This window comes from Monodelphis domestica, chromosome 4 (genome assembly GCF_027887165.1).
Source record: "Monodelphis domestica isolate mMonDom1 chromosome 4, mMonDom1.pri, whole genome shotgun sequence".
Taxonomy (NCBI): domain Eukaryota; kingdom Metazoa; phylum Chordata; class Mammalia; order Didelphimorphia; family Didelphidae; genus Monodelphis; species Monodelphis domestica.
Window position 1 is genome coordinate 416,215,301 of NC_077230.1, and position 135,000 is coordinate 416,350,300.

Sequence of the window (135,000 nt, forward strand, 5' to 3'; positions counted from 1 at the left end):
ACAAAGACACTTGTGCGAGAAGGAGATTTAAGTGGAAAAGCCGATGCACAGAGACAGTCCCACTCTCTCGGCGTTGGAAGCCTGGGTCCAGTGGCAAGAAAAGTCGTTACACCTGGAGACTTCCTCAGCTGCATGGGATGGCCGTGTTGTCTTTTGTGCTCCAACACGCCCGCCCTGAGCACTCCACAGTGCTTTGCTGCGTCGCCCTCTCAGCCGTTGAACCTTCTTGTTGGTTTCTTCCTCCTGTTCCGCCAAAGCAGTCTTCACATGCTGGGTGAGCAAAGCCCTGGTTCACCAGGGGTCGACGACGACCCGATGGCTACCCTCACAAGGTTTGGCCGGCCTGTCCAAGCCGTTGCCCGGGGTATGGCCGCTGCTGCATGCTAGCAGCTACTGGGAGCCACAAGTGAGAGCTGGGTGTCAGGTGAGGGTGAGAGGCTGGAGAGCTGCCCTAGGAGGGCACGACAAGCCCTCCATACCAGAGATACTACCCCTCCCTGAGAACCCCATACACCCCCTGGCTAATATTAAGAGCTTAATAAATGCTCCTTCATTGTTTTGTTCCCCAGGCCTGGAATCTCCTCTCTGCCTCCAATCCTCCTCATTGAAATCCACTCTTTTCCCTTTCAACTTCACTGCTCCCTCCTCCAGGAAGCCAGATCCCCTCCCCTGTCCTTCTCCCTGGGCCCAGGCTTGGAACCTCCTGAAGACTCATTCTTTTCTGTTTTGTATTCTACTTATTTCTGGGGTTTCCTACGTCCCTCACCCACCAGCCCAGGGCTCTGCACACAGTAGGTGCTTAATCCAATGTGGCTTGCCCTGTAGCCTCAGACAGAGGGCATTTGAGGGGGAGGGGAGGCCAGGAGGAAAAGGTATACTCCCAGCTCTACACTCCAGGGCGGGAAAGGAAAAGTGTGACAAAGGGACAGGTATCTAGAAGGGAGTTCTAGCCCCAGGCTCCCTCTGGAGAGAGAGCACCCTCCCTTCTCCAGTGTCCCCAGTGCCCTTCTTGCTGGAGAAGAGCCCAGAGGCTGCTCAGCCTGCCTGGGAGGAGAGGCTGACCTCTTGCCCACTTGCTGAGGGGAAACAGGGAGAGTACTCTCTTGCCTTTTGGGGAAGGAGGGAGGAGCACTGTTTAATCTGCTGGGGAGGAGGGAGGAGCAGGCTCTTTGTTGAGATTGGGGGAAGGGAGGAGCACTGCTTTACCTTCTGGGAAGGAAAGAGGAGCACTATCTTTGCTGGGAATAGGAGAAAGCACTTTCTTGCCTGCTGGGGAAGAGGGAGGAGCACTGCTTTACTTAATGGGGAGGAGCACTGACTTACCTGTTGAGAAAGGGGGGGAGGGCATAGTCTTTTCTGCTGGGAAGAAGTTGTCTTACCTAATGGGCAGGAGAGAGGGCCACTACCTTTCCTGTTGGGGATGGGGAGGAGAGCTGGGCACACCCTATTGACAGGAACAAAAAGATCTTTCTTTAGAACAGAAATTCCTCCCATCCTCTGTAGCCTCCCTCACTTCTCTGAAGCCCCTGAGGGATGGTTGCCAAGATGCATGCTCCAGTTCCTCTCTACCTTCCTCCCATGTCCCTGGAACAGTGATGGAGGGAACTTTTGAGAGATGGAGTGCTGGACCCCGCCCCCACCTCAGACTGAGTACCACACCCTGAACTCCCCAGAGACCAAGTGCCACACTCCTCCCATGCCTCCCCTTTACTCCAGAGGGAGGAAGAAGGAAGGGCTCCCATTGGGCTGCTGGGCAGAGGGGTGAGTGATGTGAAAAATTCCATCAGGCATAGCAGAGAGGGAGAAGAGAGCAGCTCTGCCTGAGGCCCTCTGCCTTTCTAGTAACTTCTGTAGGGAGGGGTTTGGGAGGGGAGGGAAGCCCTCCTGCCCACAGAGAGGACTCTGTATCCATCTTTGACACGAGTGCCATAGGTTCACCATTGCTGCCCTAGAAGAAATATCCACCCTCCTTCCAATTCTGCAATAATAATCAAAACCGTGTTGTTATCGCTCCTAGAAAAACTGGGTCAACCTACCCCAATGGTTCCACTCCTCATCCCTATAACTCTCCAGTCTCTCCCCCATCCAGTACCCCAGTGTCCTCTTCCCTCAATTCCAAGTCTAGTTTCCCAGTTAGAATGTTAGTTCCTAACTGGAAAGACCTCCAGGAATGGACGCAGAGTGAGAGGAGCAAAACCAGGACACAGAGAAGGATACACTGTGGCACAATCAAGTGTAATGGACTTCTCTACTAGCAGCAATGCAATGATCCAGGACAATTCTGAGGGACTCATGAGAAAGAAGCTCTCCACATCCAGAGGAAGAACTGGGGGAGCAGAAACACAGAAGAAAAACAACTGCTTGATCACATGTTCTATGGGGATATGACTGGGAAAGAAGACTCTAAATGATCAGCCTGGTGCAAATATCAATAAAATGGAAATAGGTCTTCATCAGTGACACAGGTAAAACCCAAGGGAACTTTGCGTTGACTACTGGAGGCAGGTCAGAGGAGGGGAGAGAAAGAACATGAATCTTGTAACCATGGGAAAATTCTCTTAATTAGTCAATTAAATAAAATTTAAAGGCAGGAAAGAAAAAACAAAGAATATTAGTTCCTACAGGGCTAGAACTATCTTTCTGCTTGAATTTGTATTCCCAGCACCTAACACAGTACTTGACACATAGTAAGTCCTTAGTTGCTTGTGGACTTGCCTTGCCTTCTGGGCAAGAACACAGCTAATCCCAATTTCATACATTGTGCTGTTGCTATTCAGTCATTCAAGAGTCATGATATTTCCTTAAATACTGGAAGATAGCTGTCATGAAGGCTTCAGACCTGGAAGGTACCATAAAGGCCATCTCGTTCAAACTCTTCCTTTTACAGATGAGGGAAAGTGAGGCTGGAAAGTCAAGGCACTTGCCCTTTGACATCAAACTATTCTAAATATCAGTGGGGTGTATTGAGGTATTCAGGGAGGACTAGCATCTCTGGTGTGAGGTCTTGCCAAGCCCTTTTCAGGACCTCTCATCCACCTTTGGAGTCTACCTGGTACCCAACTCTCAATGCAATGGCCATACCATGGCAGCTAGGCTACACTAGGTTGAGGATAACCAATAGGCTTCATAGCCTTCTGAGAGTTAAGGGGAGCAGAATGGGTAGATGAGAACAATTTGTTCTATCTGCCATGAAGGAGGCTGAAGCAGGTACTGAGGAGTGCTTAAAGCTTAGTCAGACATCAAAGATGCCAAGGGCATCCGTTGCATCCCAGGCCATTGCCAGTCATCTTGACTTTTGTCGTACACTGGACTTGGATGACTCTGGAAGAAAGAGTGGTGGCTGATGACTTTGTGCAACTCTGCCTCACTTTAAGCCAATTTATGCTTCAGTCAAAATACGTCACTAGTGATATCATTTGTCATTTTGGTCCTCTTTGAATATGAAGGACGAACAACAACCAGTTATAAATCTCCGTGATGCTTGTGTCTTTCTCTAAGATTATCTCCAGTTTCTCCTGTTGGGCTCTAGTTTGTACATAGTTGCTTGCATGTTATCTCCCTCACTAGACTCTGAGGGTCTTGAAAGAAGGGACTGTTTTTTGCTCTTTTTTTGTATCTCTACAGTGCCAGAGACACAGTAGGTACCTTATAAAGGTTAATTGGCTCGTTTTGAGATTGGAATCCAGTATTCCATCCTTACCCCACATACCTCCCTAAATCCTGCCTGTCCACACACCGGAGCATATCAGAGATAGGTGCTCTTCCCTTCATCCCTTTTTCCTCCCCTTCCTTCTTTCTTTCCTTTCTGAGACAAAACAGCAAGTTTAATGGGAACTGAAACCCCAAACAAATGAGTATATAGAATACCTGGACACCTTTTTTTTAAACCCTTACCTTCTGTCCTAGAATTTGTCCTTAGTATTGGTTTAAAGGCAGAAGAGCAATAAAGGCTGGGCAATTGAGGTTCAGTGACCTGCCCAGGGTTATACAGTTGGGAAATGTCTGAGGCTACATTTGAATCGAAGATCTATCTCCAGGCATGGCACCCTATCCACTGAATCACCTAGGGGCTCCCTGGACCCCTTCAAATTGAAGTCCATGAAAGGCCTGGAATGAACTCTATCACAATAAAATGGCTAATGGTTGTCACTGCTAAGTCATTGTCAGTGATGTTTGAAGGGAAACCTCTTATTGGTGAAGGGCTTTGGGTTTATACCCTATAAAAGTCTGCCAAACAGGAATGGGCAGCTAGGTGGTTAAGTGGATAGTATGAGGCCCAAAGTCAGGAGGATTTGAGTTCAAATCCAGCCTCAGACAATTCCAAGCTGTGTGACCCTGGGCAAGTCACTTAACCCTGATAACTTCATCTACAAAATAAGCTGGAGAAGGAAATGATAAACCAGTATCTTTGCCAAGAAAACCCCAACTGGGGTCATGAAGGGTCAGACCCAGAAAATGACTTAACAGCAAAAAGCCAGGAGAGGAGAAAACTCCATGAGGAGAGAATGAGAGACAGTGTAGGACAGAGGAGAGAATGTGTGATCATTGTCTTTCCTCTTGTGCTCTGGCTGACCATGGACCAGTTAGGGTGTCCCTGCTCCAGGGCTCTGGTCTCAGGGCCAGGACTGGGGCAAGGTATGCTGGTGAGGCACCAATTCTTCCTGGCTGGGAGTCCTTTCCCAGGAACTAGCACCACCCAAGATTGATTTGGGATTTTTAACTTTATAATTCTAGGCTTCAGTGTTGAAGCTCCTTCTCCCTTTGCTGCTCATCTGTGCTTGGATTCTGGTTACCAGGGGTTCTAATCACTTCAGCTCACTACGATTCTATTAAGTATTCCCTATATTCAACATTCTGTTTAAGTCTGGAAGGATATACAAAGAAAAAATCAAAACTAATTCCAGTAATAGATAAACATAAAAATCAAGTTAGGGGGCAGCTGGGTAGCTCAGTGGATGGAGAACCAAGTCTAGAGATGGGAGGTCCTGGGTTCAAATCTGACCTCAGACACTTCCCAGCTGGGTGACCCTGGATAAGTCACTTGACCCCCATTGCCTAGCCCTTCCCACTCTTCTGCCTTGGAGCCAATACACAGTATTGACTCCAAGACGGAAGGTGAGGGTTTAGAAAAAAAAAATCAAGTTAGCTTTCCAGGCTTGGAAGAACCCCAAATACCAGGATATGAAGAGTTCTCTCATGCCTGAAGGGCTCTTTCCTTCAATTCATTTCTGTTCCACTGACCTACTTAGGGCAGGGAACATTCCTCAGCCCTAGCCTGGGTGCTGGAGACCCAAAGACAAAATCTGATCCCATCTCTGTCCTCAAGGAGCTTCCATTGTGCTGAGGTAGCCCTAGTTTTTTCTCCTTCTTTTGGAAGAGGACCAGGAACATCCTGGGGTGATGCCTTGACTCGCTCCTGAACTGGTTTTCAGTGTGTCAGCCTCATTCTCTCTTCCAGAGTCAGCCTGACAGTCCAGTGGCGAGACATAAGTCAGGATGACGGGATGGTCTGGGCTGCCGTGGCTGCCGTGGCTGCCCTTCCCATTTTCAGTGTCTGACTAAGCCTCTGCTTCAGAGGCTTTCCTGGCTGTTGGAACCAAGTGCTCTCATCTGCCCATTCCCCGGGGGTCTCCATGGTGAGACAGATACCTCCTAACTCACCAATGGCTTTGTGGTCCATTGGTTACCCTCACGTGGTTTAGCTTGGTTTTACCGGGGGGGGGGGGGGGGGTTCATGCCACAGGTGAGAGTCGGGATGCTGGTGGACACCAGAAGTGGATGAGCAGCCCTGAAAAGGGTTTGGCAACAGTCACCTCTGGGAATGCCCCCATACACTCCAGATAGTGTGCCGAGGGGAGCAAATGCAGCAGAATTGGAGGTGTGCACCCCCAGTCCTGGCCCTGAGACCCAGGAGAACTTAATTTCTTCAGAACATCTTCCCAGTGGTTTCCCATGACCCAAGACATCCAGGCAAGCTTCAGCCATACTTCTTACTCCCAAGACACCTTTGACAACCGTTGCTTTATTTTATCTCTTTACTTTTGTCTTAGAATAAATTCTAAGTATTGGTCCAAAGCAGAAAAGCACTAAGAACTATGTCATTGCAGTTAAGTGACTTGCCCAAGGTCACACAGCTAGGATTAATCTGAGGCCAAATTTGAACTCAGATCCTTCCTATTTCAGGCCTACCCTTTTATCCACTAAGCTACCTAGCTGCCCCCAACATTTGCTTTATTGCAGAACATAGCTCTCACCTTCCTTCCCTTTCTAATTCTGGACTTAAAATCTACAAATCAGTAGTGTTCCTGGATGGCCCCGTACCTCCTCTCCCCAAGTCTTGCCTTTGCCCTAACTGTCTCCCACACCTAGAAGGCTTCCTTCTCACATGCCCACTTCTTAATTTCCCAAGTTCCCTTCAAGACTCTGCTCCAACCCCACCTTTAACATCTCCTCCCCAGAGGCTAATGATTTCCCTTCTCGATTACCTTCAGATAGTCTGTGTAAGTCTCCTACATGTATAGAGATATGCAAACACCATCTTCTCATTAGAGTGCTAGAATATTTGCTTCTTGAGAGCAAGGTCTGGGAGGCATTTGGATTCCTTTCTTTGCCCTTTTTTTGAACTTAGCACAGCCTGGCACAGAGTGAATGTTTGATAAATATTTGTGGATTGATTGGCTGGGGAAGAAAGGTTTGGTCCTGGCTAGAGGAGGGGCAGTGAGTTGGCTCAGTGGATAGAGGTCAAGCCTAGAAAAAGAAGGAGCGGGGTTCGAATCTGGTCTCAGACACTTCCTAGCCCTGTGACCCTGGGCAAGTCACTTAACCCCAATTGCCTAACCCTTACCATTCTTCTGCATTAAAACTGATACTTAAATCAGAAGGTAAGGGTTTAAAAAAAAAAGAAAAGAATAATTACAGGAACCAAAGTCACATAGCTAGGAAGTATCTGAGGCCAGATCTGAACTCAGATCTTCCTAACTCCAGGTCTTGGGTTCTAGCTATCCCCTGAGTCACCCAGCTGCCCCCGAAGAAACATAAAAACAAAAGGGCAATTTAAAAAAATCTTGTATTTTAAAAAATAAAGGGAAAATATAAACTCATTCAGACTGCAGTAAAAATAAGTTAATAAAATAATAAATAAAATGGATAGATCCCTAAACTTAGAATAAGGTATGGGGGCAGGGAGAGGGGCAAAGGGGGAATTTCTGAGACAGCCTGTTCCCTCCTTGGAATAGCTCTCATTGCTAGGAAAATTTTTCCTGAAATCAAACCTAAATCTGCCACAAGTCTGTTTATTAGGTCTGTAGCTGGGGCTAACACCTGTTTGAGCTTCAGGCAATAGTGATAATTATAACTCACATTTATATACGTTTTTCAAAGTGCTTTGCAAACATTTTTATCCTCACAGCAACCCAAGGAGGTTATTATTATCATCATTTTACAGGTGAGGAAATTGAGGCAGACAGAGATTAAGGGACCAGCCTGATTTCATCTCAGGGCCTCTTGACTCCAGACCCAGACCTCTGTGCCAAGTAGTCTTGGAGCTAGTACAAAAGTAAACATATAAATTATAAATACAAACACAGATACACCAACTCTGTACACACAGGAATTCATATCTACACATACAGAAATAGACATAGACACCAACATAGAAACAGACACACCATCCCAATTGATAAATGGTCAAAGGATATAAACAGGTAGTTCTCAGATGAAGAAATTAAAATGATCTTTAATCAAATGAAAAAATGCTCCAAATCCCTATCAATTTGGGAAATGAACGTTAAAACAACCCTGAGGTCTGTCCTCACGCCTATTAGACTGACAAAAAAGGGAAATGATAAATGTTGGAGGGGATGTGGAAAAATGGGAACACTGATAGTGTTAGTTGAGCTGTGAACCGACCCATTTTGAGAGCAATCTGGAGCCATACCTAAAGGGCCATAAAACTACGCATACCCTTTGATCCAGCAATACCACTATTAGGGCTGTATTCCAAAGAGATCAAATATAGGGAGAAAGAATTGATTTGTACAAAAATATTTCTATCAGCTCTTTTTGGGATGGCCAAAGACTTGGAAACTAAAGAGATGTCCATCATTTGGGGAAGTTGTGGTATGTGATGAAGTCTGAATGCTGATCAAAGCATACCATTTCTCACTTTATTGCCTTCATGAGTTTTTTTCTTCTGTAAGTGATTTGTGTCTTTTTTCACAAAGTGACAAATTTGGAAACATGCATTGTATGATAACACATATATCGCTCATATTACCTGCTGTTTCAGGGACAGTGGAGGAGAGAGGGAGGGAGATCATTTAGACTGTAAAACAGAAAATGATTATTAAAAATTGGGGAAAATATAATAAAAAGAAACAAGAAACACAGGGACTCAGACTTACATCTATAAGTATATGGACAATATAGACATACACTGGACATACTGGCTTTTTTCCCCAATGTGTGATCATTGCATTCTTTTCTTTTTTTCTTTTATTTAATTGATTAATTTAGAATATTTTCCCATGGTTACAAGATTCAAGTTCTTTCCCCCTCCCCCACCCCTGCCCCCATGGCCAACATGCAATTCTACTGGGTTTTACATGTGTCATTGATCAAGACCTATATCCATGTTATTGATGTTTGTACCAGGGTGATTGCTTAGAGTCTACATCTCCAATCATGTGATCAAGCAGTTGTTTTTCTTCTGTGTATTCTTTTCTTAAGGATAATGAGTCCTGATCTTTCTTTACCAGATATAGTGACAATAAGTATTCCCTGTTATTAATATTTTATTTTTTCTGATCATAGTTTTAAAAAAATATTTTTTCCTCGATTACATGAAAAAAATTTTTTTAATTTCCCTTCCTTCCATCTTAGAATCAGTCCTCTGTATCAGTTCCAAGGTAGAAGAGTGGTAAGGGCTAGGCAATGGGAGTTAAGTGACTTGTCCAGGGTCACACAGCTAGGAAGTATCTGAGGTCAAATCTGAACCCAGGACCTCCCATCTCTGGACCTAACTATCAATCCATTTAGCCATCCAGCTGCCCCTCCCCCCCAATTTTTTTTAGTCTTTTTTTAAAGGTTTGAGCCAAATTCTTCTCCTCCCTCCCTGCCCTTCTCCTTCCAGGGAAAGTAAGCAATCTGATATAGATTTTACATGTGCAATAATGTAAAATGGTTTTCCATATTAATCATTTTGACTCACTGACTTTTTTTTTTAACCTTTACCTTCCATTTTGGAATCAATACTCTGTTTTGTTTCCAAGGCATAAGAGTGGTAAAGGCTAGGCAATGGGGGTGGGGGGGGGGTAAGTGACTTGCCCAGGATCACACAGCTGGGAAGTGTCTGAGGCCAGATTTGAACCCAGGACCTCCTGTCTCTAGGCCTGGCTCTCCATCCACTGAGTCACCCAATTTCCCCCTGACTCACTGACTTTGAGGACCCAGATGACATCACTACATCAGGGTCAATGTATAGTGTGTTGACTAGGGCTGATTAGACCGATATAAGCTCAGAAGGTTCTATCACAGATCAGGCACAAATAGCCCCTATAAATATTTGGGTTGGAAATGGCTCTAAATTTGGTATTTCTTTTGAGCTATTGCACCTCTTCTTTGCTCATAGAACATAGCCGCCATCTTTGATGTGGACATGCCATGCTAGCTCATCCTACATCTCCCATGTCCCACAACGAATACCAAAGTTCTTCAGAGAGACCTTGAGTTTGTCCTTGTATCACTTCTTCTGACCTCTGGGTGAGTGCTTGCCTTGTGTGAGTTTTCTGTAAATAGCCTTCTGGCACCACCAGGCTTGGCATTCTTATGGCCTCAGAGTTATGTTCTCTGAACCTAAGGGTAACCAACCTACCACAAGCATTGAGAGAAGACCTCGTCGCCAAGATGGCGGAGTAAGAAACACTCAGAGTCCACCAACTACTCTCCAAAAGACCCCAGAAGGGATGTAACCCTATTTACGATCACCCCAGTGTAAATATCAATAATATGAAAATAGGTCTTGATCAATGACACATGTAAAACCCAGGGGAATTGTGCAATGGCTACGGGGTGAGGTAGGGGAGGGGGGAAGAACATAAATTTGTAACCATGGAAAAATATTCTAAATGAATGAATCAACTCAACTTAAAGAGAAAAGAAAGAACTGTGGGAGTAGAAACACAGCAGAAAAACAACTGCTTGATCACATGGTTTGATGGGGATATGATGCGGATGGAGACTCTAAAGGATCACCCTAGTGCAAATATCAATAATATGGAAATAGGCCTTGGTCAATGACACAAGTAAAACCCAAGGGGAATTGCTCATTGGCTATGGGAGAGGGGTGGGAGGCAGGGAGGGAAAGAACATGAATCCTGTAACCATGGAAAAATAGTCTAAATTAATTAATTAATTAAACTTAAAGAAAAAAGAAAGAACTGTGGGAGTAGAAATGCAAAAGAAAACATCTGCTTGATCACATGGGTTGCTGGGGATGTAGACTCTAAATAATCGCCCTGGTGCAAATATTCATAATATGGAAATGGATCTTGATCAACAACACATGTAAAACCCAGTGGAATTGCTCATTGGCTATGAGGGTGGGGGGCGGGGGAGGGAGAAAGAACATGAATCAGGTAACCAAGGAAAAATACTCTAAATTAATTTATTAAAGAAAAATGTCCAAAAAAGAAAAAAAAGACCCCAGAAGAACAAAAAGGCCTCAAAACGAATCCTGGAGTGACAGAACCATCAGAGGGGGTGAAGCAGTAGCCCAGAACAATGTGGACAGATCTCAAGAAAGGCCCTTCTCCCTGGGGTGGGAGGAGAGTCCTGTACAAGCCTCTGAAGTGATATAACCCAAGAGGGAGGGAAAAGAATACAGCCGGCTTGCTGGGTCCCACCTCAGAGCACAAGCTAATGCTTTGGGAAGCTGTCCTCCATTTGCCATCCGTGTGTCATTCAGGGATGCTATTTGCATGGGATACTTGCTGAGTTCCTCTTTAGGTCTCCTGGATTTTGTCCATAAACATGTCCATAGTCCATGGGTCCGGGGAGTGGAATCCTCTTCACAAAAGCTTTTGTTCCTTTTTTTTGGGTTTTGACCGAAAGGTAGACTCCCAGCCTGCTGTGCCTAGAAAGCAGGCTAGGGCTAGGTGAAGAGGCTCCTTTTGAAGGCACCTCTTCTAGGGCCGTCCCCGTGCCAGGAGCTGAGCAGTGCTGCCCTTAAAAAAGGCCACCAGACCCCCAGCGGGAGTCTGGGGAGATGCCCCATGCCTGGGCCGCCCGCGTCCAGGCTTGTGATGAAAGCCCCGGGTCTATCCCTTGGCCATCACCACAAAACTCTGAGGTAGGAGCACAGTAATAAATTAAGGAGGTGGGACAACACAAACAGGATGGGGGAGGTCTTTTGACTCTGCAGAAAGTGGCTTTAAGTGAGGCCGGTCCACAAAGTCATCGGCCTCGCTCCCTCGAGTCTAGTGGCCAGACAAAAGCCAGGACCCTGGACGCAGCCGATGGCCTTGGCTTCTTCAGTCAAGCTCTCAGCACTCCGCAGTGGCCCATTGTGAAGGAACAATTTGTTCCAGCAGCCATGAGGGTGGCTGACGCAGGCACTGTGGAGCACTTAAAGCCTGGTCAGACACTGAAGAAGCCAACATCATCCACTGCGTCCCAGGCCATCACCAGTGCTCCTGACTTTTGTCTTGTCCCTGGACTTGAATGAAGACGAGAGAGCAAGTCCGAAGGCTCTGTGCAACTCTGCCTCACTTAATCCAGTTCATGCATAAATCAGGACATACCCCATGATGTCATTGATCTTTGAACAGCACTAGGGAGCAGGGTTAAGCAGCATTACTTAGGAAACCTCTCCAAGTAGTTTGGATCCTGGCAAGCCAGCCTACTGGAACAAATTCCTCTCTAAAAGGTTCAAAACGAGCCTTCCTGACTCCAATCCCAGCACGCTACCCATGGTGCTGCCTAGCTTTTAGCTCCTTGTAAAATTGTGCGTCACATCTCAGTCTATGACTTGACAGAATACAGGTCTTGATAAAGTCTCATTCTTTTTTTAACCTTCTGTCTTGGAATCAGTACTGTGTATTGGTTCCAAGGCAGAAGAGCAGTAAGGGCTAAGCAATGGGTGTCAAATGACTTGCCCAGGGTCACCAGTGTCTGAGGTAAAATTTGAACCCAGGACCTCCCATCTCTAGGCCTGGCTCTCCATCCACTGAGCTACCCAGCTGCCCCCTAAAGTCTCATTCTTGAGGTCTGGGTTCTCCATCTCTGAGCGTGGATAATTATAAGCAGAACCAATAGAACATTGTAACCAATAATGGCAATATTATACCCTGATCAACTGTGACAGACTTTGTTACTCTTAGCAACAGAATAACCCAGGGTAAAAAATACTGCCCACCTCCAGAGAAAGAACTGTTGGGGTCTGAATGCAGCTCAGAGCATGAGATTTTCCCCTTTAGTTTATTTGGGTTTCTGGTCTGATATGATTATTCTCTTACAAAAATGAATAACATGGAAATAGGTTTCGTGTGATAAAGCATGTATAACCCAGATCAAATTGCTTGCCAGCCCCACGAGTGGGGAGGGAAGGGAGACAGTTTGGATTCTAGAATTTCAGAAAACTTATGTGGAAATTTGTTATTCCATGTAATTGGCAAGATCAAATCGCTTTATTAAAAATCAATCAATCAGTCACTCTAGAAGCTGTGTAAGTGGGACCGAGTTCTAGAAAGGATCGTGACCTAATCTCCTTTAGAGGTTTTGTTCAGACGATGCCATTTTTTATTGCTTGTCAAATCTATCACGGTCTATACAAATAACTGTCTTGCGGTACTGTGAAACTTTAGCTGGCCAATTGAAGGAAACATCACATAGGGGCAGCTAGATGGCTCAGAGAATAGAGTCAAGCCTGAGTTCAAATGTAGTCTCAGACATTTTTTAGCTGTGTGACCCTGGGCAAGTCATTTAACTTAAGCTTTACCAGTCTTCTACCTTGGAACCAATACATAGTATTGTTTCTAAGAAAGAAGCTAAAGATTATATATATGCGTATTTTCTAAGGCCAAATGAAGAATTGTTGAGAGTAAATTTTTAGGAGAATATAATTGACTCCATTATGCTATATTTAATATTCTTTCTTCCTTTTTCTTTTGGTCTATACAAGATATTTTGATAGACAACAGAAATGAACAACTTGGAGGTAGCTGGGTAGCTCAGTGGATGGAGAGCCAGCCCTAGAGATGGGAGGTCCTAGGTTAAAATCTGGCCTCAGACACTTCCTAGCTGTGTGACCCTGGGCAAGTCACTTAACCCCCATTGCTTAGCCCTTAAGCTCCAGTCTTAGAATTGTGACTAGGACAGAAGTTTTAAACATCAGCAAGGCCAACTTTCCTGTCTCTTCCTTGGTCCCAACAGACATTCACTCAAAGCTATGTACAAGCCCAGTGCCTGCTCTCAGGGAGCAGCCATTCCACTCATTCAGCTGGATTAAAGGATCCCTTACTGCAATCAGTTTTTTTTAGAGCTGGAAGAGCCCATTTCCTTTAATCTGACCATTTTACAGATGATGCCACTGAGGCAGGGAGACTACTGGGGCTCTCGGGCTCTTGTTGTCACCTTGGGTAAGTCACCACCTGTGGGCTCCAGGCTCCTCTTCAGCATACGGTGGGCTCATTTTAAGTTCATTATCTCAGGGTCCCCAGGGGAGCTGCCAAAGTTAGGAAACTAAACAGCCTGGCCTCTCCCCCCTCTCCCTCCCCCCACCCCAAGCCCAGTGCCCGGTGCTGCTGGGTTCAAATCCTGCCCCAGGGACTTATGGGCCAGAATTTCCTCTTCTGTAAAATGGGCAGAGCAGCAGCACCTTCTTCCCAAGGTCCGAGGAGGTCCCCCTTGAAACGGCTTTGCAAACGTTATAGGGATGGCAGAGCCCAAGTAATGGGGAGAAGGGAAGGAAGGAGTCGTGAGAAGTGGGGAGGAGGAGAAGCAGAGAGGGGGGGGGCCCTAACGAAGGACTCCCACAATGCCTCTGGAGTTCCTCAGCATCACCCGTTTGCCTTGTCAGTGCCGTCTCAGATACCAGCACCACAGTGATGAAAGGAAAAGGAAACAGTTCCTGCCCATCCAAAGGGCCATTTCCACATTCTTCCACAGATCGCTAACCACTCTCCTGCCGGGCGGCGCCTCTCTCAGGTGGCTGCACCTGAGTCGGTGTTTCCAGGAAGGAGTACGTGGCAGGTTTAGAGCAAAGGAAGAGCCTTTGCCCAAGGCCAGGGGGCGGGGCGGCTGGATGGCCCCGGGACAGGAGGGCCTGGGTTCAGATTTGACCTCAGACAGTTCCGGCTCTGTGACCCTGGGCAAGTCACTTGCCCTGACTGCGTGGGCCTCATCACTTTTCGGCCTCGGGCCAATCCGCAGTCTATGGGGCCCTTGTTAAGGCTTTCAAGGCGGCGGGGAGGGAGTGCCAAAGTGCCCATCCCAGCGCGTAAAGAGAGGAGGTTGGCGCGGGGAGCCTCGAGGACCCCCCTCGGTGCCAGCGTTCTAGGGGGCCTTCGGCGGGGGCTCGGGGTGGGGTCTGCGCAGGCGGGGGCTCTCGGGCTTCGCTCCTACGAAGGGGATGGTGGGAGATGCCGGTCTGGCAAGCTCTGGGGGAGCCAGGGGAGGCTGCGGGGCTCGGAGCCAAGGGAGGGAGGATGTGGGGACTCTGAGATCCTCCAGAGTCTGGAGGCCCCATCCAGGGAGTCCTTCTCTCCCTGCCCCACCCCACCCCGCAAGCCGGGGAGCCGCTCCGCCCTCCCGCTTCGGGATTCCTCTCCTTCCCCCAGTCTGCCCCAGCAGCTCCGGTCAGGCCTCGGAGCCAACCCGGCCTGACCCTGGGGCGGGCCCTGGGCGGGGCATCGGCTCCTGCCAAGGTGTGTTTGTCCCGGGCTGAGCAAACATTTGCGGAGGGAGGGGGCGGGGCAGGAATGCGCCCCGGGCCGTGGCGGCTGCGGGCGTGGGAAAGCTCTGCTCCTTCCCACCTCGCCCCTCCCCCCTGCCCCGGGAGAGTCAATAGAGGCCCGAGCGCCAAGTCTCCCCATCCCAGGGGGCTGCCGGCTCCCGGGGGGTCCGGGAAAGCCCTTGACCTTCAAACCCAGGCTCTGCCCCAGCAGGCCGGGCTGCAAGGGGTCCATTTCCCCAGGCTTCCCTGGGGTCCGGGGGCTGAGCATCCAGGAGCCCCCTCCTCCGATTCCCGGAGGGCGCCTCCATTTCCTACTGCCATCCCACTCCCTTCTACATTTAGGGAAGGTGGGCTGGAGCCCCAGGCCTAGAGACCGGTCCTGGGTTCCAATTTGACCTCAGACACTTCCCAGCTGAGTGACCCTGGGCAAGTCACTTCACTCCCATTGCCCAGCCCTCACTGCTCTTCTGTCTAAGAACCAAGACACAGTATTGACTAAGCTGGAAGCTAGGGGGTCTGGTTTTTGTTTTTAACTAGGGAGGGTGGCCCTGGCTCCCAGGCTTTCTGGGGATGGGGAAGGAGGGGGAGTGGCTGCCTTTGGAGTCTTGGATTCCAGAGTACCCTCCAGTGTGCCCTTCAGGGCTGTGTTGGGGGAGGCCTCTGGCCAGCTGAAGGACCCCAGAGTCCCTGGAGGCCTCATTAGTCCTGTTGGGCTTCTGGCCTTGAGTTCTGGGCTCCTCCTGGCTTGCTCTGGGCCTCCACTGGAAGGGGGTCACCTCACCCACCACTCCTGTGCACACTACAGATAAAGAAACTGAGGCCCGGCTCTCCCACACCCTTGGTTCGAAGTGAGTGTTCAGGTGAGGGGGGTGAGGGGGGCAGGTCACAGCCTTCCACTCCTGGGAGTCTCCCAATGTCGAACCCCAGGGCTGGGCCTCCTGGGATTAGGTGGTGAGGAGTCCGGCGGTTTCCAGGATCCCCCTGGGCCCAGAGATGGGGAATGGGCAGGAATGGCCAGGGTCAGAGGTCACCCATCACTTCTGCAGGGGGGAGCTGGGTGCTGGGGGATGAGGGTGGGCTGGGAAGGGCTGCAGGGGGCAGGGGCGCCCTGCCAGGCTCTGGCTTTGCCTTAAACTGTCCCAGATGCTCGGGGAGAGCAGGGGGGCGGGGAGGAAGCCTGGCCCAGAGCCAGGGCTCAGAGGAGACCGAAACTGTCTTCCCCCTCCTCGGAGCACCTCTGGCCCCCAGCCCACGTCCCCTCCCAGGATGCCCGGTCCTTTCTCCCCCAGGCTGCTGTTTCTGCTCCAGGAAACCTTTTGTAGGCAGGAGCAGGAGGGTGGGAAGGAAACCCGGCAAAGTGCCCAGGGTGGGGCTTGTTTCCCTTCTGAGGAATGGGGCTCGGGCAACCCCCTGGAACTGGAGTGGGGACATCTGGATCAGCTGGAAGCAGCCAGCCCGCCCAGGAGGGGGGCATCCAGGCCAGAAATGCTCCTCCTCCTGCAGGAGCCCCACTGGGCGGGGGTGGGCCCAAGATGAAAGCTTGGGGTGTCTGTGGCCTGGGGGCCCTTGGCCTTTATGGCCAGCCTGCCCCACCCCTGCCCCAAGCCTAGAGGCCCAGACATTTTATGGCCCAGGCCCTGAGCCAGGAGGCCCTCCCCACTTCTGTCTTTCAGTGTAGAAATTCCTGTTCCTGAGTCTGCCTCCACCCAGGCTAAGACCCCTCTAAGGCCTCCTTTCTGCCCCTTCTGGGCCTCAGATCTGGGTGCTGTCCTCTGCCCTTCTTCCCCAGCCACCCCACCGCAAGGGCCCCTCATGCCACTTCTTCAGAGGAAATGCTTCATTCTGGAGGCCTACCAAAAAGCCAGAGGACACAGGGGACAGGGGGGCCTCTGGGAGCTGGGCTAGGAGGTCCTGGATCCCCAGCACAGAAAGCATCAAAGGGCCCACCCACTAGGTGCTCTTGAAGCTTCCAGACCAGCTCCACCACTCACTGCCAGTGACTTGGCCAAGGTATTGCCTCCCCTGGGGCCTGAGTTTCCTCAGTTGTGGAATGAGGGGAGGGGATGTCCAGAAGGCCTCCTGGGTCCCTTCAGGTCTGAATCTAGGAGCCAAACTCCCCATTTCCCAGCAATTGAAGCCTCTTGGCTTGGCGCTTCTAGTCTAATTTCATAACTCTCCCCTCCTTGAGGTCACCCAGTCCATGGTCACGCCAGCCCAGCCTGAGTGCCAGGGTTCTTCCCCACCTCCAAGCTCCTTTCTAATCAATACTGCCCTTCCTCCCGGAAGAGCCTGTCAGGCCATTCCTCCCTGGCTCCTCCATTCATTAACCTGAGATTCCCCCCCTCTGGAAGGAAGGAAGGAAGGAAGGAAGGAAGGAAGGAAGGAAGGAAGGAAGGAAGGAAGGAAGGAAGGAAGGAAGGAAGAAACGAAGGAAGAAAAAGAAAGGAAGGACAGGAAAGAGAGGAAGAAAAGGAAGCAAAAGGAAGAAAAAGAAAGGAAGGACAGGAAAGAGAGGAAGAAAAGGAAGAAAAAGGAAGAAAAAGAAAGGAAGGACAGGAAAGAGAGGAAGAAAAAGAAAGGAAGGACAGGAAAGAGAGGAAGAAAAGGAAGCAAAAGGAAGAAAAGAAAGGGAGAAAGAAAAGAGGAAGAAATAAAGAAATGAAAGAAAAGAGGAAGTAAGGAAGAAAAAGAAAGGAAGGAAGAAAAGAGAGGAAGTAAGGAAGAGAAAGAAAGGAAGGAAGAAACAAAGGAAGAAAAAGAAAGAAAGGAAGGACAGGAAAGAAAGGAAGAAAAGAAAGGGAGAAAGAAAAGAGGAAGAAATAAAGGAAGGAAGAAAAGAAGGAAGACAAGAGGAAGGAAGGAAGGAAAGAAGGAGGGAGGGAGAGATGGAAGAATCTGGAGGACCTGGATTCAAATTTGACTTTAGAAACTTCCTGGCTGTATGACTGAGCAAGTCTCTCGACTCCAGCTGCCTGATCCTGACTGCTCTGCTGTCTGAGAACCCATACTGAGAGGCTCCAGGACTCAAAACACAAGCCATGGGCTCCACGTCCCAGCCCGGCCATACGCTGTTCTCTGGCCCGCTGCCCAGAGAGGCATCTGTAAACTATAAGGATATGGGCTCTGGGGTCCCTTCCAGCTAAAAGCCTATGCAAACCTGACCGACTTTTGGTCCCAGCACTGCAGGCCATTAGAGCTGGAGTTCTCCAAAGCTCTCCTCCCTTATTGCTTCCTGGTTTCTCCTCACATTTTTCCAGATGCCTGGAAGGCTGCCGGGCTCTCCCTCAGACTTTCTAACCATCTCCAGCCCCGCTGGAAGGAGGTGCATCCTTTGGAGACACCTGGGCCAGGAGGGGAGGAACTGGAGGAGAGACGCCTCTCCTCTGGGCGCTGGGGTGCAGGCCCTGAAGAGAGGGAAGACTCTAGGAGGAGGAGATCTTTCTTCTCTTCTGGGGAGGAGGTTTGCGTGTGCGGTGCCCCTCGGTTTCTGGGCCCACCTCAGGGCCCTCAGAGCAGGGGTGGCGGCCAGGAGCCCCTTTTCAGAATCTCGATATTTAATTGAATCAATGAAGACATTCTACGTTTCCATTAAAAGAGAAAATAAGGCTGGAATTTCGCTTTGCCATTCAAGGTCTCCTGAAATCTCTCTAGTAACAACCAATCTCTGAATTCTGAAGTCTCTGCGTACTGGGCAGGCTCACATCTCTCCTTCTTGACCTCTTCTCTGCCGATAGGATCAATAACAGCTTGATGGGATCTTGAAGGCCTCTTAAGACAGACCCAGAGAAATAAAGTAGTTAATACAAGTAGTAAAAGGTAGGACAGGATTTGAACTCAGGGTCTATGACATTTCTTTTAAAAATCATTAACTTCTTAGTATCACTTCTAAGACACAAGAATAGCAAGGGCTAGGCAATGGGGGTTAAGTGACTTGCCCAGGGTCACACAGCTGGGAAGTGACTGTGGGTGACATTTGAACCCAGGACCTCCTGTCTTTAGGCCTCTCTAGGTCCCTCCCATGGCCTGTCTCCCCAGATCTCCCAGGCTCCCCGTTTCTGACCCTTTCCCCATTCAGGCCCCTGACCCTGGTCCTGGCCTCTCCAACTGCCCCCGGCTCTGGGGCAGCCAACATTGTTTCCTCCGTCCTGCTCGGGCTTCTCAGAGCCTCCCCAGGCCTGCTCTGGGTGGGGCTGCCCACGAGAGATGGCCTGATTCATGGGCCTTGGCACACCCGGAGCGTGTGTGGGCAGCCTGATGATGCCACAGCCCCATGAGCGTGGAGGAGGCAGGAGGGGAGGGGGCTGCAGTTGTCTTGCGGTCAGTGGGAGGCTGGGGGGGCAGGATGTGTGTGCTGGGCAGCAGGGACTCGGCGGAATGGGCGAGGGGCCAAGGACTCAAAGGTGAAGCTCACTCTGGGCTCCGTGCCAGGCCTGCAGCAAGGGGAAGGCTGTTCTGCCTGCTGGAGCTGGCTGCTGGTTCCGGCTCGGGGAAGTGGGAACAGAGCAGTCTGGAGAGGTCCTAGTGCAGTCGGCTTGAGACCATTTCCCAGAAGCCTTCTCTTCCGGGCAGGCCCACCCCCCCAAGCGTGGTGGTGGCATTGGGGGGAGCAATGGGGTTCTAGGCACCAAGGAGGCTCCCGATTGAGCCTGAGACCTGAGCTGAGTGATCCTGGCCCCTGTCCTCATGCCATGGCCCTGGGTGGCTGATGGACCCTTCCTGCCCAGACCCAGAGCCTGGTCAGCTGGGGAGTGGAGGCAGTTCCCCCCAAGATGCCAGGCTCCTCGGCTCTCCCTGCCCCGGTCCAGTTGGATTAGGAGGTCCGGTCTATGGGGAAAGGGCAGAGAGGGGGCAGGAAATCTCTGGAAATGCCATCACGATTCTCCTTGACCTGAATCCCTGAAGGGGCATAGCTGGAAAAGGGAGAAAAAAGAAGTCGGGGCCCCCTCAGTGCTAGAGGAAGCACTGTCCTCTCCCCCAGCCCCCCAAACCCTGGGAAGGCTTTGCTCTGGAGTCCAGGGTCTGCAAAGCTCCCCCTCCTCCTGGGGAAGATTCCTGGCTGGCCCTCAAAGCCCCTAAGACTAGCCCCAGCTGAGCCCCTTCTCCCCCTCTTATCTGGATCCTTCAAACTTTCTTTGGGGACAGACAGCTGGGTGGCTCAGTGGATTGAGAACTAGGCCTAGCGATGGGAGGTCCTGGGTTCAAATCTGGTCTCAGTCATCTGTGTGATCCTGGGCCAGTCACTTCACCCCCAGTGCCTAGCCCTGGCTGCTCCTGTGCCTCGGAACCCATACACAGTATGGATTCTAAGGTGGAAGGTCAGGCTTAAAAAACATCAAAAACTTCTTCAAGATCCCAAGAACAACCAGGAAAGGAGGGAGGGAGCCTAGGCACCAGGACCAGTGCTTTTTTTGGATCATGGACCCCTTTGACAGCCTGTGGAAGTCTGTGGACCCTCTTGGGGATGTTTTACCGAAATAAAGAGGTGATTTTTTTCACCAGCTAAGATCAGGACCCCTGACCTAGTCCAATCCTCCCATTTGACAGAAAAGGAAATTGAGGCCTGGACTATGGAAGTGACTTGTTCAAGGTCACATCATCCCAAGAAGCACAGCCTAGATTCCAAACCCAGTTTGCTTCCCCAACTGGCATACGGAATACAGAAACAGGGCAGGTGCTGGGGAGGGAAGCTGAGGAGGCTGACTTCTAGGTGGTGATCTGTAGCTGGAGGCCATCTGGTGCACTCCTGCTGACCGCCCCCCCCCCCCCATCTTGTATGTAGTGGAAACTGAGTCTGACCTAGAGGAAGTGACTCGGCCAAGGTCACACAAACCAGGGGCTGGCAAAGGTAGCTCTGAATCATTGGACTCCAAATTCAGCTCTTTCCTGTGCATTCTACACCACCACCACCACCCCCAGCTTTGGGCACCCAGGCGTGGCTGTGTCTCGGGAGGGTCTAGGGGAGAGAGGTAGGAGCAAAAAGGGTGTTCTTGCAGGGAGGGGGGGGTCTCAGCTCAAGCCAAGGAGGGGGGAGGCATTAGGGGTCCATAGCATTACAGACAGGCTCAGGAATTTGGGATGGGATGGGAGGGAGCCGAGGTTACCCCAGCCATTCCCTCTTTCAAAAAAGGGCTCCGCTTGGCTTCTAATACAGAAAAGCAGCAAGGCTAGCCAATCTGGGTTAGGGTTAAGTGACTGGCCCAGGGTCACCCAGCTAGGAAGTGTGTGAGGCCACATTTGAACCCAGGACCTCCACTGCTCTACCGAGATGCCCTTCTATTTTTAAAAAAATTGCTTTAGAATTGGAGTTGTAGCAGGTTAAGTGAGTTGACCAAGATCACATAAGGACTACAGGTGTCGGGCAGGATTTGAACACGGATCTCCCTGGTGAAGAGCAGGTAACTGGGTCAGGAGATCTTTTTCTAAGGCTTCGATCCCTGGCAGTAAAGTAAGGGGATGCGGCTCCTGTGGTCTCCAGGGCCCTGAGGCCCCCACGCTTATCCCGGGAGGGGAGAGGGGCAGCTCCTGGGGAAGGGAAGGAAAGCTCCTTGTCGGGGCCAGCAATAAATAACTCCCCTCCCCCAGCTGGCGGCCCACCCCGCCTTCCCCAGGGGCTGTCTTGGGAAGGAAATCAGGCCGACAGCCCCTCGTCCTACACACACATCTGGGAGTGCATCTGTCAGGCTTAGGGAGGTTCCATCCTGACCACCCAGCCAGGCCCGGAGAGGCCAGGAACAGCTCAGGGAAAGCCCCTCCCTCAGCCCTGGTGGCACCTGAGGGGGGGAGGGGAGGAGATGGGAGAATCGCCCCCCCCCATGGCTTTGGGCAGGGAGGCTTTCTCCCCAGGGGGGAGGGTGGGGTCCTGACCCTGAGCCCCCTCTTCCAATCAGTAACTTCCGGCCTTCCCTGCCTTAGACCGCAGCGGCAGGAGGGGACACTGAGGCGCGCCCCCCCCTTTCTGCCCAGGCCCCCATAGGGCTGGGCCTCCGGCTCTGTCCCCGGGGCCAAGGCAGGCGTGGCCCCCGCTCCCCAGCCGCGCCCGGCCCGGCCCGGGGTCAGTGCGTGCCGCCAGGGCGGGCGGCTCGAGGCTCGGGTTTCCTCTCCCCCGGGCCGCCCGCCGAGCGCAAGGTCGGTGAGTCAGCGCGGGAGGGGCCGCCGCCGCCTCCGGCCTCCGGCCTCTGCTGGGCCCCCCTCCCGGCCGGAAATCTCTCTCCCACGGAGGGGGGGGCCGGGGGAGAGGCGGGGGCGGCTGCTCCGGGCTGTCTCCTCCCCATCCCCCACTCCCCCCCCCCCCCCCCCCGCGGCCCGGGCCCACGTCCCCAGGGCGGAGAGACAGGCCCTGCAGCTGGAGGGATTGAGGTCAGCCGGCATTTGTTGATTTCATCGGCAGGGAAGCTTTCCAGACCGGAGGCCGGCTCCCAGGGAGGGGGAGGGCGGGGGGGGGGGGGCGAGGCCGGCGCACCTTTAGCCCTTCGACGACACTTCTTCCAGGCCGGGAAGTTCTGCCCAGTGTCTGACCTCAATCACCCCGGAGGGGCGGCTGGATAAAACGCGACTGGCCTGGCACGGGAGGGTGCTGGCCGGTGGCAGCTGGGGCCCCGGATTCAGCCTCTCCATTTCCCCCGGGACTTTCCTGGTCGGGGGCGGGGGAGAGAAAGAGGGGAAGAGGGATAGTGCCCGAGGGGAGGGGGCCCAGAAAGGAGACCGCACAGGGGAAGGGCCGGGAGGGGGGCCAAGAAATCAATTCCTCCGCATCCCGCCCTGGCGGACAGGTGGCCGACCGGGGGCTCTGCTTTTACGTGTGTGTTCCTCCGCAGAACAGAAAGTCCCCCAGCCCTGCCCCCGTGAGGGATGGGGGGGGGGAGCGGAAGGGTTGGGGGTGGTCAAATGCTGGACGGAATCCTGACCTTAAACTGTTTATTTTCAGGATTCCTCCCCGCAAACGCTAAGCCGCAAACCCCAGGGCCTATTTACTCAGGCCTCGGGAAGGGTCATATGACTCCGGTGACCACAGGCTCCCCTGGGAGGGGCCGCAGTGAATGGCCGCAGGGACACCCCACCCTGGCCATGCTGACCTCCTCTCCGCAACCTCCAGGCGCCTTTTTCTCCCAGATCTGCCCGACTCCCCCTTCCCCCAGGGGCTATGTTTTACGGGTCCCCCCTTCTCCCCAAAACACACTGTGCCCATTCAGTGCCTCCCTCTCCCGCCCAGCCCGGCTTTCTTCACTCTTCCCCCAAATCGTTCACATTCACTAATAAATCCTTTATCTCTGTCCGGCCCCTCCCTCCCTCCCTCCCTCCTCTCCTAACTGCTCCCCTCTCCCACTGGGGGGAAATTCTACGGAGAAGGCCTGGCCCCTGTAGGGACAGGTCACTACCGCCCCCTTGCGGAAAAACCCGGCCAGTGCACCCTGTCTTCCCTTTCCCGACACCCTCCCTTCTAAACGTCGGGGAGTGGGGGGACGTTCTTGGAAGGCTGTTGGGTGTAGACTCTCCTGTCGTCCGCACGTTCCCTGCCACCCGTCGGGACCCTTTCCCAAGTCCCGGAGAGGAGCTCCAGCCAAGCCCGCCTGTATGTCGTCTCCCCGGGTAGGCTGGGAGCTCCTGGAGAGTAGGGGCTCTCTAATGCCCGTCTTTGTGTCCCTAAAGCTCAGTACCGTGCCTGGAACACAGTAGGTGCTTCATAAATGCGTTTTGACTTGACTGACGAGACCCTCTGCTGGGCTGAGACCTCAAACACCGGCTCGCTCCTCCCTAGTGGGGGAATTATGCTGAGCGGCTGAAGTGAGGGGATGGAGCTATGCCCGCCAGCTCGTCGGGGTGCCTCAGTTTACCAGCAGGAAACCGAGAAGCTCTAAGGATGATGTCTCTCAAGGAGAGAGGCTGAAGGGACGGGTTGTCACCATGGAAATCTAGAAGTGCTCCGTTTATTTAGTTTGAGGGTAGAAACCCCAGGTTTTGACCTTGTCACAGGAGAGGTTCCCCCTGAGGGGGGACAGACAAAACCTGGGGTTTGTACCCTCAAACTAAATAAACGGAGCACTTCTAGATTTCCATGTTGACAGGGTCCTCTGCCCACGTCTCCCCCAGAGGAAGCTCAAGCTAGCCCTTCTTCCGAAAGCCTTTCTGGATTTCTCCCCTGCGCCCCCCACCCCCCACCCCTACGCTGCTAGGGTCCTCCGAGCCCCGAATAGGTCCCCTGGACGTGTATTCTATTGCGCCAGGCTCTGGGCTGGTCTTCCTAGTTCGAATGTAAAGCCCTTGAGGGCAGAGACTTTTGGGGGGTTAATCCCTCCGGGTGGCCTTTCTCCCACCTCTCCCCTCATCAGCATTCCAACCTGAAGCCCGGCGCGGTGTGACCTTGGCTCAGTCCCTTTCTTCTCTAGACCAGTGTCCCACGTGGCTCAGATTTCCGAGCCTGGACTCCGGAGTTCCGGGTCTGATGTGGCCACCCTGGGGCTCTGGTCACCCAAATAGAATCCGTGTCCCGGGAGGAGCTGGGGCCAGGGGACACAGGAAGACCCCTCCCTCCCCCAGGGGGCTGGGCCATCTCAAATGCCATCTATTTGTAGAGTGCCGGCCCAGGGTGGGTGGGGCAGGGGCTGGCAGGGAGCATGTGACCAGTGGGCGGGGAAAGTATTTTTAGGCTGTCCAGGAGAGAGGCTGGAGGGGCGGGGCTCAGCCCTTGCCCCAGACTGAGCGTGCTTCATGCCTCCCATCCACCTGTGGGGACCCAGGTAGGACATGGCCACCTCTGCCCTCTCCACCAGGGTGACGGTCTTGGAGGGATGGTGGCTGGGAGCGGGGGCTCCTCTGGCCTTCCCTCAGGGGCACCGGGGACCCTGGGGGGGGGGGGTGGCGGGCTCTGCCACTAGCACTTGGTGGCCGTACTGGGGACAGGTCCGCGGGGGCCGGAGGGCATTGTGGGAGCGTTGGAGGTGGGGAAGAAGTCCAGGAGCAGATGGCCCTGCGTCTTTGGGCTCCCCAGCGAGGTCGCCGCTTGGAGGGGCTGGAAAATCGGGCCTTGGATCTCCTCTGGGCCCGGCCACTGGTGCCTCAGTTTTCCCAGCCTGCCCTGGGGAGAAGGGAATGACTGAACGTGCCCCCAGAGCAGGGACTAAGACCCAGGCTCCCATTCTGGCCCTGCTGCTCGCTGTGGGCCTGACCTTGGGCAAATGCTCCTCCGAGCTCCCTGCTGACCGCAGGCCCCGGAGAGAAATGACCTTGGTGGACTGACCCACTGACCCCTTGGGCCTGCCACTTAGGGCAGAAGCCTGAAGTGCTCAAGCAGGGGAGGGGAATGCTCCCTGGGATTTGTGGTCCTTCTCTGAGGCTGGCAGCCCCTCCCCCCCAGGCATAGGGGCCAGGAGATCTGATCAGCTGTCCCCAGAGGTGACCACTCAGGAAAGGGGGGGGATTGCCCTGAAATGTTAGCCTCTGGTGGGTGGACAGTTCTTTGGAAGAAGAGAAGAAGGGTTCTAGGCACATTTAAAACAACTGTGTCAGAGGCAGCTGGCCAGCTCTGTGGATAGAGCACTAGGCGTAGAGACTGGAGGTTCTTGGTTCAAATCTGACCTGAGACACTTCCTAGCTGTGTGACCCTGGGCAAGTCACTTAGCTCCAGTTGCCTCACCCTTGCTACTCTTCTGCCTTGGAACCAAGACTTAGTATTGATTCTAAGATGGAGAGTAAGAATTAAAAACAAAACAAAGTGCTGGGGCATGGGTTCAAATTTGACTTCAGAAATGTCCTGGCTGTGTGACCCTGGCCAAGTCACTTAACTCTAATCACCTAACCCTTTCTGCTCTTGATAAAAGATAAGAATTTAAAACAACAACACAAGAAGCTAAAATTAAGAAGAGAATGAAGAAAGAATTCTAATATTCATTATTTTAGGAAACTATACATATATTATTGATATTTTTGTCTTCTGGAGAAATTGTCTGCTAAATTAGGGGACAAGAGGACCCCCACCTAAAATGAGCAAACAGGCAGGAAAACGGTTTTGTTTTTGTTTTCTAATTTTAGGGGAAACCACTGGAAACTTTATTTTATTTTGGAAATTTGACTTTAGAAAAAAATGGGGGCAGGAGATTCCTGGAGTGTTGTACCTCCCGTCTCGGGAATGTGGAGGGAGGCCATGGCCGCCCCCAACCCAGCCTGCTTTAGGCCATCTAGTGTAACTGGGCTCATTGCAGATCAAGTGGGAAAAGTGACTGGATTGGCTTGGAGCCCCACAGGTCAGGGGTGAGAATTGAGTTCAAGTCTTGCTCCAGACCCACTGGCCTGACCACTGCTCCAGGCATCTTTCTGAAAGGGGAGAAGGAGGAGGATGGGGAAGGAAGAAACTGCAGAATCTGAGAGCTAGACCATAAGGAGAAACTGAGGCATGAGGCTTGGGGTCAGGGGGCTTTAGGCAGAGAACTTGGGGGGTCTAGTCCCTCGGGGCACCCAGCTCCCTGGCCATGAGACCAAACGGCCACCCTGTGTCTGTTACCCCAGAAATGGAGAACTTCGAATATAGCATCCAGCTGAGTGACAAGGACTGGGCCGACTTCTCAGACGCCACAGAGGAGTGTGGCCTCCTTCAGGCTGCTCTGGCCTCAGGGGATGAACCACTTTCCAGTGACATTGACCAAGGGGACAGCAGCGGCAGCAGCCCCCCTGGGCCCCCTCCCCCTCGGCTCTTCCGGGTTCGAGCAGGCAGCCCCCTACCGGAGGGCCTGCTGAAGGCCCTGGGCAGGCACCCGCTGCCTGGGCACCTGGCCATAGCCCAGGGAGGCTGCTCAGGCAGCGAGGAGGAGGAGAGCCCAGACAGCCGCCTGGTCAGCAGGTTTCGGTGTGAGCGTGTCCTGGCCCCGGGGGCCGGTCAGCAGACTCAGCGCACGTCCACCCAGCTGGAGGAGCAGCTGCCCTCCAGTGTCCTCAGCCCTGAGCAGCTCAGTCCTGCCCTGGTTCCTCTGCCTAGCCCCCGGGGCAGCAGGATGCAGAAGTCCTTGCAGGAGGCGGCTGCCCAGGCCTCTGAGGCCGGCGTCCACTCAGGGAAGGACCCCCCAAGCCAGGAGCAGCCCAGCAGCCTTGGGTCGCCCGAAGGGAAGCGATCTCCCCGAGAGCCTAATCCTGGAACCTCTCCCCGAAGTCCGGGCAAGAAGAAGAGGAGGTCAGTAGGGGCCAAGGGAAGCGGATCCCCGAAAGCTCAGGGCCCCCCCAGCCCCTCACCGGCTCTGCCCCCCTCTTCAGGGATCCAGCCAGACAGGGGGCCCAGAAGCAGGGCACACGGCAACTTGGCCCCGGCTGCTTGGGCAGGGAACGATCCAGGATCCACGTTCCCAGTTAAAGGAGCTGGAGACGGGGTCAGCCGTGGGCCAGTCTCCCAGGATGCATCATCTGCCCCTGATGAGGACCCCAAACTGTCTCCTGCCCCGAGTCCTGAGGCAGGAGTCAATGGGTCAGCGCCGGTTCCCCCAGAACAGTCATTCGTGGATGTGTCTTCACCTGTCTCAAAGACCCAAGTGAACATGTCTACACCTGCCTGGGTTCCTGAAGCAAGCGAGAACCTGTCTACACCTGCCTCCCAAGACAAGCTACGTGAGGATGTGTTTCCCAATCTGGCTGCCCCCGCATCAGAACCGGAGAATCGTGTGTCTGCTCGTGTCCTCTTGGCTAAGGCAGATGCGGGTCCGGCTGCCCCTGTCCCCAGAGCTCGGCTAGACGCGACTCTCTCAGCACCTGCTCCCCAGGGCCGGCCAGATGTGCGTTCGTCCGGCGCCAACCTCGAGTCCAGTCCGGAGGCGAATCTCCCCACGTCTGCTCCTGGAGCCAGGCCGGATAGGGACCCGTCTCTGTGCACCCCACTTCCCCAGGGCCTCCCTGAGGGGGCTCTGTCGCCCCAAGGGGGGCCTCTGCTGGAAGCTGATGACACGGCGCACCCCGCTGAGGCTGTCCCCGCAGCCCAAGCCCCGAGGAGGAAGAAGGTCCGTTTCTCAGGCATCTCTACCTCCTCTCCGGAGAGCCCGGGCCCTGCGGCCCCTACCTCACCAGAGCCCCCGAGGACTCTGGGAGGAGGCCGAGGGGGCCCCAGACCCTGGGATGCCGTGGCCGTGGGGCTCCATCCCCAGCCGAGGATCCTGAAGCAGCCGTCCGCCCCCTCTGCCCCGGCCAAGGGCTCTGCGGGCCCCAGGGAGGACTTTGCCCTCACTCTGCCCGAGGCCTACGACTACTTCTTCTGTGACACCATAGTGGAGGAGGACGAGGAGGACGAGGACGAGGAGGAGGGCGACATCCCGGAGGGCCTGCAGTGGCCTGAGGTGTGTGAATACTTTTTCCGGGACAGTCACCTTCCAGGGCGCAGGGGCCCCCCTGCACCGCCTCCGCACGCGGCTACCCTGCTGGAAGCTGTGCCCATCACCACCCCAGAGCTCTACGAACACTTCTTTGGGGAGGACGGGCCGAGCAGCCCCCCGAGAGTCCCTGAAGAACAGAGCCCACAGAAAGCCGAGGAGCTCGGCCTCACAGTGAGTGTCCAAGGTAATGGCTGAAGGCGGGGGCCCAGCTGTGGGCATGGTCTGTGCCAAGCCCAGGGAACAGGCTGTCCGGGAGAGGGAGGCCAAGGAGGGCCATGGTGTGACTCGTGCTGTGCTGTGTAGGGGGGGGGGTCAGCCCCAGCCTTAACTCCTTCCTCCCTCAGCCCTGCCCCCACCCAAGAGTCCTGGCGGGAGGAGCTGGTTTCAGGAGTGACCCCCCCCCCCAGCCCCCTGGGACCCAGTCCTGGTGTGAAGGCCTTGCTTTGGCCCCCTGGCTAAAGGCCAGCCACAGTGCTCAGGCCGGCCGGTGCCTGTGTTCTCCCACAGGGGAGCAGAGGGCTCCGCTCATCCCCTTCACCTTCAACCAGAACGACATGTGCCTGGGCTTTGTGGCCTTCGCCACGTGGGCCGTGAGGACTTCAGACCTGCATGCCCCGGACGCCTGGAAAACAGGTCTGGGGGCTGGGAGGGTCGTGGGGGAGGGGGGCAGGGGAGTGCCCAGCCCGGGGCCCCCCCTGGGTCCGGTTTCATCACTGTCACTGAGGGGGCTGGGGGGAGCCACGAGGAGTTCAGGGCGAGACGCGGGTGCCAGCTGTCCTGTGGGGCAATGCCTGCCTCCCCACCCCCGGGGTCCGGCCCTCCTTCCAAGGAGAGCAATTCCTGGCTCTGGCCTGGCCCTCTCCGATGCTGCCCATCAGTTTCCGGGCTAAGCAAAGGGGGTGAAGCGTGGCCAGGGCCGCCCGCTGGGGAGGAGTCAGGACTCTATCAGGGGGTGCCGCCCCGCCAGCTGCCTCTTTCTGCTCTTCTCCTGCAGTGTTGCTGGCCAACATCGGGGCCATCTCGGCCATTCGCCACTTCCGGAGGCAGACGGGAGAGGGACGCCCGTGCCCGTAGCCCCCCGGCAGGGCCAGCGGCCTAGACGCGGGGTCCAGGGCGGCTGGCAGTCCCAGCAATCCCAGGTCACGTCCCCCGGGCACCCCCCTTCCTCCGGCACCTCCTCTGCTGGGGAGGGAGAGCCGAGACCGTCCCCAGGCGGTCTGCAGGACCTGTGGCCCAGGGCGCTCCAAAGGTGGGGGGGGGGGAATGGCCTGCGGTCAGTGTTGGTAAGGCAATTGCCAAATGATTTGGAGGCGGAAGGCGAGCGGGAGGGCAGTGTGGAGGGTGCCAGGAGGGGGCCCCTGGCCTGGCTGGCCTCTCCTGTGCCCCAGGGCACTAGAGGAGGGGCCAGGAAGGAGCCTGGATGGGGATGGGGCTGACAGGTTGTAGATGGACTTAAGAAAGGCCTGAGCTTGGGTGGAGAGGTGGGCGGGGTGGACTCCCCTAGGACAAGGGGCTGGCAGGGAGCTGGAGGCACCTGGCCATTTGGGGAAGGTGAGGAAAGAACAGAGGAGGAAGCCGAGAGGGCAGCAGGAAGGCTGGAGCCCAGAGCCCCGCGTCCTGCCCCAGATCTATTGGACACGGAGTGGGGGCTCTGAGCCCCCGCGGGGTGACCGCCACTAGGGAATGGACACAGACGTTGGGTGACAATAAAGGTTTTTTTTTTCTATTTCTGGACTGAAGGTTTGTTTCTCCCTCCCCCTCCCTCAGACTGAGCTGTCAGGCCTGTGGCTTTTTACCCAGAAGCCCTCCTGTGACCCTGCCCAAATTCTGATTCAAGGTCCCTGGAGGGTCCGTCCTGCCTCTCCAAGGGGAGGCCCCGGAGTCTTTGGCCCACCAGTCAGTCCCGTCAGCCCTTCCTGCCCTGGCTCATCTCAGTGGAATGTGGGGAAGTGGCTGACCTGTCCTTATTTAGCCCTCCCCGCCAGTAGGCCCCTTTACTGCTTGCTCTCCTGTGGCCCTCAGGCCAGCTTGCTGCCTCCCACTAACTTCACCGCTCGTTGACCTCACTCTTCACCATCCCTCACCCGTCCCACCAGCTTCCCGGCTCCCCCCTGCCCTTCCCAGCCCCTCACTCTCTTCCAACTTCCATTTCTCCCTGACCACTACTATCCAATGACCATCGCTGACTGCTCCCCCATAGCAGTCCCACAGGAGGGGGATTAATTCTCCCTCCCCTTCTCCGTTTCCACCTTTGATCCATGAGATCCCCTGTAATTTCTTTTCCTGGGGCAGGGTGTTGTGTGTGTAAAACAGACTTGGGTTCAAATCCTGCTACTGCTTGTGTGACCATGGGCAAGTCACCTGCCTTCCTCCTCTCTCTTGAGAGTGATCGATCCTATGGACTTTTCTTGTCATCTCATTTTCCTCTCTGGCCAGCTGGGGCAGCTTGAATCCCCAGGAGAGCCACTAGGGGGCAGCACAAGACCCAGATTTGGGGTACAGAGGAGGTGGGACGGGCACTTGTCACACCAGAAAGGACAGGAGAGTCCACACAGCCAGCCACAGTGGGCATCCCCTCCCCCATGGACCAGGCCAGATTTGGTTTGGAAGGATTGTCCGAGTGGTGTAGGCCGCCATCTTGCTAGGCCAGATTTGGAAAGGAGCCTGGGGTGGCGGTGTCGCCCGATGACTAGGATAACCATAGCAGCCATTAATGGGATGGATCTCCCACTCTCTCCACTTAAGAGGGGTCCAGACTTGGAATCACCATTCCCTGGTTGAGGCCCAATTGGCCTGGAGAGACAGAGCCACGGTGGGGTCCGCGTTCTTTGGTAGGAGACCAGTTTTCACGAACGCTTCCAAAGGCCCATCTCCAAGGCTCCTGTTGAGTTCCCCTGGGGCAGAGGCCAGGAAGTTGCCTCCTCCTTCCACTCCTTCCCCAGGACCACGGGCAGGGGCGGGGGCACTGAGCCTGTCAGAGATGTGTAAGCCCCTGACGCCATGTCCCCAGCTGTCCAGGGCTCTGGAGAGAAGCGCATTGAGATGTCCAGGCCCCAGAAACTCAGAGGCATCCTCGTAGCACCAAGGTAGGACTGGAGGCCAGGAGGCCCAGCTTCCTGTGATCAATCCCTGCCCCAAGTGGCCAAAGACCCTGGCCAGGTCAGATCCACTGAGTCAGCTTCCCTGCAGCTTCCGACGTGGGGGGGCGATACCACCTTTGTCGGGAAGAAGGAGGTGCCCCTGCCTTGTCCCAGATGTTTTCGTAACTGAAGTCTCTTTGGCTGCCGGAGGGTTCTGAGGGCCGTCCCTGCTCATGACTCTGCCCGCTGGGAGGGCTGCCACCTGCAAAGACCTTGAGATGTAGGAACAAGTGCAGGCAGGAAGAAGGGAGCTTCTAGGGAGGGTGTTGGGCTGCTCCAATCAAGGGGGCTTGAAAGGGTGGGGAACCAGGGTCAAGCTGGGCAGCCAGCCTTCAGGTCCCTCTGTGGGTGGGGAAAGGGAGGCTCCAGCTGGAGCCGATGGCCTTGTGACCTGGGACCAGCAGTGCTTGTGGGAACAAGACAGGCAGCCGCACTGGGCTGCAGAGGGAGAGAGCTCAGGTGTGCCCGAGGCATGGGAGGAAGGACCCACTCTCCAGGCTCATAGGAACCCCCACGGGGGGAGCTGCAGGAGCATCAAGAGGGGCAACTCACCTGGGAGTCGAAGCTGAGGGTCAGAGGAACCTTCCTTTGATGGGGAGACCTGGACCTGGGGAGACAACAAACCAGGAAACTGAAGCACCCCTTCACCTTAAGCCAGAGGATTTGGATTGGAATCTCACCTCTGCTACCGTGTGACCTAGCAGCCAGGCCACACAGTGGAGAGAGTGCTAGGCCTGGAGTCAGGAAGTCCTGAGTTCAAATCCAGACACTTACTGGTGATGTGACCTTAGGCAAGTCATTTAAACTCATTTCGCCTTTGTTTTCCTCATCTAATAATAGTACTACCTCCCAAGGTTGTTGTGAAGATAAAATGAAACAATGCCTGTAAAAGGGCTTAGCACAGTGCTTGGCACATAGTAGGCTCTTAATAAATTCTAGGCATTATTATTACTTGCATAGCCTTGGGAAAAGTCACTTTCCATCTTGTAGTCTTTTGGGGGCAGGTGAGAGACAGAGAAAGAAAAGGAGGGAGGGAGGGAGGGACAGGGAGAGAAAGAGACATCAAGTGACAGGAATAGAGAGAGAGAGAGACAGAGAGAGAAAGAGGGAGGGAGAGACAAATGTATGGAGGAGAGAGACAGAGGGATGGATGGATGGAGAGAGAGAGGAAGGGAGGGATAGGGAAAGAGACATCGAGAGATAGGAACAGAGAGAGAGGGAAAAATGGAGGGAAAGAAGAAGAGAGGGAGGGAAAGAGAGAGATAGGAACAGAGATAGACAGAGGAAAGAGAAGGATGGAGAGGGGGAGGGAAGGATAGGGAGAGAAAGAGACATTAAGAGACGGGAATGGGAGAGAGGAATATATGGAGAGAGGAGAGACAGGGAGGGATGGATGGAGAGAGAGCGGGAGGGAGCAGAGTTTCCCTACAGTTCTGATATTCTGCTTTCTATGTTCTCCTCCCAACATTCTCCAGTCTATGTGTTCTCATATTCCCTGTTCTAAGGGCTCTCAGTTCTGGCAGTCTCTGAATGAAGGGCCCTCGAGTCCTGATAGTCTGTTCTGAGGTCCCTTCTAGCTCTGGCATTCCTTGTCCTAAGGTTCGTCATCACTCTGAATTTACCACTCTCTGAAAGGAGGCCTAGATCTGCCTGGCTCCTTCGCCCAGCTTCAGACGTCGCTTCAGCTGTGGTTCAGAGGAGGCCCAGGGCCCTCTCCAGTGCACTCACCTGACGGGGTCGGGAAGTCTCCAGAGGCCCCGATCCCCGGACCTTGAAGGAGCCTCTTGGATGCCTTTGAGACTCCCGGAGCTGATGGGCTGGCTTTTTCTGGTGGGGGTGAGCGCTGGGAGATGGGCCAGGGACAGGGACGGAGACTGGGACGGAGGGGAAGGTGCTTAGCGCTTCCTGTCCCACACAACTCTTGGCCGCCACCAGGAACTGTGAGGAAAGTCAACAGAGCCTCCATCAGCCCCTACTCCTGGAATACCCACCATGTGCTTGGAGATCGCCCTTGAGGCTCCCCAGAGTGGGCCTGAGACAAGACCTTGGGATGCAGGCATTGGCGGGAGCTGGCCCGAGTCAGACTTTAGGCTTTGAACGTGAATCAGATCAGGTTTAACCGGAAGCCTCCCCGGTTCGCCCGGAGGACTGACCTCATCCAGGTCACTGACGTCTTTGATCTTGCTGTGGGTGGTGGAGGTTGGGGTGTAGGGGTCAGCGTACAGCGGGGAGTGGGGCTTCTCCAGGCTACCAGCTTCCTCACTGCCTTCCAGGCTCCTCCGGTTGAGCTGCAGAGGAAGCAGGAGGGGGAAGTGACTCACTTGGGCCCCGTCCATTAGAAGTGATATCCAGAGGGCAATTGGATGGCTCAGTGGAGAGAGAGAGCCAGACTTGGAGATGGGAAGTTCTGAGTTCAAATCTGGCCTCAGACACTTCCCAGCTGGGTGACCCTGGGCAAGTCACTTGACCCCCATTGCCCAGCCCTGACCACTCTTCTGCCTTGGAGCCAATACACAGTATGGACTCCAAGAGAGAAGGTGAGGGCTTAAAAGAAAGAGAGAGAAAGAGAGCCAGACAGTCAGGGTGAGCCAGGCAAGCAAAGGCAGGGAAACAAGGATGATATGTTTTGCATGATAACACTTGTAGGACCCAGATCGATGGCTTGTCAGCTCCAGGATGGGGAGGGAAGAAGGGGGGAAGACAACATGGATCACACGGATCATAAGACTTTGGGAGACTCAGGTAGAAATTTGTTATTTAAATAAAATATTTTTTTAAAGGAAATAAGGAAGAACCAGGAATGAGGGAAAATGCAGACAGGGCCAAGGCTGGGGGCCGGGGGAGGCTCCTACATTGCTGAGGCCCAGGTCCAGGTGCAGGGGAGCCCTCATTATCGGCCCCTCTCCTTTTGGCTGCCCGGCGCCTTTCCCCTTGGATGAACGGCCACTGCCCTTGCGCCTCAGCTCTGCCCGACGCCTTCCCAAGCTGGAGCTGCTGGGGTTGGCCTGGCCCTGGAAGGACAAAGAGGGCCCACGCTGGGTATCCTCCAAACCCTGCTTGGGGATGGCCGGCCCCAGAGAACCCTGTTGCTGAGGCCTGGTTGACCCCCCAGTCCCTGCCCAGGCCAGGAGAAAGGGGAATGTGGGCAGCCTCAGCTCTGACAGCCTGAACCCCCTCAGATCTAACCAGAGCTTTCTACTTGAACTCAGGCACCCGGGAACCCTCCACCTCCCAGAATCCAAACGGCCACGGAAGGGGGTCTGGCCTAGCAGATCCTGCCCTCGCCAGAGTCACTCACAGGGTCCTTCTGGGAGGTGCTGTCTGCTCCCACGGCGTAGCTCTGGGGCAGCATGGGCTGGTCAGGGAGAGAGCTGCTGGTGTGGGAGGAAGTGGTCTGGAGGCCCGTGGAGGCCCACGAGTTGGTCCGGCCATCAGAGGTGAGGGATCCTCGCCCGCTGACTGAGAACTGTGCCATGGCATTAGACTGGCCTTCCCTAGTGCCCACCCCCATCGTGCCCCTCCTGGCCAAAGCGAGAAGACAGTGCTAGGCAGGGAGAAGAGAACCTTATCCTGGCCCCATCCCACGACGCCCCGCTGCTCTTTCCCTCTCACCTGCATGGGAAGGGGCGGCCGGGGCCCCGGGAAGCCCTCAGAGCCCGAGCGGGTAGACGAACCCCCTCTTTTGAGTCGGACAGTCCGAAAACAAAGCATCCAGTCTTGGTAATCCTCATAGCTGGCACAGAACACTCGGATGGTATTGATGAGATGGCCTGGTGTTGGCACACACAAATAGGCTATTTCTGGGGTCCCTATGCTGTTCCCTCCCTTGGGGTGGGGGAGTCCCTTTATCCTGAGACCAGCCTGGGCCCTCTGCAAGCTTGTGACCCAGGGAGCCCATTTCCTTAGGTTAAGAAGCCCCCCAACACTGGGGGGGGGGAAGCTGCCCCCAGAGTGATCTCTGAGCCCCCAATCTAGCCCTCCCTGAGAAGGGTGAGCCCAGGAATGACCTCTGATCTGACCCCCCCCATCCAAGGAGGGGATCGGAGGAGTGCCCAAGCTGCCCCCCCAATCTGGGGCAAACCCATGAGACACGACCTCTGATCTCCTGACCCCCCCATCCTAGGAGGGGAGCTGGGGAGGACCCAGGCTGCCCCCTCAATCTGGGGCAAACCCACGAGACGTAGGTAGGGGCAGGTAGCAGCCAGAGAGACATGGTCCACCCCAAGCAAGAATGTCACCCACCCGGCTGATCCCACTGAGATTCCTCCCTGCCCGGCCCCAGCTTGCCTGTCGCCCCCCACCCGCTCCCTTGCTCAATGGGAGAGGAAGGATGACTCAGTCTCCACTCATTACAGACACGGGCCCAGAAGGACAGGGGCAGTGTGGGGTCAGAGACCGCATCTGGGGACACACAGGGAAGGTGCCCGGGAGAAAGAGGGCAGGTGAGGGTCTCTGGGCCCTCCGCCCCACCCCGCACGCCCCCAGGGTCCAGGGGGGCTTCAGTTCACCAACCCTCTATCAGGAAGGAGCGGATCTGTTTCTCGTTCTCCTCGAAGTTGAGCTGGACAGCACTGAGCGGTAGCTCCCCCTGAGGAAGACAAGGGGCATCGCTCAGTCCATCGGGAGGGTGGCAAGGGCGAGAGTCACTCTCCCCACAACCTTGATGGGGGAGAGGCAGGTGTGAAGGCCAACTATCTCAACTCTGCCTCTGGTGACCCTGGACAAGTCACTGACCCCCACTGCTCTTCTGCCTTAGAATGGAGATAAGGGGGGCAGCTGGGGGGCTCAGTGGATGGAGAGCCAGGCCTAGAGATGGGAGCCTCAGATGCTTCCTGGGCAAATCTCAAAGGTGGTGGAGTGGTTGGCCATTTCCTTCTGCGGCTCATTTTGCAGATGAGGAAACAGAGGCCCACAAGGGGAAATGACTTGAACCCAGATATTCAGGATTCCAGGTCCTATCCACTCTCCATGGTGCTACCTGGCTGCCCTATATAAACACTAGCTGTTAGTGTGAGAAAGGATGCACGATGCCCCAGAGGGTTCTGGGTTAGCATTTTTTGCAGGTCTCCATACAATGGAGCAGGGCCACTTGGAGTCATTTTGAGGGAGGCCATTGGGGATGAGACTAAAGTATCCGTGTGGGTGTTGTCCCGTCCTCTGTCTCTGGGCACCTTGTTGGTTGTTTTTTAACCCTTCCTTTCTAGCTCAGTGACAGCTCTCAGATAGAAGGGCAAGGGCGGGTTAAGTGACTTGTCCAGGGTCACACAGCTGGGAAGTGTCTGAGGCCAGCTGGGGACCCAGGTCTTCGCAGTGGGGCCACCGAGCTGCCCCCCTTTCTCTGGACAAGTCTTACCTGTCCAGGAATGCCAAGGAAGCTCTCACTGTGTGCCACCCAAAAGAGAAGAATCCTCTGCCCAGGGTTTTACTCATCTGGACAGGAAGTCCTTCTAGACAGCTAAACTAATCCTTCCTGCATGGCCTGGGCTAATCCTTTCTTTGTTGTCTTCCTTGAGGAGGGAGGGAGGGAGGGGATGAATCATCAGACCCCATCAGGGAGAGGGAGGTGGCACAAGCCCACCGCTCGGCGGTCCAGGGGCAGCTCGCATCTGGCAGGGACTCCACACAAGCCTGGGCCCAGGGAAGGCAGACAAACAAGAGGCCCAGCGGGAGCCTCCCTTCCCCAGGCCAGTCTTGAAATTCTGGTTCTCAATTTGCATGACTCCCCCCAGCCTCACCGGCCAACCTGGTTCTGGAGGGGAGGGGGACAGGCAGGAAACCCAGACGGGGGTGTGATCTGAGAAGATACTGGCTGTAGGGAAACCTTCCCGAATCTCCGTTTTCTCATCTGAAAAATGGGGCCAGTCGCTGCAGTGCGCCCTCCCGGGGTGGTAGGAAGGCTCCCACTAGAGTGTTTAGAAAATGTTCTATAACCCTCTCAGGTCCAGAGAAACGTCGCCTCGTGTGACTTTAAGGGGCACAGCCTGGGAGAGGGAGTGCCCACGGGCATCTGAGTGCCTTTGGGGGCGGGGGAGGGGGTCAGGCCTACCTTGAAGGTGAAGCCATCCGAGTCCTCTGACAGGATGATCAGTGCGGATGGGTAGAGGACGAGGATGCGGTCATGCTGCTCCTGAGAGGTCAGAGGGAGTTAGAAGGCGATTTGGGGGTCACAAGGGACCTCAGCTAGCTCAGAGCTGTCTCCTCAGGGCATGTGGTGGGGCAGGTCCGTGCCCTTCCTCCCTCACCCCTCCCTCCGCCCTCCTTCCCACCTGGGAGGGCAGATGCTGCATCTTCACTCGGGAGGCACAGACCACGTCTCCCAGAGCCTCTCGCCGGGTTCCTTCCCAATGATGCACCGGGTAGTGCTTGAGGGCCCAGGGCAGAGGGCAGAGGCGGCTCTCCTCTCGGGGATCCTTGGGGACAGACGGGGGGAGCCAGTTAGCCTGGGGTGGGGGGGGAGCCTGCTGGGGCCCTCTTGCCTCTGTAGCCTCAAAGACCTCCAAGAAGGGGGATTTCCCTGACGCTGAGCCTAAGTGAGCCTTTTTACACTTCTACCTGCTGCTCCGAGGCCAGGATCAAGGCAAAGACGGACCGACTTCCGGCCCTGAAAGGGAGTTCTGTGACTCACTGCCGGACTTTCTCTTCTCCAGGCTAAGGAGGCCCAGATCTTTCGGCCGAGTCTGCTATGACTCAGGCTAAAGACCCTTCTTCAGCGCTGCTGCTCCATCCCTGGACATGCCCGCTTAATCTATGACACCTGGGAATGTACACAAGCCCTGAGATAAGGTCAGGGGAGGGCAGAGTACAGCGCGACAGCACTTCCCTATTCCTGGAAGCGACACTTCTTCTCAGCCGGGCCACAGAGGGGGGGCAAGGACAGGAGGGATGCCGACGAGGCACTGACCAGGGCCGGGAACGGGCACTGGGCCGCCCTGGCAAGGTCCATCTGCTTCTCCAGATGATAGAGCCATCGACGGAGCTCCGCCTCGCTGGGACAGAAGACCAGAAGAGGAGAGGGCAGGGGGCCTGGGAGACGGAGGAGCAGGGAGACAAGGGGGGGTCGCTGGTCAGTCTGGGGTCAGCCGACCTCCCCGGCAGCCCCTTACCCCCTTCTCTGGCCCCCTCCTCCTCCCAGGAGCTGCCCAACCCTCATTCTGCTCTCAGGCCTGCCCCACCCAGCTGCTCATTTCCTGCCTGCCTGGAAGAGAGAACATCAATCAGCAGCCTCAGGGCCCAGAAGGAGGTTCAGAGTACTGGGCCCAGCTAGCTCCACAGGCAGCCTCAACTCCTCTGCGGTTCCTGGGGGAACCAAGGTGGCTTCCAAGCAGCCTCCCGCTGCTCAGCACCCTGGCCAGTACCTCCAGCCATGAGGGTTCACTGAGTGACCATCTAAACAACCCCCTGAGTGTGCTGCCCTGCCCAGGACTCAGCTCGGTGCCTTTGGTCCCCAGAGGCCAGCCAGGGGGATCTCTATGTGGTCAGTGCCTAAGCCAGGGTCTTAGTCTACATCCCCAATCAGTAGCAGTAACTCTTGGTCAGGACCTTGGTCAGCACCCAAGTCCTCCATCCCTTTGGCCACTCAATCCCAGAGAAGTCTCTAGTAAATCTGGGGGTCAGCACTGGCCAGTCAGGACATCCGAGGATGGATGCCTTTCCACCTAGCCTGGAGTCATCAGGGCCCAGGCCAGCACCAAGGCCAACGCCCTGTCCCTCTCCTCAATCCACCCAGGGAAGTGCCCCGGCCATTGGCCTTAGCAGTAACCGCCTGCCCAGTTTCCTTCTGAGGACCCATGTCCTGCCTGGTCACTAGGTTCCTGCCCTCTCAGCATCCCCCCCCCCAAGGTCCACCCGGTGTGTCCATTCAATATCCCATGTTATCAGTAACCCTTAATACCCCACCCAGGGGTGTCCCAGTTCTGCCCCTGGATCAGTGACCATAAGCTCTCTTCCTGGCCCAGGACAACAGGCCTGGACCAAGGGGAAGGTGGACGATTATTGGACTCAGATGGCTTGGAGATCACTACCAGGGGCTTCAGATCAATTGTTCCCCAAATTACGCTCGCCTCCTGTAATCTCAAAGGCATGGACGCTCTCCCTTACCTGTGATCTGGAAGGCATTTTCCCCTTCTATCTCTAGCCTAGAAATGACCAGCTCCGTCAATGGCAGCAGCCCCTGTAGGGATCCAGATTGGATTAGGAGGGAGGGGTTTAGTGTCCTGGCATCCCTGGGGAGGCACTGAAGAATAGAGACCAAACCTCTATCTCCCTTCCCAAAGGGCTGTCTTTTGAGGGGCACAGGGAGGAAAGGGAGAGGGGAAGGCTTGGCAGCCTGGGGGAGGGGATGAGGTCAGGGCCAGGGAAAATCCTCTTTTCCCCAATTTATATCTAATTATAATTAGCAATCAGTGTGGCAGGTCAATTCCATTCCTCACTGGTAACTTGGAGGCTGTGGCAAAGATGGATTAAGACCCTGCTTTCTTGGCATCATGACCATCCTGGAAAATTGGAGATTTCAACGAATGTCAGGGGCAGCAGGAAGAGGCATGGGCATTGGCAGGGGCAGTCCCAAGAGGTGATAAGGGCAAAGGAAGGAGGCATTCTGTCTGGGGAGGAGCTAAAAGGCCATAGAGTGTAAGCTCTTTGAGGGGAGGGACTAGTTATCTTCGTCCCTGTCTACCCAGGACACCCAGTATAGTCTCCTAAACAGTTCATGCTTAAATAGCTCCTTGTTTTGAGAGGCCATATAGCAGGATGGAATGAGCCCCAATTCTAACTAGAATCAAAGATCTAGCTTTAAGTTTTACCACTGGAAATTCAAATCCTGTGTGAATTTGGGCAGAGTTCCTTCAACCACCCTGTACAGGAAGAGACCCTGTCCAGCCCTAGGTCAGTTTTGACTTGAGGCTAGAAGGCCAACAAGGCTTTGGTTCTCCCATGTAGTCTCACACTCTTATTGTACCTCATGGAGGACCCACCCTTGTGGAAAAGGCTTGGTTCCCAGAGTTCTGCAGTGCTGGCTTGGCCTGGCACAGTCAGGGCCCAAGGAAGCCTGCTCCATGAGCCATTTTCACCCCTGCCCAGATGCTGAGCTTGTTCTTAGGGCTGGAGGTCCCAGGTTGGGTGCTCCCAATCATTACTTACTTGGTAGGTAAAGCCACTAGAGCCATGGGCCTGAAAGTACAAACAGGAGGGAAACAGTTCCAGGTAGCAATCACTGATGTCCTGTGGAGAAGGAGGAAGGCTGTTTGTCCAGAGAACTGAGAGGGGTCAGAGTCTGTAATAGGGTGGCAATGGAGGTGGAGGGCAGTCTGTTGGCTAGAAGTTTCTGTCCTAACCCAAAGTCACTGAGTTTGAGATCTTAACCTAGGGTCTGGTCAGAATTCTAATGGAGCCTCTTCTCTGTCTGGCCATGAACTTGAGGTGTTGGCCTTGGAGGGTCAGGAGTTCATCTGGGAACCCTCTCTTTCTTAGTGGCCCTCTTGGAAATGGGGGATGGGTTTCCCATGCCTACCCATGGAGACCCCCCCCAATGCCATCCCTAGTCTGGGACCCATTCGTGATCTCCAGCTGGGACTCACCGAGCAGTGCTGGAACTTAAATTTGACCTTGGAATAATGGACAATCTTCCCAAGGTTCCTCACTGGCATTTTCCGCCGGCCCTTCTTAAACACACTGAAGAGCGGTTGGTCTGTATTTTCCTTGTGACTTTCTGGGCCTGGAATGTCCTGGAGGAGGGTATGATCCAGGAGCTTAGGCCAGGAGTAGTGGCCAGAAGAGGAGACAGACCCCTTCTCCCCAAACAGGTATAGAGAGACTAGCCTGTGGAAGTGGTCTGGGGGACACAGTCCAAAGCAGGACAAAGAAATGTACCCAGCATGACCAAGGGCACACGGTGGGAAGGGATTCCCTGAAGGTACAGAGTCCAGCCCCAGCCCCAACTCAGAGGACGGATATCCAGAGATCTGACCTAGGAAATAATAGCTCCTCCCTCACACTCCAGCAAAGCCCAAACAGGAACCCCACACAATCAAACACATATCTATGTGTGGGGAGGGCAAGGGGGGAAGGAATCAGCATTGACTAGGTGCCTACTGTGTGCCAACCACTGTGCTAAGTGCTTTAAAAATATTGTGTCATCTGATAAGCTAGACATGGGCAAATACAAAGAGAGTTCTAGATTTTTCTAACCATTCAGATGTAGTCACAGACCACAGGATCAAGGTTAGAAGAGATCCTGGAAACTGTGACACCTAATCATCCCATCTTTTTTTTTTTTCAGATGAGCACACTGAGGCTCAGTGAGTGGATATAACTTGTATAAGGTCCTAGAGGGAGGGAGAAATAGAATCTGAACACCTCCCAACCCCTCAAACCCAGAGCTCTTTCCACATTGTATCACCCGATCTCCACACACAGTTAGGCTACATATCCACAGATCCCTACGTAGATACAGCCATGCATAAACAAACATAATCACACAGAATTCTGATGCTGCCATTTACTTCCTTGGGTAAATCACTTCCCCTCTGGAAGTGGGACTCAGTTTCCTCATCTGTAAAAATCAGGGGGTTGGACTAGAAGGTGGTCCCTGTGGTCCCTTTCCACTCTAGACAGATAAGCCTTTGAAAGTTCAAATTATAAATGATAGCCATATAGACATAAAAGTATTCACTTATACACACCACACATACACACACACACACACACAGAGTCACAAAGAAATACATATGTATACAGTCACACATTGGAATCAGGCCTGGGAAATGGGGATCCTTGGAAAAGTGGACTGGGGCTGGAATATGGGGGCCCAGGGGTCCTCTCCTCATCAACCCTATGCATTGGGTGAGGTAGCTATATGGGGCATGTTGCAACCCAGGGCACTGGCTTTGGGCCTGATGCCTTGCTTGTTGCCAGAGCCTGCCCTTTGCTTGGGCAATCCCAGGGAATGTGGAAGGGCAGACAGACACCAGGGCTGGCTTCCCTGGCCCTCCCACCCTTGGGTGGGGCCTCCCACTCCCCGTGGGAACTGGCTTAGAGCCCTGGGGACCTGCCTGAAAGTAGGCCATAGACTCTACCATGTAAGCTGCCCATGGACCCCAGATTCTTAAATGGAACATGGCAATGAACCCAGATACAAACTACAGCAGCAGTTGTAGTTACGGACTTGGCGGAATGTAGTCAACAGAGCTTTCCTTGCTCTCTTTTCAGAGAGAAGAACCTGTTTAGGGAAGGTTGTTGGAGAATCTGACACAGCTTAGTCACTTCTCAGGCCACATTCCCCTATAGCAGCAAACTGCTGGGACGCCCAAAGAGCAGGGTTATGTGGGGGCCGCCCATCTGGGCCTGCCCCCAAAGAGGTCATCTCTCCCATCCCCAGAATCTAGGGGGCTGGACCCAGGAGTCCTGGCTTCCAATCCGAGAGGCTCCTGAACCAATCAGAGGGTGACCTGGATGCCTGGTAATGCCCCCCCCCCCCTGCTTCTGCAGAATCAGCACCCCTGCTTTGGGGACTATCTGATGACATGGGGCTATTAATAGAAGGGATGAGGGTGGCCTGAGGCTTCATTGGCCATTCTGCCAGGCCTGTGACCCACCTCAGAGGGTTGTCCTCCCCCTTCCTCAAATGTTTCTAGATAGAAGGTGCCCAGGCTCTGAGGTGCCTTTTGGGGGAGGGGGGATTCCTTCCTGCTTCCCCCCTGGTACAGCTGGGTAGGCCTGTATGGAGGGCACACATGGGGCTGGGAGAGAGAAGAGGCAGGAATTTCTGGCCCAAGCCCCCAATAGTCTGAGACAAAGAATTGGGTCCTTCCTCCATCATAGCACAGAAAGAGGAGGAGAGCCCAGAGCCTGGCCCACTTCCTGACAGACAGAGCTGGTCTTGGGTCCCTGGAGACCCCACTGGCCACCTACAGGGCAGGCAGACCCAGGCCCACAACTGAATGGCACAGACCCACAGGGCAGGAAAATGCCAGCCAGTGGGCTTAAACTGCAGCAGGAGGACAGACAGGGAGGCTGATGGGTTCCTTGACCCACCTCCTCAGGTCCCTTTGAGCCAGGAGGGGTCAGGGCCAAGAGAAGAAGGGAGATGTGGGTTCTAGTCCTGACTCTGCTAACAGAGACCTTGAGCCCAGCCCAGCCCAGCCCAGCCCAGGGCCCAAGTTTTCTCCTCAGTCAAATGGGAAGGGGCTGAGATTGGCTCAGGTGATGTCTTGGCTTTTTGAGTCATTCAAGGGAGACTTGAGCTTCCCCAGCTTCTTTCGGGCCTCTCCCAAACTCCTTTAGGGTCTTCTGGATCCTAGATGTTTACTGCTGGGAGGGGAACCTCAGAGGTCAGCCCAGCCCCTCCCTACCCCCATTTTGCAGAGGAACCCGGAGGCTCAGCCAAAGATGAGATTAGTCCAAAGAAGAATGAATTCCTAGGCGGGGTCCTGGATTCAAATCCCTTGCCCCTTAGGTCCTGTGAGACCTGGGAAAAGTCTCTCACTGGCGGGGCTATGCTCCAATGCAGTTCTTGGTAGGAAGCTGCCTCTCGGGCAGCTTCTGGTTGGCCTGGGGGGGGGGGGGGAGGTGAAGGGAGGGAGAGAGGTCTACACCTGAACCTGGGGCTGAAAGCCTTCTCTGAAATCCTCCCTCACTCCCCGCCCAAGTCCCTGACACTCAGGTGGATGGAAGCGGAGGCAGAGAGACAGGTCGGTGTAAGGGGTTTCCCCTGCAGTTTCGGGTGGGGGAGGAAGCCAGAGAGCCTTCTCGGAGGAGTTCGCCTGGAGTCAGGGCTGGGATGGAGGCCCCTCCCCCTCCCCTTGTCCCCCACTCCCTTCCTCCTCCCCCCTCCTCCCCGCACACTGACTCAGTTCCTGACTCTCGCCAGTTTCGCTGTCTGCGGAGACTTTCGGGCCGGCCGGTGAGGTGCCCGAGGGTGTGGCCCGGCTTCTGGCCGGCCGGGGGGGGGGGGGGGGGCGGTGATGGGCAGCCCGAGCCCCAGGAAATCGCAAGGTGCGGACCGCACGCACACCCGCTCGAGCGCCCGCACACACACTCGGTGACACACATACGAACACTCACAAGTGGCTCGGGATGCCGAACTCCCCTCCCTCCCTCTCCCTCCGCGAGGGCGCTCACCGTCCCCGGGATGTAGTACAGGATCTTGTTGGCCTCCTTGGTGTCCCCATCTTGGCTGCTCTCGCTTCCAAAGAGGCCCCCGCGCCGCCTAATGCTGTCCTCTCTGGGGGGACACGAAGGGGGGACGCTCAGAGGGGGATGGGGGGCCCGCTCAGATTGGAGCCCCTCCCCCTGGCTCCATGCCTAAGCCTTCCCCAGGCAGCCTGCTCGGACCCGGGCCGGCCGCGGTCCTGGCCCATCCCTCTTGCACGCCCGCCTTACTTTTTGCCTTTCAGCGAGGATTTCCTGGAGAAGGAGGCTCGGAAGCGGGCGGGAGCCTGAGGGACACAGTTGGCATTGCCCATGGTGAAGGGCTTGAGAGCCCGAGTCAGGAATCGGTGGGAACGCTGAGGTTCTCAGCCAGAGCTTCTGCCCGGCACCCTTGGGTGCACCTGGCTGGGCCGCTTGTAGCGAGCTGGCTGAGCTCGAGCTGGGTCTGAGTGGCCGCCTTCCAGCAGGGGCGGGGCGCTCCTGCGCCCGCCCCGCCCCGCCCCGCTCTCTCCAGGGATTGAGACCTTGGGCCGGGAGGGAAGCAGCCGAGGTCGGAGGTCACCGCTTCCCTCGGCCCAGTTTGGGGGCGGGGGGTGGGGGGGGGGCGGGACGCGGGGCAGGGCACCCATCCTCTCTGCCTTCCCTGGTGCGAGACCACACCGGCTGCCTGCCTTCCTCCCTCCTGTCCTCCCCTTCCAATGTGGCTGGACTAGTCTGCCCCGCTCCCACCAGGTGCTGGGGGAGGGGATGCGCACAGGGGGCCGTTTCCGGTTTCCACCTGGGCTGCCTCAGCCTCTGAGTCAGGGGTGACGGGACGGGAAGGGAATGGTGAGGGGGGTCTAGGCTCCCAGTAACACCCCTCACCAGGCTCTCCCGGTGGGCGGCCCTTCCGCACCCGTCCTTGGCCCCCAGGAGCCCCCCAAGAAGGCGCCGGCCTCACGAAGTGTACAAGAACCTTTATTAGTCAGTAGGCTCATATTGCTGTGCGTGTTTAAGTGCATGAAGGCATGGATGTTGGCCAAGTCCACGGGATGCACGGGGCGTGCGTGTGTCCAGCTCAGTGCATGATTGGGGGAACAGACCACGCGGCAGGGGGTGAGTCGTCCCAGGCCAGCTTGGCGGCCCCCTCCGGGGTTCCTGGTTCCCAGCAGCGGAGCTTTGGGCCAGGGTCATCCATGGCAGCTCCAGGGTGCCTTTGGGCCTCGGGCTGTCCCTGCGTCTCCCCCACACTGCCGTCAGTCCGTGTCTGTCCTCACTTCTGGCTCCCACAGCCCCTCCGGGACTTCCTCCGGGGGTATAAGAGGGCGGGAGATGGCCGGACAATTCATAAATAATAATAAATACATAAATAGACGGACATAGGCAGACGCAGACAGTGCTGGGGCGAGGAGGCCCCGGAGCAGGGAGGGAGGAGGGGAGCCTCCTGGCCCCCTCCTCCTCCCTTCCTGGGACCAGCATTAAGGCATCTGCAAGAGCCCGACAGGCCCGCTGGGGAGGAGCGTCTCCTCTGGGTCCCTGAGCTGGCCGGGTCAGAGGCTGGTGGAGGACACGGAGAGCGTGGGCGAGGAGGGGGGGGGGAAGTTCAGGAGCTCCAGGATGGCCACCCCCACGCTGCTCCGCCGCGTGAACATGCACGAGGCGGCCACCCACTTGTTGGTGCGAGGGTTGTACTTCTCGATGGAGTTCAGGCTGGAGCTGCCGTCGTTCCCGCCCACCGCGTACAGCCAGCCGTCCATGGCCACGAGGTCATGAGTGCTCCTGGGGAAGCCACAAGACGGTGCCATGGGGCGGGGGGAGGGCAGAGAGAGCCGGGCCTCTCCTCAACGCGCCCTACATGGTACGGATTCTAGAGGAAACTTCAAAGGGACGCAGCGTGTGGAGAAACTGAGGCACAAAGGGAGCCGGGACCTGGTCCCTGCCCTGAGGGGCAGAATCGAGGGGAGCTCGGAGCTGGCTAAGGGTGGGGAGAAAGGCCTGGGGGAGGCGGAGGAGGGTCCGGAGGCCAGGGAACCCACCTGCGGATGTTCATGGGGGCCACGCTCTCCCACGCGTTGGCCTTAGGGCTGTATCTCTCCACGGAGTTGAGGCAACTCGTGCCATCGTTGCCCCCGGCCACATAGAGGGCCCCCTCTAACACGGCCACCCCCGCTGAGCTGCGCCTGCTCAGCATGGTAGCGATGGGCGTCCACGTGTTCACCTGGGGGGCATGGAGAGGCTGGGAGTGTGCGGGGGCATCGGGACACCCTCCCTCCTGGTCCTGTCATTTCTCTGGTGGGGAGGAAGGAAGGAGCGGAAGGGAGGGGAAGAGGGAGTCACAGGGAGGAGGGGGTACTTGGAAGTAGGTTTTCCAGACTGGGGGAGCCCTGAAACCTTCCCAGCACCCCTTCATCTCAAAGGTAAAGGGGGCCGGAGCAGGACCACAATGAGTCCCGGGCAGGGTGATTCCGCCACTGGGGTAGGAAGGCGGGTGCAATACCCAAGGGGAGGCTGGAAGAGGTGGGACGCAGAAATGAGGGTGAGGGGATGACAGGGGAGGGAGGGAAGGGGAATAGTACCTGGGGTTCATATTTTTCCACAGTAGCCAGATGGGAGGAGCTGTCATAGCCGCCCACAGCATAGAGATTCCCATCTGCGGGAGACAGTCACTTCGCATGGGTGTCATTGGAGGCAGCTGGGGGAGTGCCAGGGGAAGAAGAGGAGGTCCCTGGGACTTTGGGTCAATTGGAGGAAAGGGGGCAAAGGAAAGGAAGGAAGATGTTGGGGTTCGGGCTCTGGGCTACTCACCGAGAGTGGCCACACGGACGTATCTCCGCCGGGTACTCATGGCTGCTATGGATGTCCAAGTGCCGGTCAAGGGATCGTACCGCTCAGCACTGTGGGTGGGAGGTTGCGGGGTGGTCAGTGAGAAGGAAGAGGGAAGGCTTCAAGGAGCAGGACACTGAGTTTAAGCCCCTGAGAATGCTTGGGATGAGATGTTCCCAGTGTACTATTGTTTTGCTACCCATGCTAGGGATTATCTAGTTCAATTCATTTTACAGATGAGGAAACTGAGACCCAGAGAGGAGAAGTGACTGGTATAAGGCCACATAGGTAGGTCAACAGCCAGGGATGGAAAGCAACAACCTTTCCACTCTTCCATCCAGAAGAATCCTAATAGCGTCAAAGCAATTATCATCACTCAAGATACTTTTCATCTACTTAAATGGCAAAAAAAATAAAATAAAATAAAAAATCCCCCCTCAAAAGGATAAAATCCAAATGTTGGTGGGACTGTGGGGAGATAGGTACTCTACTGCACTGTTGGTGGTACTGCTAGTTGGTGTCAATCCTTTGAACAGCAATCTACCATGACTCATAGAACTGGTTGCCTCTTTCAACTGAGTGGCTCCATTGCTAGTACTTTAGCCCAAAAATGCTACAAAAAGGAAAAAAGGGGGCCTGTGTCTTAAAGAAAAAAATCTTCCTAATTGCTCTTATTATAATTGCAAAATAAACAAATGGGAACAAAGTATGGGTGCAACAACTGAGGAATGGCTAAAGACATTATGGAATATGGATGGAATGAAATATTACAAGGTCATAAAAATGGTAACTATGAAGCATGAAGAAATAGGGCAGGATTTATGTGAAATGACCTAAAGTAAGATTAGCAGAATTAAAATTAAAAACCCATATGACCACAAATATAGTCAGAAAGGAAAAAAAGAAATATACCTAGACTGGGGGAAGGGAACTTCAGACAGGCCTGAAAAAATGGGACACAGAGGGGAGAGAAGGACATTTTCTTTGCTTGTTTGGTATTTCTCAATTTTTTCTGGGTAAACTCCACCTAAAGGCTTTATGTTTTGGGGTTGGCTTATTTGTTTTTTGGGGGGTTTTCTTGGTTGATGGTTATTAAAGTGTTGGGGGCAGCTAGGTGGATAGAGTGCCCAGCCTGGAGTTAGGGAAACTCATCTTCCATAGTTCAAAACTGGCCTCAAGCACTTCCTTAGCTATGTGACCCTGGACAAGTCACTTAACCCTGTGGAAGACCTCAGTCTTCTCTTTTGTCAAATGAGCTGGAAAAGGAAATAGTAAACTAGTATTTCTGTAAAGAAACCCCCAAAAAGGGTCTGATGTGTCTGAAAATGATTGCCCAACAACAACATTAAGGTATTGGCTTCTTGGGTGGATGTCCAGAATGGAAAAGGAAATAACTTTACTACATAGAGATGAAGGATGAACAGGGCCAGGGTACCTACCAGCCCAGCTCCATGGGAAATGCTACAGCTAGAGGACCTTTGGGACCACTGACTCTACCCCCCAATTTTACAGATGAGGAAACTGAGGCTCACAAAGGAAAGGTGACATGTCCACTTTGAACCCAGAATTTCCTGATTCCAAGTTCTCCTTGGCCAACTGGCTAATTCCCACCCATACTACCAAGAAAACAAAACAAAAAACCTTCACCACCCTGGGAGGGGATTCACTTCACAAGGAAACTCATCACCATGATTAGTTCAGTTTTGCTACTCACAAGTACCCTTAATTGTCTATCTGGGCTGGAGGGAGGAGCACACATTTCCTCCCTTTATAGATCAGCCTCTCTTCACTCACCACCCTGCAGCTCTGCTTAGTTTTGACTTAGTTTTTACTATCACCACCAGACCTCTGGCACTCCCCCTCTCCCTAGCAGACTGTAGACTCTTTGAGGGCAGAGCTGTCATTGTTTCTTATGTGTATCCCTGGGGGTTAGCAATCAATCAATCAATCAACATTTATTAAAGTGCCTTCTATATGTCAGGCATTCTGCTAAGTGCTCGAACACAAGAGACAAAAGACAGCCTTTGCCCTCAAAAAGCTTCCAATCTAATGGGGGACAGTTCACAAACATACATATTTTATATCTATGTACATACATACATACACATTATATATGTAAATACACACAATATGTAAACATATACACATACATATCATATAGACACATATATGAAAGCAAGGTAGATACAGGAAAAATAGTAAATAATTAAGAGAGAGAAGGCCCTGGGATGAAGAGGGGGGTTGGGGAAGACTTTTTGTAGAAGGGAGGATTTTAGTTGAGACTTAAAGAAAGTCAGAGAGTTGGAGTATATGGACAACAGCCAGAGAGAATGCGTGGAGCTGAGATGGAGTGTGCCTGACACATGTTATTGTTTCATTCCCTTCAAATCTTTGCTCTCTGGAGATCTCAAGGCATTTGTTGTTGTTCAGTCATGTCCGACTCTTTGTGATCCCATTTGGGGTATTCTCATTGATACTGGAGTGGTCTGCCATTTCCTTTCCTAGACTGTTTTACAGATGAGGAAACTGAGGCCAATGGGGTTTTCTTGGCAGATACTGGAGTGGTCTGCCATTTCCTTCCCTAGACTGTTTTACAGATGAGGAAACTGAGGCCAATGGGGTTTTCTTGGCAGATACTGGAGTGGTAGGCCATTTCCTTCCCTAGATTGTTTTACAGATGAGGAAACTGAGGCCAATGGGGTTTTCTTGGCAGATACTGGAGTGGTCTGCCATTTCCTTCCCTAGACTGTTTACAGATGAGGAAACTGAGACCAATGGGGTTTTCTTGGCAGATACTGGAGTGGTCTGCCATTTCCTTCCCTAGATTGTTTTACAGATGAGGAAACTGAGGCCAATGGGGTTTTCTTGGCAGATACTGGAGTGGTTGGCCATTTCCTTTTCCAGCGTATTTTACAGATGGAGAAATGAAGGCAAACAAGGTTAAATTTAGGTCTTCCTGACTCTGCTGTACCACCTAGCTGCCCTGACACTTAATAAGATAATGTTTATCTTATCTTATCTTATCTTATCTTATCTTATCTTATCTTATCTTAGGGGAAGGCAAGCTCTTTACACAGAGGAAAAAAATTATTAAAACAGATGAGAAATTCCTTCTAGCAAGAAAAGGCAAGCAGGAGGGTGTGGACATGTCTATGGCACCAGGATCTTTCCCTTCCTGCCATGTGGGAGAATACTGAATAGGGAAGGAGAAAAAGCCATCTGGCTAAGGGAATGAGAGACAGAAGAGGTAGACAGACTATCTTTCTATGTGGGACTTGTGTAGGATAGACAATATGGCAGCAGAAGGGGGCAGTGGGGTGACTCAGTGGATAGAGTGCCAGGCCTGGAGATGGGAGGTCCTGGGTTCAAATGTGGCCTCAAACACTTCCTAGCTGTGTGACCCTGGGCAAGTCACTTCACCCCCTTTGCTTCAGTTCCCCTTCCTCCCACCTGTCAATTCCAAGCCTGGCTCTCAATCTACGGAGCCACCTGGCTGACCCCTAATTCCAGGATTTAAAAAAAGAAAACAAGTCTAATTAGTTCTAGGTTTAAAAAGTTCTAGTTCTAAAAATCAGTTCTAGTTTTTAAAAGTCTTATCTAAAAACGTTCTAAAAATTAGCTCTAGTTAAAAAAGAAAATTAAGTCTAATAAGTTCTGGTATAAAAGGAGCATCAGATACATTAGTCAAGGACGGATAAGGATTAAGAAGTCCCCAGTGAATGAATGAATGAATGAATGAAAGTGTGCCTCACTCACTGCATGGGGGAGGGAGACAGGCTAACGGCCCCCCAGGACACGGAGGGTCCTCCTGAGGTGGTGCTGGGTGTCTCCTGAAACCAATTAAGGACAGACTCCCAGGTTTAATCCAGATACTGGGTGTCTCCCAGGTTCTCTTTAGGAAAGCCTAGCAGGGCATTGCGACATCCCATCAGAAGTACTAAGTCCCCAGGCTAGGCAGGGGGTGGGGTCTGCATGAAGCACCCCAGAAAACAGCGGGGGGAGCCCTCCTAGTATTTCTTGACTCGGGGAAGGCTTTCAATTTTCCTGCTCTGAGTACAACCTCCCAGAAAACATGAGGTCACATCTCTCTCTGAAGCCCTGACCACAAGACCTAGCATTTGGCATCCAGAAGACCCTTAATAAACTGAGGGCAAGGTCTATCAGTCAGTCAACATTTATAAAGAACCTACTATGTGCCAAACATGCTAAGCACTGGGGATAGATAGACAGAGACAAAAAGGAAGGAAAAGCCTCATTCTTGCCTTAGAGGAGCTCAGAGGCTAATATGGGAGATATGTGTGGGGAAGTAAGGGGAAAGAGACTGGAAAGGGAGGAGGGGGCCCCTAGAGGTAATAGGGAGCCTCTGGAGTTTATTGAGGAAGGGACTGATAGACATGTTATTTATTTATTTATTTATTTTTAATAAACCCTTACCTTCTGTCTTGGAGTCAATACTGTGTATTGGCTCCAAGGCAGAAGAGTGGTAAGGGCTAGGCAATGGGGGTCAAGTGACTTGCCCAGGGTCACACAGCTGGGGATAGACATGTTCTTAAGGAAAATCCCTTTGGTGGCTGAATGGAGATAGGATTAGAGTGGGGAAAGCCTGGAGGCAGTGAGGATTGGGGTGGGTGTCAGAGGAGAGAAGGAGGCCTATTGGAGAGATGCTATAGTGTGAAATGGACAGACTAGGGCGCCATATTGGATATGGCAGGTAATAGAAAGGGAGGACTCTGGGAGGACTCCCAGGTGGCGAGCCATTGGGGACTGTGAGATTGGTGTCGCCCTTTCTAGTAGTAGGGAAGGGGGAGGAGGGAGGGTTGAGGGGAAGATGATGAGTTCAGTTTTGGACATGGGTGCCCAGAAGACCTGAGTTCAAATATAGACACTTCAGACACTTATTAGCTAAGTGACCCTGAGCGTGGCACTTGAACTCCGTTTGCCATGGTTTCCTTATCCATAAAATGGGGCTACAACAGCACCTACAGATAAGTTAATATGTAAAGAACTTTGTCTATCTTAAAGCGTTATGTGAATACTAGATATTATTCATTCATTCTTCTTAAATGTCTGTTGAATGAATGAGTGGGAGAAGGGAGGACAAAAGGGCCTGGAGAATGGAGAGGGCTGGACGGGAGAGGATCCACCAAAGCCCCAAGGGAGACACCAGGGACGGGCACAAGTTGGGTCTGAATCTTGACAAAGTTTGGTAAGTCTGGAGGAGGGAAAGGCGGAGGAGGGACCGGCTGGGCAGGGGTCCCCGGGCCTGAGGGGGAGAAAGCTGGGGGCTTTCCTTGAGATGCTGCCTGGACCCAACCCCCTTTTACTCCTTCCTCCTGGATTCTCTCAAGCATTCCTCTAGAACAGCAGCTGTTCTAAATCTTCTCTCATCCCACAGTCCTCCACTCATCCTTGCCTGAGAAAAGAGAGGAGGCGCTGGGCATCAAAACCTCTGGACATCATTCCCCTACCACTGTGGAGGAGGGGTCCTTCTCCTGGGCATGGCCAACCCTTCTGACGTGGGCCCTCGAACCCTGTCTCCTCCACCCAGCTGCCCCCGCTCTCCACACTCTGAAAATCTCCAGTCACGCCCTACCTCCTGGCTCCTTCTCTGCTCCCCTCAAACTTGTCCGGGTCTCCCCAGCTTTACAAAGCTCTCATTTGACCTGGCCATTACCTCCAAGCTAACCTTCAAAGCTCTTCTTCTTTTCACAGTCAAACTCCTAGAAGGGGGAAGGGAATAAGCATTTATTGAGCGCCTACTATGGGCTAACTATCCTCATTAGGAGGGAAGGGCTAGTATTATCCCCATTTTCCAGTTGAGCAAACAGAGGCAAACAGTTTCAGTGACCTTCAAATCTCCATGTCCAGCCCCAGATGGGCATCTCCAAACACCTGATGGACATCTCCAACTAGATCGTCTCCCCGCATTCTTCTCCCTGGCAGACTTCCCTCTCTGTCAAGGAGTTCATCCTCCATGGCCTCTTTCTTCCCCTCCCTCTCCAGTCAATCAGTTGCCAAATCTCATCACTTCTACCTCCAAGATATCTTCTATGGCCTCTATTCACAAAATTAGTTATTTATCCCCTCTGAGGATGGAGATGCTAGTCCTGGGGTCAGGAAGACCCGAGTTCAAGTCCAGCCACAGACACTTGTTGGGCGAGTCCCTCCACCTTTCTACCTCAGTTTCCTCACCTGTAAAATGGGGATACCAAAGAGCACCTGCCTCCCCAGGTTGTTGCAAGGATCGAGCAAGACGCCATTTGTAAAGGGCTTTGTGCAGCGCTTGGTGCTTCATCAATGTTTCTTCCCTTCCCTTTCCTCCTTCCACTCTCCTCGTGGCTGTCTTGGTCTTCCGTCTCTCCACCTTTCCAATTCTTTCTCCATGAAGCTGCCAGAGGGATCTTCCGAAAGCCCGGATCCCACCACGTCACTCCCCCACTTGGCAAGCTCCATGGGCTGATGATCAAAAGGCCTTTGGGGGGCATCGAACATCCTCCACATCATGGCCTCTCCAGACCCCTCTGACAGGCGTTCCTCTATCCGGCCAAAGTGGCCGTCATGCTCTTCCCTGCAGACGACGTTCCCAGAAGCCAAGACGTCTTCCTTTCCCCCTCTTGGAATTCCAAGTTCCCCCCATCGAAACTCAGCAGAGCTCCTTCCAGAAGCCACTGTGGGTCCACTTGGCCGCCAGTCGTCCCCCCACCCCAAATCCTTGCTGATTGTTCAAGACCGTTTGGGGTTTTCCTGGCAGAGATCCCAGCAAAGGTGGCCATTTCCAGAGGGGAAAACGGAGGCCAACAGGGTGAAGTGACTTGCCCAGAGGGAAAACGGAGGCCAACAGGGTGAAGTGACTTGCCCAGAGGGGAAAACGGAGGCCAACAGGGTGAAGTGACTTGCCCAGGGTCACACAGCTAGTGGGCCATCTCCTTCTGCAGCTCATTTTGGAGAGGAGGAAACGGAGGCTGATGGGGTGAAGTGACTTACTCAAAGTCACGCAGCTCGTAAGCATCTGGGGCTGGATTTGAACTCAAGAAGAGGAGCATTCCTGACTCCAGGCTCACCTACCTGTCCAGGCATTTATTTGGCATGTGTGTGTACAAAGAAAGTTTTAAATGAAATGACTTTAAAATGAAACAACTTAAAAGTCAAAGGCTACACTGTAACACGATGTTAATAATAGGTTGATGTTGACAAGATATACTTTATCAGTAACATTTAAATAAGATTCAAGCTAAATATTTAAAAATAGGCCTGAGGAACTGATGTCAAAGTGCATCTATTTGTCCTGGTGTCCTTCTGCCCCTTCCTCTCCCCCAGGGAGCCTCCTCAGGGAGGGGATGATGGGTTTCTGCGCTGGGGGAGGGCTGAAGGGGCCGGCGCTCGGCGTCCCTACCTGTTGAGGCAGGAGGCCCCGTCGTAGCCGCCGGCGGCGTACAGGAGCCCGTGGAGGGCGGCTACGCCCAGGCAGCTGCGCCGGGTGCCCATGGAGACCTCCGGCTGCCAGACGTTGGTGACGGGGTCGTAGGACTCCACGGTGGCCAGGTCGGACGTGCCGTCGTAGCTGCGGGGTGGGGGATGGGACAGAGAGGGAGGTGGGTCCGTCTGCCGCGGAGGGGCTCGGCGTCCCCCCCTTGCCAGGCCCGCCTTACCCGCCCACGGCATACAGCCGGTTCCCGATGGCAGCCACGCCGACGCGAGCCCGCCGGGTGGACATGGAAGCCACCATGTGCCACCGGTCCGTTCGCGTGTCGTAGGCCTCGCAGTCTCCGTGGATGGCGAACAGGCTCCCGCCACCTGGGGGGAGGCTCGGGATGGCTCCAGGCGGCCGGCCCCCCGCCGCCCCCGGAGGACCCCCAACGCCCAGAAGGAAGCCCTCGGGCCCGTACGCACCCACGGCGAAGAGCACGGGGCCGGCCCCCTCGCAGCGCCGCGGCCGGGTGCGGCTGGTGCCCAGGACGCCGCGCTGCTCCGGCAGCAGGTGGAACTTGAGGGCCTCGATGAGCAGGTCCTTGCAGTCCGGGTGGTGTCGCACCAGGCCCTCGGCGTCCACGTGGCCCAGCAGGAAGTCTCGGCTCAGCAGCGGCAGCCGGACGCACTTCATCAGCTGGGGGAAGGGGGTCAGGCGGGCCGAAGCTCCCCCACCCCCACCCCGCGCCCCCAGAGCAGGCCCAGGAGCCTCGCACACAGCCCAGGGGCGGCCCAGGGACAAGGCCTAAGAGGGAAGGGGCAGGGACGGGGCGGGAGCAGAGAGGAGGGGCACGAGCGACCAAAGCGGGCTGGGCGCCCCTCACCCGGGGCACGTGCTGCCGCCGGCCGTCCACGTCGTGCTTCACCCAGCTCAGGACGGCCCGATAGACGTCCTCCTCCGACGGCACGTTGAGGCTGTCGCTGGAGATGAGGTCCAGCACCTGGGGGGCAGAGGGGGCTCCCCAGGACGGACCCCAGCCCGCTCTCCCCTCGCACCCAGAGCCCCCCAACAGTGCTCCGGCCTCCTAGTGTCCTCGCTCCTTGGCTCGGGCTGAATTTCCCTCCCCCAACGGTCTGTGGAGGCTGAGCCCATGTTGTGCTCTGGAGAGGCCCGGGACCCCCTGGGGGCCGAGGAGGCCACCTCGGGGAGGGCCCGGGTCGCTGGGGGTGTCTTTGGGATCGAGGGTGCCGGCTCTGGAATCTGGGGGTGCCTTGGGGCCCGGGCTCTGCACCTGCTTCAGCGGGAGCAGCATGAACTCCTCGGTGCGGGCCACCTCCACGAAGTGCTGCAGGACGTACTTGTGGGCCGCCTTCAGGAGGTCGCTGCAGGAGTGCGTGTCGGCGAAGCCGCGGATGCCCAGGCAGTTGGAGGGGTCGAGCTGGCTCAGCAGGAACTTGCAGCAGGCGTCCCTCACGCCGTTCAGCTGCAGCAGGCTCGCGGCCGGAAGCAACGTCTGGGGGCACAGGGGGGCTGAGGGGGCCGCTCGGGGGCCGCGGGCTGGGCCGGGGCAGGCCGGGGCGCGCGGGGGCCGCCCGCCTCACCTGCACGTTGCCCTCCCCGACCACGATCTCGGCCGTGTAGGCGAACTGGACCAGCTGCTCCAGCGCCTGGGGGTCGATGTCGTGCAGCGTGACGTGCGTCTGGCGGCTCTCGCTCATCTCGTCTGCGGGGACAGCTCGGTCAGAGCCCCGCCCCCGCGCAGAGCCCCTCCCCGCCCCCCGCCGGCGGGCTGCTACTTGCTTGTGAACATGGCGTGGAAGTAGGGGCTGCAGGAGGCCAGCACCACCTTGTGGGCCTTGATCTCCTTGGGGCCCACGTGCAGGACGATGTCGCAGAGCAGCCCGCGCTGCCGCATGCGGCTCATGCACACGAAGGCGTCGTGGTAGTGCCTCTTGGAGTTGTGGGCGATGCTGTGGCCCTCTCGGCTCAGCAGCTGCATGGCGCCCTCCATGGGGCCCCCCGGGCCTCGCGCCGGCCGTGGCCGGGCTCTCTCGGCCTCACTGTGGGGACGGGGTGCCGCATCGGCATTGAGCACCCTGAAACGGCAGGTGGCGGGTCAGTCCGGATGGGGAGGCTGGGCGCCGGGCAGGGAGGCCTCCCGGGGGGCATGGCCTCCCCAAACAACTCTGGGGTGTCTACACCAGCCCCCCAAGAGCACAGGCGCCCCACTTTGGTCTCTGTGCCCTCCCTGTCCCCCACAGGCTCTGAAGCAAGGCTGTGGGCCCTGGCGCTCTCCAAGGTGCCTGAGCTCAGGCATTCCAAGGGGCAGGGAGGGGACTCTGAAGAACAGAAGAAGACAGGAAGAGTTCAGAGAGACTAGAAAGGAGGGTAGAGGGGCCGCTGGGTTGCTCAGTGGTTAGACAGCCGGGTCTGGAGTCAGGAGGACCGGAGTGCAAATCTGGCCTCGGACACTTCCTAGCTGTGGGACTCTGGGCACGTCACTTCACCTCCATTGCCTGCTCTCACCCTTCTGTCAGAGTGGTTACTAATACAGAAGAAAAGGTTACTAATTAAAGAGTTCTAATGAATTACTAGCTAAAAGGTAACTAAAGGAAGCTGTAACTGATACAGAGAAAAAGAAAGGAAGACAGGAAGGGAGGAAAGAAGAAAATGAGAAAAGAGATGGGAAGGAGGAAAGAAAGGAGGAAGAAAGGAAGAAGGTAAAGGGAGGGAAGGAAGGAAGAAAGGAGCAAAGCTGTGAAGGAAGAGAGGGAGGAAGAGAGAGAGGAGGAAAGAAGAAAAAGAGAAAAGAGATGGGAAGGAGGAAAGGAGGGAGGAAGAGAGGAAGGAAGAAGGTAAAGGGAGGGAAGGAAGGAAGAAAGAAGGAACAAAACTGTGAAGGAAGGGAGGGAGGAAGAGAGAGAGGAAGGAAGGAAGGGAGGAAAGAAGAAAAAGAGAAAAGAGATGAGAAGGAGGAAAGAAGGGAGGGAGAGAGGAAGGAAGAAGGTAAAGGGAGGGAAGGAAGGAAGAAAGAAGGAACAAAGCTGTGAAGGAAGAGAGGGAGGAAGAGAGAGAGGAAGGAGGGAGGGAGGGAAGGAAGGAAGGAAAGGGAGGAAGAAAGGGAGGGAGGAGGGAAAGAAGAAGGGAGGAGGGAAAGAAGAAGAAAGGGAGGGAGGGAGGAAAGAAGGGCGGGAGGAAGAAAGGAAAGAAGAAAGGAAGGAGGGAGGAAGGGAGGAAAGGGGGAAGGAAGGAAGGTATGTTAAGAGGAAAGAGATCTGGTATGACCCTCACAGAGACTGGGAGATGGCCTGGGGTGGGGGAGAAAGGAATTAGCATTTACTAAGCACCTACTCTGTGCCAGGCACTTAAAAATATCATCTCATCCTCAGAGGTGGGTGCTTTTATGATCCCCATTTTACAGTTGAGGAAACCGAGGCAAACAGATTTTTTTTTTTGTGCCTCGCCTAGGATCACATGGCTAGTGTCTAAGGCGATCTGGTGATCTATCCACTGAGTCCAATGATGTGGTGACTTCAGATAACCCAGGGTCAGAGGCTTATCTCAGGCCAAACTGCAACCTCCCTGGGCCTCAGTTTCCTTCTCTGTAAAATGAAGCAGTTTGGACCCAATGGTCTCTGAGGTCCCTTCCAGTCCTGTGTGGTCCACCCAGAAGTCCTGCATCTGACACAGACCCTCTCTTTGAACCTTTGCTCTCTCAAGATCCCAAAGCACAAAGTTGATCCATCATTTCATTGATATCTGACTCTTCCTGAGCCCATTTGGACTTTTCTTGGCAGAGACACTGGAGGGTTTGCCATTTCCTTCTTTGGCTTATTTTACAGATGAGGAAACTGAGGCCAACAGAGCGAAATGACTTGCCCAGGGTCACACTGATAGAAGTAACTGGACTGGATTTGAATTTGGGTCTCTCTGACTGCTCCCTGGTGCTCTATCCACTGCACCACCTCGCTGCCCATGGCCAGCCTCTGATATTTCTTAGTTGTGTGGTCCTGAACAATTCAGTACACTGTGTTGGCTTCTATTTTCCCATCTGTAAAACAAGTCCAAATGGGGCCAGGGAGCAGACACTCCCCCAGCTCGGCTGCTTCCAAGCTCTGAAAGTCAACCCCCAGCAAACCATTCTCCACCCTGCCAGCCCCTGCCGGACTCCCAGGCTGCCTCCCTAACCACTGCCCTACCAGGCCCCTTCTCTCACAGATAGTTGCGTCCACCCTGCCCCTTTGGGCCCTCCAGGAGCCCCAGCACTCTTCCAGGGTGACAGGGAGCCCAGGAGACACTGTCTGCAGGAAGGAGTCCAGCCCAGGGAGTCTCCCACCATCACCAGAGTGTCTTCTCTGCCCATTGCTGTGATTAAGTGTAGAGGGTGATAGCCAGGAGAATTTAAGGACACGGGGCAGAGGTACACTGGGGGGAGGTGCCTGTGGGGAGGCTGGGGGGGACTCCATTGAGTTCTATTGGGGAGGGGGGCTGGGATTGGGAGGGGAGACCAGGCCTGGGGAGACTGGTTGAAGAGCAAGTGAGGGAAGGCAGCCTGGGGTCAAGAGTCTGCATTTCTGCCTGGGGAGGGGCCAGACGGGGATGGGAAGGAAGGGGCTGAGCCCCCCACCTGGGGAAAGGTTGGGGGTCATTTGAGGGTCACACTTATTCTTGGGGTTCGGGAAGGGCTGGCACGAAGGGATCTAGCCTGGCCTCATGCCTGGAGGATATGGGGCTATGCTGGGGAGTTGGGGGGCCTCTTATGAATTGGGGTACAGGGGCCCTAAGGACTGGCAATTTAGGCTTAAATGTGGCAAGGGGCCAGATGGCTTGGGGAATAGGAACAGAGCCTTAAAGGGGCCCGGCATTCAGGAGCCAGACTAGGACTGCGGGAGGGACAGACGGTCTGGTGGTGATGAACGATGGGGCACTCCTGCCTGGAAAGGAAGCAAGCTGGCATGGGGAGGGGGCGGGCCTGCAGCCTGGGCAGTGAGTGAGCCCTTGGAGGATGTCCCAGGTAGTCAGGGAGGGAGGCTGGGAGAAGGGGGCTGGGGCAGAGGCCTGGGATCAGAGAGGAAATGAAAGGATGGACTGGTGGGAGGCCGGATGGGGAGGAGGGGAGCCCCAGGGGGAGTCCAGGCAGGGGGAGGGGTGCTGTCTGCAGTGGGTGGCCTCAGACTGACACTGGGTTAGCCTGGGCTGGGGGTGGGGGGGGATCGTCTGCAGTGGCTCCACACTGACAGGCCAGAGTTCCCCCAGGATGGGGGGTTATTGGGGGGCACTGTCTACTGGGCTGACAGGTCAGAGCGGGGTTCACCAGGACTGAGGTCCTGCTTTGGGGGGCCTGTCTGCAGTGGGTGGCTAAAGGCTGACAGATCAGAGCTGGGTTGCCCCGCGATGGGGGAGGGGCCGTCTGCAATGGCCCCGGACTGACAGGTCAGAGCGGGCTGCACCGGGATGGGGAGGGGAGGGGGTCTGGGTTTGGGGGGGCTGTCGGCCGCGGCCCCGGCCAGGCTTGGGTGGAGACGGAGGGAGGGTCCGGGGGGCCGCGCTGCACTCACGCCTCGGGGGGCCCCGGGCTGGGGCCGGGCCCCGGCTGGGGGGGGCCGGGGCTGCTGTGCTCCGGACTCTGCGTCCTGCCCGCCGCGCGCTCGCTCCACGGCTGCATGGACGGGCCTGGGCTTGGGCTGCTCGGGCTCCAGGGCGGACTCCAGCTCGGTCGGAGAAGGGAGGGTGAGAGGACAACGGCGGCGCCGGGGCCGCGCTGCAGATGCTACTGGGGATGCCGATGCCGATGCCGCCGATGCCGCCGATGCCGCCGCCGCCACCGCTACCGCTACCGCTTTCTCCGCCCCACGCTCAGCTCCGCTCACTCTGCAGCCCCTGCCAGAGCAGCAGGGGTGTTTGCCGGGCCCGCCCGCACCGCTTCCAGACCCTCCTCTTGCTTGGTTTCAGGAGGAGGGGCAGGAAGAGGCCCGGCCCCCGCCCGCCCCCACCCCCAGCTCTAGCCCGGGTCTTGGCTGCCGCCGGATCACCCAACCCTATCCTTACCCCAAACCCCTGACCCGTGACACTGGCCTGCCCGCAAGGTATTCCCATCAGGCTCTCAGCCCCTTCTGCAGAGGAGGGCTCACCCCCCAGGGCTGCTGAGGCTCCAAGGAGAAAATACATGTAAAGCCCTTGCCAGACTTTTCTTTAACCCTTGTTTCTGTCCCAGTAACAATTCTAAGAGCAAGTACTGGCCAAAGGGGTTAAGTGACCTGTCCAAGGTCACACAGCTAGGAACAGGCTGATGCTAAATTTGAACCCAGATCCTCCTGGCTCCACACTTTATCCATTGAGTCACCTGGGTGCCCCACTTTATAAACTCTAATAAAACTCCATCTGGTGCATCTCCATGATCTTTCTGCTTCCAACCTCTACCCTCTCCAATCTGTTCTCCATGTGGCTGCCAGGGACCTTCCTAATTCAGGGCTGATTTGGCTACTCTGTGGCTCCCTATTACATCCATGCTCTCCTCTGAATTCCTTGTAGGGCATTTCAAACTCTTCCCACCTGGCCCCTTCCTAATCTTGCCAAGCTTCTTCCATTCTACTGCCTGGCCTCTTTGCCCACCAGTGATTCCACTATCTTTCCCCTCCTCGCCCCTGAGATTCTATCTCCAAACTTCATTCTTTTGTCCTGGCCACCCCGCTCCCCCCCCATACCCAGCTTTAGCTTCCTGCACACACCTCGTCTTAGAATCTTGGAATCTCTCTCTGGCTTTCTTTAAGACTTAGCTGGCTCAGTGCCTTCTTTTATATTTTATTTTATTTTAGCCCTGCAGCACTCAGTCTTCCCAGGCAGTCTCCCAAGCAAGGCCCAACCCTGCTTCTCTTCTAAGATCAGAGATCAGGTGCATTCAGAGTGGTATGGTGGTAGACTCAGTGCCTTGCTTTTCTTTTCTTTTTTCTTCCTAACCCTAACATTTAGCACAGTGCCTAGTACATTGCCAGCAATTCTCTCTCTCTCTCTTTCCTTCTCTGACTCTTCCCCTCTCCCTCCATCTCTCTCTCCCCTCTCCCTCTGTCTATCTGTCTGTCTCTGTCTGTCTCTCCCCCTCTCCTTCTTTCTCTCCCTTCCCCTCCTTCTCCGTTCCTCTCCTTCCCTCTCTCTCTCCCCACCTCTCCCTCTCTCTCTGTTGGTCTCTCCCTCTGTTTGTCTGTCTCTATTTCTCCCCCTCTCTCCCTCCCTTCTCTCTCTCCCATGTATACCGGTTGTCCCCCATGCATGACAGCAACCAGTTTCTGATGACCATCACTCCCTTGGTACAATAATACTCCTAAACCTTCCAAGCTATGTGGATCAAAAGGCTTGTCTGGTTCTGTATAGGCCAACACTGGTATATGTGTGGGATAAATGAAGATAGGGCTGTGGGTAGAGCACCAGGCCTGGAGTCAGGAAGACCTGAGTTCAAATTCAGCCTCAGACACTTACTAGCTTTGTGGCTGGGGGCCCTGTTGGCCTCAGTTTTCTCATCTGCCCAATGAGCTGGAGAAGGAAATAACTAGCCACTCTAGTATCTTTGCTAAGAAAACCCTAAATGGGGTCATAAAGAGTCAGACCTAACTGAATACAACTAAACAATTGATCAAATCTTGAACAGTTAGACTATTTACATTTTTCTGCTCACTGATTGCCTCATGAATCTTGTTTCTTCATAATCTTAAGATAATTCTAAGAAGAATGAAGTTTTTCCTCACCTTCTTTCTGTTTTCTCCCCATCTCCTCATAGATCCAAGTAAAACACACACACACATTCTCTCTCTGAATCCAAAAGGAGAAGTTACTTAAAGGATGTCCAATACTACTAACTCCTGGCTTCTGTTCCTTTAAAGAGAAGGTAACAGTTTCTTTTGCTTTTGAAGAACATGGAATGTACTCTGGGATTCCCCAAATTGCTAGTACCTTCCCCCCAAACTACCTGTCTATTTTTTATTTATTTGGGGATTTTTATTCTGTAACTCTCAGTAAACATTTATTGAACATCTATTATGTACCAATGCTGGGGATACAGGGAAAGACCCCAAACACTCTTCTCTTCCATCTTAGAATCAATACTGAATATCAGTTCCAAGGCAGAAGAGTGGTAAGGGCTAGGCAATGGGGATTAAGTGACTTGCCCAGGGTCACACAGCTGGGAAGTGTCTGAGGTCAAATTTGAACCCAGGACCTCCCATCTCTGGGCCTGGTTCTTATCCACTGAGCTACCCAGCTGCCCCCTCCATCCCCCAATTTGACAGAGTTGGAAACTGAGGCTTTTAGAGTTAGGGCTGGGAAGGTCATCACACCTAATCCCATAATTTTAGAGGGGGGAAACTGAGGCCCAGAACTGGCACCCTGAGATCATTTATGGCAAAGTAGGGATTTGAACTTGGAATGTAAGCTCCCTAGGGGTAGGGACCCCCTTTGTCTCTGTCTGTCTGTCTCTCCTTCCCTCTCTTTCTCTCTTTTCTCTCCCCTTTGCTCTCATCTCCCTCCTTTCTTCCCCTTCTCTCTCCAGTCCCCCTCCCAAAATAATGGCCTCACCTCCATCCCGCCCGCCCGCACCACTGACTGCCTCCTCCCGGCCTTAGAACCGGAAAGCCGCCGTCTGGGGCGGAGCCTCGGCAGGACGAGGGGGCAGGGCCCTGGAGGGGCCGCCCCTGTGAAGCGCGGGGCACGCTGGGAGAGGAAGCGGAGCCCACGCTGCGCAGCGTGGATCATGGCGGTGTCAGCAGAGCTCCCGCGCGGCGCCGGACGGAGGTACGTAGCGGGGGGCGCGTAGGGGCGGCCGCCGCGGACACGTGGGTTCGGCTTCTTCTGGGGAGCCTGGAGATCATTGTTTCTCTCCTTTCCCTCCCCTTGTTCTCATTTCGCAGACGAGGAAACTGAGGCTGGGGAGGAGACGGACTTGGGACACTTGGGGAGGTTCCGGCGGGGAAAGGAGGCAGTTTACCCTCCGTCCTCTCAATCTCAGGGAAGGAGCAGGGAACCAGCACTTATTAGTCGCCTGCTGTGTGTCAGGCTCCGCCTACGGAGCGCTTTACAAGGCTCTCCTTTGGAACCTTAGGGGAGGGCGCAGGGGCTCAGGCTATCCCTATTTTACATACGGGGAAACTGGCAGCACGCTCCGAAGTCGCTTCCGGGCAGGGCCTCGTAGTTAGTCTTTATCTGAAGCAGGATTTAAACTCGAGGATTCCTGACTCCCTCTATCTTCTGAACGTTCTTTCCCCCCCTTCCCCCCAGTATCTAATGGACTTGGACAAGTCACTTCCCCACGGGCCTCAGTTTCCTCTTCTGCAAAATGAGGGCAGGGTGTCAGTGGCATCCAGTGACCCCTCAAGCCCCCTCTGGCCCTAAACTCTGATCCAGAAGTATGTGCAAACTAGGTGTAAAGGGGAGGGAGAGGCGGGTGGGAGTGGACCGCAGCTGTCTCCAATGAGAGGCTTTGAAGAAAGTCGGGGATTCTAGGAGGCCAAGGGGAGGCGGGCGTGCGAGGTGGGGGCGGGGCTTGCTAATGTTAGAGCCAGTAAGAATGATCCTATTAATGACATACGATGACAATTACTTCCTAGTCAGTTTCCAGGCCTAGCTTACTGTGTGTCCTCAGACACTTCCTAGCCCTTCCCTGGAGCTGATACTTGCTATTCTAAGGGGAAGGTGAGGTTATTAAAGAAAACAGAGTTAGTTTCAGCTCCTCCTCAGGAGGCTTCTGTGACATTTTGCAGTTGTGGAAACTGAGGTTTGTGGGAGGTGACTGAGGCAGAAGTTGGCTTTCTGGGTTCTCACCACCAGACCCCCTGCTTATCATTTTGCAGGAAGCTTGCTGAGCTGAGCGTGGATGAGTTCCTCACCTCCGGCTTTGACTCGGAACTGGACAGCGGGTCCGAGGAGGAAGAAGAGGCAGCTCTGCCCCCCAAGGGAGCCCGGGGTGCAAAGCCGAGCCCAGCCCCCAAGAGGAAGCCGATTGCCCAGGAGGGACCGGCCACAAAGTAAGCAGGCCTGTGCCCCGGGTCCTTCCCTCTTCCTCCCATGTCCCTAGCCGCACACAGCGCTCTCTCTGTAGCGATTGCCCTGGATTCTGACCCTGTGGCCACCCGGCTCCTCACACTTACACCGAGATGCTGCCCATTCTCTGGGCGCTTGTCTTCTGTAAGAAGGACCTGCTTGGGGTAGGGGGTTCTCTGTGGGCAAAGAGCCGGGCCTGGAGTTGAGAAGTTTGGGGTTCAATTCTAGTCTCTGACACTTCCTCCCTGGGTGAAGTCCCTTAACCACAGTGCCACAGTCTCAGAGTGGTCACTGGGACAGTCGGGATTTAGTGAGAAAGAAAGACTTGCTAAGAGCAGTGCTTGGGAGGCTGTGGGCCCAGGGGCCTTTCAGACAGACAGACAGACAGACAGCAGGAGGTTATGATAGACATTAAGTGTCTCAGAAGGGGCACCAGCCCTTACCCTGAGAGGCAGGGGGAGCAGGGGTACTTCCTCCTCGAGTCTCTGCCATGGAGGGGGCTGGGAATAGGTGCCAAGTGTTCCAGCCTCAGCTTGCCCAGATTTCCCAGCTCCCAGGCCAACCTGTCCATCTCTTCTTGCATGAATTTGCCTCCCCTTCATAGCACCCACAAAAAGTGCTTCCCTTGAAGACTTTCGGGGATGGGACTCTCCCTCCCTCTCCAAATGGCCCATTTCCACTCTCCAGCATTTTCTTCTGGGACTAAGGAGGCCTATCTTGAATGGGCATCCTGGCCCGAGCGGGGCAAGGCTTCCCACGCAGCAGCCCTCAGGTGCTTAGAGGCCATTCTCAAGCCATCTCTGAGTTTCCTTTTCTAAAGGATAAATGTCCCCCAGGCTCGTCAGCTGGTGTGGAGGGCTGTCTTTGTTACCTCTTCTCCATTGGTGGTTGTGAAGTCATGTCTGACTCTGACTCCATTGGGGGTTTTCCTGGTAGAGACACTGTAGTGATTAGCTGTTTCCTGCTCCAGCTCATTTTGCAGATGATGAAACCGAGGCCAACAGGGTAAAGTGATCTGCCCAGGGCCACACAGATAGGAAGTGTCTGAGGCCTGATGTGAACCTGATCAGGACTTCCTGACTGTAGGCTCAATGCTTTCCCCACTGTGCCGTCTATGTGCCATCATTCTGCCGCATGCTCACCAGCATCCCTCTTAAGCCATAACGTCCAGCTCTGGGCACAGTAGTCTAGATGAGACCTGACCAAGGCAGGGTATATACTTGCTTGTTACCTTTACCTTCTCCTTTTCAGAAGCCTTTCTTGATGTAGCCCAGGATCTCATCAGCTTTTTCTACTGCTGACTCAATTTGAACTTGAGGGTCCCTTAAAATCCAGATCTTTTTTTCAGACAAGCTTGGGGCCTACTAATATCCCCAGATCTTTTTTTCAGTCAAGCTGCTGCTTTCTGACCATACCCCCCCCTCCTCCATCCTATAATGCAACATTTGGGGGTTTTTTTGGAATCCATATGTAAGATTCCACATTATTTCTATTGAATTTCATCTTTTATTTTTCCTGGTGCCTACCAAGATCTATTTGGATCATCTGCATATTTGGTGATGCCAAATTGTGGGAACCATTGATAAAAATGTTAAACAGCATAGAGCTGGATCTAGAGCCTGGGGACACTTGAAAACACCAGCTGTGCTGCCGTTAGTTGTTGAACATGCTTTGAGTCCAACTATGTAGGCAGGCCTTTGTCTATCTGACTCTCACCTAGCTCACCTTTCTGGTATAAGGGGCATCTTGGGGGCTCAGTGGATTGAGACCCAGACCCAGAGATAGGAGGTCCCGGGTTCAGGTCTGTCCCTGGGTACTTTCTGACTGTGTGACCCTAGGCAAGTCACTTAGCTCCCCTGACTAGCCCTTATACTGGGTTATACAAATGTTATCACTTATACCTATTTCCATATTAATCATTTTTGCAACCAAACCCTCCATTCATGATAAATTATGTTTTTCTTCTGCTGTTTCTACTCCCACAGTTCTTTCTCTCGATGTGGAGAGCTTTCTTTCACCTATGTCCCTAGAGATTGTCCTGGATCCTTGCATTGCTGCTAGTAGAGAAGTCCATTACACTGGATTGTGCCACAGTGTATCAGTCTCTGTGTACATTGTTCTCCTGGCTCTGCTCCTTTCACTCTGCATCAATTCCTGGAGATCTTTCCAGTTCACATGGAATTCCTCCAGTTCATCATTCCTTTTAGCACAATAATATTCCATCACCATCATATACCACAATTTGTTCAGCCATTCCCCAAAGGACACTGCCACCCCCAAGTTGTTCTAATTTTTTGCCACCACAAAGAGCGCAACTATCAATATTTTTGTACAAGTTATTTTCCTGTGATCTCTTTGAGGTACAAACCCAGCAGTGGTATTGTTAGATCAAAGGGAAGGCAGTATTTTAAAGCCCTTTGGGCATAATTCCAGATTGCCCTCCAGCATGGTTGGATGAATTCACAACTCCACCAGCAGTGTAGTAGTATCCCAATTTTGCAATATCCTCCAACATTTATTATTTTCTTTACTGTCATATTGGCCAATCTGCTATCTGTGAGGTGGTACCTCAGCATTGTTTTGATTTGCATTTCTCTATATCAGTAGGGATTTAGAACATTCCTTTTCATGTCATTATTGACAGTTTTGATTTCTTCATCTGAAAATTGCCTATTCGTATCCCTTGACCATTTGTCAATTGGGGAATGGCTTGATTTCTTGTATATTTGTATATGTTCTTTATAAGTTGGAGAAATTAGACCTTTGTCAGAGGTTTTGTTTTGGAAAATTTTTTTCCCAGTTTGTTGCTTCCCTTCTAATTTTGGTTGTTTTGGTTTTGTTTTTACAAAATCTTTTTAATTTAATGTAATCAGAATTATTCATTTTACATTTTATATTGCTCTATCTCTTGCTTGGTCTTTTTTTTTTTAATTTAATTAATTTAGAATATTTTTCCATGGTTACAGGATTCATGTTCTTTCTCTCCCCTCCTCCCAACTCCCTCCCATAGCTGACCAAATCCTCTGTGTTTTACACGTGTCATTGATCAAGACCCATTTCCATACCATTAATATTTGCACTAGGATAATTGTTTAGAGTCTTCATCCCCAATCACATTCCCATTAACCCATGTGATCAAGTAGTTTGTGTGTGTGTGTGTGTGTGTGTGTGTGTGTACATAGTTCTTCCTCTGGATGTGGATAGTGTTCTTTCTCATAAGTCCCTCAATTGTCCTGAGTCATTGCATTACTGCTAGTATAGAAGTTCATTACATTTGATTGTGCCACAGTGTATCCATCTCTGTGTACAATGTTCTCCTGGTTCTGCTCCTTTTACTCTGCAACAATTCCTGGAGATCGTCCCAGTTCACATGGAATCCCTCCAGTTCATTAATCCTTTGAGCACAATAGTATTCCATCACCAACAGATACCACAATTTGTTCAGCTATTCCCCAATTGAAGGGCAGCCCCTCATTTTCCAACTTTTTGCTGCCACAAAGAGTGCAGCTATGAATATTTTGGTATAAGTCTTTTTCCTTATTCTTCTTTGATCTTAAATTCTTTCCTTTCCCATAGATCTGACAGGTAAGCTATTCTATGTTCACATAATTTACTTATAGTTTTCTTCTTTATATTTAAGTCATTCACTCATTCTGAATTAATCTTGGTATAGGGCCTGGTATAAATTCTAAGACAGAAGTGAGGGTTTTTTGTTTTTTTTTCCCAAACTTTTACCTTCCATCTTAGAATCAAGACTGTGTATTGGTTCTAAGACAGAAGAGCAATAAGGGCCAGGGAAGGGGGATTAAGTGACTTGCCCAGGGTCACACAGCCAGGAAGTATTTGAGGACAGACTTGAACCCAGGTCTACCTGTCTCCAGACCTGGCTTTATCCACTGAGCCCCCTTAGGCAGGCTGCCTAGGCAAGTAAGGACTTAAAAAAAAAAGACTAGACAAGGACCTTTCTTTATCAAATACTTTGCTCTGTGTCTAGTGGCTCTACAGCCTTCCTGAAGCATTATTTATTCCTGAGTGCTAACTGGCTGCAGACAGTGGCAGGGGAGGGGCTGCCTGCACAGCCTGTGCTTGGTGGGCCAAGGTAGGCTGCTGCTTTCTGCCCCCTTTCCTGTGTTCTCTAGCTGTCTCTGATGCCCATCCTGGGATTTTCTTAGAAGTTGAGAGACCCTAGTTCTGAAAGCTCTTACCTTTTTCAGACTAGCTGCTGGTTTATTGGTGGGGTCCATTTTTTTTGGATCTTTGGTGTTGGACTGGGACAGGCAGAAGGCTGCTTCTGGTGTTGGGGCTCCGGGTTTGAATCCCAGCTCTGCTAAGATCTGTCTGTGTGACCTCTGTGGCCCTCTGTCTCCCTTTCTGTAAGAGGATGTGTGATCCCTTGTCTCTCTGGTCCTGCAACCTTTCAGGTCTCTTTGGTCTCTGCTCTTGGAGGCTGTGGCTTCCTCCTTCTCCCCTTCAGATTTCTCTTCATTGATTTGGCTTTTGTTTAGGCCATATCTCTTTGGACACTGCCATGGGTCCTGACTTCGCGTGACCTATAAATCAATTGGGTAATTGTGGAAGTCTTGGTTGTGACCAAAGAGGCAAGAGGCCACCTGGGACCAAGCATGTATTCTCTGGGATTCTCTGCTAATGATGGCCACCTGAATGAGAGGGGGAGGACCTTCGTGACTGGAGGAGAGGCCCTGCTGTCTCCTCCCCAACAAGGAGGGAAGGATAGGGAGCCCCCCACTCCCACCCCTCCTCTTCTGCTCTTTTCATGAGGGAGGATGTTGTTCTGGCTTCTGATGGCTGTTTCCATCTGCCAGGGAGCCTCTGACATGGTCCCCCAGCCCTTTACTGCCCCTCCTCGGCCTCCTTCCCACCTTGAGACTCCTGGGGTTGATGTAGCATTCCCAGTGGATCAGTTACTGCAGAGCCCGGGTATTGCCAGCTGATGGCTGCCTCGTGGGTTGGTGTCTGTCCTCCTGGCCGGCCCATCCTTCAGTCCCCGGCGGGGCATCTGTCCAGCTCAGGTGCACCTGGGCTCCCCCAAATGCTTGGGGTGGGGCCAGAGATACTCCCACGCATCCAGAATCCCACAAGATTGCCCAGAGAACCCACAATCTGGGCTTCTCTGGCCTGCTCCTGCTGTTCCACTTTGGATCCCTCCCTTTCTCCTCTCTAGCCTCTTCAATGGATTTTTCACACCCTCGTCTCTGGGGCTTGGCCCCGGCCACACCCCTGCCTGGAAGGCTCTCTTTTCTCTCCTCCACCTCCCGGCTTCCTCCCAGGCTTTCTTCTGTAGGCCTGACCGGTCCCCTGGGAGATCACCTCTGTTATAATGAAGCTCTTTGGGGTGGGGGGACCTCCTGGAGGGCCAAGCGTCTCCATTTCCAGCCCAGGTGCAGCCCGGGTTCGAGAGGCTGACCGAACCCCGCTCTGCCTTTGGTCTGCAGGAAGCTGAGGCAGGGCCGGGCGTCCGAACACAAGGACCAGCTCTCGAGGCTCAAGGACAAGGACCCCGAGTTCTACCAGTTTCTGCAGGAGAACGACCAGACGCTGCTCAACTTCGATGACTCGGACAGCTCCGAGGACGAGGAGACATTCCACACGCTCCCCGATGAGCTCGAGGTTGGGAGAGGCCACCACTAGAGGGGGCATCCCAGGCAGGGGCACAGCCTGGGCATGGGCCTGGGGACGGGAGACACTGCCATGTGTGGGGCCAGAAGCAAGGCAGCCCAGCCAGATGCGAGGCCAGTGTAGGGAGGCAGGTGTGTACGGATGGATGGATGGATGGATGGATGGATGGATGGATGGATGGATGGATGGATGGCCTGCCCAGAGGCCCAAGGCCTGAGGCCAGTGCCGCTGTTGTCCCCTCCCCCCCGACCCTGGGGGAGCTCCTGGCACACGGTCGGTTCCCTTCTTGCCTCTGCACCCGGCCCCCTGCGGTGCTCGGCCCATTGTGGGTGTTTCTGGGGTGCTGAGCCTCCCTGAGGGGGCCATCTGTTCCCCCTGAGGCCCCCCCACCTGTCCTACCTTAGAGCCGCTGCCCTGAGGGGCTGGGCTGGGGGAGGGACCCCCTTGCAGGCCAGACCTGTCTGTACAGAGAAGGCAGATAATCAGCAGGAGGAGGGCCCAGAAAACTTCCTGTAGGAGGGGGCATTTTGGCTGGGACCTGCAGTGGCGGGGTGACCAGGGGTGGCAGCGCCTGAGGAGGCAGAGGTGCGAGGGAGCCACATCTGGGGTAGGGGACGGGAAAGATCCCACCTTTGATCCGCAGGAGGCCAGCGAGGATGGCGATGGCGAGGGGGAGGCCGAGGGGGCGCCGAGCTCCCAGAAGAGCCGCTCCAAGAAGACCCAACTGACCCTTGAGATGGTGGCGCGCTGGAGAGAGTCGGCCAAGGTGAGGCCGGGCGTGCCTGCGCTCTGACCGCAACGGCCAGGCCAGATTCCTTTGGCTGCCCAGAGAGGTGCCTACTTTGTACAGATGTGGAAACTGAGGCACGGGGGGGTCAGCCCCTTCTGTGGTGGAGGCGGGACTCTGGGTCTCCCTGTGGGGAGTCTCCAGCCTCGTCTGCACTAGCTTCACAGATGCCCTCAGACGAGGGTCACCGACCACCCTCACTGTCTCTGGCAGATGCCTCTCATGGGGAAACTGAGGCCCCGAGAGCCCCCGTGCTCCAGGCCCTCCCCCCTGCCTGCCGGGCAGCTCTGGTTGTACTGCCGACCTCTGTTCCCTCCACTATAAAATGGGGATGATGACAGCAGCCGCCTCCCAGGGAGGTTGGGAGGATCAACGAGAGAGCGAGGGTGGAGCGCTGAGCTGGCACCCCACACGCGGGGAACCGAGGCCAGGCCCCGGGGCTGTGACACCCCCGTGTCCTGCCTGTTTCCAGAAGGACCTCTCTCCTCGCCTCTTCCATGAAGTCCTCCAGGCTTTTCGGGCTGCTGTGTCCACCACCTATGAGGGCAAGGATGGCCAAGAGCCCAGCAAGTTCCGCATCTCGGACAGTGCAGGTGAGCCAGGCAGGAAGGATTGCGGCCCCCCCCCCCCCCCCCCCGCATGTGTGTGTGTGCGCGTGCGCGCGCACGTGACCGTGTGTGACTCTCATGTGCCCCCTCCCCCGCAGTGTTCAACGCCATCATCACCTTCTGCATCCGGGATCTCTTCGGGGGTGTCCAGAAGCTGCTGCAGCTGAAGCTGCCCAAGGACAGCACCAAGTAAGGGAGGGGTGGGGGACGCCCTCTGCGAAGTGAAGGATTCTGGGGCCCCGGAGGAGCTGGGGGAGGGGTGGGTATTGTTCAATCATTTCTTGGTCCTGAGTGAGGGGGTTGGTTTGGGGGCTCCCCTGGGGCAGCTCCTGCTTTGGGGCTTTAGATCCGCCTTTCCCGGCCTGCGAGGATGTCCTCTGTGGCTCTTCAGATGGACTCTGCTGCCGGACGGGCGCCCGGAGCTGTGGGGGAGGGCGCTGGGGCTCAGGAGGGCCGCCGGCCTGGCCTCTCTTCCAGGCTGCTGCAGCCGTCCAGCAGCCCCCTGTGGGCCAAACTGCGCCTGGACATCAAGTCCTACCTGAACACGGTCATCCAGGTACGGGGGTCGATAAGGGGGGGTGTCCAGTGTGGGGGAGCCCCAGGCGGCTGACCCCGCCTCTCCGGCCCCCCAGCTCCTGTCCTGCCTGACCGAGGCGTCCGTGACGGCCGCCGTCCTGCAGCACGTCGTGGCCACCGTCCCGTATTACCTCACCTTCCCCAAGCACTGCCGCGTCCTGCTCAAGGTGAGGCCCACGTCCGGGGGGGCTTCTCAGGGTTCCTGTGTCCTTGGGATGGACAGACTGCCCCCCACCCTGCCCCCGTGTGTGCCCCCCCCGCCCTGCCCCGGCTTGTGCCCCCCCCGCCCTGCCCCCGCTTTTGTGCCCCCCCCTGCTCTGGGGGGCTCTGCCTGGGGTCGTCCGCCAGGCGCTCAGGGCCGCTCTCTGTGCCAGAGGATGGTGGCGCTGTGGAGCACCGGCGAGGAGACAGTGCGCGTCATGGCCTTCCTGGTCCTCAACAAAGTCTGCCGCCACCAGCGCGACGCCTTCCTGAGCCCCGTCCTCAAGGTGAGGCCTGGGGGGGTCGGGGGGGGGTCGAGGTCAAACCCTGCCTCAGTTTCCCCCATCCGGCATCGAGCCGCCGGTGACCCGCACCCTCCTCCCCTGACAGCAAATGTACATCTCCTACGTGAAGAACTGCAAGTTCACGTCACCCAACGCGCTCCCCATGATCAACTTCATGCAGCGCACGCTGACGGAGATGTGCGCGCTGGACCCCAGCCTCTCCTACCAGCACGCCTTCCTCTACATCCGCCAGCTCGCCATCCACCTGCGCAACGCCATGACCATGAACAAGAAGGTGGGGGGGGCGGGGGGGGGCGGGCGGGCCGGAGCCTCCCGGAGGGAGCCTGTCCGTGGGGCCCTGAGCCTCTCACAGGAGCACCCCTCCCCCGCAGGAGACCTTCCAGGCCGTGTACAACTGGCAGTACGTGCACTGCCTGCTCCTGTGGTGCCGCGTCCTGAGCAGCGTGCAGCCCCGCCACGTGCTCGAGCCCCTGCTCTACCCGCTCACCCAAGTCATCATCGGCTGCATCAAGTGAGCCCCGCAGCGTGTGCGCGTTACTTGTCTGTGTCTGGGTGTCCGGGTGTGTCTCCCCGCTCGGCCAGCAGGTGGGGCTCTTTCCCAGCACGAGCCGAGGGGGAGGGGGAGGGGGGAGCAAATGTGCTCCTGCCAGATAAGGACCAGCCCTGAGGAGGGCATTAAAAATGCAGGACGGCTGTGGGGAGCCCCGGGAGGAGTTTCAAGGCCCCCCTCCTGCTTTCCCAAGTGGGGGAGGGGCCTTCTCTGCCCCTACAAGGGGGGCCAGCATGGGGGGCCCCTGGCCTCCCCTCACGCCTTGCTGCCCCCAGGCTGGTCCCCACGGCGCGCTTCTACCCGCTGAGGATGCACTGCGTGCGGGCCCTGACGCTGCTCTCGGACAGCACGGGCACCTTCGTGCCTGTCCTGCCCTTCATCCTGGAGGTGAGTTGGGGCTGGTGCAGAGGCCCGGGCCGCCCGCTGCCAGCACTGTGGTCAGCCCCGGAAGGAAGGGGGGGCAGCTGCAAAGGGCCCTCGGAAACCACATCCTCTCACCCACCGTCTCCCACCTCCGGCCCTTGGCTCCCCGAGCTGCCTCTGACACACCTCTCGGCCTCTCATGTCCGGCCGGCTGGGCCACATCCGCCAAGGCCCCCCCCAGGCCAGGCCCCTCCCCCCCCCCCAGGCTCTGGGGATCCATCAGATAAGTGTGGGCCGGCCTCCCTCCCCCAGGAGGGGTGGCTGCAGGGGGAAGCCGGCGGGGGAGGGGCAGAGGAGCCGCGCTTGCCCCGCCCCCAGGCTCTGCTCCGACTCAGTTTCCCCATCAGTAAAAGGGCAATGATTATAGCTCCTCCCTGGAGCTGGCTGGGGCACCCGGGAGGCGGGGCCTCCCCTTTCTCAGGCCCCTCCCCCTCCCCCCCCTCTGGTGCGGTGACCTCTGCGATCAATACCATTTGGGGGAAAAACATCATCGTGTATAACGAGGTTTGCAGTATTGATTATCCGGGGAGGAACGTTTAATTTTTTATTTCCATGGGGCCGCCTCACTGGCTCCCAGCTGACCCCTGGTGGGGGGGGAGGCCCGAGGCTGGCCTGCATTTCAGTGGCACTGAGGTCTTCCCCTACAGATGGGTCAGGGCCGTTATTATCCCCCGTTTACAGATGAGGAAACTGAGGCAGCCAGCAGGGAAGTGATTTTCCTGGGACCACGTAGCTAGGAAATATGTGAGACAAGATTCAAACCCAGATCCTCCTGATCTGGGGCACCAGCAGCTGCCTAGATAATGGTGCAGCTGCTGCTGGGACTTCCCTGTCACTTCGAAGTGGGAAGATACACATTGGTATGGGGGAGGGGGTGACCCCCTGGAGATGGCCAGAATGGGGGTTCTTCTGATCCTCCCTGGCCGCCAAAGCACAGCAGCCCCCCCTTGACCCACCAGCCTCGGTTTCTCCATCTGTCAGACAAGCTGGGCACGGCAGACCCCGAACTGTCCATCCTGGGCCCGGCCCTGGTGAAAGTTGTGTCCTCAGCCCTCTGAGGGTGGGGGGGGAAGGGTTTCCGGGGCAGCCCGGCAGGCATGAGGATAGATTGTCGGGGTTCCTCCTGTGTGGGAAACCTACCCACGGGATGGGCTGCCCCCTTTCCTGTCTCTGTCATGCTGGACTTGGGGCCCCCAAGTTTTTGTAGGGGCCTTGGGTCCCCTCAGCCTCCTCAGAGCCCCTGTAGAGCCATGGAGCCCCCACAGAGCCCCCGGACTGGGGGAATGCTGGCCCCCGAGGGGTGCCGGGAGGGTCCCTGAGCTCAGACTGCGTTTTCCTGCAGATCTTCCAGCAAGTGGACTTCAACAGGAAGCCCGGGCGGATGAGTGCCAAGCCCATCAACTTCGCCGTGATCCTCAAGCTGTCTAACGTCAACCTGCAGGAGAAGGCCTACCGGGTACGGGGGCAGGCTGGGCGGCCTCTGGCCCCGGCGGAGAGCCTCTCCGCCGGGCTCCTGTCCTGGGCCGGGTGGCCCCTGTCTGTGGGGTACCAGGGAGCCGGGCCGGGCCGGGGGGCAGCTCTCTGGGTGCCCGTGAAGAGTGCCCGCAGCGGCTGAGCCCCGTCCCCTTCTCCAGGACGGCCTCATCGAACAGCTCTACGACCTGAGCCTCGAGTATCTCCACAGCCAGGCCTGTGCCATCGGCTTCCCGGAGCTGGCCCTGCCCGCCATCCTCCAGGTGAGCATCGGGGCACGTGCCCGGGCAGGGGTCGTGGGAGGCGACCTGAACTCGGCCCATCCAGCCACAAATGCCGACTGAATACCTCCTGCATGCCAGGGAGCCAGGGTGAAGGCGGGGCTTGTGCCCGCGCTCTGGGGGCACGCTGGGGAGGCTGGAGGGCACCGAAGTGCCCGCTCTCACACGCCACCGAGGGCTAGAGCGGGGCACCTGGACAGCCGGACCCGGAAACCCAGGCGGTCTGGCCTCCATCCCCCATCTGAGAAGTGGGCAGCCAGGACATGAGTTCCTTCCTCGCCGGCCCCCTGCAGCGTAGAAGCGCGAGCTTCCCCTTCCACCTTCCCTCCCTCCCAAGGCGGGACCAGCCCCCCCCCCCGACCCCCCATGTTTCCAATGGGGGAGGGGCGCGGTCCTCTCTGGGCGCGGCGCTATGGAGCCTGCCCGGCAGGGAGAAGGCACAGCCAAGCCTGGGAGAGGCAGGCCGGACAGGTGGGCGGGCGGGCTTCTGTGGCACTGTGGGTGCAGCTGAGGTGCAGGGCATTCCGGGGTGGCCGTCACAGCAGGGAGCCTTCTCTCCTCTCCCCCTCTTTCCCCTTCTCTCCCCTTTGGCCTTCACAGCGGACTCCTTTCTCAGAGCACCGGCCGTGTGCCTGGTCCTGTGCCCGGCGGCCCCTCAGAAGCCGACGTTCCTCCGCACAAGCGTGGCCGCCCGGGGCGGGTGGGCGGCCCTTCAGCTGGGGAGGTGGCAGGAAGGGGCGGGCTGGGAAGAGACTTCGGGGCAAGCAGCAGCCGAGGGGGCCCCCCCACTCGTGCCTCGCTCGCTTGGGACGCGTCGCCAGCCCAGCAGCCCTGAGCCCAGCCCTGGCAGAGAGGCCCCAGAGGGCGGCCGGGCTTCGCACCCGCACCCCATCCCTGATGTGGGGCATTTGGGCGTTCCCTAGGGTCGGGCCTGCGGGCATCGTCCGAGGCACTCGGACCAGCTCACGTAGCCAACTCTGGGGTCGCGCCTCGCGGTGACTCGGACCCTTCGTGTCCGGTCCAAGGTCCCTCGGGCCAGCGGATGCCGAGGACGCCCTCTGTCCTGGGAGGGCAGAGCCGGGGGCGGTCCTGGGGCCGCCGTGACGCCTCCTGTCTTCTGGCAGTTCAAATCCTTCCTGAAGGAGTGCAAAGTGGCCAACTACTGCAAGCAGATCCGCCAGCTGCTGGACAAGATCCAGGAGAACGCCGAGTACATCTCGGGCCGGCGGCAGAAGGTCCCCTTCGGCGTGGCTGACCGGCAGGCCGTGGTCAGTGGTGGGGGAGGGGTGGCCACCCGGCACCCTGACCAGGTGCTCGCCTGGCACCGGGCAGAGATGGCCGGTGTCTGGAAGGTGGCCTCGGGGAAGACTAGACGGGCGAGCCAAAGCCCGTCGGGTACCCCGGGAACAGCCGGGCCGCCGTCCCCATCCCAGTGCCTGGGGGCTTTGCTCCCCTCACTTTACCCCTTTGTAGAGACAGAGCTGGGCCGTGCCGTGGGGGTGGCAGGGTGGGGGGCTGGGGCCCCGGATCAGCCCCAGTGAGGGCACACATAGAAAGGCTCCACTCAGCGCCGCGGGGGTGCCTGCCGTCTGGGGGTTCCTGAGGCTGGGGGAGGGGCCGGACTGATCCCGGCTGTCGGGTCCCCCAGGACGCCTGGGAGAAGCAGGTGCGGGCCGAGGGCACCCCCCTGACCCGCTACTACGGCCACTGGAAGAAGCTGAGGGAGAAGGAGATCCTGTTGGAGATCAGCGGCAAAGAGAGGGTGAGGGGGCGGCCCGTGGGCAGGGAGGGCTTCCTGGGCATGAAGAGCAGTCCAAAGGCCCCGGCCCTCCCCATCTTGGGGTCACGGGGCCCGCCCTGGTTTAGGGTGACCCCGGAGGACCAGGCCTGCGCCCGGCTTCCATGGGCCACACTGACCGCCCGCCTCGCGGCCTTCCTCTTCCTCTTCCTCTTCTCCAGCTGGAAGAACTGAATTTCCCAGAGATAAAGCGCCGGAGGCCGGAGGACAGGAAGGAGGAGGACCGCAGGGAATTCAAGGACCTCTTTGACCTGGACACCGACTCTGACGAGGAGGGCGAAGGGCTCTCCGTGAAGGGTGAGGCCCGGCCCCAGGGATGGAGGAGGCTGGACTGTCCAGACAGATTGGCCGCAGCCAGAAGGGGGGATGGGATCACTTTCTTCAAATGCCTGAGAGGCTGGGCGAGCCCAGCAGGGGGAGGTCCGGCCTGAGCCCCGGGTTCAAGGCCGGCCTGCGGTGCCTGGGGTAGGACGGCCGATGGGGAAGGAGCCGTCCCTCCTCCCAGGTCAGCCCGGGCGGCTCAGAGGCTGAGCCGGGCACCCAGCACCGTGACTCCGTCCTCTGGGGTGGCCCGAGCAGGCTCATGACCCCCCCCCCCCCATGGAAGGGCTGTGGTGGGGCGCCCCGGAGCCATGTTCGGGTCAGACCTAAGGCAGAGACAGCACCGGAAGGGGCTCCTGCAGTCACATCTTAGGTGTTCCCCGAGGCTAGGGGCCATCCTCACTCTGGTCAGTCACATTGATTAAGCGCCTACTGTGTGCCCTACGAGACAGACAAGCCAGCCTCTGCCCCGGGAGCCCCGGCCTCATGGCGCAGGGGGAGCTGGGGAGGGAAGCCCGGCGGCTAGGGTGGACCAGAGGAAGGTGCAAGAGGCCTGGAAGGGCTGGGAAAGGGACGGTTAAGGAAGGACTTTTAAAGCCAACAGAGCTTTGCCATGAGGCAGGATTCAAACCCAGAACTTGTGCACCAGCCCAACTTGGAAGCCGATGTGCCCCCCAGGGGGCACGTGGCCCAAGGGGAGATCAGGAGGGGCGGCTCCTGCCTGCCCCCAGGCACAGCGCTTTTGCCTCAGTTTACTCTCTGGGCAGAAGCCCGCCCTCTCCAGCTTGGCTGTGTTCTGGGCCACCTCCCAGCCCCGGCTTGGAGCTCACGAGGGAAGGGGCCGGGCCAGAAACCCATGGCCGCCTTGCAGACCCGCCAGACCCTGGTCCCTGCTGTGGCAGCCCTGATCCTGAGGGTGGGCACTCTCGGGGGTCAGAGCACAAGTTCTGGTGCCAGGGGAGGTCCAGGTTCCAGTCTTGTCTCTCCCTTATCGTGGGACCCTGGGTGAGTCACTTGCCTGCCTCGGTTTCCTCCCTGAAGCCCCTTTTGGGGGGGCCGCAGAGCTCTTGGGCTCCCTCGTTCCAAAACTGGGAGCATCTTGGGAGGTGCCCGTCCGTTCCCCTCCTTTTCAGTTGAGGAAAGGGAGGCCAGAGAGGTCACGTGGTATGGGGAGGGCCTCACTGACCAGGACTGTCTGAACTGCAGGCAGCGGCGGGCCCAGGGGAGCCCAGGGGGCAGCCGGTGACGGCCTGGGGGACAGCCTGGACGAGTGCTCGAGCCTGAGCGAGGACCCAGAGGACAGCGAGGACGACGTCGAGGACCAGGGCTCCGAGGAGGGTGAGGCTCCTTGCGAGGCTGGGGGGGGGGGCGCCCCTGAGCCTCCGCCCTGCGCAGACCCCGCCTGAGATCCTTAGAGGAATCGGCGCCCTGTTCCTCCAGCCCGTGCTCTCTCCCTCCCCAGGCCCAGGGGAAGGCCCGCGGGTGGCCCCGGCGGAGCTGGAGGACCTGGCGCGGGGCGAGGACGACTTAGTGCAAGACCTGCATCTCTCCGACGAAGACTGAGCCCCGGGCCCATCCACCTGGTCCCTGTGGGGCCTTTATTGGGTTTTCTTGACAATATAAAGAAGCTTAGATGTACCGCAGAGTCTGTAAGAAAAGTGGGTGGCGCGTGCAGTGCGGGGGAGCCTGCCCCTCCCTCGTCCGCCCCAGCTTCCCCTCTTTGGTATGGGTCCAAGTTGCTGGAGCCGCCTGGCCGGGACCCCTGGAACTGCTTGCAGAAATTCTTTGGATTCTTCCCCTCCTGGGCCTCCAGGCCGCGTCCTCTGTGGCTCCTCTTCCCTTTTTTGGCCTCGAGCTGAGCCCAGCCAGGCAGGGCCGCCCGTCGGGGTCCCCGGGGTTAGGAGGGAGGCTTCGGCGTGTCCCCCATCCCCACCGGCAGGGAGGGCGTCCCGTTCTCTTGTTTGGGGGAGCCTCTGCTGGCCGAGAAGCCGCCCCCAAAGGGGGAGGCCGTGTTGGCCGGAGACGAGGGCTGCGGCTCTCCCGGCAGCTCCCTGTCGCCGCCCCGGAGGCCGGGGGCCTGCAGAGGGAAGGCCACGGGGAAGCTGGCCATGTACAAGAGTCTGCCCACACGCTTGGCCACCTGTGAGGGGGGACAAAGCAAAGGGGTCTGCGGGGGGCCATGCCGCGGGGCCAGCCGCCCCCCAGACCCCAGCCCAGGCGGGGGCAGGGCCTCGCTGCCCGGGCGACTCACGTGGGAGCGGATCTTCAGGGCCGGGCCCAGCTTCAGCCCCATGTTGGTCAGCAAGTGTTCCTCGGTGAGCAGGGGCAGCGTCTCCCCGTCGATGGCCTGTTCCCGGAACACCTGCGGACAAAAGGCCCAGGCTGCCGGGCTCAGTTTCTTCTCCCTCTGGGGGCCTCCAGGGAGGCTGCTGCCCCCCACGGCCAGTAGAGGCCAGCGCTCAGAGCCCGAGGATGGCCGAGTGTGCCGCCCGCAGCCCCCCCACCCCGGCCCCTCCCGTACCGGGGCGTACTCTCCGCAGCCGGCCAGGCCACCCACGAAAGTGCACACGTCATCCACGGTCCACTTGCTGACGTCTTCGGGGCCCGCAGCCTCCTCTCCGCCGTCCAAGAACAGCCCCCCCATGGCGCCTGCAGGAGCAGAGGGGGGTCACGGCTGGCCTCCCCCCCCCCGCAGAGCCTTTCAGCGTGCCGCCTGACTCGGGGTGGGGGTCCCCTTGGGTGCACCCCAACCGCAGCCAGGGAGAGGAGTGCGCCACGTACCTGTGTGGAAGTAGGGGCTGACGGCGTAAGGGAGGCTCAGAGGCAGAGGGGGGGGCAGCGGGGGGCCCAGCAGCGGCCCCTTCCCCTCGGCCCTGCCCCCCAGGCCCTGGCCCGGAGAGTCGCCTCTGGGCCCGCCGGCCAGGTCCTTGGGGCCGCCCCCCGCCTCAGCTCGGGAAGCCTCGGCGTCCTCGCTGTCCGAGCCCTTGGAGTCATCTTCTGGGCTGTCCTGGGCCGGGGCTCCTGGACCCGCGGCCTCCTTGGCCTCTCCAGGCCTCCCGGCCCCCTTGCGGGCCACAGGACGCTGCCGGGCCTGCTCTCTGGGGGGCGTCGGGGGGCCGGGGCCCGGGCAGGGGGCTCCGTGGGGGGGGAGGGCCAAGAGGGGGGCAGAGCTGTGCCTCAGCACCAGCATGGCGCTGCGCCGGCGCTGCAGGTCCTCGTGGAGGGAGGCGGGGGGCAGGGAGTGGCTGTCGGGCCCCTCGTGGGTCCGCAGGGCCGGGTGTTCCTGGGGCAGCCCCAGGGGGTCCCCCGTCAGCAGCCTGGGTCTGTGCAGGGTCTCCAGTTCTTTCTGCCGCAGCAGTTCTGCCGACATCTCCAGCCTGGGGGGTCAGGACATCCCCGCTGCAGCCAGCCGGCTCCCCACAGCCTTGAGGCAGCCCAGGCCCCCCTCCTCCCCGGCTCTCTGGCGGCCCTCACCTGGCCAGGCTCTGTTTCCGCAGGAGCTCCTGCTGTCTGGCGAACATCTCGGCCTGAGCGGGCTGAAAGAAGCCGTAGCCTGGGAGAAGGGGGGGGCGGGGCGGTCAGCAGGCCCCGGTGCGCCCCCTCCCCTTGCCCGCAGAGCACCCCCTCCAGCCCGTGGGCCAGTCTGGCGCCCCCCTCACCTGGCGTCTGGCACAAAGCTGACGGCACCCCCAGGAAGGGGGGTCTGAGGTGGGGGCCCAGGGCGATGTGGGGGGCATTCTGGGGCGACAGCAGCGACGGATGGGTCAGGTCCCTGAGGGCGAGAGAAGCAGGCTGAGCCGCAGATGCTCTGGGGAGGAGCCTGCTGGGGGGGGCTCCTTCATTCCCATTTCCCAGAATCTCCCCAGGCCCCCACGGCCCCCCTGCTCAGGCACTAATTGCGCCTCCGCCGCAGGCCGGCCAAGGGGAGGGGGGGCGGTCGATGCGCGGCTCGTTAAAGCCTCCATCAGGCCCTGCCCCCGCCCCCGGCGGCGCCAATTAATCTCGGGCGGCGGCGCGGAGGCGCTGACCTTGGCGGGCGCCGGGCCGGGCTGCGGCGGCGGTAATTACCCCGCTGCGCCGCGGTGAAGCCAGCCCGGGGCTCCCCGCACCCGGGCGGCCAGGGGAGGGGGGAAGGGGGGAAGGCTGCACCATCTGGCTCCTTCCGAGATTCCCCCCCATTTAAAGTTAGCAGAACGGCTGGTGAGTGAGGGGGAGGCCAGCTTTGGGAGGCTCTGTAGCCCCGCCCCCAACTTCCCTCACCCCGCGGGACTCCCGGCCTCCCGGAGAGGCCACATTGCACAGTCTGTGGCCCAGCCCTCGGTTTCCCTTCCGGAGGCCGCAGCTTCGAGTAGGGCTTCCCCCACCCCCTTATGCCCGGAGCGCCTCCCACCGGCGCCCTTTACCTATCAGAGAAGTGCCCAGGGACGGCTGTTTCCCTGTGGGGGGGCAGGCCTTGCTTCCGCCGTGTTCCGACCCCCCCTCCGGCCCCGCCTCCGACTCCAGTGCCCGCAGAACTGCTGGAGGATGAGGGGAGATGGGGCTCCAAGGCCCCGGGGCTCCTCACCGCAGCTGCGGCAGCCACCTCCTGCCTGAGCCTCAGAAGGTCTGTGGAGAGAGCCAGAGGCGGAGAGAGACAAAGAGGAGAGAATCAGAGTCAGAGAGGGAAAGGGAGAGACAGGAGAGAATCAGAGAGGGAAAGGGAGAGACAGAGGAGAGAATCAGGGAGACAGGAGAGAATCGGAGACAGAGAGGAGAGAATCAGGGAGACAGAGATAGAGAGGAGAGAATCAGAGAGGGAAAGGGAGAGACAGAGGAGAGAATCAGGGAGAGGGAAAGGGAGAGACAGGAGAGAATCAGGGAGACAGAGATAGGAGAGAATCAGAGAGAGGGAAAGGGAGAGACAGGAGAGAATCAGGGAGACAGAGAGGAGAGAATCAGGGAGACAGAGATAGAGAGGAGAGAATCAGAGAGAGGGAAAGGGAGAGACAGAGGAGAGAATCAGGGAGACAGAGATAGGAGAGAATCAGAGAGGGAAAGGGAGAGACAGAGGAGAGAGAATCAGAGTCAGAGAGGGAAAGGGGGAGACAGGAGAGAGAATCAGAGTCAGAGAGGGAAAGGGAGACAGAGGAGAGAATCAGGGAGACAGGAGAGAATCGGAGACAGAGGAGAGAATCAGGGAGACAGAGATAGGAGAGAATCAGAGAGGGGAAGGGAGAGACAGAGGAGAGAATCAGAGAGACAGGAGGAGAGAATCAGAGAGAGGGAAAGGGGGAGAGAGAGAGAGAGAGAGAGAGAGAGAGAGAGAGAGAGCCAGAGAAGAGAGAATCAGAGAGAAAGAGAGGAATCAGGGAGACAAGAGAGAGGGAAAGGGAGAGACATAGATAGAGCCACAGCCAGAGAGGAGAGAGAATCAGACACAGAAGGAGAACCAGAGACAGGGAAAGGGAGAGAGCCAGAGACCCCCTGAGCAGGCTGCCTAAGCACCCTGCAGCCATCCCAGGGAGTTGGGGACTCCCACCCAGGAACTTGATACTGGCATGGGACAGGCCTGAGTGGCCTGAGGGCGGCCAGAGGGCAAGACCAAGTCATTTGGATATGGAGAATGTTGAGGAGGTGCAGAGGAGAGCCCAGAGGGGGCATAGGGCATCATGCCAAGAGGGGCCCAGTGGGAAGGGCAGAAACAGGAGCCCAAGGCAAACAGGATGGGGCCCTTTTAGGAGCCAGAAAGTCTCCTAGTTCCACCCTCTGCCTCTCACTTAGGGGGTTTGAGGCTCCCCTGAGAAAGGAGGGAAAGCCCTTCCCACCCACGATGGAAAGAGAGTGAGCATTGAGTCCTGACCCCTAAACCAGGATGGGGAACCCCCAATCACCCACACACTTCCTGGGTGCTAGTCTGCATGCCAGGGGGACCCTGAGGGGCACCCAGAGGCAGGAGGACCCAGAAAGGGCCAGCTTCCAGCCCAACATACTGGGAAGAATTGGGGAAATGACTTGGAAACTGGGCTGGACCTCCGGCCGAGGTCCCCCCCACCCTGTCCCCTTTCCCCTTTCTCCACGGGGCCAGGGCGGGGGTGAGGGAAGCCGGGCAGCTCTCCCCAGCCTGGCCCTGCCCCCTCCCCGCAGCCTCAGCGGCTGCTCCCAGATTAATGACTCGAGAAGAGCCGGCTCCGGGCCGGCCGCTTGCCCGGCCGCCCGGGGGCCTGGGATCTCGCCCCGGGCTCCGCGCCAGCTTCAGAGCCGCATTGATCCCCAGTGACCGGAACGGCCCCCGCCCCTCCCCCGGCCCCGCTCAGTTATTTACAGTCGGGCCCTGCAGGCAGCGGGCCGGCGCCGCCACGGTGACTGACAGGCTCGCTCCAGGCCCTGCTGGCGTGCCAGCCCCCTGCGCCCGCGGCCCCGCCCCTCCGGCACAGCCCCCGGCCCGCGCCCGCCGCCTCGCAGGAGGGGGGAGGGGAGCAGGGGGCGGGAGGCAATTAAAGGGCAGGCTCTTCAATTATTAAGATTGTGTGAATTATTCAGGCCGAGGAGGCTGCCAGCGGCCCCCGGCCTCCGAGTGACAGGAAAAGGCAGCTCCCCGCCCCCGCCAGCCGCGGAGGCTGTGACTGCCCGACTCCGGAGCCGCCCTGGCCCGGCTGGGTGCTGGGTGCTGGGTGCCAATGTGGGAGGCAGCGTGGAAGGCTTTCCCCATGTGCCAGTTTGCACACATGAAGATGTGAGCCAACATGTGGGCTTGCTGGCATAGGCGCCGGCATGGGTGATGTGGACGAACCTGGGCATGACATACCCCGGGGGCCTGGAGGTGGGGGGCCAAGAGAGGGCCAACTCTCCCCATTCCTCCCTCCAGGTTGGCACGGGGCGCTGGGGCAGCACCAGGCCCCCCTACTAGAACTGCCTGAGCCAGGTCGGGGCATTTCTTGGGGCACGAGGCCGGAAGGGAGCCAGAACGTCCCAGAAAAACCACGGAAGGAGTGGAGGAGGCCAGGAGGGGCACTCACCACTGTGGCTGGGCAGGCCCACGCTGCTGGCCAGCTGATACAGCCGCTGCTGCTCCTCAAAGGCGCCAGGCTCAGTAAGGGCCGACATCATCCTTCGGTAGTGTTCCTCCGGGGTCATCTGGGGGGCCGGCTCCTCCCGCAGGGGGGAGGGGGAGGGCTCTGGGGGTGAGGGAGAGGGAAGCAGGCAAAGGGTGAGGAGGGAGGGAGAGGGACAGCCCCGGGTCTAATGGCCAGGATGGGTGCAGTGGGAGGAAGCCCCCACAGAATGTCTGCCCACACCTGCACACTCCCTCTTTCTTGACGGGGCTGCATTGAAAGAATATGCCCAGGGAACCTTCCGCGGGCCTTTGGGACATGCCAGGAACTTTTCAGGCTCACACATGTATGTTCACATGCACACGCAGTGCCTGGACTGGCGCGTCCTAATCCAGTTTCCCCAGCCTAACAGGGACAGCCCTGGCTCTCGGGCAGGGCTGCCCACTAGGCCCCCTGGGGAACCTCCCCACACACTGACGTCTTTGGCCCGGCCCTTACCCTTGGGGGACTCACTCCTAGGCTTCTTCTCCGTGGGGCGGTCACTGCCGCCGCCGCCGCCGCCGCTGGGGGAGCAGCCCCGCCTTTTGCCTAAAAGGTCATCTGGGGGAGGGGCAGGGGCAGAAGGGAGGAAGAGAAGGGGGAGGCGGGGCACAGGAGGAGAGAACAGCATCAGACTGTCAGCTCTGGGAATCAAACTGAGCTCCTAGGACTGGTCAAATCCTACAGGCAGGTTGGCAGGGCAGAGGTTAGGAGGCCAGCCCCACCCCCAACGCCGGCCACAGCCCTCGAGCCCAGCCCCCCCCCCCCATCTCCTCCCTCTTCAACAATACGCGTACTGAGTTTCATGGTCTGTGCAGCCGGCCTGGGGCCCCCTGGGCAGCCGACAGGACGAGCCTTTCATGTCCTGTGCCAAACCCGGCAGAGCGCCTCCCGCCAGCCTCGCGGACCGACCTCAGTACTCCCCCTCCCTCCTTCCTCTCCCCTTCAGAGTCTGAGCCTCCTTCTCTCAGTCTTTGCCTCTCTCCTCCTCGGAATCTGAAGTTCCCTCCCCCTTATTATTTCTGAATCACTACCGGAGCCCTTTTGAATTTTCCCCTCTTTGATTCTCCCCCGCCAGTCGGTCCGGGCTTCCCTCCCTGAAATCTCGGCCTTTCTCAGGCTCTCGATTTCTTCTTGCAGTCTCATTTCCTCAGCCTACCCTGGCTCCGAGGCTTCCCCCTTCTCATTGCTTTGGAACCTCTTCCTTTCGCATTTTCCCCGCTACTACCTCCTCAGCCTCATTTCTCTACCAATAGCTCCTTCCTGACTTTCTGCCCTTCCTCTCCCACCTAACTCAGTCTCTAAACGTGTTCCCCAGTTTTATCTCATCTTTTCTCCTTCTCTGAACCTAGCTTCCCCTTCTCTCTCTCCCTCCTTCTCTGTCTCCCTCTTCTCCTTCTCTCTCTCTCCCTCTTCTCCTTCTCTCTCTGTCTCCCTCCTCCTTCTCTCTCTGTCTCCCTCCTCTCTCTCTCTCTCTCTCTCTCTCTCCTTCTTCTTCTCCTTCTCTCTCCCTCTTCTCCTCCTCTCTCCCTCTTCTCCTCCTCTCTCCCTCTTCTCCTCCTCTCTCTCTCTCTCTCTCTCTCCTTCTTTTTCTTCTCCTTCTCTCTCTGTCTCCCTCCTCCTCTCTCCCTCTTCTCCTCCTTCTCTCTCTGTCTCCCTCCTCTCTCTCTCTCTCTCTCTCTCCCTCTCGTTCTTCTTCTCCTTCTCTCTCTGTCTCCCTCCTCCTCTCTCTCTCTCTCTCTCTCTCTCTCTCTCTCTCTCTCTCTCTCTCTCTCTCTCTCTCTCTCTCCCTCTCTCTCTCTCGTTCTTCTTCTCCTTCTCTCTCTGTCTCCCTCCTCCTCTCTCCCTCTTCTCCTCCTCCTCCTTCTCTCTCTGTCTCCCTCTCTCTCAGCCTCTCCCCCTTCGGAGTCTCTCCCTCTCTTCCTCCCTCCCCTTCAATCTTCTCCCCTGAGAGTGTCCGGAAACGCCCGGAAACGCCGGAGCCAAGCCTGCATTAGCGCAGCCCCCCCTCTGAGCCCAAGCCTGAGGCCGTCACAACCACAGCGTCCCCCGATGATCCAGAATCAATATCCACCCGTAACTAACTAGCGGGAACGGGGCTGATGGACAGACAGCGGGAGGGGGAGTCTGGGAGGCCAGTGCCAGGGCTTGGGGACAGGGACTGGAGAAAGGAGGGAACTGTCACGGGGCCATCCAAGCCTCATCTATCAAGGGCTCGTTACGGGGCCGCAAGCTCTCCAAGGTCCCAGGAAACAAACGCCTGGATCTGCGGCTGCACCTGGCCGGCTGGGTGGCAGAATGGCAGGCCAGGCCGAGGCTACCGGCCAGCGCAGGGATCCCCACAGCAGGACTGCGGGGCTGACCTTCCTCTTCCCTCTCCTCCTCCTCCACGCTGTCCTAGATTGTCAAATCCACCTGTGAGTTCTGGCGTGAAGCCGCCAGCACGAACCCTGCGGAAAGCTGCCCGGAACACCCAGCAGGCTCAGCTCTCCCTCCTCCCCTTCCCAGCCTCAGGCAAAAGCGGTCCAAGTCAGCTCATTTCTAGAGTAATGAGGACTGAGCTGCCCGGAGCCCCAGTGAGTCACTCCCCTCTCCCCACCTCAGCCTTCCACTCAGAGAAATGGGCCTGAGGCTCCCCTTTCCTGGGGCTTGGACTTCCCGCAGGGGCAGCGGCCAACTAGGAAGCCCTGAAGTGGGGCCCGGGGCCAGGACGGTGCGAGCCGCCCTCCCCATCATCGCCAGCCCGCTCCGGTCACCGCCACTACCGAGAAGGCAGGAATCTGGGAGCTTGAGGCGCATTCATTCCCATTCTTTGCACAAGGAAACTGAGGCTCCCAGACCTTTCGGGATCGGCTAGAGCCTGAAGCCTGTCGGATGGCCGCCGGCACACATGAACGTTCCAGACCGTCCCCAGCCTCCCTCTTCTCCCTGCCCCCATTCCACCAGGGCCGGGGGCAGGGAGGCAGGAGGGCCCGTTTCCCATTCCCCAGACCTCAGAGAGGTTGTGTGCCTGGCCGGGTCACACAGCCCCAGCTGGCGTTCCCACTAGCCGAGAGGCTCCAGCCGGGCAGGAGCAGGGCTGAATGAATGGGACCCCCTCCTCCGCCGCCAAACTCATTAAAGGTTCCGGTTTCTCTGGCGGAAGACGCTTCGCCGCCCCCCCCCCCCCCATCCTTTTTCTTATTCCCTTAATCCGTCATCTTTATCAGGCCGGGAAGCGCCGGGCGCCCCGATCAATCTCCGCATTAGGGCTGACAGAATGGTGCTAATAACTTATCGATCTCCGCCCGTCAGGCCCCGCCGCCCGGGGCGCCCGGGGCGGGAGGGGGGGCGGGGGCGGGGCGGCCAGCGGCGGCTGCGGAGGCAGCCACTCAGGCCCTGAGAGACCCGCGCGGAGCCTAGAGGGGGCCGAGGACCCCCGCAGAGCCCCAGACAGCTAGGCGGGCGGGCGGGGGAGGGGAGAGCCAGAGACACTGAGAGACGAGCAGAGACAGAAGCCGGGAGAGACCGCGGGGGAAACAAAGGGCAAACCGCAGGCACGAAGGAGGACTGAAGAAAGTGGGAGCCCGGGAGAGGAGGCGGAGCACTAGCAGAGACGACTTGAGCGCCCCGGGCAAAGCTACAGAAAGGACAGGAAGCAGGTGGAGACAGAGGCTGGAGCCAGGGTGAAAGGGAGAGACCAGGGGCCGCCCGAGCAGCGAGGGCCAGGCACACTTCTTATTCCAAGGTGAAATTCCAACTGGGCTCGGCACTCAAGGCCCTCCATAACCTGGGATCTTCTGCATTTGGCACAGTGACTCCTCCCTAGCCTATGCTCCAGTGTGTCAGGCAATAATCATAAGAAATTAAGCACACGCTGGGCACTGTGCTAAGGCCAGACTAGCTCCCTCTCTGATTGCTCCTGCCAGCCTCCAGACCTTTGCCCAGGCTGGGCCCTAAGATTGGTACCCCTTCTGCCTCCCCCCCTTACCTTTATCTTTCATCTTAGGAGCAATACTGTGTATTGGTTTCAAGGTAGAAGAGGGGGAGGGCAGGTGTTTGGGGTTGACTTGCCCAGGGTCACACAGCTAGGAAAAGGCTGAGGTCAAATTTGAACCCAGATCCTCCAGTCTCCAGGCCTGTGTTCTCTTTAAGCCCATCTCAAAAAGCAGCCTCCTCCACAATGGGGAAGAAGCATGTATTAAGTGCCTGTGATGGGATCTGACCCTCACAACAATCGGGGAAGTGGGGGCTGTTGGGATCTCTATTTTATAGTTGAGGAAACTGAGGCAGACACAGTTCCTTCCCATCGTGAGTGTGGGGGATATGGGCCCAGGCTGAGGAGCCTGCCAAGCAGAAGGCAAGGGAAGGGGTAGACCTCTGTCCCCCCATGGCTGGACCCCAGCACACAGAGCCTACCCAGAGCTGAAATCTCAGCTGGGGGAGGGGGAGGGAAGGGATCAAAGCCCCCCCCCACCAGCTCTGCTCCCCAGAGAGGAACCCCTGGGAACTGGCACACCCAGGCTTCTTGGGGCTGCGAAAGGAAGCAAGCCTGCAGGGGCTGACCTAAGGACAGGACCAGGATTGGGGCTTGAATCCCCCCAGCTGGCACTGCCCATGCAGGCACTATGGGCAGACGCAGCCAAAGAATGAAAGGTGAAATCGATTCTCCCTTCAGAGCAGCCACATCCAGGCTTAATGAATGTGTCTCTACCCCTTCCCTTTTCAAGTAGGTGACTGTGGGGCAGCTCAGCGGATAGAGCCAGGCCTGGGTTCAAATCTGAATTCAGATACTGCCTCGATGTGTGACCCTGGACAAGTCACTTAACCACAGTTATCTAGCCCTTACTGCTCTTTTGCCTTGGAATCAATATTGGTTCTAAGAAGGGGGAAGGAAGGGAGGGAGAGAAGGAAGGAAGGAAGGGAGGGAGGGAAGGAAGTCAGGGAGGGAGGGAGGGAACGAGGGAAGAAAGAAAAAAGGAAGGCAGGAAGGGAGGGAGGGAGGGATGGGCTGATCTTAAATCTTTATCAGAGCCAGGAAGGGAGAAAGCAGGTATTTGGACACCTGCAGGAGGAGGTGGGGTAGAGCACTCTTGCCTGGGCTGGTGCTGGCAATCAATGGGGCAAGAAGTCAGCCAGGGACTAACCATTGGGAGCCAGCTGGCCTCCTCTCCCCATCAGGGACTCCAGCTAAATAAGGCAAAGTCACAGTTACTCCAAGGCTAGCCTCATCCCCAGTACTTGGACCACAGGAAAGAGGAGATCCGAGCGGTATAGATCCCCGGTCTGCTTCTTACTACCTGGTGGGACTTAGGGCAGGCCTGGCCTTAGTCTCATCCTTTGTAAAATGGGAGGGTTGAACTAAAAGGTTTCTATGGAACTACAGCTCTTCCCAGTCTTCCCTTGGCCAATTCCCCTCTCATTCTAACCTTTTATATGCCAAAGCTTCTCCCAGTTCCGACTTGGCTAAGGTCCCTCCCAGCTCCAATCTTGGTATTCCTTGGTTTTGACATTCTCTGTTCTCACCTCTTCCAGCTCTGACATCCTCTCTTCTCTAGTCCCTTCTGACTCTAAATCCTAAGTTCCTGAAAGTGTCTGTCACAGAAGGACAGCAAATGTCACCTAGCCACTTCCTCCCGGCTTGGCAAAGTCAAAGCCTCAAGCATGTTCTCTGACAGGGGACTCGTTACAGTCAGCAACCAGGGCTGACATCCCAGACGCCCTGGGACTTGCTCTCTCTAGAGCTGGTGACCAGAATCTCAATGTCCTTGCTACTACCTTCTCCTTAGCATTCCCTGCTCTCTATCCCTGATTAATGTCCTTAGGTCAGTGTTAATGACCCCTAGTTAGTGTCTCCCCATCAGTGTCCTGGTCACTGACCTCTGATTACCATCAGTCATTGTCCTCTCATCAGTCCCCTGATTACTGTCTCCTAGTCAGTTCCAAAGTTACTGCCCCATGACCACTGACTGTCCTCTAAATCATTTACTTGGTCACTGTCCCCTAGGTACCATCTCTTAGACAGTTCCTCAGTCCCTAGCCCAAATCAGGGCACCCCAGTCTCTCTAGTTACTATCCTCTGGCTACTGTTTCTAGTCAGTTCCCTGGCCAATGTCCCCAGTCAGTCTCCCATGATCAGCGTCCTTAGTCAATATCCTCTGGTTAATATCCCCAGTCAGTATTCCCTGGTCAGTGTCCCCAGTCAGTCCCCTGGTCAGTATCCCATTCAATATCTCCTGGCCAATGTCCCCAGTCAGTATTCCCTGGTCAGTATCCCTCCTCAGTCCCCTGGTCAGTGTCCCATTCAATATCTCCTGGCCAATGTCCCCAGTCAGTATTCTCTGGTCAGTATCCCTCCTCAGTCCCCTGGTCAGTGTCCCCTAGCTACTTCACCTTGGCCCTACTCTGCTTCTTCCTTCTCACAGGACTGAGAATTCAGGGCTGGCTTGTGTGTGATTAAGAGATCTTGGAGAGTGAGGGGGGGCCCCAGCTGGCACACAGAACATCTCGATCATTACCTCGGCTCACGCCGGCTCCCGGCCGATCGATAGGGCAATTAGATTTTATCAGCAGCCTGCTTGGCCTCCCTCCTGCCGTCACAGCCCCAGAACCTCTCTCCCCTTCCCCCGCCCCTCATTCCCCCACCTCACTGTAGGCACCAAAGACAGAGGCTTTCCCCAGCTAGAGACAGAGACAGAGAGAGGTGGAGAGATACAGAAAAAGAGCAAAAGACACAGATAGAAAGACTGCCATCGATGACTGAGATGCAGAGATCAAAGAAGGACAAAGAGACTAGAGGAGAGGTCCCAAAATAGTGTATAGAAGGAGGGATTCTGATGGGGTGAGAGGAACCAGAGTACCAGAAACAGAACAGCTCGGCCTGAGGAAACCCCTTCTCAGGTAGCCTACCTCAGAAGCCTACCCAGGCTTCCAGGCATCTCTCAGCCCCTTTCTCTCCTCTGTTCTACAATCCCCAGTCAGCCATGGCCTAAGACCTGTCTCACATTCCCTCCAAAGAGCAGCTAACTCGCCTCTCCTTGTTCCCTCCGGTGTGACTGAGCACCTGTCATTCTCCAAGCTCCTCTGGAGTAAGAGACTCTTCTCTACCCTTCCCTAGGCCTCCCTCGGTCACCTCTGTTCTCCATTCCCCGGCACCCCCACCCTCTCAATCCCAAGGCAGTGAAGACAGAGGGAGACAGCCACTTCCACATTGCCCTGGCATTCCCTCATCTTCCCCTCCTGCTCTCCCACTGGCCTTCTCCATCCTCTCCCACACGTCCCACACCCTTCTCCAAGGAAGGTGTACTCCCAAGATTTGAAGCCTCCTCAGGGATAGGCTCCCCCTTTCTTTGGGGAGGGCTCTGGTTTAGAGGGAGATATGGGGGGTGCACCAGTGTACATGAGAGTGGTCAAGCATCCATGTGTCTCCACAGATCTGTGGATCTCTGTGTGGTAGCAGGTGTGTGTGTGTGTGTGTGAGAGAGACAGAGACAGAGAGACAGAGAGAGAGAGACAGAGAGAGAGACAGAGACAGAGAAGGGAGAGAGAGAGAGGGAGAGAGAGAGACAGAGAAGGGAGAGAGGGGGAGGGAGATACAGACAGAGAGAGAGAGGAAGGGAAAGACAGAGACAGAGACAGACAGAGAGAGAGAGGAAGGGACAGAGAGAGACAGAGAGAGACAGAGACAGAGAAGGGAGAGAGAGACAGAGACAGAGAGGAAGGGAAAGACAGAGACAGACAGAGAGAGGAAGGGAAAGAGAGATAGAGAGACAGAGACAGAGAAGGGAGAGAGAGAGAGGGAGAGAGAGAGACAGAGAAGGGAGAGAGAGAGAGAGGGAAAGACAGAGACAGAGAGAGAGGAAGGGAAAGAGAGAGACAGAGAGAGAGATAAAGAGAGAGGAGGGAGACAGAGACAGAGAGAGAGAGAGAGACAGGCAGAGAGGAAGAAGGAGAAAAAAAGAGACAGCGAGTGCTTGTGTCTGGTTCTCTGGGTCTAAATGTGTCTACAGATTTTCTCTGGGTGCGTCTGCCTCTTAAGTGTTTCTTTCTCTTTCTATGGAGTTGGCACACTTGTGATTGTGTATGTATGTGTACAAGGGAAAAGAAGCAGTGAGTAGCTGGTGCCCACTGTCTCATCACCTAGCTCTGTGGGTGACTGAATGTGTGTGTGTGTGGGGGGGGGCTAGGCATGGGGACAGCACAAGCCAGGAGGCCTCTGACTGTTCAGAGTCCCTCATCTCACACGCTCTGCCGCCTGTAGCCTGGACGAATGCAATTGTGGGCCCCAAAGGGAGCCCCAGAGTACACCTTCCTCCTCGTGCTTCCCCTCCGAGGCGGGAGCACAGAAGGCAGATTCCCTCCCCCACCTCCACGCCGACTGGCCCAGAAGACCCCAAACCCTGTGGGTGCGGCCCTCTCACCTGCTGGGCCCAGGCCAATCTCCACGCTGCTTCTCTGGAATTCACAGCGGCTTTGGCGCTCAGGCATAACGAGGTGGCGGCTCTGGTGCAAATTGGAGATGATGGTGGAGAGGTCACTGTCACGGCTGCAGGGAAGAAGATGGACCAGATGAGAAGGATCAGCCCACTGAGGAACCCCAATGGCGTGAGCCTGGGATCTTTGTTGGGGATGGGGTACGTGTGTGACTATGAGAGACAGAAAGAGAGGAGTGGAGGAGAGAGAGCCAGAGCCAGAGAGCCAGCAACAGGGGGAGAGAAAGAGAGCTAACCCTAACCAGAGAGACAGACAGACAGACAGAGGCAGAGAGGGAGAGAGGCTGCTTCCTCCCCTGGCTTTTGGCTTTGGGGGTGGAGAGGTTAGAGGATGGGCTTGATAGAATAGGAAGGAAGGAGGAGGAGGGCAGGCAGATGTGCAAACCAGGAGGATTGGGGCCCTGAATACAGGAAGCCCAAGGAGAAAATGTTGCTTCCTCATATTTCCATCTTGGGAAACTCCCGGGCCTGAGTCCCCAGAGGCAGCCGTGGCCAAAGCACACAGTAGGCACTCAATGAGCAACTGTAGATGTGGGCCCAGAAGTCAGGGAGGCCTTTGGTTCTAATCAGGGCTCCATCCCTGCCAGCCAGGGGGCTCCCGGCAAGTTGTCCCCACTGGGGTTCTTTCCTAAAGCTGCAGGATGGGAAATAGTCTCTGTGCTCCCTTCCTGAGCTGGGGGCAAAGGGAAAAGGCATCAACTAAGCTGGTGGCATTTCTGGGGCATCCGTGCACACACACGCCCCCCTCTATAAACCCCGAGACAGGCAGTCACCCCCAAACACAGGCTGAGTCACAAGCACGGCCACACGTATCGGCACCCGTACAACACAAACACGCAGACCCCAGTTGCTGGCCGCCGGCCTCACCAATGTACACAGACACAGCGAGTCACAGACATGCACAGACACCTCCCCACGCCCCCACACGCGTGTGCACACGCACACGGAGCTACTCCGAGGACCGACTGGACGGTGCCATTCACCTGCAATGACAGATGCGGGCCATTAAGTCTCCATTCCAGCCCTGGTTCCTCTGTAAGGATCCCTCCCGGGCAGGCCTCTACTTACAAGAGATGGGTGGCTTGAACCCTTCCTGGTCCTCAGGGCTGGCCAGCCTGGCTTGTGTTTACAGATGGGCAGAGCGGCCGCCCTGGAGCGTGCGTGCGTGTGGGGGTGATGGTGGGCTCTCGGCTGTTCCCGACCTTCCTCCAGACACACAGAGGGACACAGACACTCCCCAAAGCCGACCGGATGCCCCCCTTTCCCTGCTGGTTTCTACTACGGTCTCCCGGCGGCCCCCAGCCTCAGCTCTGACCAAGGACCCCCTACCCTACCCTAGAAGGGCTGACGCCGGCTCCGCTCCCTCCTCGGACTGCCCGGGGAACCCTAAGTCGACCCTCATTAAATACCTCTCCGGCCGGGGCGGCCCCCCTTCCCCGGGGCCTAAGCTCGGCCTCTGCCCCTCTCTAATCAGATCAGTTTCCATCGGAAACTCGGACCTGCCTCCCCCCTGGAATTGGGGAACTGGGGACCAGCCGGGGGATGGTGAGGGCTGCCCCCCCCCCGCAAGACCCCCTTGTTCCCTCCTAGTCCCCACCTGCGCCCAAGATCTGAGCCACCCCTCCAGGGAAAGTCCTTCCTCCCTCCCTTCTCTCCCAGCCTGGGCCTCTTCCCTGACCCCCCCCCAGGCTCCAGGGGGGACGCGGGCACCCTCCCCTCTGGGGCAGCCAGCCCTGATCCCCTCTGAGCTGCCCTTCCCAGCATTATGCAAATAGCCTGAGTTGTGAGCAGTTTATAGGATTAATTGGGAGCGATTAGGGCTCCTTTAATCAGGCGCATCAATAAGGGCACAAAAGGGATAAGGCAGGGAATTGCTGGCCTCAGCACTGGGGGGACAACAGATGGGGAGGACTAGAGAGACTCCCAGCCCCCTCCTGCGGAGAGCCTCTCCGCCCTGGGACAGCCATTCTCCCCAGAGACCCCAAGGCAGCCGGGAAGGCACAGGAGACTCAAGAGACTTGGCTTTGAATGGGCTCCTTTGGGAGGTGCTGCAGAATTCCATCACGGAACACAAAAACAAGTCACTGTCTGTGCCTCCGTTTCCTCCTCTGTAGAATGGGGCTGACGCAGCGGCAGAGCTCATCTCCCAGGACTGCTTGTAAGGACTGAGACCCCCAAGCCTGCCAAGTGTCCTGGACAGCTTTCCAGGTCTGCAGGCCACAGAATGGGTGCCCACCTGCGCTACAAGACGGATTTCCCTCCCCTGAGAGTTCCTCCTGCTAACGGGCAGGGCTGTTGGGGCGGTTTTCTGTGTCCTCAGCGCCTAGAGCAATGCCTGGCGCATAGTAGGTCCGTCAAGGACTTGATTCACTGGCTGAGAACAAGTCATCTCATATTAGTTGCCACGTTCTCACCTCTGGGGGCTCCTAGCCACGCTCGCTGCCCTCTCCCCCACCCTGGGCCCTGGCCAGCACTTTCCTTCTTCCTCACCTCCACCAGCAGGACCTCCCGGCATCTCTCATCTCACAGGTAACGTTTCCAGTGAGAGAGCTGCCGCCATCGCTTCAGGACCCAGCCCAGGAGCCTCTGATGGGCACAAGAGACCCCCCATCGACAGCTGGAACAGGCCATTTTAAAGATGGGGAAACTGAGGCTCACAGAGGGGAAGCAACTTCCCCCAGGTCACACGGGCAGTAAATGGCAGAGATGGAGATTCAAATCCAGGTCGTAAGATAACAAAATGAGTGGATGGGAATTTGGAACTCAATATTTTTAAAAAAAGGAGCAGCTAGGGTGACTTGAGAGCCAGGCCTAGAGACAGGAGGTCCTGGGTTCAAATCTGGCCCCAGACACCCAGGACAAGTCACTTAACCCCCACTGGCAGCCTTTACCGCTCTTCTGCCTTGGTCCAGTCCACAGTAAGGGTTTTTAAAAATCAATAAACAATAACCTTTAAAAAGAGAATACATGGGGTGCGAGGAGGGCGCTTAGGAGGCACCTCCTCCTCGCTTCTCACTGACAGGGGAGGAAACTGAGTCACGGAGGGGGGGAGCCAAGGTAATCACACAGGCAATAAGGGGCTGGGCGAGGATTTGATCCTGGGTTCTGCAGCTGCAAAGCCAGCATTCTTTCTAGCACAGTTTGCTTTGCCTTCAGCTATTCCTCGTTCTGGCTCCCCACCTCCACTCGGACCCCCCTGCTGTCCCTCTAATCTCCCTGTCCCGGCCCCCGGCGGCTCTGCTCCCCAGACACCAGCAAGGAGGGGAGGGTGAGACCTGTCTCTTCCTGCAGAAATCCCCCGGCCTTTGTGGCTAAGCCTGAGCTCAGCAAAGGGGCCGGGACCCTCCCCTCCGACCAGGCTCCCAGACAGATGGGATCTGAGAGGTGCAGACACCCGGGGCCCACGGGGCTTCTGGTGCCCCCCCAGCCCCAGTGCCAGGCCGGGCCAGGCCGCTGACTCAGCAGCAAGGGCCGGTGGCTGGAGGTGAGGATTGGCTTATCGGCTCAGGGCGCCCCAGCTCATCGCCTGAATCCTCTTAATCGCATTGTCAGCTCCCGGCCATGGGGGGAGGGTTGGGCCCGCTCCAGAGCCCCTCCCTCGAGGCCGACCCCCCCCCCCAAGGCTTGGGGGCCAGCCCTGGGGTGGAACGCTCTGGAAGGACCGGAGGCCATTCCATCTGTGCGGAACAGATGCCCAGACAGGGAGACAGACAGCACTACCCCACCCCGGACCTATGCCCCAAAGGGGGACAGAGGGGCGTGGAGGGGAACAGTGGCTCTCCTCCCCTCAAGAGGCTGATCATTCACTTCTTGGGTTGAAAGGAAATTCAGGGCAACTGAGAAGTTCCTCATTTTTCAGCAGGGGAAACTGAGGCCCACAGAGCAGAAGGGACTTGCCCAAGGTCACACAGGTAGCGAGAGACAGAACTGGGATTCAAACTCTGTCCTTCAGACCCCATTGGCCCACACTGGCTCTCCGTGAGGAGAGGAGGGAGCTGAGGGACTCTCTGAAGATGGGGCCGTGCCTTTCCTGCCGATCAGACCAGGGCTAGGCAAGGGCAGGCTCCCCCCTCCCCCGGTCGCCCTCAGACTCGGGGTGCCCGAGGTCAGGGCTACCGGCTTTCCCAGCTCAGCTCAGGGTTGTGTCTGGGCGGCCGGGGCAGGAGCCCCGAGGGGGTGGGCGACCCCTTGATTTCCCCACAGGCTGTGCTGACAAATTTATCCTGTAATGTCCCAAGTAAAAGCCTCATAAAATGTCATTAATGTTCATGACAGTTCATAAAAATGATCAGTTGAGCTGGCAACTCCAAAATGAGATGGAAATAAGTTTAAAGATGTTTTTATTGTAATTCTGCCCCACGATCTGGCCCTTCTGGGGGACATCAATACCCCTGGAGCCCAGCCAGGCCCTCCGGCTCTGGCCACTGACAGGAAGTCCAGCCTGGGTCTACTCCCCATCTCTCCTGCTGCAGCTGGGAGCCGAGGAAGGCATTTGATTCATTCACATACACACTAGGGGCCCAAGTCTCACCCAGACTGGCCACACACCCATAATGCACCCAGAGTTCAAATTCTGCCTCTCAGGATTCCATCTGTGTGACTTTGGGCAAGTCACGTCTTGGGCCTCAGTTTCCCCAATGATCAAATGAGGAGATTAGCTTGCCAGCCTCCAAGATGCGGCACTATTTCTGAGCTCCGATTATCCCCATCCTCTGATTGCTCTCTGTCCCACCTTCTTCTCCACCTTTGTGGAACTAGAAGACCCTCCCCCGTGGCTCCTGGCATGCCTGGAGTACAGGGTCCAGGCGAGGAGGGGGTCCTCCTCGGCAGGGCCTTCCTGGGGGCCTCAGCTCCTCAGGCTGGTCCCGCTGCCCTTCCTCTTCGATGGCGGCTTAGCCTGGGACATCCCCGGCCAACAAGGCCACGGCTATGCCAGCCCTCCCTCCTGGCTCCCCACCTGCCGTGGTTCGGGTAGACTGAACGGGCAAACGAAATCCTATTTCAGCCCAATTGCCAGCCTTGGGTCCATGGCTTTGTTCTACTGGAGATTTGGACCTCCCGATCCAGGGCTGCGGGTTTGGGAGAGGGCAGGAGGCAGCCCTGGGCAGAGCCAAGGCCTGGCGATGGCTGCCTAGGAGACGGGCACCCTCCTTTCGAGCCCATTGGGAGTGGGGTGGCACCACGGTTCCATCAGCCCCACGGGGGCCAGGGCGAGCAATCGAGGAGGGCGCTGAGGGTGAGGAGAGCCAGCCAAAGACAAGGGGAAGAAAGGAAAAGCAGAAAAAAGGCAGAGCTGGAGACTGGCAGGAGCAGGGGCAGGCGGGGAATGGCAGAGCCCCCAGGGACCGAGTGCCACCCCCTCACTTTGCCGGGACACACGACAGAGACCCAGGGAAGCCGAGTGCCCACACGGCAGCAAGCGGACCAGAAATCCTCACCCTACCAGACACCCGGGGCCGGGGGCTACCTGCAAGACGTCTCTCGGAAAGAGATGTTCAGATCCCAGTGAGTGTGTACCCTGGAGAAAGAGAGAGAAGGTCAGTCCTGGCCCCTTCCTCTCGTCTCTCTCCCTCATTTCCCCTTCAAACCCCCCCCTCACTCCCAGGTCGCCTCTGCTTTCTGGTCTCCCTCTCAACGATGCCCTCAGAGGCCCCTAATGCCCATTCAAAAAATGGGTCTTGTTGCTGCTCTATTTTGGGGGCAGAGTGGCATGCCAAGGCACTACGCCACAGTCAGGAAGCCTGAGAAGCCAAGCTGAGAGTCCTCCCCTCCCCTATTCAGTCTCCAGAAAGGGACCCCATGCCTCCCCTGTTCCTGGCATTCGAGGCCTCCATACCATGAACCCAAATTATGAGAAAGACAGTGGACATCTGGGCACTAGAAAAACCATGGTTGGGGCAGTGAGATGACTCAATGGATAGAGTGCCAGGCCTGGAGGCAGGAGGTCCTGGGTTCAAATTTGACCTCAGACACTTTATAGAGTTGGATGACCTGAACAAGTCACTTAATTTCCACTCCCTAGTCTTGTCAATCTTCTGTCTTAGAATTGTTACTGGGAAACGGTTCAGTGGCTCAGTGGATTAAGATCCAGGTCTAGAGTCAGGAGGTCCTGGGTTCAAATCTGGCCTCAGACACTTCCCAGCTGTGTGACCCTGGGCAAGTCACTTAACCCCCATTGCCTAGCCCTTACCACTCTTCTGCCTTGGAACCAATACACAGTATGATTCTAAGGTGGAAAGGGAGGATTTTTTTTAAAGAATTAATTCTAGGACAGAACGTAAGGGTTAAAAAAAAAAAGACTATAAGCTCCCTGAAGGGAGAGATTATTCTGTTTTCACCTCTGATTCTCCAGTGCTTGGCACACTTCCTGACACAGGGCACACTGAATAAATGCTTGTTAATCGATCCATTGATTCCAATCCTAGTCTTGGCTATAGGAGCATAGATCTAGTGATGAAAAGGCTCTCAGAGGCCATCAGACCCAACCCTCTCAACTTAGAGAGGAGGAAACTCAGAAAAGGGAAAGGACTTGGCCAAGAACACAAAGGTACTACTGACCAGCAAAAGCAGCTAGGTGTCAAGGTAGCTAGAGTCTTAGACCTGAAGTCATCCACACTAGAGTTCTAACTCAGCCTCAGATACTTACTGTGTGACCTTGAGCAAGTCATTTAACTTCTATTAGCCTCAGTTTTCTCATATGAAAAATGGGGCTCATAAATAGGTGGCACAGTGGATAGAGCACTGAGCCTGGACTTAGGAAACTCATCTTCTTGAGTTCAAATCTGGCCTCAGACATTTACTAGCTCTATGACCCTGGGCAAGTCACTTCACCTCATTTGCCTCAGTTTCCTCATCTGGAAAATGTTGGAAGGAAGGAGGAACAGGATGATTTCAGAAGGAGCTGGGAAGAGCTACACGAACTGATGCAGAGTGAAATAAGCAGAACCAGGAAAACACTGTATACAGTCACAGCTATATTGTAGAATGATCAACTGTGATATTCTATTCTCAGCAATCCAATGATCTGGGACAACGCTGAGGGGCTTAGGACAGGGAATGCCACCCACCTCCAGAGAAAGCACTGCTGGAGTTGGCTGGATGCAGCTCCTTCCCATCAGTGTGTTTACGGTTTTATTTGGGGTTCTCTTACAACAAGGACCCATACGGACGTGGGTTTGGCATGATGGACAGCCCCTATCAAATTGCTTGTCAGCTCTGGGAGGGAGGAAAGAGGGGAGGAAGGGAGCCGGCTTGGATCTTATCGTTTCAGAAACTGTGTGTTGAAAATGATTACATGTAATTGGGAAAATAAAATATCGTTAAATACAAATAATGCTAAACTCCAAACCTCCCTCCCTTCTACCATAACTATTCTCATGCAAGATTCAAACTCAGGTCCTCGGATGGCCAAATCTAGCCACATCCTTCTGTAGAACTACAATGTCTCTCTTATCCACTGGCCGTATGCCCCAGCCATACGGGGGCTCCTGGGAGGGCTTAGTGTCTCCCACTAAGCCGTAAGTACATGCCCAGCCATGCAAAAGGTCTCAGGAAGTACCCGTGATGAAGAGGCCCATTCATGATCGTTCCATCCATTTCACGGCTACTTAGCTTTCTCTGATGCTAACTTGAGTGTGAGCCAGGGGACCCAGGCACCCGTCCCTTGCTCCACGGATGCAATTCTAGTCTTGGACCAGAAGGGCCCTTAGGAGATCCTCCCATGCCATTTTGTCATTTTATAGAGGAGAAAACTGAGGCCCAGATAAGGGGAATCCACAGGGTGAACCTTGGAGGAGGGAAGGGGGAATCACACGGGTGGGAAAGACTTCCCCATCATAGTCCGAGTAACAAGATGGGAGACTTCAGGGGTCATCGAGTCTACCCTCTCATTCTGTTGTTATTCAGCCGTGTCCAGCTCTTCATGGCCCCATTTGGGGTTTTCTTGATGTGGTTTATCATTTCTTTTTCTAGCTCATTTTATACAGGAAGAAACTGAGGCCAACAGGGTTAAGTGACTTGTTCAGGGTCACACAGCTAATAAGGGTCTGATTTGAACTCAGATCTTCCTGACTCCAGGCCCATCACTCCATCCATTGTGCCCCCAGTGAAGAATGAGCTTGGAAATGGCCTGTGGGTGCCAAGTTATGATACATAAAAATTGAGTAGGGTACATACCACATCTATACACTGAGCTATATTATAGGCATGCTGTTGTTCAATTATATCCAACTGTTTGTGACCCCATTTGGGTTTTTCTTGGTAAAGATACTAGAGTGGTTGGCCATTTCCTTCTCCAGCTCATTTTACAGATGAAGAAACTGAGGCCAAAGGATGAAGTAATTTATTCGGGATCATAAAGCTTTTAAGTGTCTGAGGCTGGATTTGAACTCAAGTCTTCCTGTCTCCTGACCTGGCACTCTAACCCACTGAACCACCTAGCTGTCCTTCCCTCACTTTACAAAGAAGGAAACTGGCACCCAGGATGGAGAGAAGGAAGGGGTATAATCCAGCAGACACTGTGCCAAGAACTTTGCAAATATTATCTCATCCGATTTGGGAAGGGACTTGGTGAAGGTCACACAGACTTAATATGAAAGAGATTAGCCTTGAACCCAGGGCCATGACTTTAACAGCTTAGTGCGACTTTGGACCACCGCCATCGTCACGTGATGTCTCAGGCCCTGGCCCACCTGAGAGGCGAGTACCCTGAAAGGGAGGCTGCCTACAGCTCAAAGTCCCTCCTACACCCTGAATTCCCCAGCCTGAGGGATCCCCAGAGTCTGGCGCAGGGCGGTCCTCTACCTTTTGTTCCAGTCAAATGGTTTAGCATCGGAAGCGAGTGTGATTCCATCAGTGGAAATGATTCTAGAGAAGAGGCAGAACCATCTGCTTTGTCTCTACCCACTCTGAGACCCCCCATTAGAATGGGTATGTGGGGGCTCCCTGAGAATCGAGACTCCCCATACATATATCTAGCCCTTGGCACAGTGGCCTGCAATAGTAGGTGCTTAATGAAACGCTTCATTCATTCATTCATTCATTCATTCATTCATTCATTCATTCATTTTGTACCCAGGCGATACCCCGTCCCCCAAGTGTTCTATGGGACTGACCGCCCCAGATCCCTCGGAAGGGGACCCCAACCTCTACGATGAGGAGATCCCCAGAGAATGGCTCAGGGCTATACTGAGGGGCACCCAGAGAGAAGGCCCCCAAGGTTAGAAGAGGAAAGACCCTCCGAGGGGGAGCCCAAGAGACAGGAGCGACCCTTCTGGTAGGAAGTGTTCTGACAGGTGAGAAGGAGCCAGGAAGGGGCCCTCCCTGCTCCTGGGCTCACAAGGGAGGTGTGATGACAGGGACGGGCACCCCAGGGCCTGGCAGAAGGAACAGCTCCGGCAGGCAGCCCCGTTCTAAGGCTCCTTAGACAAATGAATAGGTAAGAACTAAATTAAACCCTCATTATCTTTGCTTCCTTTCCCTCCACAGGAACTCAGCAAGGGAGCCCATGTCTGGGGGAGGGGGACTGCTTGGAGGAGGAGGCCGGGGAGGAGGAGCTGGTTCTTTCTAGCCATTAATCATTCAATCCTGGCCAGGAACCTCCTGGGGTGGGAGAGCTGGGAGCTGAGAAATGGGGAGTGAAGAGTGCAGGGGGAAGGCAAAGGGAGGCAGGGCCCGATGTCTAGGAAGAGGGGGAGCGTCCCCCCTCCCAGGGGCCTTGTAAAGTGTCCAATAAACTCCACAGCTGGAGGGAAGGCGGAGAGCTCCCTCAGCCTGGCCCCAAACCGCTCCCTCCCTCCCAGATCCTGCCTGGGGCTGTGTGCCCACCTTCACCTTGGCAAGGTGACACTGAGAGGAGCTGCAGAAACTACCAAGAGGCTCTAATGAGTCCTAAGAGAGGACAGGGCCATTATCATTGTCACAGGCTCCAGAGGTAGGAGGGGTCTTTGAGGTCACCTAGGCCACCCCCAGCTCCCCATGGTACAGGGGAGGAAACAGTGGCCCAGGGAGGGAAAGGGAATTACCCAAGGTCACACAGTTATTAAGTGTCAGAGACAGGATTTGAACTCAGGCCCTCTGACCCCCCCCCCACAGTATTCTTTCTGTGGTACCACATTGAATAGCAGAGGCCATCTAGCCCAATCTTTTTATTTTATAGATGAGTAAAATGAGATTGGCCCAGGGAAGGGAAGAGACTTACCTAAGGTCACACAGTGAGTGTCTGGGTTGGGATTTGAACCTAGAGCCCAGTCTCCAGTCTGTATTCCTCTATTATATCAAGCAATGGAGCTGAGGGAAGTGGGGCATGAGGAGGAGGAGAGAGGTGGCCACAGAGAGCTGGAGGAGGGCCAGAGAAGAAGAGCCAGAGTGTGTGCCCTCCTGCCTCCCTCCCTGGCTTCAGGAAGTCCAGCATGCTCAGCCAAGCCCCCCCCCCGGGACACCTGGGGGTCAGGGACTCCCCGAGCTGAGGGGTGGCTCCAGAAGGACATCTTCTCTAACCTCCTGCCTCGCCAGGAGACAAAGGGGTTTGGGATGACCTGGAAAGCTGCTCAAGCCCTTGCTAGCTTACATTACACAGCTGAACTCCAGAATCAGAATGCTGCCCCTCCTCATCTGCCCCATTGGCAGCTCTGGCTTCCTTCGAGGCTCAGCTCAGAAATTATTTGGTTAAATCCAGTGTCAGACACCTACTAGCCGTATGACCCCAGCTGGGCAAGTCACTTCACCTTGCCGGCCTCAGTTTCCTCATCTGTGAAATGAGCTAGAAAAGGAAATGGCCAACCGCTCCAGGATCTTTGCCAAGAAGACCCCAAAAGGGGTCCTGAAGGATCAGACACAACAGAAATGGTTGAACAACAACATGTGCCCGGCAAATATTTCATTAATCCTCTCAACACCTCTGGAAGGGAGATGTTACTATTATTCCCATTTTACGGATGAGAAAGTGAGCCATACAGAGGTTGGAGTGACTTGCCCAGGGTCACACAGTTGTTATGTGCTTAAGGCTAGATTTGCCCTCAGGTCTCCCTGATTCCAAACCCGGCGCTCTATCTACTGCACCCCCCAGTTCCTTCACAAAGCTGAGTGAACAGAGGGTAAATGAGGAAAGCATGGCCCCTGGTCTGGACCTGGTTCAGGGTGGTGTGTGCTTAGGGTTCAGGCCCTTTGGGGCAGAGGTCAGATGCCCCTAACTTGGAAGCCTGGACCTCAACGGCCCAGTGAGTGAGGAATAAAGCAGCTGCTGACCCCTCTGTGCAGCCGCCACACCTTCCCAGCTCTGGGGCTCACCACAAAGAAGCAGGAGGGCTCTAGCCACAGGACAGCCAGCCTTCACTGGGTCTTAAGCACACCTGCTGCCCCCCTGCCCTGCCTGCTTTTCTGCCTTCTCTAACCTGTAGGAAACTGAAGGCAGGAAGGCCCCAAGCGGCCATCTGGTCTACCCCATGACTGCATCCAGAACTCATCAGCCCCCATCAAGGAGCCATCCAGGCTCAGACAGAAGTCCTCCAGAAAACTGAAGGCAGGAAGGCCCAAAGTGGCCATCTGGTCTACCCCATGACTGCATCCAGAACCCATCAACCCCCATCCCCATCAAGGAGCCATCCAGGCTCAGACAGAAGACCTCCAGAAAACTAAGGGCAGGAAGGCCCAAATCAGCCATCTGGTCTACCCCATGACTGCATCCAGAACCCATCAGCCCCCATCCCCATTGAGGAGCCATCCAGGCCTGGATGGAAGATCTCCACAGCCACAGATCTCACCCTCTCCTGCAGCAACTCATTCCCCTTTTAGGTGGCTTTGATTGTTCTGAAGGTTCCTGAAAGGGAGCCTGTCTCTGCCTCACTGAAGTTTCTGCCCTCCTTCAACTGTGCCTCCTCTTACTGTCCAGCCTCCAGTCCTCCACAGGAGGCTGGATGAACCCTCCAGGATAACCACCAGGGGCTCTTCAGGACCCAACAAGGCTCCCTCCCTCCGTCTACACAAGCCAAAGGTGGTTGAAGGCCCAGGTCCTTCTCTGGCCTGCTTGAGGGACTGACCCACAGAGGCTCTGGAGCAACAGCCTCAAACACTGTCCTGGCTTCCCCAAGGGCCCCAAGCACTGAGATCTCATAGAACGGAAAGAGCACACGATTCCGAGTCTGAAGCTCTAAGTTTGAATCTACTTTACTGCTTCCTTTCCTTATCCGTAAAATGGGAAAAGGGGACTAGAAAAAGAGGACCCAGGATCAAATCTTGCCCCTTGCACTTATTTGACTTTGGGCCAGTACTTTAACCTCTCTGGGCCTTCCTTTCCCTCCTTAGGAGTAGGAATAGCTCCATTCCTTGTCTCTGTGTCCTCAGCACTTAGCACAATGCCTAGCATACAGAAGAGGCTTAAAAATGCTTCACATTCTAAGTCTATAACCCTAATAGCCCTCCTTGGGCCTCAGTTTCTTCCTCTGTTATGGCCTTCTAAGTTCCATAGGATGTTTGACTCTGGGGCGACCTGGGTCTGTGTGAAGACTTTTGGCTTCTTCTGACCATCAATCATCCAATTGGGATAGCTAGGTGGTGCCATAGTGTACAGAGTGCCAGTCCTGAAGGCAGGAAGACTTGACATCCTGAGTTCAAATTCTGGGGCAGCTAGGTGGCTCAATGGATGGAGAACCCAGCCTAGAGATTGAGGATTCAAACCTGACCTCCAACACTTTCTAGCTGTGTGACCCTGGACAAGTCACTTCACCCTATTTGCCTCAGTTTCCCCATCTACAAAATGAGTTGCAGAAAGAAATGGCCAACCACTCCGGTATCTTTGCCATGAAAATCCCCAAAGACTGAACAGCAGCAATCGAATCCAATGAACATGTGTACAAAGACTCAGGGAGATAAACCCAGACTCAGTCCTGTAATTCAGTACACACAAGAATGAATGCAAATGCATGAGAAAAGCATGGTGGCTCAACCTGGCCTTTCCTATTTTTTAATTTTTTTTAAACCCTTCCCTTCCATCTTGGAATCAATATTCCAAGGCAGAAGAGTGGTAAGGACTAGGCAATGGGGGTTAAGTGACTTGCCCAGGGTCACACAGCTGGGAAGTATCTGAGGCCAGATTTGAACCCAGGACCTCCCGTCTCTGGGCCTGACTCTCCATCCACTGAGCTATCCAGCTGCCCCCTTTTTCTTAACTTTTTGCACTGGAATATTATTCTGGAATTTAGGTGGCACACGGGAGAGAGCAATGGGTTTAAAGTCCAGAAGACCTGAGTTCAAATCCAGCCTCAGCCAGAGGTTGTGACTTGCCCAGGATCCCACACAGCTAGTCAGATTTGAACTCAGGTCTTCCTGACCCCTTTATCCAGGGGGGCATCTAGTTTCCTCTAAGGTATCACCAGGGCACTGATCCCTGCTCTAGGGCTGCTAATTGTTCTCCTCAGACATCAAAGAGCTATGGTGCTGAGGGGCACGTGGACCAGCAGTCACAGAATCACAGCAGACCTACAGGGTGATCCAGTGTATTGAAGGTTTGCAAAACCCCTTCTGCAGAATCATAAGCTCCCCCAAACATGGTGCCACATGCTACTGTCACCCCCATTTTAAATAAAAGCTCTCACCTTCTGTCTTAGACTGATACTAAGTATTGGTTCCAAGGCAGAAGAGTGGTAAAGGCTAGGCAATGGGGGTCAAGTGACTTGCCCAGGGTCACACAGCTAGGAAGTGTCTGAGACCAGATTTGAACCCAGGACCTCCCATCTCCAGGCCTGGCTCTCTCTCCACTGAGCCGCCCAGCTGGCCTATCACCCCCAGTTTTCAAAGGAGGTTCCAAAACATCAAGTGACTGGCTCAGGGACCACCAGAATCAGGATCTGCGCCTGTGTCTCCCTGCCTCCTCTGTCAGTGCTCAGAGATCATCACATTCCCAAAGTCTGCCAAGAGCTTTAAAGACACTGCATTCCTCTACTCTGGGGAAGGAGTCATGGATGCCAGTCTTCCTTTTATTGGAGACAGAGACTGGAGAATTCAGTGATGCAAAAACCATCCAAATTGGAACCCAGGACTTCCTAGCCGCCAGGTTTGCCAGCACAAGTATGTGACAGGATATGCCTGAGGGCCCAGAAGAAAGAGGATAAATTACTCAAAACCTCTCACCCAAGAGCTCAGAAAAGCAGCTCTTCTCCGAGCCCACTTCCCTGTTTCTCACAAACTCTACAGGAAAGCCCAGACCCCTCCATGTCCTGCCAGAGGCAGGATCCAAGCCTCTTCCTTCCCAAGTCCTACCTTCTCTTCATGATACTGATGTGCAAGTCGTCTTCTTGCTTCACATCTGGCCGGTGCCCATGGGCTGGGCTGCTCCCATCACTGTCGCCATCACTTGCTGAGAAAATCGAACTCAGCTCCTTCTTTGGGATCCTGGTGGGGGGCAGCGGGATCGTCCTCTTTTCAGCCAGACGACCCCGGTTCTAGGAGGGAAGTAGAGAGAGGAGTCAAAACTAAGCTCTTTGTTTCTAGGGCCAGGTTAGAGCTCTATCATTATGTGATCATTGTGCCCCCTAAGAAGGGGGGGCACAGCTATGTGGCTTAATGGGTAGAGCATCAGGTTTAGAGTTGGGAGGACCTAGGTTCAAATCTGGCCTCAGACGCTTCCTAGCTGAGTGACCCTGGGCAAGTCACTTCACTCCCATTGGCTAGCCTGTGTACCACTCTTCTGACTTAGGGCTGATACTTCGTATTGATCTTAAGACAGAAGGTGAGGGTTTAAACAAAAAGGAAAGGAGCAGGACCAAACCCCAATGGCACAATCTCCCACTTGGCTTTGGCATTTCTAATCCCAGAACTTAGCACAGTGCCTGAACCAGAGAAAGCACTTAAATATTTTCATTCATTCTTGTGGGACAATAGAAAAGCCAAGGGTCCCTCCTTCATTGGGGGATTCCATTAGCCCTCAAAGTCTGTGCTCCCATCATTCTCAAATGGTGGTGAGAGGTTCAGGACAAAATAGGAGCAGGGGAGGATTAGCTAAGCTACCTTGCCTAATCTTTTTTTCTTCCTTCCTTCCTTCCTTCCTTCCTTCCTTCATTTTTACTTCCCTCCTTCCTTCCTTTCCTCTCTCCATCTCCCTCTCCTTTCTTTTTCTTTGTTTCTTCTAAACCCATCTTTCCTTCCTTCCTTCCTTCCTTCCTTCCTGCCTTCCTTCCTTCCTTTTTTCCTTCCTTCCTTCCTTCCTTCCTTCCTTCCTTCCTTCCTTCCAAACCCTTATCTTCTGTTTTAGAATCTATACTAAGTATTGGTGCTAAGGCAGGGGAGGGGCAAGGGTTAAGCAGTTAGGAAATGTCTGAGATCAGATTTGAACTCAGGCCCTCTTATCTCAAGGCTTGGCTCTCTAGCCACTGAGTCACCTAGCCAACCTAATCTTGAAATGCTCCACCTTGACTACATCAGGTCTACAGACCAGCTACAACCCTCTCCTCTTTCTAGATTTGGGATTTTTGCCTTATCCTATCTTAGTTCCTTTGCAAAAAGCCTGTTCTGAACTAAGAAGAAAACAGTCCTTTTCCATATCTTGGTCAGGGCCAAGGAGTCAAGGTGCCCCTGGTGACCCCGTATGGTGGTAGCATCAAGGTTGGATCTGTTTCAGAATCTTGGGAGAACCTAGCAGAAATTCTCCAGGCTCGCTCTGGTTGCTGACGCCCCTTCTTCTGTGTTTAATTTCTTTTTATTCTGACCCTCACTCTGCTTCTCTTGATTTTGGCTTCAGTCAACACCTTCTGCCAGGAACCAGTCCACAAGAGCAATCGTTAAAATAACATTCATTCAGGTACCTACTATGTACTAACGCACACTTGGGGCTGGGGACGCCCAAACAAAAAGATTCAGGCATCTACCCTCAAGGAATTTCTCTAACCTGGCCTCCCTCGTTCCTTGGCCCGACTTCCCAGTTCCACAATCAGCCTTTGGAATCAACCTTTGAGGCAATGATGCCAAGGAGGGCCCAGACAGAAAGGCCCCATGGGAATCCAACTCTCCATAGCAGGAGCAAAGAATCAGAAACTAAGTGGACGCCATGGAAGAGGCAAGGGCTAACTACAGGCAGCTGTGCAAGTATAGATGTAAGAGATGACTGTAAGAAACAATGCAAGAGGAGCCTTCAGAGCAGCCAGGGAGGATTTGCTAAACTGATACAAGGCGAGGGAAGTAGAACCAGAGACATAATAGATACAATAACTCTAATGAGGTAAATGCCAGGAAGAGAAACAACAAAACAGCACAGTGTAAATGTCATCTCTGGTCTGGGTGGCAGAGATGAGGCGAAACAATGTATCACCCTGAGATGAAATAATGTGTCACCAACCAGGTATTGCCCTGAAATGAAACAATGTATCGCCAACCATGTATCCCCTCCGGACTTTCAGAGGTGGGGCACTATGGGTGAGCTATGCTGGATATACTATCAGACTCTGTGATGTTGTTTACTTTTGCTAAAATTTTGCTGCCTCCTCCCTTTTCTTTCTTTCTTGTAGCTCATTTTCAGGCCTCCCTGACCTCTTGGGGACCCCATTTCCCCCCTCTCATCGGACTCTTTAAGATTCTGACAGAGACTTCTCCAGCTCATTTAACAGATGAGGAAACTGAGGCGAACAGGGTGAAAGGACACAGCTAGTCAGTCTGAAGCCAGATTTGAACTCAGGAAGGGGAGTGCTCCAGATTCCAGGCCTGGTGCTCTATCCAGTGAACCACATAGCCATCCATAGAGCACACAGCAGGCATTTAATAAATGCTGGCTGACTTAGCAGGAAGGGGAGAAAGGGGGGGATATTTTTGAAAACAAAAGCAATGCAAAAATGGAAGTCAGCAATAACAATCTTAAATATTTTTAAACCCCTTTAGGAATCGCGTGCCCGTGTGCCCAGGTTTTGACCCTGGTCTTCTACGGAGCCTGTTGGTTTTGCCTGGATTCCTGGTACCAGTCTCTTCTGGGGCCTCAAAGGTGGGCTTCTCTGCTTCTCCCAGCTCTCTGCAATTCAGGTCCCCAGAACATTTGTTTTGCTTGACCCCAGAGAACAGAACAAGCCTAATCTGTCTTCCATGCACCGACAGTCCCCTCAAGAGGCCTATGGCAATAGGGAGGGGGTGCCAGAGAGTTAGCAGGGAAGGCACTAGGGAGGAGGGCTGGCACCCACCACCTCTGCCCCTGGATGATAGCTGGCTGTCAGACATGGGCACAAAGGATGGGAGAGTCCTCTGGTGAACTGCAGGGCAAACTATGAAATCTCTGAGAAAACGTTTCTCAGCTGCCATGCCACGCTGGGTACCATCTAGCACGTGTGGGACTTTTGTGGCTTATGGCATGCGCATGGTTGCTGCGACACATGTGGCATGTGGCACAGGCCTCAGTTTCCTCGTGGGGGTAATAGCAGCATCCAGCTCCCAGGGTTGGTTTGAGGACCAAACGAGCTGAGCCATGCTTCTAAAGAACTCTGCATACTTTAAATGGTCATATGTAGTGGGAATGCTCATGATGTTCCGCATGGTGACATGTGGCTTTGGATGTGTAGACGTGATGCATGTGTGGGCTGCGGCATGTATGTGTGACAGAGTGAGTCCCTTGGGCACGGCTGGGTTCTGTGAGCCACCAGGAAACCCCTACCCCGGGGCTAGGCCGTTGCTGGCTCACTGCCCCGTCTCTGCTAGTTACACTGGAAGAAAAGTTATCGATCATTATGTGGTGGCATGGGGGGGGCCATCCCTCTGACTTATTTAATAATGGCTGGCTGGGGCCTCCAAATGCCTAATTCCCTCCCATCTCCTTCAATCACTGCCTCTCCAGCCCCGCCTGGTCTGCCCCCCACGGCCTCGGCCACTGGCCTCCTAGGCCCCAGCTCTAGCTCCCTCATCTCCCGTCACCAGGGCAACGCAGCCCCTCACATCCATCTGGGAGGCGGCAGGAAGGAGAAGGCGGGAGGTTCTGAACCTGGGGGGCGGGGGGCTGGAGCACTAAGAAAGCCAGGCTGGGCACTGGATAGGCTGAATTGGGTTGGGGGAAGAAGAAAAGGGGGAGAGGGGGAGGAGGAGAGAAACAGAGAGAGGGGGAGAGGAGGAAGGAAGGAAGGAAGGAACGAAGGAAGGAAGGAAGGAAGGAAGGAAGGAAGGAAGGGAGGGAGAGAGAGGAGAGGAGACAGAAACAGAGAAAAAAGGAGGAAGGGAGGAAGGGGGGAGAGAGAGAGAAAGGGAGGAAGGGAGGGAGAGAGAGAGAAGGAGGGAGAGGAGACAGAGACAGACAGAGAGAAAAGGAGGAAAGGAGGGGGAGAGAGAGGAGGGAGAGGAGAGGAGACAGAGACAGACAGAGAGAAAAGGAAGAAGGGAGAGAGGAGAAGAGAAGGGGCAGAGAGCAGAGAGGGGAGGAGAGAAACAGAGAGAGAGGGAGAGGAGGAGGAAGGGAGGGAGGGAAAGAGAGAAGGAGGGAGAGGAGAGGAGACAGAGACAGACAGAGAGAAAAGGAAGAAGGGAGGGAAAGAGGAGAAGAGAAGGGGCAGAGAGCAGAGAGGGGAGGAGAAAAACAGAGAGAGAGGGAGAGGAGAAGGAAGGGAGGGAGGGAAAGAGAGAAGGAGGGAGAGGAGATGAGACAGACAGACAGAGAGAAAAGGAAGAAGGGAGGGAGAGAGGAGAAGAGAAGGGGCAGAGAGCAGAGAGGGGAGGAGAGAAACAGAGAGAGAGGGAGAGGAGAAGGAAGGGAGGGAGGGAAAGAGAGAAGGAGGGAGAGGAGATGAGACAGACAGACAGAGAGAAAAGGAAGAAGGGAGGGAGAGAGGAGAAGAGAAGGGGCAGAGAGCAGAGAGGGGAGGAGAGAAACAGAGAGAGGGAGAGGAGGAGGAAGGAAGGGAGGGAAGGAGAGAGAGAAGGAGGGAGAAGAAAGGAGACAGAGACAGAAAGGGAGAAAGGGAGGGAAAGAGAGAGAGAGAAGGAGGGAGAGGAGACAGTCAGAGAGAAGGAAGGAGAGGAGAGGACACAGAGAGAAAAGAGGGGGAGAGAGAGAGAGGGAGGAGAAGAGAAGGGGCAGTGAGCAGGGAGGGGAGGAGAGAAACAGAGGGAGGAGAGAAGGAGGAAGGGAGGGAGGGAGACAGAGAAAGAGGGAGAGGAGAGGAGACAGACAGGAGAGAGAGGGAGAAGAGAAGGGGCAGAGAGCAGGGAGGGAAAGAGAGAAAAAGCTACAGAGAGAGAAAAACAAGGTCAGAGAGAGGAAAACAGATTGAACAGAGAGGGGGGACAGAAACAGAAAAAGTCAAGGAAAGACAGACAGACAAAGAGAGACAGATGGACAAGAAGGGAGGGAGAGCCAGAGGGAGACTGGAGATGAGCAGGTTGGGTCTGGCTGCTCCAAGCAGGGGCCCAGAATCCCCCACTGCAGCTACACAACTGTTCACACAAAGGCCTCCCTCCAGCCAGCCCAGGCTCCCTGAGCCCTAGAGGCAGTCCCACCACCTGGCCAAGACCCCACCCCCAAAACAGCAGGAACAACCTGGCTCCCTCCCCCTCCCCCCACCCGGAGGGGAGGGCTGGGCAGACAGCAGGGTCACTGCAGGGGGTGGGAGAGCATGTGCTGTCTTGCTCACAGGCTCAATCTCACAGCTCCAAGTGCAGACACAGTCTCTCACACATAATAAGAGCTTGTATTAAGGCTTAAAGACTTGCAAAATGCCTCAGACACAGCATCCCCAAGCAATCCTCACCATAGCCCTAGGACCTATGTAGGCACAACAGGAATTATTATTCCCATTTTGCAGATGAAGAAGCAGACTGAAAGTTAAAATGACTGGCCCAGGATCACACAGTTCTGGGTTTCTGAGGCAGAACCAGAGCCTATTACCACTGCTTCAAAAGCATCAAGATACAAATGTGCTTTAGAATTTGAACACATAGACACACAAAGGCCTAGACACACACACAGCCCCAGCCTCAGGTGTGCACAAACACATGCTTACACATACAAAGACACAGTCCATGGTACAGAAAGTCTACACTTCTTCAGGCTCTGTCAGATATAACGGCATGAGCTGATGGCTCTGGTGTGTTGGAGAACGAGGTTTTCTGGGGAGGAGATGGTGCCCAAGGCTGAAGTCTGTCTCCCCTGGTTCATCACGCTCGCCTTCCTTCCTCAAGTCCACACTGACAGTGCTAAGTATTGACCTAGACACAGCATGCCAAGTGCCAGCCTCCCTGGCATTCACAAAGAAAGCCTCGCCATGTCTTTGTGGACACGGGCCCTTCCCATCATGCACTTCCCCTCTCCAGCACTTAGACCTTTCATTCCTCTCTGGGCTACACCAGGCTTTCAGACTAGCTTGGGATGGAGAGCAGGGGCTAGGACAGACACATGCAGCTTATTTCCAACTGTTTTGATGAAAATAAAGTTGTGCGTATTTTTAAAGAGACGCAGAGAAAAAGAAACAGAAACGAGGGGGAAATAAAAGTGGTTGAGAGGCCTCTTCCCTGGCCAGGGCCTGGGCTTGGAGCTCAGAGCCAGCTCAGCCTCTGGGCAATGATGCACTCATGTAGGGGAGGGGGGCGGGGGACACTGACAACCGAGTCTGAGTCCAGACATCTGCATCCTCTCCCTCACCTCCCCTCAGTGGAACAAGTGGAGGGCGGGTAGGCAGGCGGATGGAGATGAGATGACGGGTAATTTCCATGCAGCTCATTAATTACCAGCAGAGGGGGTCCCTCTGGGCAACAGGGACAGCAAGTATAGCCATGTCTGCTGCTGGGGGGCAGGGAGGAAGCAGAGGATCCCTCCAATTACCGAGGAAGGGTGGGGCAGTGGGAGATTCCAGTGGAGACTCCGGCCCTAGCCCCCAACCCCTGGCATGGCACAAAGACCCCCCACTCCACTTTCTACCATCAACAGGTACTCAGTTGAGACAGCTGTTTTATTATACAAGAGAGGAAACTGAGGCCTCCCTGGCTCTCAACCCTGGACAACAGTCACCTCATTCTTTCCATGACCTACAAAACCCAACCCAGCTTTTGGATGTATACCATGGGTGTGCTTGTCCTTCAGATATGGGAAGTCTGGGGCATTTCTCTAGGGTTCGATGGAGAAGAGGAGGGAATGGGTTCAAAATCTGCCTTTGAATGTGATCCCTTGCCTGACCTCAAGCAAACCACACCCCCAGCCTCAGTTTCTCTATCTGTGAAATGACCAGCTGGCTGGCCAAGATGGCCTCTAGAATACCTCCCAGTTCTAGGCATAAATAAGCACATGAATGTGCATGCATTCCCAGGAGTGGTGAGAGAGTCACTGGCACAGGACTTGAAGTCCTTGCCCTGGGAAGGGTACAAGGGTAAGATCTCTTGATCTCTGGCAGGCCTTGCAACCTAGGCAGCTGGCCCTCGGCATTGCGGCAGTCTCAGGCTTCAGTGATGCCACAGAGCACAGCCCAGGGCTGAGGGCCACTCTTCCCTGGACTGGCCAAAGGCAGGAGCACTGGGCCAGGAGCCAGGGGGTCTGCGTCCAGCCCCAGCTCCATTGCTGATGGGGAGCTGAAAAGGCCCCTGGAAATCACCCAGTCCAACCCCCTGCGGCTTATGGAAAAGGAGCAGCTTGGATCTGTCCAAGGTCACAGGTGAGAGGGATTCAAACCCAGGTCCCTCACTAGGAAATCCAGTTTCCACACTGGCACTATGACTTGGCACGGGGGCAGGGATGGCGGGAAGGGATCCCTGCTTCTTTTGGTGCCTCGGAGTTACCTTCTGAGAACCGTGAGAGGAAACCCCATGTGGGTGCCACCAGAAGTCAGGAAGGTGAATCAGACTCAGATTGGCAGGTCTGTGGTGTGGTAGGAGGCAGTGGGGCCCCTGTGGTGACACTCATGGTCACGAGGGGAGGGGTGGCCACAAAGCTGAGTGCTAGGATGCCCCCCCCCCCCAGCTCCCAGGAGAGCCTCCCTGCAGGGATGGTGAGATGGATTTCACATTTACTGAAGCCACTCCTATGGAGACATTGAGATAGAGGAAAGGGGGAACCTCGACTGGGAAAGGGGGGAAGGGAACGTGGGGGGAAACTGGGCTTCCTCCCACCCCAACAGGAAACGTGGGTGGGGAGCTCCCAGGAGGCCCTGGGGCAGCTGCATTGAGAGGGGAGGAGGGCCTGAAAGGGAAGAACAGGAGGGCCCCCTGGTCCTGACTGACTCTGGCCAAAGTGCCCCCCCCATTCCTAACCCTTCTCCTCGGAACTCTGGCCTCCATCCCTAATCAGATTGTCTCAGAAACCCAGTGTACAGTCCATAGCAGGGGACGCTGACTTCAAGCATGCTAAGCATGTGTGTACTTTTCTACATGTGACAGCATCTGTACTATACCCATTTCTCAGCTTTCTCACCCCCATCACAGGGAGAAATCACCCAATTCAGGTAAAATGACTGTCTCAAGGTCACTTAGCTTGATACTCCCCTATTTGACATTGGGGAAGTCGATTTGCTTCCCCAGGCCTCAGTTTCCTGTTCTGACTTTTAGGGGTTGGATTAGATGGCCTCTGAGGGGACCTCCCAGCTTTAAAGCCATGCTCCTATGGCCCCTTTCCAGCTCTCAGAGGTCTGCTGGGTGATGCACCCTTGCCTTGGCCTCATGCACCCATACTCTGTGGCTGCCAGGTTCCAGAGGCCAGTGCCCCAGACTCTGTGCCTCGTCCCTGGCCTTGCCAGGGAGCTAGAGCTCACATGCCAACCATCTAAAACACCCAAGGGCCCTGCTTTCTCCTGAGGCAGATGCCCAGGCCCTCACACATCACGGATGCACAGCTTCTACCGCAGACATCCAGATGGGGAGGCATTGCCGTCAGAGGTACCAGATGCCCAGGCCTGGGCACTGCCTTTTGGAGGCCCTGCCCCCACACACAACGGATGGCACAGCTGAGAGTGGGGCTGAGTGCGTCAGGCAGGCAGTCCTACTATACACATCTTGGACGCCTGGGCATCCTGCCCTCAGAAGTCATGGAGGAGGACGGTGGTCCAGCCTCTCGTACCTCTGCAGATGCCCTCCCATACCATGCATTCTTGGGTGCTCTGCCCTCACACACCCAGGCAGGAGTCTCTGACCTCACTAGAACCCGATGCCTGTCGTCCTTCTCTCATAGCCCAACTCTGCCCAGATCGGGGTGCCTGCCTTGCCTGTCTCCTATCTTCCTGAACCTCAGAGGGTCACAGGGGCCCAGGAGGGCCCCCCCACTACAGAGGTCCAGCCTGGGGCCGCAGCACTCACTCGCACACCAAAGCTCTGAGGAAGCACTGACCCTACAAGTGGCCTTCCCAACACCCTCTGGGGCCAGAGGAAGAAGGGCTAGATGCCTGGCGAGGCTGCATTCTGGATCTGTGCCCCCGGAAGCAGGCAGTCTGGAGAGGGTGCCCTTCCAGGAACCTGGTTCCCTACAGCAAGCCTGAGGACACCCAACTGGTAACGTGGTCCCAGGGCTGCTGTCTGTCCCTATCACCCTCAGAGGAGGAGGCCCCATGCTGGCTGGGTGACTCTGGGGGAGTCCTTTCCCCTGATCTGTGCCTGCCTTTGTTTCCCCATTTTGAAGCTGGGCAGAGGAGAAGGAAAAGGAGTGAGGCCAGCGGAGACTCCTGCATCCCCGTGGGAAAGGTTTTCAGAGGGCCGGCCTCCTCCAACTCTAGGCAGAAACAAGAGGGGAAGGGGGGGGGGGCACTGACTGAGCTGTGTGCCCTTGGGCAGGGGCTCTCGGCCTTTCATCCCGCATTCCCGGAGCAGGTGGACCCCAGAAGCTTACCACTGGCGAGGAAATTCGACAGCCTGCGCAGTCACAGATGGGAGGGTGGACCTGCAAGATGCCTTTGGACATAAGGGTCTTCAGGCTCTTCCCTGGAGGCAAGCAGGAGAGAGGAGAGAGGGGAGGGGGAAGGTGAGACCAGGAGGCAGGCAAGAGGCGCGCCCCCCTCCCCCCCCCACGGGGAGCCGCCGCCGCAGTAGCGGGCAGCGTGTCTCCCGTGTACCTCGCAAACGTGGCAAAGACATGCAGAAACTCACTCCGGGACACACAGGAGGCCCCACCGCGGCTAACCAGCCACAGATGCGCACCCCAACCCCCCCCCCCCAGCCTGCGCGTGCACACGCAAGCTCCAAGCGGGCCCAGATGTGCACACACACACACACACACACACACACGGAGCCGGGCACACCCCAGAGGAGGTGAGAACGTGCCCAGATGCACCCCCGCCCAGCAGCGGGCACGGACCACACAGGCTCGGCCAGCCCCACAAGATGGAAAGGCTGCGCTCAGACCTCCTGCGCCTGGCACAGACCACACACACACGCACACACACTTGCATTCTAGGCTCGCAGCCCGCCGAGCCAATCCCCAGCACCCACACATCCCCCCGCCCCATGCGGAGGGACCCAGCACCCAGAGACACAGACCCTCCCGCGCACCCAGGCCAACTTTCGGGCTAGAATGAGGCGGCCCGGCCTCGCCCCCGCCCCTGCCTCTTGGCCCCGAGCCCCAGGGCTGGTGCGGTGCCGACCCCCGCCCCGCCCTCCCGGGCCGCCCCGCCCCGCCCTAGTCCCGGCTGGCCCCAGCCGCTCCGCAGCCCGGCCGGAGACAGCTGAAACGTAAGCCCACAGCGCACCCGCCCGCCAGCCTCCAATCCCCAACGCACAGCCGCCTCCCAGCGGGGCTTCCCGGGGGAACCCAGGAGGCCAGCCCGCGGGCAGCTAGGCTGCCAGGAGGTGGAAGAGCTCTGCAGCGAAGCGGCTCCCGCCCCCGCCCCGGCCCCTGCGGGCTCCTGCCCGGGGCTGCCCCTCCTGCCTGCTTAGCTAATGAGCTGTCAAGCCTGCCGCCCCCAGCGCCCCGCCGGCTCCTCCACCGCCTCCGCCTCCGCCTCCGCGCCGCCCGCCGGGGGCCGCCCTCTCCCGCTTCTCAGAGGGGGCTAAAGAGGGGGGGCCGCCTCTGCTCCCCATCCCCCGGCTCTAGTCCCGAAAGGCACCCCCTTCCCCATCTTGCAGGATGGCGTCTCCCCCTACCAAGCCAAGCCGGCAGCACCCCCCCCTGCAACTTTCTAACTCAGCCTCCCTCGACCCTTAGAGCCCGCACTCACTGGGTCGGGTAGATGGAGGCCGGCCTCCCTGGGCCCCCCAAGTCGGCGCACCCTGGCCGGCTCCCCAGACTGCCTCAGCTGCCGCTCCCCGATCCGGCTCCGGTTCTGGCCGCCCACACTATGCTCCGGGAAACCCCGCGCGCTCTCAGCTCTCACAAGCCGCCGCCCCCCCCCCGTTCCCCCCCCCCCCCCGCCCCGCTCTCCCAGCTGCTGCCGCCTGTCCCCTCCCCGCAGCGCGCGCTCGCTCACACACACACACACACACAGAGGCGCACACGCATAAGCGCGCACGGCCTCATCCACAGAGAAACAAACAAACCAACGGCCAGGCTGTCTACAAACACGTCCACCGAGTCACTCCCCGGCGCGCAGACCCCCACAGGGAGCCTCACTCACCCTGAAGCGCACGCACGCACTCGCACACACACAGACACACTTCCAGTCCTGGACACCCCCACTGGCACTGGCCCAGCCCCAGGCCTACAAGCACTAAAGCGCCCCCCCCCCCTCCCGCCCCGCATCCCCTGGCCATCCTTTCCCTCCAGAAGCTGGGAGCTGAGGCTGGCGCGATGGTCCGCAGCCCTCACTGCTCCCCTCCTCTGCCAGCCGAGCCCAGAGTTCTCCCAAAGTTTAGGAGGGGCGGGGGCGGGGGTGGCTAACGGGGTAGAGAAGGGAACCTCGGAGACAGGGAGAGCAGTCTGTCCTTCCGCCTGCATCCTTCGCCCTCGGCCCACCCCGATGCCTGGCAGGCACGGGTTGTGTGAATGTAGATGGGAGATGGGCATGTCTCGGGGTGGGGAGAGGGGGTGGAGAAAGGAGGGTGTAACCCAAGGCTGGGGTGGGGTCCGGCAGCGCCCCCTTGGGGGCAGGCTGGGCTTCGGGGCCGCCGCCGGGCCTCGGTCAGGGCGCCCCCATTAGACTGGGCAGGAGAGATGGCAGAGGGGAGCCCGGTGCGCTCGGCAGGGTTCCAGCGCGGGACCGTACCTTTGTGGCGGATGCTCCGCTTCCAGTCCTTGGCCGTCTCGCGGCCGCTGACGAACTGGAACTCGTTGGGAGTGAGCCACTCTCCGCGGTAGCGGATGGAGGGGCCCTTGCTGCCCTGGCACAACTTGTGCACGTAGAGCAGTGCGCGGTTGTCGCCACACTCCACCTCGATGCACGGCTCGCCGTGGTCCAGGAAGGGCTGGAAGTCGGGTGCCGCCGAGAAGCGCTCCAGAGCCAGCTCGTCTGGGGGCAGCGGCAGCGGCCGGTGCGCCCGGGGCAGGCTCAGGTAGGCGCGCGGGGGGTGGAGGTGGAGGTGGGGCGGCGGGGGCGGGGGAGGCGGGGGCGGCGGCGGCGGCGGGGGGGGCGCAAAGAGAGGCTCGTAGCCCCGCCGGGGGGGGCCGGTCAGAGGCACGGGCACCGGGATGGGGATGGCGGCGGCGGCAGCCAGCGGCGCCAGGTAGTCGGGCAGCGCGTCCAGGGGCTGGTTGAAGGCAGCCAGGGCCATCTCCTCCCTGGCCGAGAGCTCCTTTTTGACGGCCGGCATGGTGCCGAGGCTGCACCCGGGCACAGCCCGGGGCTGAGAGAGAGCAACTTGTCTGCCTCTGCTGCCGCCGCCGCCACCGCCGCCTCCTCCTCCTCCTCCTCCTCCTCCTCCTCTTCCTCCTCTTCCTCCTCCTTCTCCTCCTCCTCCTCCTCCTCCTCCTCCTCCTCTTCCTCCTCCTTCTCCTCCTCCTCCTCCTCCTCCTCCTCCTCCTCCTCCTCCTCCTCCCTCCTCTGATTCTGCTGCTGCTGCTACTGCCGCCGCCGCCGCCGCCGCTGCTGCTGCTGCTGTTCCTCGGAGCTCCGGCTGGAGTTGGGCTGCTGCGAGCCGGCGGCCCCTCGGGCACTCCAGGGGCGGGGGCGGGGGCAAGGGCGGGGGCGGGGGGCGGCAGTGGCGGCGGCGGCTGTGGCGGCGGCGGCGGCGGGAGGCGCCCGCCGGCAGCCGGCTGCTGCCCCAGCCGCGCGCCCGCGCCCTGGGAGCTAGTGCGCCGAAGCCCCCGGGGCCGGCGCCACCGCCGCCACGGCCGCCGCCGCTGCTGTTGGCGCCCCTACCGCCGCCGCTGCGGTGCCTCTCGCGGGGCCGACTCTCTGGCCCGAGTCCTGACATCCTGACGCGGGCTTTGCAGCCCGCCACATGGTGCCGCTTGGAAATACTTATTGATTCACGATCGACCGCCCGAGCCCAGCAGCTCCTGCCCCCGGCCTAGGGCCCCCTCACTCCGCACTCGGGTCCGAGCCTGAGTAGCGGCCATTCACGCTGGCCTGGCTTGGCCGGCCCCGGCTTCTCGCATCTTCCACCCTTCAGCCCCCGCCCGGCACACACACCGCTCCCCCCCCCCAACACACGCGTGTACACACACACGCGCCGGATCACTGGGAGTTGGGAGACTCGGGGCCCCAGTCGCCGCCGCCACAGCCGCCGCCACGGCTCTTCCAAGTTGGCCCATTTAAACGGCCCCCGCGCGGCTGGCGAGCGCCAACTCTAGCGGGGGGTGCGCGACGGCCGACCTGGGCCCTCACCCCCCCCACACCCCCCCCCCCCCCCCGCAAGCGGCTGGGAGCCAGGGCCGTCCGGCCTCGAATTCCTCTGGGAGGAAGGGACAAGTCCAGGAGAACGGATGCGGGCAAGACGCAGCGTGTGAGCACAGCCACAGCTGCCGCAGCTCTCTCGCACAGGGCCCCATTAGGGACCCTAATTGCTGGTCCGTGGGGACAGTCACCCGCGGCCTTCCACGTGGGGATCGGCCAGGTGTGGGCGCTGGGGAGACAGACAGACCGACAGAGAGGAAGAGACAGACAGACAGAGACAGAGAGACACACAGAGACAGAGAGGAAGAGACAGACAGACAGACAGAGAGGCTGGTTAAGGGGTATAAGGTGGGGGGTGGAGGGTGAGGCCCCATGAATTTGTGTTTCCTCAAGAGGCCAAAGCCAGCAGTGGTTGGTGTGCCAAGCTGGGCAATTTGGGCAGGACTGGGGGCAAACCAGAAAGGGGGGCTGGAAATAACCGAGTGCCTGGGAGGGGCCATCCTGGGGGTGGAGACCTGCTTTTGCCTTTGTATCCCCAGGTTTACGGAAGGCTGGAGCGCACTGGAAAGGCACTGAGCGGGAGATGCCACAGGACCATGGTAGCCCGGGCTGGGCCAAGGTTGAAGGCTGCCCAGCGCCCCTCGTTTGACTGCCAAAGGGGCCAAGGCAGGCTGCCCCTGCCTAGTGCCTTGGTACTGTCCCCTCAGCCCCCCAAAGGCCTGTAGAGGAGATCAGGGGCCACACACACCTCCCTTCCCCCAACACACACACTGTTCTAGTCAACCAGAGCTGAGTGTGACCACAGTCATTGGGCAGGTAGTGAAGCCCACAAGTCAGAACACTATAAAATCGGAGGGACCTGAGGTACTCCAGGAGGTCGTGGGGATGAGGGACTATTTAAAAAAGGCACCTGAACTGGGCCTTGAAGAAAAATAAGGGATTCATCAGGCACAATTGGATGGGGTGGTGCATTCTAGGTATCGGGAAGGACCTGTGCAAAAGTGTGGAGGTGGGAGATAGCATGTTGAATTTGGGGAATGGGTCCGAGTCAAGTTTGGCTAGAACATAGAGAATAGGAAGATAAAGGCTGGGAAAGAAGGCTGAAAAAGGAGGTTGGAGCTAGATTGTGAAGGGCCTGGCTGAGGAAGGTGTATTTTATCCCAGAGGCAATTGGGAGCCATAGAAAGTTAAATGACAGACCTTTGCCTGAGGAAGACTTGTTTCCGCAGTTCTGGGATGGATGAACAAAGGGAGCAGGATTAGGCAGCAAGGCCTTAGTCCTCTAGAGAGGTTGATAAAGGCGGGAGCTAGCTAGGGTGGTGGCTTTGAAAAGGGAACCAGCTGTTCCAGATGTTGTCGTGTAAAAGCCCCAGGACTTGGCAGCTGCAGCATGAAGAGCTGAAGAGAACTGAGGCTTCTGGCCTGGGTGCCTGGAGAGATGATGGAGCTCTCACCAGAAGCTCAGACGTGGGAAGGAAGGGCATCGATCTGGGGGAAATAGCTGTCCTAGACTCGGAGGCTGTGGAGGAGAGGGAGCTCCTTGCGCTGGTGGAGTCTCAATAGCCAAATAGGGATCCAGAGCCTAGTCCTAACTTGTGCCCAGTGACAGGAGAAATCCTGAGAGGCTGCTAGGTAGTGCAGTGGATGAGGTGACAAATCTGGAATCAGGAGGTCCTGGGTTCAAACTTGACCGCAGGCTCTTCCTAGCTGTGTGACCCTGGGCAAGTCACTTAACCTGGATTACCTAGCCTGGACGACCTTCTGCCTTTAGAATTTATACTAAGACAGAAGGTAAAAGTTACCCCAAAAGAAAGAAATCCTGAGGCCAAAAATCTGAGGGAGGGATTTCTGTCCCTGAGGGGGCTGCTGCCAGATCCTTCCATCCATAATTCCTTGGTGCCCAAGACCCACCTCACAGACTAAACTGCGGCCCAGAGTGAAACGCCCAAGTTACTCAACTTCATTATTGAGGGCTGGAAGTGTGGAAGGAGCTTCACAGGTCTCATTAGGTCTCGTTACAACCTTGCGAGCTGAGTGCTATTATGATTCTTATTTTATGGATGAGGAAACTGAGGCAGACGGCAGTAAAGTGTTTTGCCTGAGACCACAGATTTGTCCTTAGGTCCTCCTGATGCCAAGTCACTTTCTCTCCACCTACACCCTCAGCTCTCTCTTCAAATCCATGACAGCAACACAGAGAAGTGTTTATTAAGCACCTGTGGGAGCTGACATTCTCCTGACTGCCCAGGATCTAACCTAACCACGAGGCTTTCTCCTGGGCTCTCCCAAAGGGTTTCTGCCCAAGTGCTGCTGCCGAGCCCCCTCCCGAATCTTTAAAGGTTTCTCTCTGGCCAGGACAAAAGAGACCTGTGGGCTATGGAGAGAGGAGTTTCCTGGCATTCAGAGCAAGGACATTTATAAAAAGTCACATTGCCACGTGTCCTTTGCTGCCCCCTCCTTGGCACTGTGGCCTGGGAACCTGGCTAGCTTGCCTCTTCCTGGTTCCAGCTCTGGCCTGGGAACAGATTCAGACAAGGAGACCTGAAGTCCTCCCCAGAGGTGGGGAACGAGGCCAAGGCACCAGGAAAGGTGGATTGTGTCCCCTTCCACGCCCAAGCCCTCGTCCCTCGGCCACCCTGGGGCTTCACCTCCCTCTGCATGTGTCCCTGAGCTCTCCAGGATGGACGTAGGGTACTCCTGGCCCAAATCCAAGGAAACCGGGGCCAGATGCACTTGAATTCAGCCCGAGACCGGAGGGGATGGTGGAACAGAAACTGGGGGGTCGGCGGTGACCAAGCTGAAAAAGTCAGAGGCCAGAGGTGATAGTGGGGGGGGGCAGGAGATTAGGAGAGTCAGAATTCATCACGAGGCTCCCAGAATCCCTTTCTGAGGGTGGGATGGCAAGTTTGGGGCCCGGCTAGATCCCAAGAACCAACCACCCAAACAAGGGCACAGCCTGCAATCCAGAGCCAGAGCTGCCTTGGGCAGCCCTGAAATCGACAATAATGACATCCTTGGAGCTGTCACGTAGGGGGCATTTCCGAGTTTGCAAAGGGATTCCCATCCCACATCTGGCTTGAGTGTCCCGACACCCCCGGAGAACGCTGCAAATGGAGACAGGCTGAATTTTTCGGTAGGGTTGTGGCCACCAAGCAGAGCCTGGGGATGCTAGGGAGCCCCGCAGACTCCCTCCTGGTGTCCGGCTTAGACAGGGAGCTCCTTGAGGGCAGAGCCCCTTTTGCCTTCCTTTCTGTCTAGCCCAGTGCCTCCAACTTAGCAGGTACTTCATTCAAGTTCATCGACTGGCAGGAGGTATTCTCCCTAATTTTCAGCTAAGGAAACTGAGACCCATTGAGATGAAGTGATTTGCCCGTGATCGCCCAGCCAGCATCCTGGAACACTCTCCCTCCTGCACCTTCCTGGCTCCCTGCCAGTCCCGACTAAAATCCCACCTCCTACAGGAAGTCTTCCCTAACCCCTTTTTCATTCCGGGGCCCTCCCTCCAATGGGCAAGGATTTCCTACTGATCTCATATACAGTTTGCTCTGAATATTTTTGTTTGCATGTGGTGCCCGTCCCCCATTAGGCTGGAAGCTCCTTGAGGGCAGGAGCCTCTGGGTAGAGCCAGAGCAGCTAAATAGTAGTCAAGCACTAGGTGTTTAATAAATGCTGCTCGATTGAGAGGTGGGATTTGAACCTAGTTCTTCCCTGACCCCAAGCCCCAAAGGCTACATAGATGGGGAAGGGAGGTGGGAGAGGCAGCAGTAGTCAGGGGGAGTGAAAGCGGCCTGGGAGCCCGGACCCCTGGGTTCTCTTCTAGAAGCTGCCTCTCCAAACTTGTCTGCCATCGAGGCTCCCCAACGGTTTCCTGTGCCCTCTGGGACAAGCTTCTTGCCCCTGGGGGGTCTGTGAGCTTGGGCAGAGGAAGCAGCTCACTGGACCTTTCTCTGAAGGGAAGCCGTTTCTTTTCCATCTCCTGGATTTGTTTTTCTCTGCATTTAAGACCAGAGTTCTGAGAAGGGGCTCCTTAGCCCACTGGCCCCGGGGCCCCGGGCACCCAAGGGAGAAGAGCCCCCCGATCTCTGCTTAGCATTCAGACGCGGCCCTCGCCAGCTGGTTCCAGCCAAGCCTCCCAAGCTGATTAGACATTGCTCTCTTTCGGGAACTCTCCGTTCCATCCAAACTGGCCTTCTGGCTGTCCCCTGGACAGGACATTCCATCCCTCATCCCCGGTGTTTGCACAAGCTGTCTGCGCCAAGCCTGGAATGCACCCCGGCTCCCTTCAGAGCTCAGCCGCAGTGCCCCACCCCTGGGAGACCCCATGGCTGACCTCTTATCGATGGCCGCCCTGCCCCATGCCAGCAGAGATTTTGGTCTCCCAGAAGGGGCCTTGGGGCTGGCCACACCTGAACGAGTGCTCCCTGGCTGGGCCCCCTCCTCCAGGGAGTCCCCTGCGATCTTGCAGAGAGCTCTCAGACTTCAAGCCTGAATCTGTAGCTTGCCTCCATTGTTCCTGGCTCTGTCCTCTGAGGCCCAGCAGAATAAGTAATCCTTCCTCCAACACTGCAGGGCAGCCATCATGGCGTTTCCTCTCCTCCCAACCCGTCTTCTCCAGGCCTTAGTGTGGCCCTCTGGCATGATCGTGAAGGCTCTGATCCTTCCTAGCGGTGTGACCCAGGGCCAGTCACCTAACCTCTGTTTGCCCCAGTTTCCTCAAAGGTCATTTCTGTAAAATAGTAGCAACTGGCTGGAAGGGTTGTTGGGTATTTGTAAAGCTTGTCGCACAGTACCTGGCGCATAGTAGGGGCTTGATCAATGTTTGGTCCTTCCCTCGCTCCCCCTTGGCAGCCTGGTTGCTCTTTTCCTTCTCCCAGCTTGCCAATGAGGTTCCAAAGATGCAAGGGACTGACCCGATGATTTCATTGAGATAACCACCTCCCTCCTCACTTTGCTGGCCATCGTCCTTCTCTCTCCCTCCAGCTATCGCAACCTTGACTCTCATAGGTTAACTCCCCCCCCCCCTCTCTTTCTCTCTCTCTGTCTGTCTCTGTCTCTGTCTCTGTGTGTGTGTCTCTCTCTCTCTCTGTCTGTCTGTCTCTGTCTCTGTCTGTCTCTGTCTCTGTCTCTCTGTCTCTGTCTCTCTGTCTCTCTCTCTCTCTCTGTCTCTGTCTCTGTCTCTCTCTCTCTCTCTCCTTACTGTTTTAGTATCACTTCTGAAACACAAGAGGAGGAAGGGCTACACGAATGGAGTTAAGTGACTTGCCCAAGGTCACACAGCTTCAGAAATGACTGAGGACAGATTTGAACCTAGGTCCTCCTAACTTCAGGCCTGGTGTTCTAGCCACATTGCTCCCTAGCTTCCCCCTCACCTCTTTCTCTTTCCCTCTTTCATTTTTCTCTCTCTTTCTCTTTCCTCTCCTCACTCCCATTTACCCCCCTTATCTTACCCAGATGAGGAAATGGGCCTATAATAGGAGTTCAGAGAATTAATGAATGAATGGACCAATAAAAGAGCAGACGTGTAACTTTCTGGGTCCAGCCTGGAAGGGCTGTTGGTCCACTTTGGCTTCAAGAGTAAGTCAGAGAGGGGAGGGGAATGCAGGGAGAGGGGAGGATGCTTGTCTCCTCATTCACTCTGTCACAGATCAGCTTGGAGTTGTCCCAGGGGATGGGGAATGAATGTATGTTGAAAGTCTGTCATCCCCTTCCCAGCCTCCCCAGCTCCCACTTTGGGAGGGGAACGTGAATGGAACTTATTCTTTCTCCCCGACTCCAAGCCTTTTTATTTTTTTAGCCCCTACCTTCCGCCTTCGAATTAATACTGTGCAAGGGTTCCAAGGCAGAAGAGTGGTGAGGGCTAGGTAATGGGAATTAAGTGTCCAGGGTCATACAGCTGGGAAGTGTCTGAGGCCACATTTGAACCCAGGACCTCCATCTCTGGGTCGGACTTTCAATCCACTGAGTCACGATCAACTCTGTGTATTGGCTCCAAAGCAGAAGAGCTGTCAGAGATAGGCAATGGGGGTCAAGTGACTTGTCCAGGGTCATATAGCTGGGAAGTATCTGAGGACAGATTTGAACCCAGGACCTCCCATCTCTAGGCTTGGCTCTCCATCCACTGAGCCACATACCTTCCCCTTCCCACATAGCCTTTTAAGGTTACTAGAGTTCATCACTATTAAGTCCCCAGATGAGGAAACAGAGACAAAGCTAGAAGGAACCTTAGAGGCCCTCTCACTCAACCCCTTCATTTTACAGGGAAGGAAACCGAGGCCTGAAGGGATTAAGACTTGCCCACAGTCATAGGTCAGAACAGAGGGTCAGACTGAAGCCCTTTGATAGCAAAGTTACTTTTACTATGAGGGAAATTAAAACCAAACCCCACCAGTGACAACTCCGGGTTCTCAAGGTTCTCAGCCATGAAAGTAAAGTTCTGGGCCAGGTCAGCCCCAAGACCATTCTGCCCAAGTTGAAACTCTTCAGCTGAAGGGAACAGCAAAGGCCCTTGGGAAGTGAGACGTGACCCCAGCCCTGTTGCCATGTAACCGCAGGGACCTCCATGACCTCCGCCGTGCCTCTGCCCCACCTCGTGACCCCGGTGACCCCAGCAGCCACCCCTGGTGACCGCCTGCCTCTGGATCTCTCCCCTTGAATGGGCCTCTCTCGGTGACTCAGCCCTCAGCTGTGTCCTGCCCTGGATGGAAGCAGGCAGTAGAGAGTTCCCCGTCATCCCTGGGCTGATGAGCAGAGGAGGGTCAGACCAGGTCCTTGAGGCTCTCGGCACCCCACCCTTACCCCCATCCTCTTAGAGGCAAAGCAGACCCTCCTGGAGCCAGCTGGTGCCAGAGGACTTGGGTCCGATTCTGGCCTTCTGCTTTCCTGCTTGTACAGACTTCTGGGAAATCTAGGAGTGGGAAGAGGACCGAGGACCTCTCTCTTTTACAGATGAGGAACCTGAAGCCCAGGGAAGACAATGGAATGGACTCTGACAGGATCTGAACCTGCCTCTGGGTCCACTGGGTCACAGTGCCTTCCTGGCCTTCTCCAGGTCTTCCTCGGCCTCCCTCTGTGTCCCTTTGTCTGCTCCGATGGGCTGGTGCCTCCTTTTCTCACCCTTGCTCTCCCCGCTCCGTCGGCACCCATGCGCCACTCCCGTCTCATCCTGGTGCCACCATCCTTGGTCCATCTCCCACCAGGCCCCACTCTGACCATCCAGTTCCACCAATCCCTGGCCTAGCCATCCCTCTTATCTCCAGCTCGGCCGCTGTGTATGATGGCACAGTCTGTCCCTTCTCTGTCTCTGTTCTGCCCGTCCCTGCTGCTCCCCCGAGGCCCCCAGCTCTGTGTCTCCGCTCTGGTCTCCTTATCTTCATCCTTTGCATATGAATCCCTGGCATGGAATCGTCCCTTCCTAAATGTTTGCTGATCCGTCAGAGTTCACTCAGGATGCCAGGTGGCCCAGTGGGCCTGGAGTCAGGAAGAAGACCTGCGTTCAATGAGTCCTGTAGCCTCAGTGCCCTCATCCGTACAATGGGGAGAATAATAGCATAAACCTCCCATTATCGAGATGCATTTGTAAAAGCGCTCAGCACATTTTTTGGCCTGCTTGTTTCGGCCGTCTCTTATGCCCCATGAACCCGTTTGGGGTTTTCTTGGCAGAGATCCTGGAAATGGTTTGCCATTTCCTACTTCCGCTCATTCGACAGTGAGGAAACTGAGGCCAACAGGATTAAGTGACTTGCCCAGGATCACCCAGAGAATAAGGGTCCGAGGCTAGATTAGAGCGCAGATCTTAATTCCAAGCTTAGCCCCCTGCCACTGAGCCACCTGGCTGGCTAGAGCATCCTGTGTCCTTACTACATGTTTATTTCCTTCCTTTCCTTCTTCTACTTTACTTCCTGCCAGGCCCCCTTCTACTCCCTCCATCTTTCTTTATTCCCGCCTGCTGTGAGCCTCCCCTGTGTGGCCTCCTCTGGCCCTCCCTGCTCTCTCGGGGCGCTCTCTGCTGTGCCCTTATTTGCCTCTGGCCCTGTCCGGCCCTGTCCTCGTGTCTTTCTGTCTGTCCATCCCAGCTTCATGGACTGCTGTAACTGGCTTTGCTTCGGCCACCCCCAGCGCCGGTCGCCCTCTGGCTGTCCCCAGCGTGACCGTCTCTGCTGCCCTATCCCGGCCTGGCCAGCCCTGCTTGGTCTGTGGCCACTCGGACAGGCCGAGCCGGGCCTGAGCTGCACAGAAGAGGCCCCTGACCGATCCCTCCATCCTGCTCCTTTACAAGCCAGGAGCATGATGGAAGCCCTCCAAGGCCGGCTCTCCTCAGCACAAGCCCCAGCCCCTCCCCGGGCGGACCCCAGCAGCCCTGCAGCTCTCCAGGGCAGGGTACCAGGCCTGCCCGGCCCAGGGGTGCCCGAGGCTTTTCTTTACTCCTTTCCTGAGGGCTCCGTGTGCCCAGCCCTGTGCCAAGTGGAGAGCCAGGAAGGAGCCCACGGTGGCCAGCAGGGATTCATGGCACCCAAGGCTCCAGGCGGTGTCCCTGAGCCCAGAGATGCCATCCTCTGGGCACCACCCAGGGGAGCGTGGACAGGTGCACACCTCACCAAACAGCCACAGAGGGGCACCCACAAAGATTGCCAGGGTTGGAAGGGACCCAGGAGGCCTGGCATCCCAGGGGTTCCCTAGCTCCTCAGGACTCCCCTCTGGGATGTGCCCAGTGCCCTTAAACAGCCCCCTGGTGATGGGGAGCTCACCCCCTCTCTTGCTCCTCCGGCCAAGCTAGGTCCACTTGTGCCCCCCAGCAGAGGAAGCTGGGTGCCCGAGGGGGGATGGGAGGAGCCCTGGGCCCCCTCGAGGTCCCCGTCCTGGCCAGCTCCCAGGCTCCCCATTCAGCCGTCGGTCGCTGCTCGAGGTCCCCCTCGCTGGGGGCCCCGAGCTCCGCGGCTGGCTGGCAGAGGCCCGGGAGCCGCCGCGCTGCCGCCGGGGGAGAGAGGTAATAAATAACCCGGGGAGAGCCGCGGCTCTGCTCGGCGGGGGCCGGCCTGGCGGCGGCAGCGGTGGCGGCGGCGGCCGCGGAGGGGCAGACGGTGACCTGAGGAATCCCCGAAGGGCCCGGCCAGACCCCGCACCCCTCCGTCCTCCGCGGAGCTCCTCTCCGCCCCGCCCCTGGCGCTAGGCACGCGGGAGCAGATCCCGGGGAGGCCGAGGCAGACCAGAGGACGGGGTGAGGTGGAGCCTGAAACAAGGAGAGAGTCCGCCGGGGAGAGGGAGGGACATGGAGAGGAACAGAGAGGGGCAGCCGGGCTGGAAGCGGCACAGCCAGGCAGCCAGAGCCGGCAAGCGGGAGAAGGGGGGGGGGGGGGGGGGCGGCCCGGGAGGGGGAGGGGGCGGCCCGGGAGGGGGCGGCCCGGGAGGGGGAGGGAGCGGCCCGGGACGGGGCCGCCTGCTTCCTGTGCCTAGCATCGGCCCGGCAGTGCTCCCTGGATGCCACAGAACAGAGCTCTTAGGGAGACAAGTGGGCGAGAGCAGGAAAGGCAGGCACTTCCCAGCGGGGGCTCGCTCGGACTGGACCGGCTCTAGCATCCCTTCCAGGCACCTGGGAGAAGGAGGAAGAGGAAGCTCAGAGAAGTGCCTACTCCCGGCATTCAAGGACCTCTGCAGCCTCTCCTCTGCCCTTCTGGGGGCAGCTGGGTAGCATAGTGAGAGGACAGAGGGCCAGGCCTGGAGTCAGAAGGACCTGGGTTCGAATGTGACCTTAGCTACTTCCTAGCTGTGTGATCCTGGACGAGTCACTTAACTCTAGTTACCTAGCCTTCATGGCCCGTCTGTCTTAGGGTTAGTTCTGAGACAGACCCTGCGGCTTACAAAAATAGGTCCCTCTGTATTCACTGCTGAGCCACTTACCTCACTTTTCTGCCTCCCCTCACTCAGGCCATGCCCCATCCCTCGCCTGGCACTGCCCCCTCCCTTGAATTCCTTCCCTTCTTTCAAGGACCAGCTGGGGCCACCTCATCTATGAAGCCTTCCCTGATCTCTTCCCTCCAGTACGAGCTCTCCTTGTGGCTCTGAACAGGCTGCTTTGACTGGTCTCCATCCTATCCTCCCATGGCAGGGACTCGATGGCAACCCCTGGCATTTATATAGCCCTTTTGGGTCTGCAAAGTCATTTACAACAATCCCAGGAGCCAGGTGCTCTTCATTGCCTCCTTTTACAGATGAGGAAACTGAGGCAGACCGAGAGAAGTTGTGCCTCCCCAGGGTCACACAGCTGATGAATGGCTGGGGCTAGATTTGAACCCAGGGCTTCCTGATTCCAGCCCAATGCCCCACCCATGGGGTCACCTACCTGTGTCCCCAGCAGAGCCCAGTGCTGTGCCTACCGAGTAGAAGGAAGTTGAACTCTGTGTGTGTATGTGTGTGTGTTTGTGCGTGTTTTAAGCCCTCGTTTTCCATCTTAGAAGTGATATTAAGTATAGTTCCAAGACAGAAGAGCAGTAAGGGCTAGGCAGTCAGAGTTAGGTGACTCCCCCAGGGTCACACAGCTAGAAAGTGTCTGAGGCCAGATTTGAACCCAGGACCTCCCAATTCCAGTGCTCTGTTTATTCATTGTGCTATGGAAGGGGCTGGTCCTAACCCGGAGCTGTCCATAAGGGTGATGGGCTGCCCTGGGAAGTAGTGGATCCTCCTCTTTGGAGGATGACCACCGGGCAGAGGTGCTGTACGGAGGAATTCCAGCCAGGGCTAGCCACTGAGGGCCTGGGTTGGAGAGCTGAAATGAAGGAACACAACGGAGACAGGCACAACTTCACACACACACACACACACACACACACACACGTGAATGGCACCCCCAACCAGGTGCAGGCTCCTGATTACATGTGCTGTGTGCACATAGACACACATGCAAACACACATGGTACACGCATGCATAGTTGTGCTTAGTCCAGTGAATATGGCCCTGAATTTGAAATAGGAACTTGGGGAGGGTTTCTGGCTTCTCTGGCTTCACTGCTTGCTGTCCAGATGATCTTGGATAAGTCACCTACCCCCTCTGGATCCCTCCTGGCTCTCCATCCAGGGAGCCTGAACGCACTTGGTAGCCAGGTGACCTTGAGCGGGTCATTTTTCCCTGCACTTTTGCCTTTAAGATGAGAGGTTTGGCCTGAGTGATCTCCAAGGTTCATCCCGGCAGGAAATCTCGGGTACACCGAGTCCTGCTCACCCTCACATGGAGGAGAAAGCAATGTTTCCTCCTGTCTAGACAAGGCATGTGCACCTCCTCGCCCCAACCCACCCACAGAGATGGAGATAGGGACAGGGAGGGAGGAAGAGATGGGACAAAGAGAGGGACAGGGAGAGCCACAGAAGGGGCAGCTGCTTACCAGCAGTGTGACCCTGGGCAAGTCCTTTAACCCTGCTGGCCTCAGTTTCCCTATCTGTAAAATGAGCTGGAGGAGGAAATGGCAGGCCATTCCAGTATGTCTGCCAAGAAAACCCCAAAGGTTCATGAGCGAACAACAGGGACAGAGAAGGAGGAAGGGAGGGGAAGAGATGGAAGTCGTGTTTGGTGACCGGCACGCACACGTCCGCCCTCGCCCTCTCCCTCCCCTTGACGAGGGACTAGCCACGAGGACCCCATGACGTCCTGAGGACCGCTGGGCCAGAAGGATTAGTGAAGCATCTCGGGTCTGGAGCAAGGGAGGGGGACCGCCAGATTCCGAGTCAGGGCTTGCCGCCCCTGTCTCAAAAGGGAAGTCAACCCCTCTCTCCCCCTTTCTTGATTCCGTGTGGGAGCAGAGGCGGGACCTGGCCTGTCTAGACTGACGTGGCTAGGCTCGTGGGTTCATTTGGCAGCCCTGCTGGAGCTCTGGGGGGGGGGGGGGGAAGCTCAGACTGGTGAGGAAGGGGCCCAGCCCCAGGGAAGCCCAGCTGGGGAGAAGCTCTGCTCAGGGAAAAGCCCAGAGTGAAAAGAACTGAGGATGGCAACAGTACGATGGCCCTAGCAGCAGCAGCCAACGTCGATCATTTTACAGATGAGGAAACTGAGGCTGGGAGGAGAGGGATGGGGAAGTGATTGATCTAGGGTCACACTGCTAGTATGTGTCTGGGGCAGGATCCAAAACCAACTCTCCTAATTCCAAGCCATCGTTCTTGCCAGCAAAACCTAAGTAGAAACCCATCCTAGGAAAAGGTGAAACTACAATTGATGTGACACCCAACCCAGAGAGATCTGCGAGGTAGCAGGTCGTCAGTGGTCAGGGACCACTGAGGCCAACCGGAATCTGAACAGGAATCCTCTCTATATCCACTCTGAAAAGTGGTCATCCAGCCTCTGCTTGGGTACCTTTAACAACGGGAGACTCACCACCTCCCAAGGTGGCCCATTATCCCACTTTGCAACAGCTTCTGAGAGTTCAAATGTTCTTCCTTACACTGAGCCAGAATCTGTCCCCTGAGCTCCTTGTCCTGCTCCTCTGGGGCCACGGAGAGCCTGAACACTCCTTCCAAAGGATGCTGTTGTTCAGACAAGATGAGACAGTAAACCACCCTCCTTTCTTTTCAGAGGTGGGGCCCTCTGGGTGCAAAATGCTGCATATGCCATCAGATTGTTGATGTTGTTTAGTGGTGGTAAAATGCCTCCCTCCCATCCCTCCTTTTCCTTTATTCTTCTACATTTTTCAATCATTTTCAAGTCGTGCTTGACTCTTCTTGACCCCATTTGGGGTTTTCTTGGCAGAGATGCTAGACTGGTCTGCCATTTCCTTCTCCAGCCCATTTGACAGAGGAGGAAACTGAGGCAAACCAGTTGTATCTGATGGATACTGGAGTGGTTTGTTATTTCCTTCTCCAGCTCATTTGACAGAGGAGGAAACTGAGGCAAACCAGCTGTCAGACTCTTCTTGACCCCATGTGGGGCTTTCTTGGCAGAGATGCTGGACTGGTCTGCCATTTCCTTCTCCAGCTCATTTGACAGAGGAGGAAACTGAGGCAAACCAGCTGTCAGACTCTTCTTGACCCCATTTGGGGCTTTCTTGGCAGAGATGCTGGACTGGTCTGCCATTTCCTTCTCCAGCTCATTTGACAGAGGAGGAAACTGAGGCAAACCAGCTGTCAGACTCTTCTTGACCCCATTTGGGGCTTTCTTGGCAGAGATGCTGGACTGGTCTGCCATTTCCTTCTCCAGCTCATTTGACAGAGGAGGAGACTGAGGCAAACAGAGTGAAGTGACTAGCCCAGGATCACACAACTAGTAAGTGTCTGAATCTGGATTTGAACTTAGGTCTTTCTGCCTCCAGGCCTAGCACTCTATCCACATAGCTGCCCCTTACCCAGATGATCCAAGTGATAGCCCTTTGATACTTGAAGCCAGTGAACACGCTCCCTTTGAATTTTCTCTTCTCCAGGCTAAATCCCTGGTCCTCCCTGGGATCCTCACATGGCACACATTCAAGGTCTTTCACCAAGGGCTGGTTGCCGTCCTCTAGGCGTTGTCCTTCCTTAAATATGGCCCTGAGAACTGAGCGGGCACCAGATATTCCACAGTCCCTCGGTCAGGGCCAAAGGCAATGGGAGCAGCGTTCCCATCTCTGCTCCTGGTCACTGTGCTGCCCAAGATCACTCCAGCTTTCCCGGCTGCCAAGTCCTATCATTGCCTCCTGGTGAACTCAGCCTGCCAGTCCTGTGCCAGGGGCAATGCCCTCTCTCCGGGCATTGCCCATTCGTGTTTACAAGGCAGATTTGGGGAACTGACAGGCCCCAAAGCCACCGTGAGAACGGGGGACGTCTGCCCCAAGCTTGCACAGGCTTCGCCCTTCAGAGGAGGTGAACGAGGGCAATTTGTTCCAATGAAGGGGACAGACACCAAAGAAACTGAGGCCACCCACTGCCCCCTGCGCCATCGCCAGTCACCCTGACCCTTGTCCTGCCACTGGACGACTGGAAGAGAGAGTGAGGCCGATGACCCACGTCGTGCTCGTCAAGGCATCACCCATAAGTCCTCTTCAAACGGAGGAGCAGCCACAAGATCAGAACTGGAACAGACGTCGCAACACAGCCTGTCAGCCGGCA

The 135,000-nt window shown here is 56.3% G+C and overlaps 5 protein-coding genes and 1 long non-coding RNA gene across 11 annotated transcripts; 2 read left to right on the top strand and 4 right to left on the bottom strand.

The window, feature by feature from the left end:
• Positions 1–18,483: 18,483 nt before the first annotated feature.
• On the bottom strand, positions 18,484–22,814 carry LOC103099985 (uncharacterized). The gene is made up of 2 exons (XR_008911597.1): positions 22,410–22,814; positions 18,484–18,718 (listed from the first exon to the last, which is right to left on the bottom strand). It is a non-coding gene; the product is annotated as an uncharacterized LOC103099985 (long non-coding RNA).
• A 1,766-nt stretch (positions 22,815–24,580) lies between these two features.
• PERM1 (PPARGC1 and ESRR induced regulator, muscle 1) lies at positions 24,581–30,016 on the top strand. 2 transcript variants are annotated; one of them, XM_007506338.2, is made up of 4 exons: positions 24,581–24,684; positions 26,450–28,474; positions 28,798–28,923; positions 29,285–30,016. In XM_007506338.2, exons 2-4 carry the CDS (start codon positions 26,452–26,454, stop codon positions 29,362–29,364), a joined length of 2,229 nt encoding a protein of 742 aa, XP_007506400.2. In that variant the 5' UTR covers positions 24,581–24,684; positions 26,450–26,451; the 3' UTR covers positions 29,365–30,016. The 2 variants fall into 2 exon arrangements, with proteins under 2 accessions (XP_007506400.2, XP_007506401.2); XM_007506339.2 differs by having other exon boundaries at positions 26,450–28,461.
• A 129-nt stretch (positions 30,017–30,145) lies between these two features.
• PLEKHN1 (pleckstrin homology domain containing N1) lies at positions 30,146–45,048 on the bottom strand. Its single transcript, XM_007506340.2, has 16 exons — positions 44,808–45,048; positions 44,547–44,649; positions 41,006–41,152; positions 40,569–40,649; positions 39,528–39,600; positions 38,332–38,453; positions 37,697–37,840; positions 37,477–37,557; positions 35,943–36,018; positions 35,043–35,200; positions 34,729–34,896; positions 34,283–34,441; positions 33,584–33,718; positions 33,159–33,368; positions 31,983–32,037; positions 30,146–31,632 (listed from the first exon to the last, which is right to left on the bottom strand). The coding sequence occupies exons 1-16, from the start codon at positions 44,888–44,890 to the stop codon at positions 31,451–31,453; spliced, it is 1,977 nt and encodes a 658-aa protein (XP_007506402.2). The 5' UTR covers positions 44,891–45,048; the 3' UTR covers positions 30,146–31,450.
• Positions 45,049–45,517: 469 nt separating this feature from the next.
• KLHL17 (kelch like family member 17) lies at positions 45,518–60,665 on the bottom strand. Its single transcript, XM_056796070.1, has 12 exons — positions 60,345–60,665; positions 56,587–56,882; positions 56,388–56,509; positions 56,078–56,299; positions 55,670–55,786; positions 55,269–55,482; positions 55,028–55,172; positions 54,772–54,939; positions 47,361–47,449; positions 47,132–47,205; positions 46,592–46,773; positions 45,518–46,334 (listed from the first exon to the last, which is right to left on the bottom strand). The coding sequence occupies exons 1-12, from the start codon at positions 60,449–60,451 to the stop codon at positions 46,106–46,108; spliced, it is 1,965 nt and encodes a 654-aa protein (XP_056652048.1). The 5' UTR covers positions 60,452–60,665; the 3' UTR covers positions 45,518–46,105.
• Positions 60,666–63,415: 2,750 nt separating this feature from the next.
• Positions 63,416–79,410, top strand: NOC2L (NOC2 like nucleolar associated transcriptional repressor). The gene is made up of 19 exons (XM_056796069.1): positions 63,416–63,567; positions 64,623–64,796; positions 70,266–70,440; positions 71,093–71,215; positions 71,709–71,829; positions 71,943–72,033; positions 72,322–72,400; positions 72,477–72,587; positions 72,795–72,908; positions 73,012–73,200; positions 73,298–73,437; positions 73,752–73,863; positions 75,242–75,355; positions 75,534–75,635; positions 76,778–76,921; positions 77,302–77,415; positions 77,613–77,748; positions 78,979–79,110; positions 79,235–79,410. The coding sequence occupies exons 1-19, from the start codon at positions 63,527–63,529 to the stop codon at positions 79,333–79,335; spliced, it is 2,313 nt and encodes a 770-aa protein (XP_056652047.1). The 5' UTR covers positions 63,416–63,526; the 3' UTR covers positions 79,336–79,410.
• Positions 79,319–120,034, bottom strand: SAMD11 (sterile alpha motif domain containing 11). 5 transcript variants are annotated; one of them, XM_056796065.1, is made up of 14 exons: positions 119,374–120,034; positions 117,066–117,157; positions 107,567–107,748; positions 98,781–98,831; positions 93,242–93,366; positions 85,317–85,403; positions 84,768–84,926; positions 82,176–82,377; positions 81,432–81,544; positions 81,247–81,325; positions 80,554–81,149; positions 80,294–80,421; positions 80,024–80,134; positions 79,319–79,912 (listed from the first exon to the last, which is right to left on the bottom strand). In XM_056796065.1, the coding sequence occupies exons 1-14, from the start codon at positions 119,915–119,917 to the stop codon at positions 79,670–79,672; spliced, it is 2,712 nt and encodes a 903-aa protein (XP_056652043.1). In that variant the 5' UTR covers positions 119,918–120,034; the 3' UTR covers positions 79,319–79,669. The 5 variants fall into 5 exon arrangements, with proteins under 5 accessions (XP_056652043.1, XP_056652042.1, XP_056652045.1 ...); XM_056796064.1 differs by having other exon boundaries at positions 85,302–85,403; positions 119,374–120,033; XM_056796067.1 differs by lacking the exon at positions 119,374–120,034 and adding an exon at positions 119,067–119,286 and having other exon boundaries at positions 85,302–85,403.
• Between the last annotated feature and the right edge of the window lie 14,966 nt (positions 120,035–135,000).

Coding starts and splice junctions, on each gene's coding strand:
- KLHL17 (XM_056796070.1), bottom strand. CDS start 60,451: ATGCAGCCGTGGAGCGAGCGCGCGGCGGGCAGGACGCAGAGTCCGGAG. Junction 56,300..56,387: donor TCGGGGAGGGCAACGTGCAG/GTGAGGCGGGCG, acceptor CTGTGCCCCCAG/ACGTTGCTTCCGGCCGCGAG. Junction 46,774..47,131: donor TGGAAAAATATGAACCCCAG/GTACTATTCCCC, acceptor CATGCCCCCCAG/GTGAACACGTGGACGCCCAT.
- PERM1 (XM_007506338.2), top strand. CDS start 26,452: ATGGAGAACTTCGAATATAGCATCCAGCTGAGTGACAAGGACTGGGCC. Junction 28,475..28,797: donor CCTCACAGTGAGTGTCCAAG/GTAATGGCTGAA, acceptor GTTCTCCCACAG/GGGAGCAGAGGGCTCCGCTC. Junction 28,924..29,284: donor CCCGGACGCCTGGAAAACAG/GTCTGGGGGCTG, acceptor CTTCTCCTGCAG/TGTTGCTGGCCAACATCGGG.
- NOC2L (XM_056796069.1), top strand. CDS start 63,527: ATGGCGGTGTCAGCAGAGCTCCCGCGCGGCGCCGGACGGAG. Junction 72,034..72,321: donor CTGCCCAAGGACAGCACCAA/GTAAGGGAGGGG, acceptor CCTCTCTTCCAG/GCTGCTGCAGCCGTCCAGCA. Junction 79,111..79,234: donor GGACCAGGGCTCCGAGGAGG/GTGAGGCTCCTT, acceptor CTCCCTCCCCAG/GCCCAGGGGAAGGCCCGCGG.
- PLEKHN1 (XM_007506340.2), bottom strand. CDS start 44,890: ATGGGCAATGCCAACTGTGTCCCTCAGGCTCCCGCCCGCTTCCGAGCC. Junction 32,038..33,158: donor AGACTTCCCGACCCCGTCAG/GTGAGTGCACTG, acceptor TTGTCTCCCCAG/GTCCAGGTCTCCCCATCAAA. Junction 31,633..31,982: donor CCCTCAGCTTCGACTCCCAG/GTGAGTTGCCCC, acceptor AGGTCTTTGCAG/GTGGCAGCCCTCCCAGCGGG.
- SAMD11 (XM_056796064.1), bottom strand. CDS start 119,917: ATGCCGGCCGTCAAAAAGGAGCTCTCGGCCAGGGAGGAGATGGCCCTG. Junction 107,749..117,065: donor GTCGAATTTCCTCGCCAGTG/GTAAGCTTCTGG, acceptor CTTCCCTCCTAG/AACCGGGGTCGTCTGGCTGA. Junction 80,135..80,293: donor GCTGCGGAGAGTACGCCCCG/GTACGGGAGGGG, acceptor TTTTGTCCGCAG/GTGTTCCGGGAACAGGCCAT.